Source organism: Ranitomeya variabilis, chromosome 2 (genome assembly GCF_051348905.1).
Source record: "Ranitomeya variabilis isolate aRanVar5 chromosome 2, aRanVar5.hap1, whole genome shotgun sequence".
NCBI classification, from domain to species: domain Eukaryota; kingdom Metazoa; phylum Chordata; class Amphibia; order Anura; family Dendrobatidae; genus Ranitomeya; species Ranitomeya variabilis.
In genome coordinates this window covers 226660473-226782368 of record NC_135233.1, presented here as the reverse complement: position 1 = coordinate 226782368, position 121896 = coordinate 226660473, and the positions used below count along the sequence as shown (strand labels likewise).

Here is a 121896-nt window from a genome sequence, read left to right as displayed (position 1 = left end):
AAAACTTAAGGTACCTTCACACTAAACAACTTTGCAGCGATAACGATAGCGATCCGTGACGTTGCAGCTTCCTGGATAGCGATATCGTTGTGTTTGACACGCAGCAGCGATCTGGATCCTGCTGTGATATCGCTGGTTGTTGCTGAAAGTTCAGAACTTTATTTGGTCGTCAGATCGGCGTGTATTGTCGTGTTTGACAGCCAAAGCAACGATGCCAGCGATGTTTTACAGTGGTAACCAGGGTAAATATCGGGTTACTAAGCGCAGGGCCGCGCTTAGTAACCCGATGTTTACCCTGGTTACCATTGTAAATGTAAAAAAAACAAACAGTACATACTCACCTTCTGCTGTCTGTCACACGTCCCTCGCCGTCTGCTTCCCGCACTGACTGTGAGCGCCGGCCGTAAAGTGAAAGCAGAGCACAGCAGTGACGTCACCGCTGTGCCCTGCTTTCCGGCCGCCACTCACAGTCAGTGCAGGAAGCAGACTGCGAGGGACGTGTGACAGACAGCAGAAGGTGAGTATGTACTGTTTGTTTTTTTTACATTTACAATGGTAACCAGGGTAAACATCGGGTTACTAAGCGCGGCCCTGCGCTTAGTAACCTGATGTTTACCCTGGTTACCCGGGGACCTCGGCATCGTTGGTCGCTGGAGAGCTGTCTGTGTGACAGCTCTCCAGCGACCAAACAGCGACACTGCAACGATCGGCATCGTTGTCGATATCGCTGCAGCGTCGTTTAGTGTGAAGGTACCTTTAGTCTGTAGTGTCCGGTAAACGTACGGACAGAAGACCAGGTGGTGGCTCTGCATATCTGCTCAGTAGATGTGTCCCCTCTCTCTGCCCACGATGCTGATACTGAACGTGTAGAATTAGCCTTCAGTGATGCAGGAGGAGATAGACTCTGTGATGAGTATGCCAGGCAGATAACTTGTTTGATCCAACTGGCAACCGTATTCTTAGCTGCCTTTTTGCCCCTATTTCATCCTAAGGGCTGAATGAATAAGTTTTGGTCAATCCTCCAGCGCTTTGTTTGTTGGAGGAAGTCGAGAGCCACCCTACGAACATCAAGGGTGTGAAAGGCTTCTTCCTTCGTATTAGAAGGATCTGGGCAGAATGAGGGTAGCACAATATCCTGACCTCTATGAAAGCCAGAGACTACTTTAAGCATAATCAGAGAATAATTATATCTGCAGTAACTGTTAAGTAGGGCTCCTCAGCTCCCTTACAAGTCTAGCGGTAGTAATTGCTTACAATAAAGACAGTTCTAAGGGTTAAGGGTTTTTTCGGTTCTTTGTTTTTTTAAACTTATGGATGACAGGGGTTCAAATGGATCTTTGGTTAAACTGATTTAAATCCCAGGGGGAATTCAGCTCCGAATGTCTAGGTCGGATTCTAGCTGCTGAGGTCATAATACACTTAATCCAGCGATGACTAGCCAAGTTCTGGTGAAAGAAAGAGCTAAGAGCTGACACCTGTACTTTCAGGGTACTAGGTGTATGACCTAAATCTTGCCCCTTTTGAAGAAAATGCAGAATCTGTGCAATGTTAGGATGAAAGGGATCAGGAATAGTGATGAGCAAATATATTCGTTACTCAAGATTTCTCGAGCAGGCTCGGGGGTCCTCCCGAGTATTTTTTAGTGCTCGGAGTTTGTTTTTCTTGCCGCAGCTGAATGATTTACATCTGTTCGCCAGCATAAGTACATGTGTGGATTGCCTGGTTGCTAGCTATGCTGGCTATCAGATATAAATCATTCAGCTGCAGCAAGAAAAACAAACTCTGAGCACTAAAAAAATACTTGGAGGACTCCCCGAGCGTGCTCGAGAAATCTCAAGTAACGAGTATATTCGCTCATCACTAATCAGGAACATTCGGAGAACACCAGGATGAGAATTTCTTCCAAACCTTGCCATAAATGGCATTGGTTACTGGCTTCATATTATTCTGAAGAGTTTGTATCTCTTCATCTGAAAGCCCTTCAGCTTTTAGGATTCTGGCTTCAGTAGCCAGGCCTTAAGATTCAACCTGTGAAGGTCAGGGTGTAACAGGGGGTCCTGGTGAAGGAGGTCGACTCCCCGGGATAGAAGTAGCAAACCTTCCCGGGCCATGTCCATTAAAGAGATGTACCAACATCTTCCCGGCCGCATGTGAGCGGTCAGAATCGTGGTTTCTTGATATGACCATATCTTCTGTGGCATCCTTGCTAAAATTGGGATTGGTGGGAAGGCATAGGCCAGGTTGAACCTCCAAGAGTGAGAAAAGGCGTCTATTCCTCGCGCTCCATCTGCGGGACTGAAGGAAAAGAACGTCCTCACCTTCGTATTTTGGCCACTGGCAAATAGATCCACATCCGGAATTCCCCATCTCGACACAAGGGATAGAAAGACTGCTTGGTCCAGGCACTACTCCCCGGATGGACGTCCTTTCAGTTGAGGAAGTCCGCCTGGACATTGGCGGACCCCTTTAGTTGGACTGCTGTGATGAACAGAAGATGTTTCTCTGCCCAGAAAAAAAAAATTCATGCAGCGATTGATTTCCAGCTGGCGTTTTTCATGCCTCCCTGGTGTCGGAGGTAGGCCACTGTGGTCATATTGTTGGAATAGACACGCACATGATTACCATGGACAAGGGCAGATGCGGCTTTCAACGCTTCCTCTACTGCCTTCTGTTCTCTGTGGATCTGATGTCTGGGGCCCATAACCCCTGGAAGTGGGTTCTCTCTACCACAGTGCCTCAGCCTCTCTGACTGACGTCTGAAGTGAGTATCTTCAGGGGAAGCGGATTCCAGCTGACTCCCTGCTGGAGGTTCCGCTAGTAAACCCCAGCCTCTGCCACCATGAAAGAGAAGGCTTCACATGACCGAGAAGGGGAACTCTCCTGGTCAGAGAATTTTGATGCATTTTTCAAGACAAAAGAACATGAGTCTGGAGGACTTGTGTATGGGCTTGAGTCAAGGAAACTGCCTAGATGCATGTTGTCACTGATCCCAGGATAGACATTGAGTCCCTCAGGGTAGGAGCCCTCTGGTCTCTGAACTTGGAGATCCTCTGAAAAAGATCGTGTTGACGATCTTTGGGCAAGAAGGATGCTTTTTTCCCCTGAATTCCAAGAGAATTCCCAGGAACTTCTTCCTTTATGAAGCGTGAAGATCCGACTTCTCCAAATTTGGGATCAAGCCCAGGGATTCCAGGATCTCCATGATTTTTGCCATATCTAAATTTAGACGAGGGATAGATGGTGCGACGACGAGAAAGTCGTCTAGATACGGAATGATGCAAATCCCCCGATGATGAAAGAAGATTACTGTTTCTGCCATAATCTTGGTAAATACCTGAGGCGCTGATGAAATGCCGAACGGGGGGACATTGAATTGGTAATGGCTGACCCGATGACCATGGGAAACTGCAAATCTGAAGAACTTCCAGTGATCCGAGTGGATTGGCACATGGTAATAGACATCATTCAGATGTATTGTAGCCATTACCCAATCCTGTGCAATGAGTGGGATTGCAGATTTGAGAGACTCCATCTTGAATCGTCTGTATGTGATCACTTGATTCAGGGATTTCAGATTGATGATGTCTGCTTTCCTGAGGGTTTCTCGACTAGGAATAGGTAAAAACAGTGCCCTCTGCCTATCTCCTTTAAGGGTACTCGAGAAATCACCTTTGCTTGAAGCAGACCTTGAAGATCTAACAGTAAGGAGTCTTGAAGGTGTAGTCTGTAGTGAGGTAATTCTCAGGCATTGAGGGGGAAAAACTCTCGAACTCTAGTTTCAACCCATCCTGAATGGTACGGAGGACCCACTGGTTCGTGGAGATAGATTGCCACTGATTGAGGAAGCCCAAGAGTCGAGCTACGACAGGAGAGCAGTCATCGTTTGTCAGGAGTTAGCTTGTGGTGGGGGGAAAAGGATATTTTTGCCCTTACCACCCTTCGGATAGCTCCAATGGCCCGATTTGGCTTTCCCTTTATATTCCCTCTGGGAAGACCGATCTTGGGAGGGGCGAAAAAAACCTGTTTTTAGGGGTTTTCTGCTCAGGGAGCGATTTCTTTTTGTCCATAGCTTTTCCTAAAATCTCACTGAGAGCTGGACCGAAAACAGTGTCCCTGAAAGGGAATGACGCAAAGCTTAGCCTTAAAGGTTACGTTGCCACTCCAGGACTTCAGGCACAGAGCTCTCTCCTGGCTGAGTTGGAGGACTGCGGATTTTGCTGCTACACGTACAGATTCCGCAGAAGCATCGGCTTTCTGAAGGAGGGGTAAGAGTCAAGTATCTCTTCCCTAGAAGTTCCCTGAGTAAGGTGGTCTGCTAATGTACAGAGCCAGCAAAATAGAGATCTGGAGACACAGGTGGAAGCCCCGTTTATCTTTAGCAGATTAGTGGAGGTGTCCCAGGTTTTTCTCAGTAAGCTCTCGATTTTATGATCCATGAGATCTTTGAGCTGAGACGAGTCCTCGAAAGTAAGAGCCGTTTTCTTAGCCACTATGGACACCCGCACATCCACTTTGTGAATTTCCCATAAAGAGCAAACTCCGTCTAGGGGGAAACGATTTTTTAAGGCTAGTTTCACATTTGCGTTTAAATCCGCAGCGTTTAATCCGCATGTGGTGGAAAAAACGCATATAAACGCGTACAAACACGGCGTTTTTTAGAAGCATACGGTAACGCATGTGGTTAAAAAAATGCCACGTTTGTACGCGGTTTTTCCTGCGTTTGCGCAGAAATTTCACAAGAGAAAAATCAAGATAACCAGACAGTCAATTGCACTACAGAGGGCGTGTATTATGGGATTTCTTTATATAGACCCCTGAACAGCTGTAATCTTCAGATTTTGCTCCTGTATCCTGTGTCATGATGGATCATCGCATGGAGAGCTTTTATTTCAACCTGGATTTAAGCTTCAAGCTGTTTCTTGCCTGTGCTTTTGCTTGGGAGCAAGACAGAAATCGCGAAAGATGGAGAAGGAGACAAAGTAGGCGTTTTTGGAGGCACCCCATTATCGAACTACGTGAGAGCCGTGGAGCCTATCACACGCTGTATGGCGAGCTTAATGCCAACCCGGAGAAATTCCATGAATATACAAGGATGTCGCAAGACTCGTTCTGGGATTTGCTTGCTCGTGGCCAAGGAGACAGGACACCCAGCTCCGTAGAGCGATTCCACCGGAGGAACATCTGCTGGTTACATTAAGGTACGTTCCAAATCTAAACCAATGACAGTCCAAATTTTGTGTTTTCTTACATGTATGTTTTGGGTATTTTCCTTTCTGTCTTTAGCGTAACCACACCATAAATAGAATAGTTTGTAATTTTTGGGGGGTTTCTTTTTCTTATAGATTTTTGGCAACCGGAGAGAGTTTATCATCCTTCCACTTCCAATACCGGCTTGGAAAATCCACCCTGTCCGGAATAGTTGCGGACACCTGTCGGGCTTTGTGGAATGTACTGCGGGATGAGTTGATACCCTTACCCACCCCGTCGACATGTGGGCTGAAATTGCGGAAAAATTCTGGAGTGTGTGTGATTTCCCCAACTGTTTAGGAGCGGTGGATGGAAAGCACATCCGCATTATCAAACCTGCCAGAACATTTTCTGTTGTGCTCATGGCAATAGCTGATGCGAACTGTCGCTTCATTGCCGTGGACATTGGAGCTTTTGGCCGTGGCAACGATTCCCAGACTTTCAAGAACTCGGATATGGGCCGCCGTGTGTATGGCAAAAATTTCAATTTTCCCCCGCCACAACCTCTCCCCAACACTCAAGGTCCACCAATGCCATCTGTTATGGTTGGGGATGAGGCCTTTCAGATGTGTGAAAACCTACTGAAGCCCTATTCCAGTCGGGACTTGAACCACACTAGAATGATCTTTAACTACAGACTGACCAGGGCCCGAAGAACAGTAGAGTGCACTTTTGGCATTCTGGTCTCTAAATGGCGCATTCTTGCATCAGCCATAAATCTAAAAGTGGAAACAGTCAACGAGGTGGTCAAAGCCTGTGTGGTTCTGCAGAATTATATAATGGCTAAGGAGCAACCCAACATTGAACTGGATGAACCAGTTGCACACCCACTGCCCGATTTCCAGCATCACCCGCTGCGGTCAACTGCAGCGGTTGGTCACATGCGGGACCAATTTGCTGCCTTTTTTATTCAGATATTGGACGTGTGTCATGGCAGGACAATGTTGTGTAAATGTCCTGTTGTAATTCGATCTGTACCAGTAATTTTCTGCAATGATAATATTTCTCATTAATAAACTTTAGTTTTGGTTGCGTTGACCGTGTCTATGTTTTTCCTCTACAAACCAAGGCTGTCCTAAAACTAGCAGTATTTGATCTGTATTTAATATCAGTATTTGTAATCCAAAACCAGGAGTGTGTGATAAAGACAGAGGTGCTAGTTATGTTAATATCATAATTTACTTCTAATTGTTCCACTCCTTGTTTTGGCTTACAAATACTGATGTAAAACACTGGCCACATACTGCTAGTGTTATGGCAGCCATGTTGCTTCATTGGTAAGCTTGTTGACGTCATTGCATCCTGATTCTGTTCTGCTGAATCCATTGGACACAGACTGAAGAGACAATGACTGTCACACTAAAGAGATCTATACTCATCAAGTCAGGTGTCCGAAATAATGAATTCATGATGCACCTTAAATGCTGTGGTCTGTCTGCTCTGCTTGGCTGTCTGCTGGGTTGTGACCTGCAAATGCCCACTCCCTCCCTTTATCACCTTGTATGTAGGGGGCGGCTTATCAGAGTCTAGGCATGTTTTTCTCTTGTGGAACGCATGCGTTCATGAACGCAAGCAAACGCATGTGCTTGTAAACGCATGCGTTCATATAGACAGCAATGCGGGTTTTTTTTGCCGCAATCCTTGCGCAATCGACCGCATGCGTTTCCAGGCGGCAAATTGACGCCTCTAAAAATTACTACATGTTGCATTTCCGCGCCAAGCCACAAACGTCGAAACGACGAATGCGTCGTGAAACGCGGCAAAACGCGAACAAACAAAAACGCATGCGTCCCTAATGTTAAATATAGGAATACACAACGCATGCGGATATATGCGGTACAAACGCTGCGGACACAACCGCAAATGTGAAAGCAGCCAAAATCTGACGGGATGCCAAGCCATTCTCAGGGAGCCCATTCCAGAAGGCTAAGGCTTTGGATGTTATCGTGTATGGGAAAACTTGATTTTTTTTTAGGTTTCAACCCTCAAACATCTCATCCTGCACCGAGCATCTGTCTCCTCCTCAACCCCCCATGGTGCTTCTCACCATACTAATCCTTAGGGGTGGAAGTGGAACCCTCATTCTCCCAAATATCCTTTGAACCAGAAGTAAGGACTTCCCCCGAGTCTGAATCAGATTCCACAGGTGCCATTTTCCTTTTTTGAAGGAGGGGGTTGTGGTACCGGGGCCTGGGAAAAGGCGGACATAGAGGACCAAACCTCTTGCCTGATGAGGCATTTGATGCTGTCTAACAGGGAGGGCTGTTCGGCACGCAACACGTCAGTGCAGTGCTGGCAAAGCTGCTTATACGCTGAGGGAAGCCTGGTAGCACGTACACCACACTTGCGGGTGGGCACTCTTAGGAGCAGGGTCCATAAGGCCAGAACCTAGATAACAAGGAAACTTCATCCACTACTTACAGTAGGAGAGTGGACGCTAGTCTCTGCAAAGGCAGAAAGGGAGCATTTGTAGATGGACAGAGATAATGGGCCTTACCTGGAGGCATCCCCCGACCAGGATTTATATAACCGAGGTCCCAGCGTTTGTGCTCCCCCTCTCCCAGGTCATCAGGGGGGAACCCCAAAAGAAACACCCCAATCATGCGAGTAGCTCCGGAGTATACCCGAGACACGCCGGGAGCACGTGCATTCCACACTGGAACGCACCAGGAAGTGAACCGTAAGTTCAGCTTAACATTACTTCCAGTTTGCGCTGACTCCGGAACCAGCCGGCATGCGGAGAGGACGACGCCAGGGAGCTGCAAGAGGACCCCGGTCACACATCACCGTCCCACTTTATCCCCGAGTCACATGGAGACGGGAGCAGCCCACGGAGGAGAGCGGTGCCCCCCGACATCGATTAGGTAAGCTTAGGGTGCTCCAGATCGCCAGCCACGGCAGCACCAGAGAATCTCTTCATGCCCCATAGGGGACAGGAAAAACACTGGTGGTTGCAGGAAGGGGAGGGGTATTTAACCTCTGTGTTTCATGTCCCCCATTAGGGCAGGGAGACAACCTCCGATGCTGTTGTCGTGGCTTATCCAGAGAGGCTGAAGATGTCCTTTGGACGATGCTGCAGGTACCTTCGTTGTATGCAGGTACCTCCGTTGTACAGCTGCTGTCGCTAGTGATTTTTTTGGATGATGCAGGGATCAGTTATATACCCTCAATCCACTCTCCCCTTCATAGGGAGCTGGAGAGGAACCGTCCGCCTCCTTGCGTCATCCGCTAGACAGTGGTGAAGGAGCAGCAGGGGCTGCACAGACGCCTCTATGCATCCAAGGGGTTCAATCCTGGTGGACAGGGCTGATTGTCTGGCTTTAGGCCTGGCTGCATTAGAGGATACATGGAGGCGACACACCATGTGCTCGTCTGTTGATGGTGCGGGAAGATCGGTGCTTTTAAAAAGGTACCCATCGCCCCTAAAAATCAGCCCAGGCATGGCACCCCACTTAGCAGGAGAAGATACGTGGAGGCGACACTCCACGTGCTCGCCTGTTGGTTTGGGGAGATAGGAGCCTTGAAACATTCTGTCGCCTTTTCTTCCAGGTAAAAATTCTTAAGAATTAAAAAGTTAAAATAAAGAGGTTTTTGGTCCGAATAGCAGACCCCTGAGCCTCCTACAGCCACTAAGAACAAACTGGTTCTCTTGGAGCCAGCAGGAGGGTGTATACTGCAGGGGAGGAGATAACTTTCTTTGTATTAACTTAGTGTCAGCAGCATAACACCCATGGTCCTGCTTTCTCCAATGAGGCGAAGGAGAAAAAATAAATAAATTGTGAACAATACCAAACACTCTTAGGTGACTGACATATCGGTAGAAGTATCATCACTGGCCCTGCTTTACCTCCTGATGCCACATTACGCCTTTAAGTGCGGAGGTGAGCATGTGACAAGTGAACACTGATATAATGAAAGCAAAGTATTAATTGCCGTCTAGTGAAACTAATAGATGTCTATTTATTGTACAGACCTCAGCAGCTACATCAATACATTACCTTCATATATAAAATGCTGTTAACCCACAAAACCCTTTATACCATTGCGGTGTCGCTCCTGCCAGTATAAGCTATAAACCTAATCATCCAACGGTGCAAAATCCTTTGTAAAGACAAAACCCCATCCTTGGGACAATGGACCATTCAAGAAGCCACAGTGATTTGACAGAACTTTATGAATTATTAAAAAAAAAATAAATGTGATATTCAGAGAGTCATCTAGTACGATCTGTTATTACCTGAACCTAATAAAAAGAAATATTTCCAGTCAAATAAGTTAAATCTTTCTGGGTACAAAAACAAGTAAAAGGAAAAAAAAAAAACCTCTATCATGAACCAGAGTCCCCGGCGGCCTGCAGTCCTGCCAAACAGACGTATGGAAAATAAACATCTGCAATACTGAGGTATAACACAACTTAAGAGTTTGCCTGGTAAAGCAAACCGGGAGACAGCATCCAAAAACCTCTACCTTTATTTCTACACATCAGAAAAGATAACTCTCCAGCATGGAGACTTCAGGGATTTTTTTTTTCCATTTTACATTTTCTAGAAATTATTATTATTTTTTTTTTCTTTAAACAAAGTGTTCTCAACAAAGTGAACAAGATTTACAGGGATGGGAAGTGCAGAAAGCCCCTGGATCCTGAACTATTGGGTCAAACAGGATGGAAGCCGGGCAGTTATTGAAACACAAGAAGGGAATAAATAAAAAGGTGTGCGCACCACACCCCTGTCATAGCTTCCTTACTGACAGAAGTCCCTGGCCCAGTGCAGTACCAGACGCTGGTATTGGTTCTGTGTGACATCACATGCTTGCCAGGGCCGGACCTCACCCTGCAGGACCTATGGGGAAAACTTGCCAGAATCTGCATCTTGTCTCCAACTGGAGTTATTTGCTTGACGTCAGCAAGAAGAGGAAGAGATGTTCTTGGCATCCTAGAGTCTTTCTGCAGAGTTTTGCCATCTGTCATGAAGAAGTAGCACCAGCTTCCACTAGGTGTCCCCAGAAAGAAGTACTCCCCTCCCTTTCCAGGAGACGAGAGTGTATAGAACAGAGAAAGCGGTGTAAGAGGTAGAGGGGTTTCTAGGTCTCGTCGCCCCTACAGCCGCCTGTAACCATTCATCAACGAGGTAAAACTCATGTCTGGCGGGGAGTGTTACTGTCCCAATTCATAGTGTCAGGGCATCACGCTGAGTGTCACAAGCGCTGCTAGCAAGAAAAAGAAAATGGATTTAGTGCCTAAATATAGAAGAACAATTCACTGTATGTACAAACCAATAAAACAAATCTTTGTTTCTTTTATGCAAATACTGGCAGATTTCTCAAGTCGGTCATTGCGTGATCGACTGCCTCACGAGTAGTAACGAGGACAGAACGAATGAGAATACGACTTGTGTCCCTATACAACTTCATGGCATTGGCACCACATCTCCAGTGTGCATGGGGAATGCACTGCCATTTACGATTTATATTCTGGCATAAAAATCCAATCACTCGACAAGCAAGCATTCTGCTCATACATTGCATGCCGATATATTTAATAATTGGGAAGAGTTCCTATGAATTATCAGCTCATTTAAAAATGCCTTTGATATTATTGGATACTGAAGTTTTGTAACTCTAATATAAATGGTGATTCACCTAGTCACCAAGTGTTTCTGCTTGCCGTCAGTGAAAAAAAATAAATAAATAAATTTATACCCAGCAAACCAGGAGAGGATTTATAGTTCTCACTTTAAAAAAGGTATCCAGAGAGAAAAAAAAAGAAAAAAAAAAAAAAATTCCTAGGCTCTGTGAGCTCAGACATTAACCCTTTCGCGACATGCGCCGTACATGTACGGCGCATGTCGGGTCCCCTGCTTTGATGTGCGCTCCGGCGGTGAGCGCACATCAAAGTCGCGACATGTCAGCTGTTTTGTACAGCTGACATGTGCGCGCAATAGCGGCGGGTGAAATCGCTATTCACCCGCTGCTATTAACCGGTTAAATGCCGCTGTCAAATGCAGACAGCGGCATTTAACAACCGCATCCGGCCGGGCGGCCAGACATGACGTCATCGCCGACCCCCGTCACATGATCGGGGGTCGGCGATGCATCAGGAAGGTAACCATAGAGGTCCTTGAGACCTCTATGGTTACTGATCGCTGGTAGCTGTGAGCGCCCCCCCTGTGGTCAGCGCTCACAGCACACCTGCATTTCTGCTGCATAGCAGCGATCTGATGATCGCTGTTATGTAGCAGAGCCGATCGGGCAGTGCCTGCTTCTAGCCTCCCTTGGAGGCTATTGAATCATGGCAAAAGTGAAAAAAAAAGTTTTTAAAAATGTGAAAAAAAATATTAAAAATATAAAAGTTTAAATCACCCCCCTTTCGCCCCATCCTAAATAAAATAATAAAAAAAACCCGAAACCTACACATATTTGGTATCGCCGCGTTCAGAATCGCCCGATCTATCAATTAAAAAAAAGCATTAACCTGATCGCTAAACAGCGTAGCGAGAAAAAAATCCGAAATGCCAGAATTACGTTTTTTTGGTCTCCGCGACATTGCGTTAAAATGCAATAACGGGCGATCAAAAGAATGCATCTGCGCCGAAATGGTATAATTAAAAACATCAGCTCGGCACGCAAAAAATAAGCCCTCACCGACCCCAGATCACGAAAATTGGAGACGCTACGGGTATCAGAAAATTGCTTTTTTTTTTTTTTTTTTTTTAAAGCAAAGTTTGGAATTTTTTTTTCACCACTTGGATAAAAAATAACCTAGACATGTTAGGTGTCTATGAACTCGTAATGACCTAGAGAATCATAGTGGTAGGTTAGTTTTAGCATTTAGTGAACCTAGCAAAAAAGCCAAACAAAAAACAAGTGTGGGATTGCACTTTTTTTGCAATTTCACCGCACTTGGAATTTTTTTCCCGTTTTCTAGTACACGACATGGTAAAACCAATGATGTTGTTCAAAAGTACAACTCGTCCCGCAAAAAATAAGCCCTCACATGGCCATATTAACGGAAAAATAAAAAAGTTATGGCTCTGGGAAGGAGGGGAGCGAAAAACGAAAACACAAAAACGAAAAAGGGCCGCGGCATGAAGGGGTTAAGGTCACACTACAGTCAGAGACCATTTCTCACCTCTCCATTCTGATTACTTTCAGCACCAGCTTTCCTCGGACTCTCCTTCTCTGCCACCATGTCCTGAGATCGGTCACTGCGGCTTCTCTTTGGTCCCAGCTCCTCTTTCTGGAGTGTTGGGGTCAGGTAACCACCCTCCGTCCTCTCGCTCCTCCTCTTTTTCTTCTTTTCGTGGTCTTTTCCTTTCAGTCGACTGGCTCTTCGTTCACACCGTTCAATCTGTTGAGAGAACAGCCACTGAAATTTGGTTTCTGAGAACCCAGTCCTTCGCTGCACAGAGAAGTCACTGATGTAAAACTCTCAACCAATGCACATAGGTCATATGTCTACATAATAGAGAGCCCTGTATGAAAACTATGGCAAAAAAAAAAAAAAAAAGAAAAACCCTCACTCATAAAAGGAGATGTAAAAAACGTCTGACTGCCATTAGATCAACGTCATGCAGGGGAAAGGGCATGGTGTTCTGAAGTCTTGCCATACTCACAAGCCAAATCACTTATTCAATAAAATATTAATAAAAATTAGTCTTTATAAAAAATAAAATTAATGCATTAAATCGGTTTCGTATGAAGACTTGTGTTACCTCGATCAGCGACCGGAGCCGCTCCACTGGTGGCGTCTGTGATGCCAATAGTAGCCTTGAAATACTAAGTTCTTCTTCAAGTGTGACTTCAAGTAGATCCCCTTCCAACATGAGATCTTCCAGCAAGGTTCGAGATCCAATAGAAATATCCAGAACAGACGTCCTGTCAATACGAGGGAGCAGAGCAGCCATTGCATCCAGATCTGTAGGGAAGAAGCATATATACATGATAAAATGAGTGCACATCCAACATTGCCACCGCGGTACTAGAGACAACATGTGGGGTTAGGTTACCTGGCATGGCACAAGTGCCGTTCTCTGAATGACCATCTCCATTCTCATGGGGAACCTGTTTGGAAATAGAAAAAAAAAAAAGTTAAAAAGTTTAGCAATGAACAGGAGAACATCAGTGGATTACAACCTGAACTGTCGACAAATGCATAGGCTCATTTTTATAAATAAAATAGGGTGACATTTTCAGACAAACTTCCTTGGTATTGCACAGGTGACTTGATAATTCCATCACCCACGCAATACTACGGCAATCCTCAATACATGATTTGTTGGTGGCTGCAAGGAATGGAGTTTGGGAACATCTGCATCAGTGTTTCCCAGTGGCCCTCCAGTACAAGCACAATTTTGGTCTATAGGATCCATGTACAGCTGTATACAATTGTGCCCCCTGGTGGTGGCAGAAGGCAATAGATTTACGAAAGGGTGGGAGATAAGGGTCTGTAACGAAGGAACAGTACAGAATGAAGTCAACACAATCCACATCAGAACTATGTGTATTCAAATGAAGGCACGTTTGGATGATCAGTCAATTCATAAGAACGCTGATTAATTATCGCCCACTGAATAAGCAAAACACTCGTTTGGTGGGGGACCAGATGATTTTTATACCATCATAACTTACTGTATTATCGGCAGCACATCAACCCAAGTAAAGGAGGGATGAGCTGCCCATGACATGATGCTGTACGGGAGCAGAATAATACGGTTTCAAAAGTTATTGCTCCAAAAGGGTCAGACAAAAAAAACAAAAATCCCAAAAACTTTGCTCTTACTAATGCTTTTTGGGGTATAGTGCCGTTTTCACAGAAGCTCCAGCATTTGTTGATCAGCTGCAGCGGTGGCAACACTGCGATAGTGTAGCGGGCATTTAATGAGCTAAACGGCCTTGTTGTTGGAGCCACAGAGCTCAGTGACTGGCTGCAGCTCTGTCCGTGTCGTCACCGCAGGAGCAAGGGGCAGCGCTGGACCCGGGGAGGATGAATAAGAGCTCAGTCGGTTTTCTGCTGCCTGATCCTTTTGTCGGCCCATGTGCTTAACGACTGCTGAAGCCAAAACCGTCAGGGCATCACCCCATCCGGTCCCAGCAGAGGCAAGTAGAGTGGCCCAAGTATTCAAAAGGAAAAATTACTAACATTGATTTTAAGAGTCATTTTACAGACCCTGTAACTTGTAACCACCGAGTCCCCAGTGCAAGTACGTTTTAAGCACTTTTTTTCTTTGCACTTTTAAATCGCTTTTTACATAAAGTTTCTGGACTTTCCTCTACAAATCTAGTCATCTGCTGCAATTGTTGCAGCTTGTACATCAATGTAAAACAGTCACTGAAAGTCTCAAATTCAAGTGACAAGAACTTTCTGCAATGTGTGAATACACCTCATGTCTTCCAGCACAGCGCTATGACCAGACATGGGATAATGATGTGTTCAGGAGAAGACCAACAATTCCCACAAAACTACTTACAGGATTCTGCTCGTTGCGGGTGGTCTCCCTCAGCGCCTGTGGGTCCTTAGAATTTTGTAATCGCTGTCTTTTCTCCGTCAGGGTTGTAGCAGCATTAGATATTTCTGGCGTTGCCAGTACCCTGCGAGCTCGATCCTGCCAGCTCATTGCCCGCTCTGTTAAACATTGCAAGGCTTCTCCTTCTGGTAAGCGCACTGACAATTTCTGAAGAGCAACCAGTAAAGAAAGTATAGTTTGCAGCCGAGGTCGCCGTGAGCGCACACAGAGTGGACACAAAAACCGACTGTCCCATTCCCACCAAGCCACAGACTGAGAAGTGTGTGCCCCACGATGAGCAGAGAGTCTGGGTCCGGGCACACAGAGCCCATGAAACATGTCCTGGCAAAGCTCACAGCGCAGCATTAGCTCTCCGGCTGGTTGTCCACACACGCAGACACAACCTCTCTCCAGCGTGGAGTTCATAGTCCGTAGTCTGAGGATGCCCGCTTTTTCCTTCTGTTCCCCCTCTTTAAAGGCCAGGACCTGAATGGAGGGACACAAAATAAATACAGACGCTTCATTAGTCTAAAAATCAGATGTACATTATCAGATTGCCCAGGTATGGTGGACTGGTGTCTATAGGAGCCTCCAGGGATAGGTTATGTAGGAGAAGAAAAGGATCTTGCATAATGAATTCATGCCCAAACCTTTTGTTTCACTGAGTTGCCTGTATATGGCCTACTCAACATTCCCATAGAAAACACTTGTATGAGAGAGACTGTGCACCTCCCAACCAGCATTTGGCTACCCGCTATGTCAGATGTATGGGCACCATTACTTACAATGCATCCAGGATCTCGCAGCTCTTGTGCAGAAAGCCCCAGACTCTCTATATCCGATCGATACAAGCCATGTTCCTTCTCCTTCCTCCATTGGGATCTCTTGCCGGTACCTGAAGAAACATCTGCACTTGGGCACAGAACCTGCAATAATGGAAAGAAAAGCAATTACCATCAGTCATAGGAACAGACTGTAAAGGGCATTATTTATGATGACAAAGGAGCGGCCAGCTTTAGAGAAAGGATGTGGCAGCTACAGGAGGATTGCACATGGTAACAGTCCAATTGTTCAGTGCGCTCCATCCCCTCTCTGCATTAATCTCTAGGATTTCTGCAGAGAAGTAACAGGAAAGCTTAATGCAGCATTACCACTGCCCTCCACCAGGGATCTTACAATCAGCCACCTGACTGCCCTGGACCATCAGGGATACAAATATACTATACGTACACACTCACTCATCACTGCCCTACACCACCAAGGATGCAAACAGTCACCTCCTCAGCTTCAGATCTGAACACGGTACTACACTTTTTGCCTCCATGTTATGTGGGCCTGTACATTTTGTTTTACAGATTAGGAAATTGAACAATGACATCTAAAGTTCATGTACTGCTGTGCTTAACATGAACAGTGCCAAGGTCTCGAACTGCCCGGGGTAAGTAGCTACAAAGGCTTGGAGGCCAATGTGCACTCAAGGGATCCGTAGAAAGGACGTCCAATTGTACACAACCATTTTAAAGCTCCAGATCTGCTAGAAATCGGTGTATAAATGCCATCACTCAATGGTCTTGCAGTTAATCCACCATTACAAAACCAAGAATAATCAATGATTGTTTTGACTCTAAAAACCAGGATATAAGTTTCTTTCCCCTTGTCTAGTGTAATCACCTCCAGAAGAGTATAACATGAGTTCTTCTTTAGGAAAGTCTTTGTCGCTTTGTCCCGCCAGGAATGAGCCGCAGCCACTTGTACTTCCAATTGATGCAATTCATCCATCTTCACAGGAAGGTCTCGACCTACAGCAACAAGTCCCTCCAAATCATCGAGGCAGGGGTAGTGATCACCATTCTTTTAAAGAAAAATACATAATGTCAGGACGGCAAATATTCCATTTATACACAGGGTTAAATATCAGGAAACTTTCAGAAAATAATCCAACCCTCCTTCCCGACAGCATTGCAGTTTCTAGGGATTTTCGGATCACACAAGGAACAGAATAAGTTGCGTATTCTGATCTCAATAAGCAACTCATTGGTTAAAAGGGTTTTCTGAAGGTTAGTCTTCAAAAGCACCACTCCTCCACCTCGGACCAGGGGATGGAGGTGCTTCGGATGATTGACAGTCCTAGCAAGTTGCATGTTTTTAGTTGCTGGTCCAAACTTTGTGCCTCTGCGGCATCATACAGTGGGGGAAATAAGTATTTGACAGTGGGCAAACTTACAAAATCAGCAAGGGATCAAAGATATGAACAGTCTATAATTTTAAGGGTATGTTCATTTTAACATTGAGAGATAGAATATCAAAAATAAAAACCAGAAAATCACATTGTATAAATTATATAAATGTAATTGCATTTTGCAGTGAGAAATAAGTATTTGATCCCTCTGGCAAACAAGACTTAATACTTAGTGGTAAAACCCTTGTTGGCAAGCACAGCAGTCAGGCTTTTTTTGGAGTTGATTATGAGGTTTGCGCATGTCAGGAGGAATTTTGGTCCACTTCTCTTTGCAGATCATCTCTAAATCATTAATATTTTTTTTTTAAATTCGTTTATTTAAACGCTTAATTCACATGTACATACAGTTTACATATTTCCAGGTCAGTGCAGGTACATCATAACGGTAGATACATTAACGTAATGTTATATACACCGATCGGATTATGCATATTTAAAAATATAATAGTATGTCACATATACTGAAAATCCTAAAACTCAACCTGTCTTACTGCCTAAACAAAACAAACTCCATCACCTTAGTATAACAGTTTCAGTGCTCATCGTGAATCGTACAGTCTCCCAACTCATTACCATACTGAGTCTAGGTCCTTAATTACGTGGTGACACGGTGAGATACGACGAGTTCCATAAGTCCCAGATTTTATTAAATTTCTCTAAACAACCTCTATTCTGGTATAAGGTGCGTTCATACGGCACAATCAGATTTACCAACTCTATCCAGGCCCTAAGGGACGGATTCGAAGTACCCATCCAGCGCAAGGCAATCAATTTTCTTGCCAGAAAAAGTGTCTCCCTCAAAAAAATTTGAACGTGGTGGCCCCACATTTCCTCCTCCAGAATCCCAAACAAACACACTGATGGAGTCAAGGGAACAGGAATATGTACAAGGGAAGTCAACAACGAGGCTACCTCTCCCCAATAAGACATAACAACCGGGCACTCCCATATCATGTGTATGAAATCCGCCTCCTCCATATGACATCTAGTACATTCTGAAGATCGGGACCACCCAATTTTAAATAGTCTCAATGGGGTTAGATATGATTGATGCAGAATATATAACTGTATAATTTTATTGTTAGCCGAGGGGGATACCTTGGTTGGGGACTCAAGGGCCATCTCCCAGTCCTCACCCTGTAAGTCAGGTATCAGGACCCTCCATTTTTCCCTTATCGGCAACAAAGTAGCATCCGCACCCACGGATAGCATGTAAGTATACAGTGCAGAGATAAGACCACGGGGTCCCTGCGACTTAAAAATCCCTATCAGTGGGAAGGAGGATATTACCCGTGTCACCCCCACACTTCGAAGATGTGACTGAATCGCCGATCTAAGTTGAAGGTATCGGAAGAACTGAGGCCTCGGTATATCATACCTATGTTGGATTTGTTCAAAGGACATTAGGGATCCCTGATCATAAAGATCATTAAGCGACAAAACACCATGTGACGTCCAAAATTGAGCGGAAGGGTGATTCAGTAAGCTCGGGAAGTATTCACTATCCCACAATGGCATTTCAGCTACAATACCGTCAAAACGGATTACCTTTTTCACTTGTCGCCAAATTAACCTTGCCAACCGAAGCAACGGCAATAACTTAGGGGCAGAGGGTTTGTTTATTTCCAGGAAACCCAACGGGCAGCTGATCTCAGCAGCATAAGCCAGGTGGTTCTCCGAGTTTGGTAAATCGCTCCCAGGCATCCATTTTCCCAGTGCTCTAAGTTGTCCGGCCAAGTAATATAAAAAAAAATCTGGCAACGCCGCCCCTCCCATTTGCTTAGATCTATGCAAGGTGGATAATTTGAGTTTGGGTCTAGCCCTCCCCCAAATAAAGGATGTAGTTAAAGAGTTTACGTTAGCAAAAAAGGATTTAGGAACTGGTACTGCACTATGTTGGAGGGAGTAATTAAGCTTCGGGAGGAGTATCATTTTTATCAAATTTATACGGCCCGAGACAGACAGAGGCAGTTTACTCCATATAGCAAATTTATGTTTAACGAACTCCAGCAACGGGAGAATATTAAGTTGTAAATCCAGTCTACTATCTTTTGGTACAATTATTCCTAGGTATTTAAAACTAGTGACAACCGGCAATAGGGACAGCGTATTAAGGTGTGCTGCCGAGCCATGACAAAGAGGCATCAAGGCAGATTTATCCCAGTTAATATATAGTCCGGAACGTCTACTAAATCCCTCTATAGTAGTGATCACGTGAGGCAGGGTCTCCTCCACCTCATCAAGAAATACAACCATATCATCCGCATATAGACCGACAGTATCCACGCGGTCTGCTATCGTAATGCCCTTAATCAGCGGGGAGGATCTCATACGAATCGCCAATGCCTCCATTGCAAGGGCAAACAAGGCCGGAGATAGAGGACATCCCTGGCGAGTCCCTCTCTTTAGGGAGAAAGATTCAGAAATAGAGTTATTGATAATTATCCGGGCTCTTGGTTTCAAGTATAATGCTGCAATCCATTTTTGGAATTTGGGACCAAATTGAAATCGCTGTAAACATGCAGATAGAAAAGGCCATTCAAGGGAGTCAAATGCCTTAGCCGCGTCTAGCGAGGCCAAGGCCCATTTATTCTCAGGGACCAACGTACTATATTGAGCTATTGATTGAACCCTCCTGATATTAATAGAGGTACTCTTACCCGGCATAAAACCTGTCTGATCTGGATGTATTATATCTAATATTACCGTGTTCAATCTAGTAGCTAGAATTTTAGTGAAAATCTTGTAATCCACATTAACTAATGAAATAGGACGATAAGATCCGCAGTCTAGGGGGTCCTTCCCTTCCTTTTTTAAGACTATGATATTTGCTTCATAATAAGAATCCGGCAAGGAACCCCCCTCCCAAATCCCCTGAAATACTTTCAGCAGAGTTGGAGCCAGAGCATCTCTGTATTTTCTATATATTTCTATAGGGAAGCCATCCGGACCAGGTGCCCTGCCAGAAGCCATGTCAGTTATAGCCTTGTTCACCTCATCGAGAGTAAAGTCAGCGTCTAAAAAGGCTTGTTGTGCAGCGTTCAACGCGGGAAACACTAAATCTGATAAATAACTTAGACACTCCGAGGTATCAGAGTCTCCCTTGGAACTATACAGTTCTTTATAAAAATCACAAAAGCATTGGAGTATGTCATCTGTCGAGGTTACTACAGAGTCGTCTGATTTCCGGATTTTAAGTATAGTATTGGACGTGTTATGCTGGCGTACCATGTATGCTAGGAGTTTACTGGACTGATTTCCCAATTCAAAGTATGTCTGTCTAGTAAAAAATAGTTTGCGCTTAGACTTAGTGTCAGTATATTGACTATGGAGTCTGTGCAAGTTTAACCACTCCATTCTGTTCTCATTCGTCTGGTTAGCTATATAGGCCGCCTCCGAGACTCTCAGTCGCTCGTCCATGTCATCGTCTTCCTTTGAGGTCTGTCGCTTAATATACGAAATGGTAGAAGACAAACAACCCCTTAGGTATGCCTTAAGGGCGTCCCAGAGAATATTAAGATTTTGCGGCATAGGGTGGGATGCAATGAAACAGTCCAGTTGGTCAACAGTCCGGTCCTCCGGGCCAATTAACTTCAGCCAGAATGGATTTACTTTCCACGTTATAATGTTCCTCACCCGACCCAATTTAAGTTTAAGGATCACCGGACTATGGTCTGAAATTCCTCTATTCCCATGACACACCTCCCCCACCCGTACCGCCAAGTTACTGGAGCCGAATACATAGTCCAAGCGAGACAAAGTACGTCTGACAGACGAATGACAAGTATATTCCCGTGCGTCGGGGTGGTGCATTCTCCAAAGATCTAACCAGCCAGTTCCTTCCATGAATATTGACAATCGAGATGGTGAAGAACCCACATCCGCGGTCCCCCCATCGAGCCGAAGTCTATCCATACCTTCATTCATTAACATATTGAAATCTCCCATGCATAGAACATGCGCATCTGGATAGTTCAAGGCAAAGTCGACCGCCTTCTTGACAACCGACATATTAGCAGGAGGAGGGTTATATATACACATCATAACATACTCCTCTGAATTCATATTCGCATACACAAACACAAAGCGACCCTCCGGATCCCTCCGAACGTCTCTAACCTCCCATCTAATATCTTTATGGATTAACAAAGACACTCCTCTAGAATAGCTAGTGTGGAATGCGTGCACAGACCATTGTACCCAGGGTTTCTGCACATAACGGGACGAGTCTCTAGTCAGATGTGTTTCAACTAAAGCTACTACATGAGGGCGATAACGTCTTATCTGAGAAAATACTTTGACTCTCTTACGAGGCGACCCTAGACCTCTCACATTCCAGGTCATGCATGTTATTTCAGACACCATATCTCATCAGTTTAGAAATTATAGTATCACGACGAGTGTCCGTCATGTCGGTGATGAAGAAAAACATGGCAGTAATGTCTATATAACTAACAATAAACAAAACCAAAACATTGAAGATCAAACAATGCTTCTTAAGGGAGCAAAAAACTGTGCTCCACATAACCCAGTCCAAAAAAGGGGATACCATCTCTGGACACAGAGTTCGGTAAAGTTGTTTCCTAGGGCGCTGGCAAAAGAGCTCCTCTCATCAACAAGGAAAATCCGGTGAAAGAGTTCCAGAATCTTGATAGAAAGAAACTAGAAAAACTGCCCGACAAGAGGGCTCCTCTTTTTGTAGATCCATGTAAATATAAACAGCAGCCAACTTAGGATTTCTCCCTTCCCCCGTCCACTCCCACACACGATCGTAGCCACTCCTCAGCGTCCGCCGGGGTGGTAAAAAAGGAAGAAGAACCTTTATACACAACCCTGAGTCTAGCAGGATAAAGCATTGAATACACGACATTTTTCTCTCTTAGTCGTTTCTTTATCTCCATGAACTGAGACCGTTGTTTTTGTAACTCCATAGAAAAGTCTGGGAATATCGAGACAATAGCGCTGTTAAATTTAATAGGACTTTTTTGCCTCGCCATACGAAGAGCCATATCTCTGTCTCTGGAATTAAGAAGGCGGGCCAAGAAGGGTCTCGGCGGAGCGCCGGGAGGAGGAGCTTTAGTTGGGACCCTGTGGGCCCTTTCCACAGCAAATGTAGGGGAGAATTCATCTCCCAAAATATCTCTGAGCCAGCCCTCCAAGAATTTTTCAGGTTGTTGGCCTTCTGAGCGTTCCGGCAGGCCTATAATACGGATGTTATTTCGGCGTAGTCTGTTCTCCAGATCATCCGCCTTCTGTTTCCAAGCATTTATGGAGCCTGCCACTTTTGTCAATTTAGCTTCCATAGGTGCGGAGCTGTCCTCCAGGCGAGACACCCGTGTTTCAACCTCCACAATACGGCCCTTCATAGATTGCATATCTTGGCGAAGGCGCCCCACTTCAGAGTGCACCTCCTCTATCTTCCCAGTCAGAGAGGTTCTAGTCAGTGATATAGCTTGCATCAGTTGTTCAGATGCCTGTCTCAGAGTTAAGTCCTCCTGATCTCCATCCCCCTCATCCTCGGAGGCACGATTTTGTACCTGAGTCTCAGATTTCCCCATAGGAGAAGTATTATTCTTTTTTGAGCGTAGATTATCAGGAGGATCAGATCGTGTAAATTTTTTGAGTTTTTCAGCAGCACTCAGATTTTTGGTGCGATGCGCGGATGACATAATGAGGATCACTTAGTATTTTAATAGGGTACAGGATCTGCCCGAGCAGTGCAATACTGTGGCACAATACACAAACAGCCTATGGGGCCTTCACAGCCGTGCACCACAGGGTTAATGGTAATTTATAATCCGACCCAATGCACTCTCAGGAGGAAAAGGGATTCAGGAAGCAGATCCAGCGTGCATGTAATGGAGTGAGGGAGAAGTTCCGGTATAGTATGCGCCAGGAACAGTCAGCGCTATAGAGCGTTATAAGGCACTGATGAGAGGGAGCCCGGGGCCCGTTTCATAGGGCACACACCGTGAGACTCCCCCCCCGTACCTTGAAGAGCTGCACCGGAGATCAGCCAGCTCTCTCCCGTGCAGCAGGATCAGCTTCGCGCCTTCCGCCGTCAGCGCGCGTGGTATTGAAAATGGCCGCCGCCTCCAACAGCTCCGTCCTCCGTCCAGGCTCTCCCGGAGTTCACCCGACCGAAGCCGCCCTCGCAGCCTCTCTGAAGCCGGGCACCTCCAGGCACCCAGGGGAGCACAGCGGTGGATCGGAAAACCCTCGCAGGCAAGTATTAGCAGGGGATTCAGGTCAGGATTATCGGAGCTCCAGCCAGACGCGTCTTCACAGCTCCGCTACATAGCCACGCCCCCCTAAATCATTAATATTTTGAGGTTGTCGCTTAGCAACTCGGAGCTTCACCTCCCTCCATAACTTTTCTATGGGATTAAGGTCTGGAGACTGGCTAGCCCACTCCATGACCTTAATGTGCTTCTTTTTGAGCCACTCCTTTGCTTCCTTATATGTTTTGGGTCATTGACTTGCTGGAAGACTCGGCCACGACCCATTTTTAATGTACTGGCAGAGGGAAGGAGGTGGTCACTCAGTATTTTACGGTACATGGCTCCATCCATTCTCCCATTGATGCGGTGAGAGAGTCCTGTGCCCTTAACAGAGAAACATGTTTCCACCTCCATGCTTGACAGTAGGGTTGGTGTTCTTTGGGTCATAGGCAGCATTTCTCTTCCTCCAAACACGGCGAGTTGAGTTAATGCCTAAGACCTCAATTTTTATCTCATCTGACCACAGCAAAGACCTCAATTTTTATCTCATCTGACCACAGCACCTACTCCCAATCACTCTCAGAATCATCCAGGTGTTGGCAAACTTCAGTCGGGACTGCACATGTGCCTTCTTGAGCAGGAGGACCTTGCGAGCACTGCAGGATTTTAAACCTTTACGTTGTAATGTGTTACCAATGGTTTTCTTGGCGACGGTGGTCCCAGCTGACTTGAAATAATTAATAAGTTTCCCCTGTGCAGTTTTAGGCTGATCTCTCACCTTCCTCATGGTCAAGGATACCCCACGAGATTTTGCATGGTGCCCCAGATCGATGTCGATTGACAGTCATTTTGTATTTCTTCCATTTTCTTACTATTGCACCAACAGTTGTCTCCTTCTCACCCAGCGTCTTACTTATGGTTTTGGAGCCCATTCCAGCTTTGTGAAGGTCTATGATCTTTTCTCTGACATCCTTATAAAGCTCTTTAGTCTTGCCCATGCTGTAGAGGTTAGAATCTGACTGATTAATTGAGCCTGTGGACAGGAGTCTTTTATAAAAGGTATGTAAGACAGCTGTCTTTAATGCAGTAAAGAGTTGATTAGGTCTAACTGGTCTGTAGGAGCCAGAACGCTTAATGGTTGGTAGGGGGATCAAATACTTATTTCTCACTGCAAAATGCAAATAAATTTATAAAATGATTTCTCGATCACTTCATTGGGGGACACAGGAAACCATGGGTGTATGCTGCTGCCACTAGGAGGCTGACACTATGCAAATAAAAAAGTTAGCTCCTCCTCTGCAGTGTACACCCCACTAACAGGAAGTAGGATATTCAGTTTAGCTTAGTGTCAGTAGGAGGTGGACATGGGTCTTTCATTAGACCCTTATCTACCTCAGTGTGCGTCGTTCCTTTTCAGGTACCACGGAGGGATACAGTGTGAACGTTCACTGCTGTACTCCCACAAAGACTACGAGTACGGCGTGTACTGCCACCCCGTATCCTCATACGTCTAGTCGGCAGGACCCCAGCCCCTAACAGAAGCAAGTTGAGGTGATCCGATTGTCGGTCCTGCCTCCGTCTCCCACCCACTTGCCCACCGAAGCCTGTCGGTTTGAGGAGACACGGATGTCCCACAACGCTGGATTATCGGACGTCCGACCTTTCTTAGATGGGGAGGTACTTTCTCTCTCCCCCCAGGTGTGGCGAAGAAGGAAAGATAAGACGACCAATTTTTCCTTTATTTTAATAGTGACCACGTCGCTCCCCCCATGCTTCGACGGTCATCAGAAGTAATCTATGTCCTGGCTTCTCTCAGGCCTAGCTGCGGAGTTGGGCATTAGGGACTCCAGGCATTCTTTTGCGGTGTTCTTTAGATCCTCCGCACCACTCCCCCATGCTCCGGCGGTCATCAGAAGTAATCTAGGTCCTGGCTTCTCCTGGGCCTAGCTGCGGAGTTGGGCATTAGGGACCTTTCCCCCTTAAATTTTGGGGGTATTGGGGGCTCCAGGCATTTTTTTTGCGGCCTTTTTAGATCGTCCGTGCCGCTCCCCCATGCTCCGGCAGTCACCAGCAGTAATCTAGGTCCCGACTTTAATCGGGCCTAGCTGCGCACCCTTCTTCCTTCTCTTCAGGCGGGCTTTCACACCCGTTGCTCAGTTCCCCCTGGCCTGTGTAGCTTGCCACACCCGGCCTGTTATAGGCCCTGCCCCCCCTCAGCTTCATCTCTCTGCCTCTGAGCCGGCGCCATCTTTAGCATCCTGAATCCGGCGCTTGACTCTGTACAAGGAGACTGACAGGTCTGGAAGAGGGGCAGAGTGGGGTTTTTCAGCATGCGTCCCTGTAACGCATGCTCTTACCCTCTGGAGCCAGGGCATACTCTCACAGCCGCCATTTTCCGCCTCCCAAGACCAAATAGTGCCTTTCCTGTAGGACCTTCCTCTTCCAGCTGTCCTACAGCCTGGAAGCTGAAAACAGGACAACTACTGTGAGTAGCTGCGCTGCAGAATTACCTCTGTATCTTTCTAACCTTCTGGCACCTGCTAGTGCACAAGCCAGGCACAGCAAAATGAAGCTGAGGGACAGCACTATCTGCAGGCTCAAGGGTGAGAGAAGCCATGAACCCAACAGTGCTGGCGTAATATCTGCTCTAGACAAGTGCAGTGACTGGGGTAATAAATGCTCTGCAGCAGTGTAGTGGACTGGGGTAATACATGCTCTAGAGCAGAAAAATGCAGTCACTGGTGCATTAAGTGCTCTTCAGCCATGCAGTGACTGGTGTATTATGTGCTCTTCAGCAGTGCAGTCACTGGTGCAATAAATGCTCTAGTGCAGTGCAGTCACTGGTGCATTAAGTGCTCTTGAGCCGTGCAGTCAGCAGCATTGGGTATGGCGGTGCACCCCAGGCTGCCATCATCTATCACTGCCCGCTCTGCCCCCTCCACAGGGAGATGGGCATTATAAATCCTGCCGTACGCTGTTTGCTGAAGAATGTTTGACTTGCACGTTTTCCACTACATCACACTTCTGTTGTGTTTTTCCCCTATTTCTGTGTCTTGGTTTCAGCAGAGCAAGGTTCAGCCATTACTCTAAACACAATGATTCTAGAGGTCTGGCATATAGCAGAGAGGGGAGCTGCTCCTTCCCCTTCACTACTGTAGTGTGGGACCAACCTCCAGCTGGGTAAAGTCTGTATTCTCCAGCATGGCCTGCTGTGGCTCAGTGGACAAAGAAGCTGAACACAAATCGCAGGCCCAAGGGTCTGAACCCAAGTGCACAACAGAGAGTAGAGTTTAGTCTCCCTCTGATTCCACGCCTACTGTTCTTCCCTCAGGAGAGAAGACAGATTGGGACAGGCTTCGTGGTGCGGCTTACTACACATGAGATTGTTATTCTGCCTAATACCATCAGGTACCCAGACCTAGACCGCAACACTGAATCGGCTCTCTCCATGCTGATTCAGTCGCAGGATACTGAGAGCAGATCATAGCAGCACTCTATCCGCCATCCAGGTTCCACAAGCACCGCCTTCCAGGTACAGTACGGTATTTTGAAACTGTCGTATTATCACCAAATCAGACGTGTCTTGGATTGACCGCTGCAGTGGTACTGGCGTTTTGTACTGTATACAGGCAAGTCAGACGTACTCTCCTTCACGCTCCTCGCGTTCGATTGTAGCAGTACTCTATCCGCTATCCAGGTTTTAGATGAGTCATCTTCCAGACTCATTTAGTCAATGCCTACCGTATTTCCAGTGGTTTAGACGTGCCCGAGGCAGATTATTGCATTGGTCCTGCTCTTCTGCCCCAGAAACACCCTCTATCACGTACCTCAGGGTCTTTTGCAGCATCTGCCTATGCTCCCCTATAGTCACCGCTCAGAGAGGTGCCCGGTATTCACCCTTTCTGGCTGGCTGCCGCAGCAGTTACAGTCCACTTTCAGGTAAAGTCAGAGGTGCACCTTCTGCCGCGTGCTTCATGGCCAATAACATCTGTAGTCTATTAACAGCTAAACAGAAATTCCACCACGTACCACAGGATGGATCTCAGTACCACAGGGTGGATGTCGGCAGCAGCATTAGTGGCAAGTCCACTTTCAGGTAGGTTGGACACGCTGGTGTCAGGTACCGGATGGTTGCAGTTTTTTCTTCAGTCACGCACTGGGCCTTAATTGTGTGTTGCTCCCCAGGGGCCTTTCCACACCGTCTGGTTATTCGGGCCTACCACTATGCAGTAGGTCAGTTACAGTGCTGTCCTCAGGCTATTTGCACTATCCAGTGCGTTACTCCTATCATAAATGATTTACAGTTTATACGTTCTGGCTGTCTCTTACGGAGTCAGAGCCCATATAATATCTTGACTCATGATTGTTCACTGCGCTATCCTAGGTGTTTGAGCTACCTCAATACCAGAGCTCCCTATTCATTTGTCAGTACTTACCTCTTCTTTCTTACAGTGGATACAGCTTTTAGCAACTCTGGGATTTTATTGCCGACTGTGGCAGGAATGAATTCTCCCACCTTGAACAGTAATTGGATCTTACGCTGCGCAAGCATCATCCAGTGTAGAAGGCTGCTCCAGGCCTGGATCCAATGAAGAGTTTTGTGATAACACGTTCCTTCATCAGGATTTGTATCTTTTTCACTGTTATCGTTTGTGTGGTGTCTTATACTTAGGTAAGTAGAGCCACACACTACAGTCCTCTCCCCGTTCCAGAGGGTCCGGGACAGATAGATCCTTCCATATGACGACATGGAAGAACCTTCCTTTTTGTCAGTCAAGTTTTCTTCGGGGGCCTATGTACTCTTTTCTAGGGCCAACTTTCCAAGTTTTCCATGGACTCGCCTCCTTCGACGGCTTATATTCTATTGTGCCTCCCAATGCCCATCTAGACAACTTTTTCCCATAGTCCCTTCCTCTCCCAGAGAGCATCCCTCAAGGGTACCAACGGCGGACTAATAGTCCTTGGCAAGGTCAACCTTGAAGTGTCCACCGTTACATTGTGCCCTGCCTTTGTGTCCATCTGGGCAGCAACGTTTATAGACGCATGGGCTAAGCAGCTCCATCTGGGCTCTCTTTCTGGAGTCCGATTGGAGGAAATAGCCTTAATTGGTCCGCAAGGACAGCTATGTGCACACATAGGGAATGGTGTCCGGATTTTCCTGCACAAAATCCGCAGGTGCGGATTTTATGCGGTTTTTGTGCGGATTTTATCACTGCGGATTTCTATAATGGAAGGGTGCAGAAACGCTGCAGAAACGCTGCAGATCCGCACAAAAGTGACATGCACTTTTAAATCCGCGTTTCCGCGCGGATTTTTCCGCACGATCTGCACAGCTTTTCTTTTTTTTTCACATTGATTTACATTGTACTGCAGCGTTTCTGCGCGGAAAGATCTGCTGTGGATCCACATCGTGTGCACATGGCCTTACTCTTGCAGGGAAGTACATGGAATCCGCCTCCTCGGATGCCGCTGCAGGTGCTACTTGGGCATCCAGCAATATCATGGCCATCCAAAGGACCTTTTCACTTAAGGCATGGCAGGCGAACTTATCCTCATAGAAGTTCCTCACCAACTTGTCTTTCCAGGGTTCCCGTCGGTTTGGCTCCAAGTTGAACCAAATTATTAAGTAGGTCACCGGAGGGACAAGCTCTCTTCTTCCTCAGACTAACCCTTCTCATTCTCCTGGTGTTTTTTTTCCTCAGCGTGACTCGACAGATCTAACAGATGAGTCCATCCTTGTCTTTCGGGATGAAATCTCTTCGTTCAGTAATTGCTTCCTGGGAACCACATGTGTTTTCCTTTGTCCTATGGAAGCCTTTATCCAGGTCCTCTTTTCTTCAGGACATCGGAGATTCCAGTTTTTTTTTTTTTTGTTTTGTTTTTTTTTTTTTTTTTTTTTTTTTTACAAGGGGCGGGTCCATTTTCATTTTATAGCTTTCCCTTCATGCTCTCAACAGCTCCCAGAGTCTCGCAGAGTCTGTGGCAGCAGTTTTGCACGTTCTGTGGATCACCGGTTCAGTGCTCTTCCCTTACCTTGCCGAGGTTCTCCATGACTCTGTCCATCATTCTTGATCCCCTTCCTTTCGTCCGGCTCGTACTCATCCTTCGTAGCGTTCTCATCAGGCTACCTTGGCCAGGGCAATGTGAGTCTATCCAGCTAGTCCACCCCTCCCCCTTTTCAGTATACGGGCTCGGCGTAGAGAGGCCCTCCGGCCTCCAGGTCAATGAATGCTTACTAACTCCGGTCAGCAATTTTTAGGTTTACCAGGTCAGAGCAGAGCTCCTTCTTCCGGGTTTAAGGCACACTCTACCAAGGCAGTGGGCACCTCCTGGCATTTCCACAGGACCTCCGCCCTGCACTTTTACAGAGCGATGATCGGTCCTCCACATGTTCGCAAAAAATAAATAAAAGAAAAAAAGGCAGAGTCCATGCCTGGCTTCGGCGTATGCCGACTGAGGCTACTTTCACACATCAGGTTTTTTCATTCCGGCTGATTATGGCTCTTGTGAAAAAACAAACAAAAAATTCGAAACGCCAGAATTACGTTTTTGGTCGCCGCGACATTGCATTAAAATGCAATAACGGGCGATCAAAAGAACTTATCTGCACCGAAATGGAATCATTAAAAACGCCAGCTCGGCACGCAAAAAATAAGCCCTCAACCGACCCCAGATCATGAAAAATGGAGACGCTTCGAGTATCGGAAAATGGCGCATTTTTTTTTTTTTTAGCAAAGTTTGGAATTTTTTTCACCACTTGGATAAAAAATAACCTAGTCATGTTAGGTGTCTATGAACTCGTACTGACCTGGAGAATCATAATGGGAAGTCAGTTTTACCATTTAGTGAACCTAGCAAAAAAGCCAAACAAAAAAACAAGTGTGGGACTGCACTTTTTTGCAATTTCACCACACTTGGAATTTTTTTCCCGTTTTTTAGTACATGACATGGTAAAACCAATGATGTCGTTCAAAAGTACAACTCATCCTGCAAAAAATAAGCCCTCACATGGCCAAATTGACGGAAAAATAAAAAAAGTTATGGCTCTGGGAAGGAGGGGAGTGAAAAACAAACACGGAAAAACGGAAAATCCCAAGGTCATGAAGGGGTTAAAATTATACTGTTCATGTCTTTGTCAGTAGGAAAACTTACAAAATCAGCAAGGGATCAAATACTTATTTCTCTATCGCTTCATTGGGGGACACAGGAAACCATGGGTGTATGCTGCTGCCCCTAGGAGGCTGGCAGCAGCATACACCCATGGTTTCCTGTGTCCCCCTATGAAGGCTCCGAGAAACAGATTTTATGGCGAGTAGCCAAAAAATCCTGTTATCCCCCACTATAGGAGCATAGGGAAAACCAGACCGCTTCCAATCAATGCTTATAAGCTTCTATAACATTGTGCTCCTTGTCCAAGATTAGTCACCGCAGATCAACTAGGCAACAAGAGGTGTATGATTTAGGAAAAAAATTATTTGAATGCTTTTAACCCTAAAAAGGACAGAGGGGCAAATCTATCATGTAGATGGCCCACTGCTGCCGACACATGATTTGAACACTACCCTATGTCTTTAATCTTTGTGATCACTGGTTCCTGAAGACATGACCACGTAAAATTCTAGCTGACCTGAATCTCATCCACGTCGGCGCTCCAGGCTCGAGCCTTGCAGAGGGCTTCTTTTAGGCTTAGTGTATTAGGAAGTTGCACTGGAATGTTCTCCGCTTCCTTAATGATTGCCTCAAGGGTAGCAGGAGGATGCTTCTGCCTAAGAATATTAAACACGAGGATGCTTTGTATCAATACAAGTGCCATGGGCAGAGTGTAGAGAACAATATTTTCTAACCGGTGAATAGAAAGTAAAGATCACCTTGCTTCTAAACACATCTTGGCCTTCTCTTCCCAGCGGAGAGCAATGGAGATGAGTTCCTGAAGCTCACTACGGGCTTTCTCCACTGCCGGGCTCTCAGCCACTTTGCCAGCTTCTTGCAACAACAAACGCATCTCTTGGAGAGTGCCCGAACGTCCTTCAACTAGTGCTGCCTGTACCCGGGATAGCCACTGTCCTTGGCGTAAATGCCTCCCCAGCTGCTCGGCTTCGGGTAACTGCACTCCAAAAGCATCACAACGCTCAAATAATTCTTTCATCTGGGCGGCGCTGTCTGGGAGAGACTGTAAGCAATTTTTTGCCTCTTTTTGTAGGGAGTAAGCCCGTTCCAAAAGTTCCTGAGTAACAAAATCAAAGACACAAACATAATGTGCGTGACCTTCTCTGACAATGTCTGGAGCAGGGCAAGAGGATAACTTAATCACCTGTAGTGGCGACAGCTGATCCAGTGCACACGGAAGAGCTTGGATACGTTGTACGAGCTTATGCAAACTGTCCAGGGACATTACTGTACATTTGCTCCTTAAAAAATAAATAAAAAATTAAGACTAGCAGGCAAGGGAAGTATCCTGATCCAAATTTTACAATTATCATCTATTCAGTGGATATTATGTTGATGGCAATACCCCTAAATATAATCTAGTCACAAAAACAAACCTTGAAGACTGGGTATCACTGAGAACTTTCTGGGCCTCGGTAACGCAAGATTCCACCTCTTTGATGGTGCCTTTCAGTTCTTGCAGCATGTCATTTTCAGCAAACCTCTTGTCTGAAGCCTCTTTTGCAAGGACCTGCAGTTGCTCCAGCTCTGCAATAAAAAAAAAAAAATTAAAAAAAAATTAAAAGTTGAACAAGTTAATCTGTGCCAACTTAGTCACGATGAAAAGCGTGGCAAGAAAAAGGAGTCAGACGTAGGAGTGGTTCAGAGCTCACCTATCTTAGTCCCGTTCTGAAGCTCCAAGGCCCGACGCACTTTATTTGCCCAGGTGTCAAAGGACTCGCCCCGAATTTTTAACTTGGATAACATTGCTGGTAGCTCATCAAGAGTGTAGCGGTACCTGAAATATATCAGTCAATAGTAGAGATGAGAGCACCGATTCATAGGGCTCTGGTACAACAGCCACATCAGTATTCCATAGCTGCCAGATGGAAGCCATGCGACCTGTCTCCTACTTGCCGGCATGCCTGGCGTCTCTTCTGATTACTAGGCCATGTGCAACATCATGCCCCAATAATGACAATGCTTCAGGCGTACAATATATATATCTCCAGGGATGCTGGCAGATTGGAAGCCGTGCAAACTGCCTCCAATTCAGCAGCGGCAAAATATGGACATCTCTAGACCTGGGTCTTGTGAATTTGTCTCCATAGTTCGAGTCTTACCTGAGATACTGACGAGCTGGTGGGCACTGGCACAGGTCCTCAATGTGATACAGGCACACAAGGCCCTGAGGGCAGTTGTAGCATGCCAATGCAGATAGAAAGCAGGTCGTCTTGCACTTCTGACATTGCCGTTCATCGTCAGGGAGCAACTCAAATGCTTCCCGCTCTGCCTCTGTAATCCCTCGCTCCATCAGGGACTTGCGGAGCCTCCGTTCTTCTTGCACCAGAATAAGCATCTCCTTGTGCACTGCAGCAGCCAACGTCAGGTCCAATCTTTCAGGACATGCAGCCATCTTGCAAATTAGCTCCTCGTGTGAGAAGACGCAGTATCGACGGAGCCTCCGATAATGCTCGATACACTTTCGGCCAGCAGTGAGCTAGAAGTTTGACAGACAGGTCAGTAAGATGGACTTGGATATACCTAGGCTGACTAATTGGCAATCTGTGGCTGGCACCTGCCATGAGGCCTGTTAGAAATCTGAATGCTCCAATCTGCTGCCTTTCACTGTAGCCATGCTTTAACTGTACATGGCTTTAGCCTGAAAACATTTTAATGATCCACTCACCCAGTCAGCTGTGCAGAAGTTGACTGCCTCAGCGAAGTTGTAACCCTGGTTGAAGCCGCTGTGATAAGCTCTAGGAAAGGTAATTACGAACTCTCCAGCACATTGGTTTGTCCGCACGACCTAAGGGAGGACGACAATTTAACATGATGAGTGGGTGCAGAATAAAAGGGGACTAGAAAATATCATTCCTAAAGAAAAAAAAAAAATTATATATCTATCAAATCACTAACCGGGACCCCATGTGCCATCAAGGTGTTGGGGTTCATTAATGTGACCAACTGATGGAGGAGATCTGGCTGACTTTCAAAGAGTTCTGGAGTCAATTTCTTCATAACGTCTTCGAGCTGTTCAGCAGCGGAAGACGGCACACCATACCAGGTCTTGGGCTCTCCCCTGGAAAAGAAAGTCAGCGGCTTAATCCAACTCCCAAAGTTTAATCCAACTCCCAAAGTTAAAAAAAAAAAAAAAAAAACTATATGGAAAGATTAAGGGCAGCAAAAAACATTGGAATTAATAGGACAGATCTAAGATCTCTTCATCCACAATCATGTTCGACAGTTTGGATAGACCATTGTTACCCCTTAATGCTACCATCTACTGTTTAGGTCAGATCATGCACAATAGTTGTACTTTGATCCCCCATACCCCTCATAACTAATCCTCTGCCAACCCTTGGATGAAATTAATCAACGTGTTATAATCAACTGTGCTAGGTTTCCGACCTGGCTCCCTTTTTTTAGAGATGCGTTTGGCATAGCAGCTCCGTTTCATTCAAGCGATTGGGACGGATCTACAGTACCAGGTAAACAAAGGCAATTTAGCCCCTTCAACCAGCTCGTCAGGGGGTGCTATATGATAAAGCTACTTCATCACTTTCAACAGAACTTCAAAACCGTGAATATTACTGTGGATCAATAAGTCAGAGGGTTGAGGTTGTAAGTTTAAACCCCCTTTGGGTCTCCCTGACACTTACCAATGAAGGTAGTTAATCGAATAGCTCCAATGATCCTCGATGTGCCAACAGAAAGCAGAGAACACCATGCCCACATAGAGCCAGGGCACCTTCATCCCCGATATATCAGCATTGATGTGACAGAGAACAGATTGCTCCAGTATTGGCATAACATTCAAGTTCCATCCACTTGTGGCATATGACTGAAGAAAAAAAAAAAAAAAAAGTATTAACAGACCGAAGCATGAAAACCAGGAAAATAGAGAGATAAACAGGATAAGTGAGTCAATCACCTCCTCCTCAGGAGTCAACTCCGATTTGCCATCGAGCATTGGGAAACCGCTGCCAAATTCCTTGGAGTGAATATCTGCTCCGTACTGTACGGTCACATCCTCCTCTATACTGTTCACCAAGCGCCAGAACTCCTTCTCCACCAGCTCTGTAGGTACCATCTGTAGACAGCGAAGAAAAATACTAACACTGGTTGAGTCAAAACAGATTATACGCAATATATCGTTTGGTCATTGTGAGTAATGAGGTCCATAGAAACATTTCACCTTTACAGTCTATGCCCAAACTGAATGGGCAAACTTACGTGAACTGGCATATTGAAGTAATCCGCTTTGAATGAATCAGCCATTTCGCCGAAGCTTTGTAATGTATACTCTCGAGTAGCCTGTTCAAATCCAAAAGCTTCAGGAGGCCTCTTACATTCCTGAAGAAGAACAGGAAGAGGAAAAATTGTATCATTAGAAGTCAGGGAAACCATAAAAATAAACAACATGCACTAGTTACAGAAAGATAGTTTGTTTTTTTTTTTTACTTACGGCTATGACACATTTGGGACAGTGCCAAATGCCTTTTGGGGGTTCTGGGAGTGGAGGCAGCAAACAGAACGTGTGGTAGTTGTCATCACATCCATCACAAAGCAGTAATTTCTCATCATCATCTCCACGGGAGCAAATACGACAGACGTAGGTGTCCACCTGTATCCAAGACATAAGAGACCGCAATGTAAGTGGATAGGAGCTAACAGGCCCCATCAATCTGCAGCTGCCCTTCACTTTATCTCTTCCGGGTTGTGTGATCCAGTATGCAGAGCTTTTGCCAACACTCAACGCTTGAGATGAAAGATCTTGCTATTCCACAATGAAAAAAAGATCCCAGAATTTGGAAGGAAGTTCCGGCATGACTTTGCTAGAAAGTCAGGCCTTTTAAATGTATGTTGTTCCTTAGAACCAAAAAAGGCCCATGAAGTGTATATACAACAGATAAAGTTTATTTCAAATACATATCCATAAAATTATATAAACAGTAGTACCATCTAATTTGTTAAATGGCACCTATTTTTATATTAGACTAGATTTGAACAATGGTTTTGGCGGTTACCATATGATTATGATACTTATGCTACATACCTGTACGTGAATCAGTGTGTTATTCTGCTGTTGGTTGTTAGTCGTTCTGTTGCGGCATCCATTATATGACTTTATGGATATGTATTGGAAATAAAACTATCAATTGTTTTATATACACTTCATGGGCATTTTTTTTGGTTCTAAGGAACAGCAGTTATGTACGGAGTGTGACCTATGGTATTTAGGTTGTGTGTTTGGACTAATATGTATACTTTTTGATTGAGTGAGTGAATGCAGTAGGTGCACTCTTGCTTGCTTCTGATTACTAAAGTTGAGGCCCTAGTCTGCGGCTGCCCACTCTTATTAAATAAAAAGGGCAGCCCCAGATTGATATTGATGGAAGGCAATCTATAAAAGTAATTTTGCCAGAAATTTTACTCCAGACACCAAGCAGACGATTTCCCAAAAGGAAAACCAGACAATTGCGATAGTACATGTCAACCATTCATCGGGCAGCTCTGCAATTTGGCTCATGGAGGTGAGTCTTGAGTGGAGGATCCAATGATAAGAAGTCCATTTAACATTACATGGATGGACAGGGGTTGTTGCATTCATTTCTTAACAGTGCTCATCTCAATCGGTGGACTTACAAACTGGGAACTGCTGGTATTCCTACGAAGCCTCATAGTCATCTTGGTGCAGGGTTCAGGGCTGAAGGACTGTTCTCGCTTTATATATGGATGATATTCCCTGGGTTGTCCTCTTGAATCTACACCAGGCTCTTCCTTAATCACTAGTGTTGGGGGGCATTCTGGAATATCACTTTCTACAAGAGAAACAGTACAGAGTAGATTACTACAAAAGATGCCAGAAATGGTGCCACGCTGGTCCATGAGCCACACATGCCTGGTATCAAGTGAATAAGGCCAAGTTGCAGTGCCGGATACAACCCATGAATAAGAGCACCATTATTTATATAATTTTTTTTTTTTTGTAATTTCTAATCCTCAAACCATAATTTGTTGCATTAACCCTGAAATTTTGTATAAATCTCCTCTGGAGGAATGCGATGTTAATAAATAATTTTTATTTATATAGAGCCAACATATTCCGCAGTGCTTTACAAATTATAGAGGGGACTTGTACAGACAATAGACATTACAGCATAACAGAAATCACAGTTAAAAACAGATACCAGGAGGAATAAGGGCCCTGCTCGCAAGCTTACAATCTATGAAGTTGCATACATACCTTTCTTCCGTAGATTTTTGTCTTTTGCCATCAACCCAAGTCCCATCATTTTTGGGCCAGCACCATAAATTTGAAGTTTCTTCAACTCTGGGTTCTTTTCTATATCTTCTTCTGTGGGCTCCGGCTTGGGGGAAAAAAAATAAAAAATAAAGAAATAAGCGACGCAGAGAGGAAAGAGTAAACTAAAGAGACATCCAAGGACTAAATCAACACAAGCGACACACTAACGGTAAAAGGTTGGAAAGAGCTCTTATAACAGAACACAAATTTAAGAAATAAACACACTTAAGGGACGTTTTACATGGGCTAATGATTGCCTGACCGATCCTTGATAAAAACAATTCTGACTGATCATCACCCCATGAAAGATGATCAGGGAGGGAACAATCAGTGATTAGTACTTTTTAGGTCTGTGGAAAAGATACAGAGGCGGGCAAGATATCCCCCCTCACCGTCATAGGAGCTGCATAAAGAGTTCCCTATAAGCGATCATTCCTACAAAACCACTCACGATTATTGCAAATGAGTATAGGCCGACTTTGTCGAGCAATCACTTTTTGTTTGTTTTTTTTGGTACGTAATGACTCCTACACATATTTGATACACAGATATACAATGCAACGAGAAAACACACAAGACCATATACCCAGGATGGTGATGATGATGATTCTGGGGGCCGAGAGGAACTTTGAGAAGCAGGATCTGAGCTGTCAGGATCCTGCATGAAATGAGAAGAAGGGAAGAGGAAAAAAAAACAAACAAAAAAAAAAAAAACACAATCAGACTGAACAGTCCCTGCAGGTCAGGCTTCCTCACAGTCTCCATAGCATACCACCCTGACAAGGAATCCAAATCACAAGAAATACATTGACTAAATTAATCTCTGCCCAATGAGGATACTGCATGAGTGACAGGGAATATGAGGGCTTTGCTGTCCGTCAGTCTCACCTCTTGAGTCAGGCGTTTGGCTCGTCGTCCGTAGCTGGTGATTTTGGAGGGCTGCACAGACTGCCGCAGTGGTATACTATGTGGTTTGTATTCCTTGTCTTTCTCTTCGCTGTCATACCGTGGTCGCTCGCCATAATCCTGCATTTGAAACATCCCATTGTAAGGTAGGGAAAATATAGAAAAGAAAAGCTTCCTACTTTAGTACAGGACACTGGAAATCTTACCACCAAATTAGCTCCAGACTGGTACATATGAAAGGGATATATAATACGTTCATAATGGGACCTCAACAAGGAGCCAAGGTTTTTTCCTGAGGGATACCCCATGCGTTGCGCCACGCGAGCCCATCTCCTCTCTTTGCAGATCGGTTCATAGCCGCCCTCTTCCTGCACGATCTACAAATTGAAGAAACGGGTCATCGTGAGGTCGTGCAACAAGTATATTCACATAAGGTTTATTTTTAAAGTGGTATTTGTTTTTTCAATTAACCCCTTCATGACCTTGGGATTTTCCATTTTTCCGTGTTAGTTTTTCGCTCCCCTCCTTCCCAGAGCCATAACTTTATTTTTCCGTCAATATGGCCATGTGAGGGCTTATTTTTTGCGGGATGAGATGTACTTTTGAACGACATCATTGGTTTTAGCATGTCGTGTACTAGAAGACGGTAAAAAAATTCCAAGTGCGGGAAATTGCAAAAAAGTGCAATTCCACACTTGTTTTTTGTTTGGCTTTTTTTGCTAGGTTCACTAAATGCTAAAACTGACCTGCCATTATGATTCTCCAGGTCATTACGAGTTCATAGACACCAAACATGTCTAGCTTATTTTTTTATCTAAGTGGTGAAAAAAAAAATCCAAACTCTGCTAAAAAAAGAAATTGCGCCATTTTCCGATACCCATTGCGTCTCCATTTTTCATGATCTGGGGTCGGTTGAGGTCTTATTTTTTTGCGTGCTGAGCTGGCGTTTTTAATGATAACATTTTGGTCAGATACGTTCTTTTGATCGCCCGTTATTGCATTTTAATGCAATGTCGCGGCGACCAAAAAAAAACTTAATTCTGGCGTTTCAAATTTTTTTCTGTCTACGCCGTTTAGCGATCAGGTTAATCCTTTCTTTTTTATTGATAGATCGGGCGATTCTGAATGCGGCAATACCAAATATGTGTAGGATTGATTTTTTTTAATTGATTTATTTTGAATGGGGCGAAAGGACGGTGATTTAAAAACTTATTTTTTTTCACTTTTTTTAAACTTTTTTTTTTTTTTACTTTTGTTATGCTTCAATAGCCTCTATGGGAGGCTAGAAGCTGCCACAACTTGATCGCCTCTGCTACATAGCAGCGATCATCAGATCGCCGCTATGTAGCTGAATTGCAGGTGTGCTATGAGCGCCGACCACAGGGTGGCGCTCACAGCTAGCCGGGATCAGTAACTATAGAGGTCTCAAGGACCTCTATGGTTACTATGCAAAAGCATCGCTGACCCCCGATCATGTGACGGGGGTCGGCAATGCGCTCATTTCCGGCCAAATGGCCGGAAGCGCCGGTTAAATGCCGCTGTCAGCGTTTGACAGCGGCATTTAACCCCTTCATGCGGCGGCCCTTTTTCGTTTTTCGCTCCCCTCCTTCCCAGAGCCATAACTTTTTTATTTTTCCGTCAATATGGCCATGTGAGGGCTTGCTTTTTGCGGGACGAGTTGTACTTTTGAAAGCTATCATTGGTTTTACCATGTCTTGTACTAGAAAACGGGAAAAAAATTCCAAGTGTGGTGAAATTGCAAAAAAAGTGCAATCCCACACTTGTTTTTTGGTTTGGCTTTTTTGCTAGGTTCACTAAATGCTAAAACTGACCTGATTTTATGATTCTCCAGGTCATTACGAGTTCATAGACACCAAACATGTCTAGGTTATTTTTTTTATCTAAGTGGTGAAAAAAAAAAAAAAAAATTAAAAACTTTGCTAAACAAAAAAAAAATGCGCCATTTCTGATACCCGTAGCGTCTCGTGATCTGGGGTCATGTGAGGGCTTAGTTTTTGCGTGCCGAGCTGACGTTTTTAATGATACCACATGTGTGCAGATACGTTCTTTTGATCGCCCGTTATTGCATTTTAATGCAATGTTGTGGCGACCAAAAAAACGTAATTCTGGTGTTTCGAATTTTTCTCGCTACGCTGTTTAGCGATCAGGTTAATGCTTTTTTTTTATTATTGATAGATCGGGCGATTCTGAACGCGGCGATACCAAATGTGTAGATTTGATTTTTTTATTGTATTATTTTGGATGGGGCGAAAGGGGGGGGTGATTTAAACTTTCATATTTTTTTTATTTTTTTCATATTTTTAAAAACTTTTTTTTTTTTTTTTTTTTTACTTTTGCCATGCTTCAATAGCCTCTATGGGAGGCTAGAAGCTGGCACCACTCGATCGGCTCTGCTACATAGCAGCAATCTGATGTTCGCTGCTATGTAGCAGAAATGCAGGTGTGCTGTGAGCGCCGACCACAGGGTGGCGCTCACAGCAGGCCGGCATTAGTAACCATAGCGGTCTCAAGGACCTCTATGGTTACCATCCTCATGCATCGCTGACCCCCGATCATGTGACGGGGGTTGGCGATGAGGGAATTTTCCGGCCACCCAGCCAGAAGCGCCGGTTACATGCCGCTGTCTGCGTTTGACAGCGGCATTTAACAGGTTAATAGCGGCGGGTGAATCGCGATTTCACCCGCCGCTATTGCCCGCACATGTCAGCTGTACAAAACAGCTGACAGGTCCCGGCTTTGATGTGGGCTCACCGCCGGAGCCCTGCATCAAAGGGGGGGTGGGATTCTGACCTCGGACGTACTATCCCGTCCGAGGTCAGAAAGGGGTTAAAAATTCAGTTAAAACATTAAACTTCACCTGATTTACACAAAAACATTAAACTTCAATGCTTAAAAATCTACCAGCAAAAACATGCAGAACGCATACACAACCTTATTGAGGCTGTATAAGTCCAGGATTCTTCGCTCTACGTTGGGAATTTTTAATGACGACTCCTGTATCTCCCAGAACTTGGCGATTTGGTCCAAGTAATTTAACTTGACTCTAGTTTCTGCCTGAAAAATGGGAAAAAAATAAAATCAAGCCGAGTGCTTTATATTTTAATACCTTTAAGCTGCACATTAAACTCTATGAACCATGTTATCAGAAGAGTGGCATGGCCAGAGCACCAAAGTGAGGGGGGGACAACAACAACAAAAAACGGTGGGCATTTCAATCATTCTCCAGTGAATTTTTGGCAGCCAAAGAGCCTCAGAAAAAAATAAATACCGGTAAATAAAAAAAAAAAAAAGGAAATAATCCTCGACATCCTTTTCCTTTCCAGACATCTGACTATTTGGCAGCTCTTTAGGGATCATCTCCATTGGCACAGGTGTCTGCACCAAGTAAGTTTTGTCCCCCAGGAATGGTAAAACTCCTGGGCACAGTTTTGACTGCTTTCAGGAGTCCCAACTCACCAAAGTTCCCTATACCAGGGTACAAGAAGTGCTCTCCACGGGTCCTCAGAACTTTTCTTGTAGTCAGCCCTCCCACATAAGCCTCCACCTTGTCATCCATGCTTCTCTTACCCAAAAAAGGATTGTCCCAGTGCCTATACAGGAAGACGTCCATGTACGATATGCCTAGACCTGAAGTGCATTGAGAACTATGCCAAGGTCTGCTTCTTCCCCATGGGATCATTTTGTTCAGTACTCACATCCACGGTACAGGAGAAGCTCGTGGACAAATAAGCACATGCCCACCATCCAGTACTTCACTCGAGCCACCACCATTTTGGTTTATCAACACCACCTCAGTCTTCACCTTTAGGCTGTGTGCACACGTAGCATATTTTTCGCGGTTTTTTTCGCGGTTTTTCACTATAAAACCGCGAAAAAACGCTACCATTAAGCATCCTATGTAACAGAATGCATTCCGCATTTTTTGTGCACATGCTGCATTTTTTTCCTGAGCGGAATCGCATTCCAGAAAAAAAACACAGCATGTTCATTAAAATTGCAGAATCGCGGCGATTCTGCACCCATAGGAGTGCATTAATCTGCTTACTTCCCGCACGGGGCTGTGCACACCATGCGGGAAGTAAGCAGATCATGTGCGGTTGGTACCCAGGGTGGAGTAGAGGTGACTCCTCCACGGACTGGGCACCATATAATTGGTAAAAAATAAAAGAATTAAAATAAAAAATAGCGATATAATCACCTTCGATGTCCCCCACAGTCTTCCGGCCTCTCCGCTGCACGCTGCCGCTTCGGTTCCTATAGCTGCTGGGCGGTGAAGGACCTGCGATGACGTCACGGTCTTGTGATTGGTCGCGAGACCGCATGTGACCGGTCACGTGACCTATCACAAACCGTGACGTCATCACAGGGCCTTCACCGCACAACAGCTATAGGAACGGACGCCGCTGAGGTCTGCAGGTGAGTATAACCATGTTTTTTATTTTTTTAATTATTTTTAAACATTCGATCTTTTACTATAGATGCGGCATAGGCAGCATCTATAGTAAAAAGTTGGTCACCCTTGTCAAACACTATGTTTGACAAGTGTGACCAACCTGTCAGTTTTCCAAGCGATGCTACAGATCGCTTGGAAAACTCTAGCATTCTGCAAGCTAATTATGCTTGCAGAACGCTAGTTTTCTGCGGGTATATGCATGCGATATACCCGCGGCAGGAGGCGCAGAATTGCCGCGGAAATTTCCACGGCAATTCTGCAACGTGTGAACTTAGCCTTACTCTCAGGGTATTGACACCATCTATTACCTGATCACCATCATGAAAGCCAACATCCAGGTCAAACTAATCCTAATTAGGCTAGGTAATCCACTGGCCAAACTCTCTCCCTCACAAGGCCTAACTTCTGTGGACATGTGTGCCGACACTTAGGCCAGGATTCTCCTTCTAAACCCCTCTCCCTCCAGGAATGTCCAATCATTCCAGGGTCATGCTCCAGTGGTCGTACAGCAAAGCATGACTTCAAAAAAGAAACTTACTCAGGGTGGTGGGCCGATGCTGACGATCACATCTTAATATCACATCTTAATAGGGCAAGACTAGTCCTGTAGAAAGTTTCTTGCCCTACACTAGTCCAGCCGCAGATTCTTTATTGTTGGCTCCCTGGGCATGATAGACACCCTCCATGCTTTACCAGTAGTGGCACGTCAAGGAATCACCACTTGTCAACCATCAGAATAATTGTGCAATGGAACCTTCATGTGGTCCTTCATGTACTACAGTCATCACAGAAGACCACTGGATGGCATCTCCCTCTGTGCCTTTTTTAGATCGTGGTATAGTATCAGTCCTTAACAATAAGATCTTTTTCTCTCTACTTGAAACCCAAGGAAAGGCCACTACACAATCTTGATGTGGTCTATGCATTGTAGATGTAATTTTTTCAAATGTCTTACTTGTTAACATTTGGGGGACAAAGAACGGTGAGTATATAAACAGGTACCAAGAGCCTAACAGGTAGAAAAAAATTTATATACATACATATATACACTCCATCTGGACACGAGGCTGCTCTTTTAACCCCTTAATCCCATATGACGTATTATCCCGTCGAGGTGGGCCTTAATTCCGACCGACGGGATAGTACGTCATATGCGATCTGCCGCGCTCAAGGGGGGAGCGCGGACGAGTGTCAGCTGACATCCGGCACTATGTGCCAGGAGCGGTCACGGACAGCCCCCGGCAGACTGCGATCAAACATGATCGCATTGTTTCGGTGGTATAGGGAAGCATAGCGCAGGGAGGGGGCTCCCTGCGTGCTTCCCTGAGACCCTCGGAGTAACGCGATGTGATCGCGTTGCTCCGAGCGTCTCTTAACTCCTCTCCCTGCAGTCCCCGAATCCAAAATGGCCGCGGGGCTGCATGTCAGATCGCTGATCTGACAGTGCTGTGCAAACTGTCAGATCAGCGATCTGTGATGTCCCCCCCCCACACATATACACACACATATATACACACACACACATCCCATAAATACATTTCTTTATCTAAGTAAAAAAAAACAAAAATAAAAGTACACATATTTAGTATCGCCGCGTCCGTAACGACCCAACCTATAAAACTGTCCCACTAGTTAACCCCCTTCAGTGAACACCGTAAAAAAAATAAAAATAGGCAGAAAACAACGCTTTATTATCATACCGCCGAACAAAAAGTGGAATAACACGCGATCAAAAAGACAGATCTAAATAACCATGGTACCGCTGAAAACGTCATCTTGTCCTGCAAAAAACGAGCCGCTATATAGCATCATAACCAAAAAAAATTAAAAAAGTTATAGTTTTCAGAATAAAGTGATGCCAAAATAATTATTTTTTCTATAAAATAGTTTTTATCGTATAAAAGCGCCAAAACATAAAAAAAAAAAATGATATAAATGAGGTATCGCTGTAATCGTACTGACCCGAAGAATAAAACTGCTTTATCAATTTTACCAAACGTGGAACGGTATAAACGCCCCCACAAAAGAAATTCATGAATAGCTGGTTTTTGGTCATTCTGCCTCACAAAAATCAGAATAAAAAGTGATCAAAAAATGTCACATGCCCGAAAATGTTACCAATGAAAACGTCAACTCGTCCCACAAAAAACAAGACCTCACATGACTCTGGACCAAAATATGGAAAAATTATAGGTCTCAAAATGTGAAGACGCAAAAACTTTTTTGCTATAAAAAGCGTCTTTTAGCGTGTGACAGCTGCCAATCATAAAAATCCACTATAAAAAACGTTATAAAAGTAAATCTAAGCCCCCTTCATCACCCCTTTAGTTATGGAAAAATAATAAAATTAAAATGTATTTATGTCAGGGATAGGGTCAGGGATACATTTACAGTTGGGATTAGTTAGGGGTGTGTCAGTTAGGGGTGTCGTTAGGGTTACCGTTGGGATTAGGGTTAGGAGTGTTTGGATTAGGGTTTCAGTTAGGGTACCGTCACACAGTACCATTTTGATCGCTACGACGGTACGATTCGTGACGTTCTAGCGATATCGTTACGATATCGCAGTGTCTGACACGCAGCAGCGATCAGGGCTCCTGCTGAGAATCGTACGTCATAGCAGATCGTATGGAACTTTCTTTCGTCGCTTGATCACCCGCTGACATCGCTGGATCGTTGTGTGTGACAGCGATCCAGCGATGTGTTCGCTTGTAACCAGGGTAAACATCGGGTAACTAAGCGCAGGGCCGCGCTTAGTAACCCGATGTTTACCGTGGTTACCAGCGTAAACGTAAAAAAAACAAACAGTACATACTTACATTCCGGTGTCTGTCCCCGGCGTCTCAGCTTCTCTGCACTGTGTGAGCGTCTGCCAGCCGGAAAGCGAGCACAGCGGTGACGTCTGACGTCACCGCTGTGCTTTCCGGCTATGGCGCTTACACAGTGGAGAGAAGCAGAACGCCGGGGACAGACACCGGAATGTAAGTATGTACTGTTTGTTTTTTTTACGTTTACGCTGGTAACCAGGGTAAACATCGGGTTACTAAGCGCGGCCCTGCGCTTAGTTACCCGATGTTTACCCTGGTTACCGGGGACTTCGGCATCGCTCCAGCGCTGTGATTGCAACGTGTGACCGCAGTCTACGACGCTGGAGCGATAATCATACGATCGCTGCGACGTCACGGATCGTGCCGTCGTAGCGATTAAAATGGTACTGTGTGACGGTACCCTTAGAATTGGGGAGTTTCCACTGTTTAGGCACATCAGGGGCTCTCCAAACGCGACATGGCGTCCGATCTCAATTCCAGCCAATTCTGCGTTGAAAAAGTAAAACAGTGCTCCTTCCGAGCTCTCCCGTGCTCCCAAACAGGGGTTTACCCCAACATATGGGGTATCAGCGTACTTGGGACAAATTGGACAACAACTTTTGGGGTCCAAGTTCTCTTGTTACCCTTGGGAAAATAAATTTGGGGTGTTAAAAATCATTTTTGTGGGGAAAAAAAATAAATTTTATTTTCACGGCTCTGCGTTATAAACTGTAGTGAAACACTTGGGGGTTCAAAGTTCTCACAACACATCTAGATAAGTTCCTTGGGAGGTCTAGTTTCCAATATGGGGTCACTTGTGGGGTATCAGCGTACTCAGGACAAATTGGACAACAACTTTTGGGGTCCAATTTATCCTGTTACCCTTGTGAAAATACAAAACTGGGCGAAAAGATCATTTTTGTGAAAAAATATGTTTTATTTTTACGGCTCTGCATTATAAACTTCTGTGAAGCACTTATTGGGTCAAAGTGCTCACCACACATCTAGATAAGTTCCTTAACCCCTTCATGACCCAGCCTATTTTGGCTTTAATGACCTTGCCATTTTTTGCAATTCTGACCAGTGTCCCTTTATGAGGTAATAACTCAGGAACGCTTCAACGGATCCTTGCGGTTCGGAGATTGTTTTTTCGTGACATATTGGGCTTCATGTTAGTGGTAAATTTAGGTCGATAATTTCTGCGTTTATTTGTGAAAAAAACGGAAATTTGGCGAAAATTTTGAAAATTTTGCAATTTTCACATTTTGAATTTTTATTCTGTTAAACCAGAGAGTTATGTGACACAAAATAGTTAATAAATAACATTTCCCACATGTCTACTTTACATCAGCACAATTTTGGAAACAAATTTTTTTTTTTGCTAGGAAGTTATAAGGGTTAAAATTTGACTAGTGATCTCATTTTTACAACAAAATTTACAAAACCATTTTTTTTTAGGGACCACCTCACATTTGAAGTCAGTTTGAGGGTTCTATATGGCTGAAAATACCCAAAAGTGACACCATTCTAAAAACTGCACCCCTCAAGGTGCTCAAAACCACATTCAAGAAGTTTATTAACCCTCCAGGTGTTTCACAGCAGCAGAAGCAACATGGAGGGAAAAAATTAACATTTAACTTTTTAGTCACAAAAATGATCTTTTAGCGAAAATTTTTTTATTTTCCCAAGGGTAAAAGGAGAAACTGGACCACGAATGTTGTTGTCCAATTTGTCCTGAGTACGCTGATACCTCATATGTGGGGGTAAACCACTGTTTGGGCGCACGGCAGGGCTCGGAAGGGAAGGAGCGCAATTTGACTTTTTGAATGAAAAATTGGCTCCAATCTTTAGCGGACACCATGTCGCGTTTGGAGAGCCCCCGTGTGCCTAAACATTGGAGCTCCCCCACAATTGACCCCATTTTGGAAACTAGACCCCCCAAGGAACTTATCTAGATGCATAGTGAGCACTTTAAACCCCCAGATGCTTCACAAATTAATCCGTAAAAATGAAAAAGTACTTTTTTTTTCCACACAAAATTTCTTTTAGCCTCAATTTTTTCATTTTCACATGGGCAACAGGATAAAATGGATCCTAAAATTTGTTGGGCAATTTCTCCTGAGTATGCCGATACCTCATATGTGGGAGTAAACCACTGTTTGGGTGCACGGCAAGGCTCGGAAGGGAAGGCGCGCCATTTGACTTTTTGAATGGAAAATTAGCTCCAATCGTTAGCGGACACCATGTCGCGTTTGGAGAGCCCCTGTGTGCCTAAACATTGGAGCTCCCCTACAAGTCACCCCATTTTGGAAAATAGACCCCCCAAGGAACTAATCTAGATGCATAGTGAGCACTTAAAACCCCCAGGTGCTTCACAGAAGTTTATAACGCAGAGCCATGAAAATAAAAAAATATTTTTCTTTCCTCAAAAATGATTTTTAGCCTTGAGTTTTTTATTTTCCCAAGGGTAATAGGAGAAATTGGACTCCAAATGTTGTTGTCCAGTTTGTCCTGAGTACGATGATACCCCATATGTGGGGGTAAACCACTGTTTGGGCGCACGGCAGGGCTCGGAAGGGAAGGCATGCCATTTGGCTTTTTGAATGGAAAATTAGCTTCAATCATTAGCGGACACCATGTCGCGTTTGGAGAGCCCCTGTGTGCCTAAACATTGGAGCTCCCGCACAAGTGACCCCATTTTGCAAACTAAACCTCCCAAGGAACTAATCTAGATGTGTGGTGAGCACTTTGAACCCCCAAGTGCTTCACAGACGTTTATAACGCAGAGCCATGAAAATAAAAAAAATTTTTTCTTTCCTCAAAAATGATTTTTTAGCCCACAATTTTTTATTTTCCCAAGGGTAACAGGAGAAATTGGACCTCAAAAGTTGTTGTGCAGTTTCTCCTGAGTACGCTGATACCCCATATGTGGGGGTAAATCACTGTTTTGGCACACGTCGGGGATCGGAAGGGAAGTAGTGACGTTTTGAAATGCAGACTTTAATGGAATGCTCTGCGGGCGTCACGTTGCGTTTGCAGAGCCCCTGATGTGCCTAAACAGTAGGAACTCCCCACAAGTGACCCCACTTTGGAAACTAGACCCCCAAGGGAACTTATCTAGATGTGTGGTGAGCACTTTGAACCCCCAAGTGCTTCACAGAAGTTTATAACGCAGAGCCGTGAAAATAATAAATGTGTTTTCTTTCCTCAAAAATATTTTTTAAGCCCAGAATTTTTTAATTTTCCCAAGGGTAACAGGAAAAATTTGACCCCAAAATTTGTTTTCCAGTTTCTCCTGAGTACGCTGATACCCCATATGTGGGGGTAAACCACTGTTTGGGCACATGCCGGGGCTCGGAAGGGAAGTAGTGACGATTTGGAATGCAGACTTTGATGGAATGGTCTGCGGGAATCATGTTACGTTTGCAGAGCCCCTGATGTGCCTAAACAGTAGAAACCCCCCACAAGTGACCCCATTTTGGAAACTAGACCCCCCAAGGAACTTATCTAGATGTGTGGTGAGCACGTTCAACCCCCAAATGCTTCACAGAAGTTTACAACGCAGATCCGTGAAAATAAAAAATCATTTTTGTTTCCTCAAAAAAGATGTTTTAGCAAGCAATTGTTTATTTTCACAAGGGTAGCAGGAGAAATTGGACCCCAATATTTGTTGCCCAGTTTGTTGTGAGTACGCTGATACCTTATATGTGGGGGTAAACCACTGTTTGGGCGCACGTCAGGGCTCGGAAGGGAAGTAGTGACATTTGAAATGCAGACTTTGATGGAATGGTCTGCAGGCGCCACGTTGCATTTGCAGAGCCCCTGATGTGCCTAAACAGTAGAAACACCCCACAAGTGACCCCATTTTGGAAACTAGACCCCAAAAGGATCTTATCTAGATGTGTGGTGAGCACTTTCAACCCCCAAGTGCTTCACATAAGTTTATAACGTAGAGCCGTGAAAATAAAAAAATAATTGTTCTTTCCTCAAAAATGTTTTAGCAAGTAATTTTTTATTTTTGCTAGGGTAACAGGAGAAAATGGACCCCAATAGTTGTTGCCCAGTTTGTCCTGAGTACGCTGGTATCCTATATGTGGGGGTAAACCACTGTTTGGGCGCACGTCGGGGCTTGGAATGGAGGGTGCACCATTTGACTTCTTGAACGCAAGATTGGCTGGAATCAATGGTGGCGCCATGTCGCGTTTGGAGACCCCTGATGTGCCTAAACAGTGGAAACCCCTCAATTCTAACTCCAACACTAACCCCAACACACTCCTAACCCTAATCCCAACCCTAACCCCAAAACACCCCTAACCCTAGTCTTAACCCTAATTCCAACCCTAACCCTAAGGCTATGTGCCCACGTTGCGGATTTGTGTGCGGATTTTTCCGCACTGTTTTTGAAAAATCTGCAGGTAAAACGCACTGCGCTTTACCTGCTGATTTACCGCAGATTCCCAGTGTTTTTTTGTGTGGATTTCACCTGCGGATTCCTATTATGGAGCAGGTGTAAAACGTTGCGAAATCCGCACAAAGAATTGACATGCTGCGGAAAATACAACGCAGTGTTTCCGCGCTGTATTTTCCGCACCATGGGCACAGCGGATTTGGTTTTCCATAGGTTTACGTGGTACTGTAAACGTGATGGAAAACTGCTACGAATCCGCAGTGACCAATCCGCTGCGGATCCGCAGCCAAATCTGCACCATGTGCACATAGCCTAATTCTAACCCTAATTCCAACCCTAGCCCTAAGTGCAACCCTATCCCTAAGTGCAACCCTATGTGCAACCCTAAGTGCATCCCTAAGTGCATCCCTAGCCCTAAGTGCAACCCTAAGTGCATCCCTAAGTGCAACCCTAGCTTTAAGTGCATCCCTAAGTGCATCCCTAAGTGCATCCCTAAGTGCATCCCTAAGTGCATCCCTAAGTGCATCCCTAAGTGCATCCCTAAGTGCATCCCTAAGTGCATCCCTAAGTGCATCCCTAAGTGCATCCCTAAGTGCAACCCTAAGTGCAACCCTAAGTGCAACCCTAAGTGCAACCCTACCCCTAACCCTAATGGAAAAACAAAAATAATTATATTTTCTGTATTTTATTATAGTCCCTACCTTTGGGGGTGATAAAGGGGGGGGAGTTATTTACTATTTTTTTTATTTTGATCGCTGTGATAGAACTTATCACAGCGACCAAAATGTGGAGGAACGAATCTGCCGGCTGGCAGATTCGGCGGGCGCACTGCTCATGCGCCCGCCATTTTCCAAGATGGCGGCGCCCATGGTGAAGCCACCCCCCCTGGGCTGAAGCACCACTCCCCCTGTCTCTGCAGATCGGGTAAAATGGGAGTTAACCCCTTCACCCGATCTGCAGGGACGCGATCATTCCATGACGCATACGCTGCGTCATAGGTCGGATTGGCACAGACTTTCATGACGCAGCGTATGCGTCAAAGGTCGGGAAGGGGTTAAGGGGTCTAGTTTCCAAAATGGTGTCACTTGTGGGGGGTTTCAATGTTTAGGCACATCAGGGGCTCTCCAAACGCAACATGGCGTCCCATCTCAATTCCAGTGAATTTTGCATTGAAAAGTCAAATAGCGCTCCTTCCCTTCCGAGCTCTGCCATGCGCCCAAACAGTGGTTTACCCCCACATATGGGGTATCAGCGTACTCAGGATAAAATGGACCCCAAAAGTTGTTGTACAATTTGTCCTGTTACCCTTGGTAAAATAAAACAAATTGGAGCTGAAATTGTGTGTGAAAAAAAGTTAAATGTTAATTTTTATTTAAACATTCCAAAAATTCCTGTGAAACACCTGAAGGGTTAATAAACTTCTTGAATGTGGTTTTGAGCACCTTGAGGGGTGCAGTTTTTAGAATGGTGTCACACTTGGGTATTTTCTATCATATAGACCCCTCAAAATGACTTCAAATGAGACGTGGTCCCTAAAAAAAAAATAAAAAAAAATGATGGTGTTGTAAAAATGAGAAATTGCTGGTCAACTTTTAACACTTACCTCCCTAACAAAAAAAAAAAAAAAAAATGTTGGTTCCAATATTGTGCTGATGTAAACTAGACATGTGGGAAATGTAACCTATTAAGTGTTTTGTGTGACATCTCTGTGATTTAAGGGCATAAAAATTCAAAGTTGGAAAATTGCGAAATAGAGGGGTCTCTTGCTCTGTGGGGAAGGGGCCATCATTTAATGCTGGGTGCCTTATTTGACCCTTCCCCACTTAGGCCTCTTTCACACTTCTGTCTTTCAGCTTCTGTCACAATCCGTCGATTTTTGAGAATGCAGGATCCTGCATTTTCCCATAGACTTGTATTAGCGACGGATTGTGACTAATGGCCATCCGTTTCATCCGTCGTGCACTGGATCCATCGTGCGGAGAAAACGTTCAGAGGAACGGTTTTTCTGCACGTCGGAAAATCAGTCAGCGACGCATTCTGCGCTGCCTGTCGTCGGCTATAATGGAAGCCTATGGACTCAGGATCCGTCGCTGACCGTCACACACAGGAATCCAGCGACGTATCACGTTTTTCCCCTCTGAGCATGCCCGGAAGGATTTTCAAATCCGGGAAAAACTCTCGCTCTCTCTCGTCCCCGGACATTTGATTCCCAGAAATTTCTCCATTGACATTGTGACAACAACACAAACGACGCATCCGTCATTACACTGGATGCGTCACACGTTTTCACAATTTTCATGACGTCTGTCGATACGTCATTTCACAGCACAACGACGCACAGCAGAAGATGGAAGTGTCAAAGAAGCCTTATATAGTCTGGGACCAACCGTTCCAGCACTTGGGGAGATTTCTGTGCCTTGTTTGGAGGGGTGGGGACAGTTTTCTCTGATCTCCCTATTTATGTCAAATCTCAATTGGGTTTAAGTCGCTCTCGCTGACTACAGAGTCCCTGATGCCCACTCGACAGGAGGCCCAGCTATTCCAGTTCCAGGCGAGGCTCCTTCTCCATCCTGGCTCCCTCTTCAGATATACAGCTTAGCCCATCTTCGGCTGCACGTACCTTCCGCCAGCCAGGAGGACAGCTCAGGACTTGCTCTTTGTTGGAGCCATCTTGGGCCCCCTATTCTTTTCTACTCCCTTGATATCCAAGCATCCTGTTGCAGGTTGAGACCCTCTAGGCAGAAGCATTCATATTTTGCACGCTTACACTGTGTAAAACAACTTAAAATTAACATGTCAGCTGATACAGGCTTAAACCGTGGTCATGCATGTTTTACTATGAAACACTGCGGCATTTCCGAGAAAAACACACTTTTAATCACCGCCATTGACCGAGCCGCGCTACTGACTAGTCGTACAGGCGGGCCCCGGCGTCTTCTCGCTGCCTGTACAAATAGTCAATAGCATGGCTCGGTCCTCAGCGGTGATTGAAAAGCTGCAGAATTTCATAGAAAAGCATACATGTCTGATGGCACAGCCAGAAGCAGATACATGCTGTCCACGGTTAGAGTTCCTCTCCATTATATTGTGCAAACCGCTCACCAGCCAGGTCCCCTCAGAGTTTAAGGTCCTATCCCTGCATCTGTCCCAGATGTTTTCTGATCCCTCTAAGGAACCAAGTTCCCTGGTCCGTTACCCAATAGCTAGGCTGTATGCACACGTTCAGGATTTTTCACGTTTCTCCGCTAAAAAAAACGCTTATATTAACCCCTTACTGACCTCGGACGGGATAGTACGTCCGAGGTCAGCTCCCCTGCTTTGATGCAGGACTCCCCGGTGAGCCCGCATCAAAGCCGGTACATGTCAGCTGTTTTAACTAGTTAAATGCCGCTGTCAAACGCAGACAGCGGCATTTAACTACCGCATCCGGCCAGGCGGCCGGATATGAGCGCATCGCCGACCCCCGTCACATGATCGGAGGTCGGCGATGCTTCTCCATTGTAACCATAGAGGTCCTTGAGACCCTGTGGTCGGCGCTCACAGCACACCTGAATTTCTACTACATAGCAGCGAACAGCAGATCGCTGCTATGTAGCAGAGGCGATCGTGCTGTGCCTGCTTCTAGCCTCCCATGGAGGCTATTGAAGCATGGCAAAAGTTAAAAAAAAAAAAAAAAAAAAAAAAAAAAGTAAAAAAGTGAAAAAAATAAAAAAAATAAAAATATAAAAGTTTAAATCACCCCCCTTTCGCCCCAATCAAAATAAATAAAAAAAAAAACAACAAACCTACACATTTGTTATCGCCACGTTCAGAATCGCCCAATCAATAAAAAAAAAAGCATTAACCTGATCGCTAAACGGCGTAACGAGAAAAAAAAATTGAAACGCCAGAATTACGTTTTTTTGGTCGCCACGACATTGCATTAAAATGCAATAACGGGCGATCAAAAGAACGTATCTGCACCGAATTGGAATCATTAAAAACGCCAGCTCGGCACGCAAAAAATAAGCCCTCAACCGACCCCAGATTATGAAAAATGGAGACGCTACGAGTATCGGAAAATGGCGCAAATTTTTATTTTATTTTTTTTAGCAAAGTTTGGAATTTTTTTTTCCACCACTTAGGTAAAAAATAACCGAGTCATGTTACGTGTCTATGAACTCGTAGTGACCTGGAGAATAATAATGGCAGGTCAGTTTTAGCATTTAGTGAACCTAGCAAAAAAGCCAAGCAAAAAACAAGTGTGGGTTTGCACTTTTTTTTGCAATTTCACCGCACTTGGAATTTTTTTTCCCGTTTTCTAGTACACGACATGGTAAAACCAATGATGTCGTTCAAAAGTACAAATCGTCCCGCAAAAAATAAGCCCTCACATGGCCAAATTGATGGAAAAATAAAAAAAGTTATGGCTCTGGGAAGGAGGGGAGTGAAAAACGAACACGGAAAAACGAAAAATCACAAGGTCATGAAGGGGTTAAGCATCCTAATAGAAAGCAATCCGCAATTTTTGTGCACATGTTGCGTTTTTTCCCACGGCGGAATCGCATTCTGGAAATAAACGCAGCTTGGTCATTCTTTGTGGAGGATCGCAGGGATTCCACACACACAGGAATTCATTGATCCGCTTACTTTCCGCATGTGGCTATGCCCACCATGCGGGAAGTAAGCGCATCATGTGCGGTTGGTACCCAGGGTGGAGGAGAGGAGACTCTCCTCCAGGCCCTGGGAACCATATACATGTATAAAAAAAAATAATAAATAGAATTAAAAAAAATCGTGATATTCTCACCTTCCGGCGTCCCCCGCAGCCTTCCCGCTCCTCGCGATGCTCCCGTTCCCAGTAATGCCTCGCGGCAATGACCCGTGATGACGTAGCGGTCTAGCGTGATGCTATGTCATCTGGGGACATTGCCGCGAGGCATTACTGGGAACGGGAGCATTGTGAGGAGTGGGAAGGCTGATGGTGCCGCCAGAAGGTGGGAATATCATGTTTTATTTTTTTATTATTTTCAACATTCTTTTACTATTGATGCTGCATAGGCAGCATCAATAATAAAAAGTTGGTCACACTTGTCAATCACTTCGACAAGCGCGATCAACCTGTCAATCAGTTTTCCAAGCGATGCTACAGATCGCTTGGAAAACGCTAGCATTCTGCAAGCTAATTACTATTGCAAAACGCTGGTGTTTGGTGGGAAAACGCATGCCAATTCTGCATGTGTTTTACCCGCGGCGGTGAGTTGCGGAATTGCTGCGTCAATTCCGGACGTGTGCACATAGCCTTAAGCTATATTCTATATTGTAGGTCCCAGGATCCCACAGGACTTTAACCATGGAGTGAACATTTGTCTCTCCCCCTAGGCCCTTTGTTTCCTATTGGTTCATGGCAAGGAGCAACTCCGCGGTCTTAACAGTTTACAGAATGGACTTGCCGGGCATCGATCAAATACCTCAGCTAATTGTATAGCAGACCACTATGGTCTCCTCATCTTCGCCCTGACCTTTTTCCCCTAGGCTGGCTTTACCACCCCTATAGAGGTGGCTGTTAAAGCAGAGCTTCTAAAGTAAAAAAAAAAAAAAAAGGGATATAAAAAGGTGGATTCTTCTCTCTTATAAGTCCAAATGGGTAATCCAATGAAAATGTAGCTTTATTCAACGCGTTTCGGAGCACTATGACTCATCAGGAAACCACTACAATATGTACACAGATACATGTAGTTTCCTGATGAAGGCATCATAGTGCTCCGAAACGCGTTGAATAAAGCCACATTTTCATTGGATTACCCATTTGGACTTCTATTTTTTCAAGTGGCGCAGAGAAGAATCCACCTTTATATCCCTTTTTTTTTTTTTTTTTTAACTTTGGTTGGTCACGAGGAGACCGGTGGATCTGCAGCAGCTTACATTACTATGAGCCTGTGTTGGGGCTCTATCTGGTGAGTAAATCTGATTAGACTTTATCTCCTAATACCCAGATAAGACCCTATTGCACTTTTATTTCCTTCCAGCTTTTTACTGAAAGCCAAGCTTCTAACATCAGGAAGTCTCCAAGTCAATCACGCTCTAGGCCTGTAGATCCCTGGCCAAGGCTCACCCTCACACTTGGAAACCCTACTTTGGTTACTACAAGAATCAAGACTTCCACCCTTTAACAGGGCGTTTCTCCTTAAGTTTAGCGCTTTCTACAGTCCACTTTGAATTGGATTTTCCCTTAGGACCTTTCTCCAGAATATTGCCCCTACACCCGTCTTTAAAGATATATGGTGAAACCATGAGATTATTATCTTGCCCTGTCCTACCTTTTTGGAGATCATCCATGAGGTTTCTATCAGAGACTTTCTGGTAATTTACCTTTAAGGGGACCATCACATCCTCTCGGGGTTAGGTGTCTGAGCTCCTACAAATTCTACATTTTGGGACTCGTTAAGAAACAACACACAGAGCCCACCCTGTTCTCATCAGTTTTCTTCCCAGAGTCAGTTTCATCACCCTAAAGCATGTTTTTCTTCCCCAGATTCACGTCATGTTGGTGCCTGGTTATGAAGTCATCATTGTTTTTTGGGTTGTTCTACTACTGCTGCTTTTCGCACTAAAATGAGATGCAGGTATAGACCACTGGGCAGAGCCAACAATTCTCACTAGTTTTGGGCCTCAGTGGCAGGGTGTGTACCCACGGTTCCGTGTCACCCAATAAAGGGATTTTACAGCAAGGTCAAAAATCCAATTTTTCCACTGCTCAGATTCTCTTCAGTCATTATCCTGGAAGGTCAGGAGGTGGAGTTTGACCAGGTCCAAGGACAAAAGACTTTATGGTAAGCAACAAAAATCCAAATAAATGGTTAGCATAAATCACAGAAAACCAATGGAGGGATTCTTGTGGAGATAACCGACTGATTAACAGATCAGTTCGATTAACCATATTTCAGCTCCTCGTGAGGCCAATCCAAACTACTCCACTATGCCAAAGCCTTACTAACAGGAGCACAGTTTACAGAGTCAGCTGAGCAGAGATAGTGGCATAACTTGAAACTCATTGACCCAAATGCAAAATCTCCAAAAAGGACTAATAGTATTGGTCTTCTCATACATGCCAATAGGACCTTCAGTATTCCCGTAGGCTCCGGCTCATAAACCCACTATAGTTACGTCCCTGAGGAAAGTTAATGTGTTTGGGGCTGGGAGAAATGGCAGAATAAGTGTTCAGCCAGAGTGTTACCCAAGGTGTATTGCAAGCTTTACTCAAAAAGCTCATTAAAATCCTCTAACTCACCTCTAATTCATTTAGTCTCTGGATACGTGGGGTGAAACGAAAGTTATCAACTTCAACAGCAAACGGTGGCTGCCAGTCCTGAAAAAAAAAAAAAAAATTAGTTTCAAGCATTGAAAAAGATTGTGGCGTTACTGCAATCGTCAGCACCCAAAGGGGCTGCTGTCTCCTAGTGGTGAGATACCGTACTGCAGCAAGAAACTTCCCACTTAACAGATGGGATCTGCAGTTTGCTGTAACTACACATTACTGGTCCCAGTAGGAAACGTCAAAACAATAGTGGGACTTGTCTGATCATACAGAGACATCCCCAACCATTAGTCAATATGAAGAAGTCTAAGTAAAGGGTGTGGTAGGATTTAAGGGCTAAAAGCTCTAATAAATCAGTAGTATGTCTATGGGGTTTAACAGAGCAAACATATAGGGAAACCCAGTGGTGACGGCTCAGATCTACACAGCCCAAATGCTGAACGGACCCGGCAACCAAAGCTGTCTTAAAGGCAGCATTGCTTAGTCCTGTGGCATTTGAGACCCGCTCCTTCTTAGGCCACCCACTGACGGCAGATAATGGTTGCATGACCATGAAACAATTGTGGCACCCTAGTACAGGAACAGGAGGTATAGGATGTACTTGTGTAGTCAACGGCCTCTAATAAACCCCTCAAAAAAATCAAAAAGTAGACAATCCCGATAGAAAAGTTCTTTATTTTTGCACCCACTTCTCAATTTTTAATATGCAGTCGTCATAAAAGCCATGAATACAGAACTGTGCTACATGACGGTACATGATAATTAGTTAAATTTTCTCTTATATATAGCGATATAAACAACGATGCCGATCGCTGCAGCGTCGCTGTTTGGTCGCTGGAAAGCTGTCACAGAGACAGCTCTCCAGCGACCAACGATGCCGAGGTCCCCGGGTAAACATCGGGTTGCTAAGCGCAGGGCCGCGCTTAGTAACCCGATGTTTACCCTGGTTACCAGTGTAAAATGTAAAAAAAACAAACAGTACATACTCACCTTCGCGTCCCCCGGCGTCCGCTTCCTGCACTGACTGAGTGCCGGCCCTAACAGCAGAGCGGTGACGTCACCGTTGTGCTGTGCTTTCACTTTACGGCCAGCGCTCAGTCAGTGCAGGAAGCGGACGCCGGGGGACGCAAAGGTGAGTATGTAGTTTGTTTTTTTACATTTTACACTGGTAACCAGGGTAAACATCGTGTTACTAAGCGCGGCCCTGCGCTTAGTAACCCGATATTTACCCTGGTTACCATTGTAAAACATCGCTGGTATCGTTGCTTTTGCTGTCAAACACAACGATACACGGCGATCTGACGACCAAATAAAGTTCTGAACTTTAACCAACGACCAGCGACATCACAGCAGGATCCTGATCGCTGCTGCCTGTCAAACTCAACGATATCGCTATCCAGGACGCTGCAACGTCACGGATCGCTAGCGATATCGTTTAGTGTGAAGGTACCTTAAGTAAACCACATTGGGTAAGTCCAGGACTCATCAATTTCCCTCATTTCTTTGAGGCATTTATTATGGAGGCCTATTAACTTAGCCAGCACAAAGCTCGCTATGCGGTGCCCAAACGAGTTTATGTAATTGCCTAGCAACAGGCAAAGGTGACCCAGATCCGGCATAGTCACCTTCTATACTGCAGAGGTAGCACTTTTTTTTTTTTTTTTAAACACTAAAGCTGAGGAATTGATTGAGAGCAGCAAAGCTGCAAGGTCTCGCCCTCCCCTCCGCACCCTGCACAACCCTCATAGACACAGCAGTCTAGAGGGCAATTATAGGCAGAGAAATCTCCCAGCAGGCAAACAATACAGCCAAGGGGTGGGGCACAGACATATCCCCCCTTTGTCCCATTCCCAAAGGGTGTTTCATGCTCACATGTGGTACATGCCCGCACCACAAAACCACTTGTAAATAGATGGAGTTCTCGCATCACTGTGGTTGGTTTTGGTCTTCAAATACTGAAGAAGCCACGTGTCTCAGTATACGGTTGGGGGGGGTGGTCTGGACCAGGTAAACTCTATAGCATGCCAGATTAGGACCTTATGTAATACAACCACTGTTAGGATTCAGCTCTTCTTGGGAAATTTTGGCCCTGGAAAACCCTTTCAATCCAATGTGCACAGACAGCATTAACAAGGGCTCCACAAACCACTGGTAGGGTATGTCGCCACGTTCCGGACGGCCGACGGTATCGCCGCAGCGGCGAAGCCCCGCCCCCTTTCTGGGACGCGATCATGCCGGATGTGTTAACTCTTCACATCCGGGATGATCGCTCTGCCCCATAGGGCCCTGTGATATGCCTTGCGGGGACGCTGCGTCCCCGCAAGGTGTACGGACATGCTGCGATCTGAAAAGACGCGCAGCATGTCCGGAGTCGCAGGGCCGCCGCGTGCGGGTTTCCACGCATAGTGGAGACGGGATATCATAAAATCCCCTCCACTATGCTGGAACATCTGGACGCTGCTTGTTTGACGCTGCAGCTCTGCGCAGCGTCAAACAAGCAGCGTTTCCTGACCGTGGAAACATACCCTTAAAAGTGGGCCAAAAACAACGTTATGAAATCCAGCGGTCTGTAACATCACCCTTGCAGATCTGGCAGGGGGTAGATTCAACAGGGAATGGAGATTCCAAGCTTATTTTTTAACCTTATAATATTTAGCCAGCCAACTTTTCTGGAAAAATAATTAAAAAAAAAAAAAACAAACACACCTTACTTTAGATCAGAAAATCCAACAGGCCGGAAAAAAAAACATTCACGTGTTGGTAAAATAGTAATCCCCTTTAATGCAATGTTGACCCCGGTATTAGAAGATATCGGGCTTATGATGACGGTCCCGTTGTATGGATGCTGGCTTGTGCTGGTGTAGAAAATATTGCACACTTGCAGCCTATCAAGCTACACCCCAAATTGCCAGATGTGATCATTCATTTTAAAATTCACGCACCCCCCACATCCCCAATATCTCAACCACATTTTGCATGGTTTACTGGCAGCCATAAAAACACAATCAGGCCTGGGGTGGAGCATTTCATTTGTGTCTATGTAAGGTAAAACTAACTCCGGGCTTCATATTTCCTAACAAGTAGCAAACAAACCACAGTCCTTAAATATGTGGGTGGGCTAAAGTCACTAAAAGTGTATAAAATAGTTTTTTTTAGCGTGCATCCCCTTTAATCTACAGCAAATACAAATTGCAAGACTCGTCCTGTGTTGCAGGGGGCCACACGAGTTCAGCGTCGGCAGGGTTGGTGATTACTGCAGCAAAGCAGACCTTCACATTTCACTGCTTACGTGAGAAGGGAAGATCCAGATAATGGAGTAATGGCGTCTGCCTGACGAGGAGGTGTGACTCCTACGTCCAGTCATGCCGACTATGGTGGAGCAATATACAACTTACACATAACCCCTTTAGTCATTTAAAGCCCATCCCTCCATCTTTTAGCCACGTTTTATAATTAAGGGCAACTAGTTTTACTACTTGTGTTTTCAGCCCAGCCGCACAATAGATAAGACTTGGCTTCTGTCCCTAGGCCTGGATGAAGGCCACGGTGCGGCCATGTTGCCCGGGGGCTGCCCCCTCCTGCCGCTGCGCTGACAAAGCCTCTCACTTAGGAGTCATGTTATACAATATGAGGTGGTGTATAGTTGTTACAAGAGGGGGAGGGGGATTGTGCCCTACTCCTTTCCTGGAGCCGTCTGGCTCTAGGGTCAACAAAAAAAAAAAAAAAAAAAAAAAGGGGGCCTATGGGGTCAGCAGCCTGCTCCAACATCTCTACATACAGCAAGGAAGAAGGATCCATCAGAGATATCATCATGGGCGACCGGCATTTACACAAAGAAGAGAGGAAGCAATGAGCTGTAAATGTTTTAAGTCCACCATCCCCCACTCCAGGAAGACTAAAAACAAGTCCTAGCTCCTATGAAGCCGCTGCATCTGATTTTTGGGAAAGCTGAGTGACACAGATGACAGCCATCACAACTTCCAAAATACATATTTTGCAGTAATACATGTCTCCCACGACTTCGGATTTGCTTTTAGATCCTTTCAGAAAGCTGGATTTAACAAAGATGGCCGCCATTATTGCTTCCGCTACTATTGTAACTCTGCTTTCCCCAGGTACTAAAAAGCAGAATTGTTTAGGTGGACAGTAATGTGACAATCGGGGGGGCAAACATCACTGCACTCTTTTACATATTCGGCGCTGTAGTGGGGGCTATATTGGATGGCACCGAGGTGTTAATTATTGCCTTTTACTTACACATCACCAACGTGTTATGCTGTGTTGTTCAAAGCTTCTACACCTGAGGAGCGACCGGATGGTTTAAAAAAAGAAATAAAAAATTCTCGTGCCTGCAATATGGATTTTGGGGGTGGAGTCGGGACGAAATATGGGCGCAGTTCATTGCCTGAATTCCCAGTGACCCGTTCCTTATAAATGTACCAAGCAAGCTCCATGTGCGAGATGGCGATACTGCCACCACACATGTTGTGGGGTGGATAAAGTGCCTGAATATGCCATCTGGTGGGGACGACTGTCTGTGGTGACACTGGATAATATTGGCTGGAGATAGAGTTAGGGAAAAAACTCCAAGGACGGTTTCACGGTCACAAATTGATGTCCAGACCGGCCCCGTATCTCTTGAACCAAACTCAGCCACCTTACAAGCAAATGTGACAGACAAGTTGGGGGTCAGGAGACCTGCGGCCAGTCTAAATATTGCGGGCTGCGATGCAAGTGTCGGACATGTGACCCGGCAGAATACTGTTGGGATACAATCTAAGAAGATTACAAGAAATAAGGAGGAGGAAAATAAAATGGAGTCCTTTATATTGGAAAATATCTTATTAGAGTTCTGGCTGCCCGAGTCTTAGTTTAGTTTATACTCACCATGGGAGGGCGGATTTTGCATATTCCTGACTTCTCGGCAATAGGCCTGATTCGGGCAATATAACCCAAAGGGTTGGCAAACTCTTCCCAAGTCGGCTCAAACACAGGGCACTCGGGAGGTGGTATGAAATCTTCAGACTCCATGTCTGAGAGCCACAAAGACATAGATCCAAGGTGGGAAAAGGGTGTCGGTCGGCGTGAGATCACTGCATTATCCCTCACCAGATACCGAGATGTGTGAGTCAGGCCCAGCGACTGGAAACTGATCTGGTTTATATACGGCGCCCCCCAGAGGCGAAGACAGCAAAGGTTTCCTGAGATGCCTGTGTGATAAACAGAAAAAAAAAAAAAAGTGTGAGAACAGAGGCCACACATCCTTCCCTTTCTGCCACTATTGATATACCCTGCCCTATTCCTTAGGCCGGTTACACACACATACAGACCTCGATGTCCGGATCGACCACGGGGCTCTCATGACCCAAACTCAAGAGCCGCATATAAGCCTATGAGATCTGAGTCCGGGTCAGGAGTCTTGTGGCCCGGTGTGGACATCGCGATCTGTACTCCGATGCATACTAGATAAAGCCATAAAACGAGGGGCCAAGTGGCAGGAATCTACTTACAAAGTAATGGGGGTAACGAAAGACTAGTGTAAGATGTTATCTGAGGGGAAAAATAATTTCCCCATGTGATAGATTATATCCCTAAAAAGAAAGTTGTATTTTAAGTCTTCGTTCCAAAAAAATTTGACCAAAACACTTTTTTTTTTTTTTTTTTTAAACTTACCCAGATTGTCCCCTATAAATATCGCTGGTTACGCGACAGGAGCCATTATGGAGGGAGCATGAATGAATATATATCTCGCACACGGACAAGACGTATGTTAGGACGTCCGCAGACTTCACACCGTACTCCTCAATGGCGCCATATCACCGCTACCATGGGAGCGTGAGGACATTTGGCCACACCAGGACGGTATTTTTACCAAAAATGTGTCCCCGACAGCAGCAAAAATGGGTCAGATGAAGACTCCACACCACCGCGGGCCACCAGCCCTGATGAAAGTCCGATATTAACAGTCATATTTTAGGGTCATCACCACGGAAACACAGGTATCCACCATGGGGCTCCATAATGGCGCGATTACCTACGGTTACGTCAGCCAGGGCCACACCGCTCTTCCTGGCACACACAGGTTTCCTGCTCCCCAATAACCCCTCCTGTCACACAAGTAACACACATCTCTACCAGGCTGACAGAGGAGACACAGACGACGACAAAGATGGCTCCCCATCCTCTCACACCTCGCCCTGCCTCCACCCTCACAGCCAGGCCGCTTACAAGGACGCCAGAGAGCAGCTCTCCACCTTGTTATTGTTGTTTCCTTCCCTCAGAGTCGAGTCTCCCCCTCAGTCTCCGCAGCAGCCATCTTGAAACCGTATCACCGAGGTGTCCTTCCGCGCCCCCACTGGTGACCCCACCCTTTACTGACCCGTATTCGTGAAGAGAAAAGAGCTAGTTATCACGGGAGATAAGACCACGAATAATGTGATGCTTGTTAAGACCCTCAAATAAAACAGAAAAGAAGCGAAAGAGCGCATGTGACACTCACGTCAATAAGTCCCTCTCCCCCACCTCCTCTGCGCAAGAATATGCATAAACACACCGCAACTAGGCCGGGAAGGGAGCCGGACTTGATATTTCCGTCCAGTCGCACGTTTAAAGGTCCCAGCTGCGCATGCGTCGCCAGACAGGAAGAGGGTTAGAACAGGGAGGGGGAGGGGGAGGGGGAGGGGGAGGGGGGGGGGAAATACCTGGTGGATGACGTCAGTGGCACCCGGAAGTGTGAGAATGCACGTTGGAAAACAATAATTAAAGGGGCAGAAGCACGAGGCGGCGCCGGGCACAGCTGCCCCTCACACTGCCAGGAAAAGGTTGCTTAGGTCAAGGATCTCTTAAAAAAATCACTTGTTAAAAAAAATAAAAATAATAAAATTGGAAGATAAAACATGATTTGAAGGGTTTGTCAAGGATTAGGAAAAAAATTCAAGCAGCTGTATTATTCTCGTTATGACTGTGGTCTTGCGGAAAAGGGCAACTAGAGATCTGGCGATCAGTGGGGGACAGGGTATCTGCACATAGAACATAGATCACTTATCCGATGACTAGTCTTACACTGTAATATCCCTTTAAGGCTCACAGCTTGTCTTTGGTATCATCTAAAGAGTCTGTAGGGTAATGGCGCATTATGGCGGTACCATGGCGTCCGTCAGGGAATACTCCAGGCGGGGGGCTGACAGGATATGTGCGACCTGTACGATTGGGGTCCAATAGGTTAGAGGGCACCATGCCACCTTTATAGCCTCTCTAGTCAGATGGAACCTGAGAGCATTTCATACATACCTCCCAACTTTTGAAGATGGGAAAGAGGGACAAAGTTTGCAGCGCGCAAAGCGCGCCGCGGCAAATTTTAGGCCACGCCTCTGACCACACCCATTCATAATTAGTCACACCCATATCCACGTCCCAACCACACCCATTTAGCACTGCTGATCACACTGTTTCATATACAATAGTTATAAACAAAAAAATATGGCCACACAGTGCTCCATACTGTATAATGGCCACACATGATGCTCCATACTGTACGATGACCACACATGACGCTCCATACTGTATAATGACCACACATGATGCCCCATACTGTATAATGACCCCACATGATGCTCCATACTGTATAATGACTGCACATGATGCTCCATATTGTATAATGACCACACATGATGCTCCATACTTTATACTGGCTGCACATGATGCTCCATATTGTATAATGACCGCACATGATGCTCCATACTGTATAATGACTGCACATGATGCTCCATACTGTATAAAGACCCCACATGATGCTCCATACTGTATTATGGCCACAGTTCTCCATACTGTATAATGACATACAGGCACGCAGCTCACACACATGCAGCATCACACATACACACGCAGCATCACAAACGCAGCTCACAAACACATGCAGCTTTGACACAAATGCATCACACATGCAGCCATCACACACACACACACACACAGCCATCACACACACACGCAGTCATCACACACACGCAGCCATCACACACACACAGCCATCACACACACACGCAGTCATCACACACACGCAGTCATCACACACGCAGTCATCACACACACGCAGCCATCACACACACACGCAGCCATCACACACACACGCAGCCATCACACACACATGCAGCCATCACACACACACACACGCAGCCATCACACACACACACGCAGCCATCACACACACACGCAGCCATCACACACATGCAGCCATCACACACACACACACGCAGCCATCACACACACACACGCAGCCATCACACACATGCAGCCATCACACACACACGCAGCCATCACACACACCCAGCCATCACACACACACACACACCCAGCCATCACACACACACACACCCAGCCATCACACACACACACCCAGCCATCACACACACACACGCAGCCATCACACACACACAGCCATCACACACACACACAGTCATCACACACACGCAGTCATCACACACGCAGTCATCACACACGCAGCCATCACACACGCAGCCATCACACACACACGCAGCCATCACACACACACGCAGCCATCACACACACCCAGCCATCACACACACATGCAGCCATCACACACACACACGCAGCCATCACACACACACACCCAGCCATCACACACACACACACCCAGCCATCACACACACACACCCAGCCATCACACACACACACCCAGCCATCACACACACCCAGCCATCACACACACCCAGCCATCACACACACACACCCAGCCATCACACACACACACACCCAGCCATCACACACACACACACACACACCCAGCCATCACACACACACACACTCAGCCATCACACACACACACCCAGCCATCACACACACACACCCAGCCATCACACACACACACCCAGCCATCACACACACACACCCAGCCATCACACACACCCAGCCATCACACACACCCAGCCATCACACACACACACACACACAGCCATCACACACACACCCAGCCATCACACACACACACACCCAGCCATCACACACACACACACACACACCCAGCCATCACACACACACACCCAGCCATCACACACACACACCCAGCCATCACACACACACACCCAGCCATCACACACACACCCAGCCATCACACACACCCAGCCATCACACACACACACCCAGGAGACCCAGCATGTATAAGAAAAAAAAAACAGCCACAAACCTAAGCTACTCAGGTGCCGCCCCCGGCATTGTCCCTGCCCTAGGCACGGGACATTAGTGTCTGTCAAAATCAGGACAGTCCCGCGGGATCCGGGACGGTTGGGAGGTATGTTTCATAGCTCACATTAGTAACGTAGCAAGGCCTCAAAAAGACATTTGTCCATCCAGCTCAGCCTATATTCCGTCAGAATAAATCCCCAGATCTACGTCCTTCTAAAGAACCTAATAACTGTAAGATACAATATTGTTCTGCTCCAGGAAGACATCCAGGCCTCTCTTGAACCCCTCGACTGAGTTCGCCATCACCACCTCCTCAGGCAAGCAATTCCAGATTCTCACTGCCCTAACAGTAAAGAATCCTCTTCTATGTTGGTGGAAAAACCTTCTCTCCTCCAGACGCGAAGAATGCCCCCTTGTGCCCGTCACATTCCTTGGTCTAATCAGTTCCTTGGAGAGACATTTGTATTGTCCCCTTATATACTTATACATGGTTATTAGATCGCCCCTCAGTCATCTTTTTTTCTAGACTGAATAATCCTAATTTTACTAATCTATCTGAGTTTTGTAGTTCCCCCATATCCTTTATTAATTTTGTTGCCCTCCTTTGTACTCGCTCTAGTTCCATTATATCCTTCCTGAGCACCGGTGCCCAAAACTGTACATAGTACTCCATGTGCGGTCTAACCAGAGATTTGTACAGAGGCAGTATAATGTTCTCATCATGTGTATCCAGGCCTCTTTTAATGCACCCCATGATCCTGTTCGCCTTGTCAGCTGCTCCAGGTAAGTTTATCATTAACTAGGATCCCCAAATCCTTCTCCATGTCGGATTTACCCAGTGGTAAATGCCCACTGGGTAAATCTGGGTAAATTCCCATGTGTATAACCTTACATTTATCATTGTTAAACCGCATCTGCCACCTCTTGGCCCATGTTTCCAACTTATCCAGATCCATCTTTAGCAGAATACTATCTTCTCTTGTATTGACTGCTTTAGGCTAGTTTCACATTTGTGTTACAATCCGCAGCGTTTAATCCGCAACCTCAAACGCACGAAAACCCGCATGCAAATGTGTACAAACGCAGCGTTTTTTAGATGTATAAGGTAACGCATGCGTTAAAAAAAACGCTGCATTTACACGCTTTTTCATGCGTTTGCGTTTTCTGTGTGCATGGTGGAAAATTTAACAGGAGAAAAATCTAGATGAACAGACACCACCAATGGGACTACAGTGGGCGTGTATTATGGGATATCTTTATATAGACCCTTGGACCGTTGAAATCTTAACAGTGTGCTACTGTATCCTGTGTCATGATGGATCTTCACATGGAGAGCTTTTATTTCAACCTGGATTTAGGCATCAAGCTGTTTCTTGCCTGTGCGTTTACTTGGGAGCAACAAAGAAATAGAAAACGACAGAGAAGGAGACGGCGTAGACGTTTTTGGAGACACCCCATTATTGAACTCCAAGAGAGCCGTGGAACCTATCACACGCTATATGGCGAGCTTAAAGGGAACCTGTCACCCCGTTTTTTCAGTATGAGATAAAAATACCATTAAATAGGGCCTGAGCTGTGCTGGACAATAGTGTATTTTGTGTACCCTGATTCCCCACCTATGCTGCCGAAATACCTTACCAAAGTCGCCGTTTTCGCCTGTCAATCAAGGTGGTCAGGTCAAATGGGCGTGGTGAAATCGCTTCTTCTCCCCCAGATCTTGCTTATCTTTCCGTTGGTGGCGTAGTGGTTTGCGGATGCCCAACAACAGAATGCACTGCGCAGCTGAAGAAAAAGAGCGCGATCTGCGCTATTCACCGCTTTATCGCTGGCGGCGGCCATCTTCCTGAGGCCGCGCGTGCGCAGATGGAGCGCTCTGCTGCCCGGGGCTTCAGGAAAATGGCCGCGGGATGCCGGGCGTGCGCAAATGGAGATCGCGTCGGCCATTTTCCTGAAGCCGATATGCGAACTCGGCTTCAAGGAAGGCAGTTCTCTACTCACCAGGTCAGGTGTCATAAGTAATGAGTCCAAGACGCATAGTTTTGTGCATCATTAACTCACTATTTATGACACATGACCTGTTGAGTATAGTTCTGCTTTGTATTACCGCCATTTTCTCTTCAGTCTGCGACACAGATTAATCCGACTGAAGAGATTATGGAGAAAATACAAGTTATATTTATTTTTTGCCACCTCATAGCTCTATACCGAACACACAAAGCTGCACTCTTGTACTTAACTACTGGAGCTATGAGTTGGCAAAACAATATAGTGTACGGCGCAGTGTTTTATTAGGCACACGGTGTGTGTTGCCGGCGGCGAAATACACAAATAACCGAACATTATTGGGGGCAAAAAACATTATTATTTATTTTGTTAACAATAAAAAAAAATGTAACTGCGCCTGCTTGGGGTAGAGTGACGGAACTGTGGTGTGTGTGTAGCTGTGAGGCCTGGCTAAGTGTGGACGACGCAGAGGTGGCAGGAGAAGGGGCATTTAAAGTAGTGGGGTCTGGGAGTTCGGGGATGGGGCTTGACGCATGAGAAGAAGACAGAGACACACTGGAAGGGTGAGACAAACCTGACATTACAGACACATTGGGAGGTGAGGGGGGAGGAATTGACATAGTCCGCTGTTTCTTTTTCCCTTTTTGGGATCGGCGCTGCGGTCTGGGGAGCCTCAGTGGGCTCATTTCTTGCGGCCTGGTCATAGTATCCGACCTGTCAGGGTCCGTGTGCCGCTGCTGCTGCATGGTTGCGGTTGAAAGGCCATGCCAGGGTCCTGCTGCTGCATGGTGGTGGGGAAGGCCATGCCAGGGTCCTGCTGCTGCTGCATGGTGGTGGGGAAGGCCATGCCAGGGTCCTGCTGCTGCTGCATGGTGGTGGGGAAGGCCATGCCAGGGTCCTGCTGCTGCTGCATGGTGGTGGGGAAGGCCATGCCAGGGTCCTGCTGCTGCTGCATGGTGGTGCGGAAGGCCATGCCAGGGTCCTGCTGCAGTTGCATGGTTGTGGTGTGGAAGGTCATGCCAGGGTCCTGCTGCTGTTGCATGGTTGTGGTGCGGAAGGCCATGCCAGTGTCCTGCTGCTGTTGCATGGTTGTGGTGTGAAAGGCCATGCCAGGGTCCTGCTGGTGCACGGTGGTGGCAGTGGAGGAGGTCCAAGCAGGAGCAGCAGTTGTCATGGTGGTGGCGGTGGGCTGTCCTACAGCACTCGGCATAGTGGTGGTGCTGTAGTTGTGTCCGGCAGTATTTGGAATGGAGGTGGCCGTGCAGTGGTATGCAGCAGAGTTCGGCATTGAGGTCAAGCGTGACAGTGTTGGCACAGGTGGATATGCCACCACTGTCTGCTGAAAATACAGATTCTGCTGCATAGCCTGCATGTAAGCAGCATTGCAAGCTTGCATGACACTAAGCTGAAGAAATGAGGAGTAAGGTGTTTCGACATGCCCTGTTCAATTTGATTAAAATAATGATGTGCTGGCCTCTGGAGGTCGGCTTTCACTTGGTCAAGGCTTTTGGGGACCTCCTGAATACGTGTATTCATATGGTTTATGGCACTATCCAGTCGGTCACCCATCGCCTTGAGTCCATCATGAAAGACCGAGCTCAAGTGCAAAAACTCGGGCATGAGTGACCTGTCCGAGGCCCTCTGCCGCTGCCCCAAAAAAAGAGGCAGAGGCAGAGGACTGGGACAGGGGAACACCTGATGGACCAGCTTCCTGGTCTCCAGCCTGTGTGGCAGGCCCACTTGCTGCAGCGCTGCTGGAAGGCTGGGACAGGTCCGTGGCTGTTTGATGAAGCAGGGTCAATAGTGCTGCTCCATGTGCTGTGAAAAAAGAAGAAAAAAAACACATTACTACTAAACATTTACAATAGTAAAGCGCCAACTCCTGTGGACTAGAAAAATACAGATTAGGCAATCCAACACAACCCATAACTCCACAAAAAATACTTACGTTCTCTGGGCAAGGACCGGTCTCAAAAATGCAAGGATGCGGTGATACTTGTATTTGCAGATCTTTGCTTCAGAACCACTAGGAATACGGCTCTCTTGACGAAGGTCCTTGTTGAAGCGGTCCTTCATCGAACGCCAACATGTTTTGACTTTGAGCACTGTTGAAAAATATAAATAATGGTTAGACAATGGACTTTTGGCCATGATCACACAACTGTGTATGATGAGAGAAACTCCTGAGAGTTTCTCTCATCACACACAGTTGTGTGATCCCGGCCAAGGTCACTGCTGCAGCACACAGCATTGCAATACTTCCAAAATGCATTTTGGACCCGAGTCGGGGCATTGTCCCAGCCTTTCCAAATCGCTTTGGCCACTCATTCCATAGCCGCCGGATCGTCACGTTGTCCGAGTGCTGCAGAATCCGGGTGTCCCAAAACGGGACTCGCTCATGGACAAGGGAGATGAGGAGGTCATTGTCTATGAGGTCCTCATCCCGTTCTGGAACCTATAAAATAAATAAAGACATTAATGTTGGAGAGATTAACATAAGGAAAATAAAAAAGACAGAGACAGAAAACTGGCATAAATATTGAAAGTCAAGAAAAAAAAGGAGTCAAGAAGAAAAAGGTAAAGAACGAGGAAAGTAAAGAAATTAACATTCAAGAATAGTAAAGTCAGGATACAATTGTCAGCCAGGTATATGTACACGCTGCTGCCTTGCCACCCGACCGTGAACCCGCTGCTCCTGCTTAGCCTCTGCCGCAGTGTAAGAAGTGCTCTAAAAAAAGGAAAAGAAAATTTGACACGTGTAGATGTGACAGTGAATACTTACCAATCTGAAGAGGTGAGTACTCACTTCACTGACATGTTCGGCTTGTGCAGGCCCAGGTGTTGCTCCTCCTCAGAAGAAGATGACATTCTGATGCATGCAGAAAGAAAGAAATGGCAGAATATAGGACATGTAGAGACAGAAAATAGAAAATAAAGACATTAGCTTTGATACTCACATTGTTCAGAGTCTTGTTTCCTCCAAGGTGCTTTCCTCTGTCTGCTCTTGTTCCCAGTCTGCTATGTAGTGATCTGCAAATACACACTCCCTCCTTTTATCAGTTTGTATGTGGGGGGTGGCTATGGCCCGCTTGCTATAACATTTTCCTCCATCTTGGTCCCTTACCTGGTATAATACCTTCATCCTGGTATAATGTCCACATTCTAGTAGAATATTCCACATCCTGGTATAATGCCCCCATTCTGGTATTATATCCCCCATTCTGGTATAATGTCCTTCATCCTGGTATATGTCTCCACCCTGATAAAATAATCACCATCCTGGCATAATGCTCTTCATCCTGATATGTTATCCATCCTGCTATATTGCCCCCATTCTAGTATAAGGTCCTCATCCTGGTATATCCCCCACTCTGGTATAATGTTCCCCATCTTGATATAATGTCCCCAAACAGGTATAATGTCGCATACTGTCCTCCATCCTAGAATAATGTTCCCCATTCTGGTATAATGTCCTCATTCGAGAATTATGCCTCAATTCTGGCATAATAGCTTCATTCTGGTATAATATACCATTCCTAGTATACTGCACACCTTATTGGTACAATGCCCCTATCCTGGGCCCTGATTGTTCTTCTCCAGCACATTCTAACAAGAAACAACTGATTATTCTCACCATCCTCTTCTGTAGCCGGCAGCTGACTTCGGCTGTTCAGCAGGAGCAAGGCACATCCAGGTGAAATTGGCGTCGGCAGGCCCCTCTTCAGCATGGGTCTGGTCGCACACTCTGCGACCTCAATTGTTACGCCTCTGTTGACGCTCCCTCCTTCATCACTCTTCCTCCGCGTCTAACATCTCAGCACAGGGGGCGCAATGATGTCACTACATAGTGCCCACTATGCTGCACTTCAGAATGCTCACTGCAGAGATCGGAGTAGCAGGGGTACAAGGAGGAGAAGTGAGTAATGTAATATTTTTTGAAACAGTGAGAACATTGTGGTGGCCATAATACTGTTTGGAGGACTATGGGGAGTGATTTTTACAGTGTAGAGCACTATGAGAAGTGCATTATACTGTATGGATGACTATGGTGAATACAATATAATGTATGGAGGACAATGGGAAATGCATTTTACTATATGGAGGACTATGGGGAGTGCATTTTAATATATGGAGGACTATGGGGAGTGCATTTTACTATATGGAGGACTATGGGGGGCATTGTACTGCATGGAGGACTATGGGGAGTGCAGAATACTGTCTTGAGGATTATGGGGTGCATTATAGTGTGTGGAGGACTATGTGGAGAGCAGTATACTGTATGGAAGACTATAGGGTGCATTATACTGTATGAATGACTATGGGGAGTGCATTATACTATATGAGGAATATGGGGAGCATTATACTGTGCTGAGGACTATAGAGTGCGTTATATTGTATGGAGGACTATGAGGTGCATTATATTGTATGGATGACTATGGGGAATGCCTTATACTATGGGGAGGGCATTATACTGTATGGAGGACTATGGGGTTAAGTATACTCTATGGAGGACCATGGAATGCATTATACTATATGGAGGACAATGAGGAGTGCTTTATACTGTATAGAAGACTATGGAGTGCAGTATACTGTATGGAGGACTATAGGGTACATTGCACTGTACGGAGGACTATGGGAGTGCATTATACTATATGGAGGACTATGGGTTGCATTATACTGTATGGAGGACTATGGGTGCATTATACTGTATTGAGGACTATGGGGTGCATTATACTATATGGAGGACTATGGGGTGCATTATACTCTATGGACGACTATGGGGAATGCATTATACTGTATTGAGGACTATGGGGAGTGCAGTATACTGTATGAAGGACTATGAGGTGCATTATAAGATGTGGAGCACCATGAGGAGTGCACAGAGTTGTAGCTAGGGTTTTGGTTCAGGGGGGCAAAACTTCTGAGTGGGCCCCTAACCAGGTAACCTTGATTACAACTGGGTGATGCACTCTTAGGCTATGTTCACACGTTGCGTTTTTTTACCGCGGATCAGCATTTTTGACTAGGGTTGAGCGAAACGGGTCGTTCATTTTCATAAGTCGCCGACTTTTGGCAAAGTCGGCGTCTCATGAAACCCGATCCGATCCCAGTGTGGGTCGGCCACGTGGAACGCGAACTTGGCGCCAAAGTCGCGTTTCGAATGACGCCTTCCCCGCCATTTTTTTGAGCCAATTAATTGTGGGCAGCGTGGAGAGAGAGAGAGAGAGAGAGAGAGAGAGAGAGAGAGAGAGAGAGAGAGAGAGAGAGAGAGAGAGAGAGAGAGAGAGAGAGAGAGAGAGAGAGAGAGAGAGAGAGAGAGAGAGAGAGAGAGAGAGCGCTGCGGAAAAAAACGCGAGGAAACGTAGCTTTGTTTTTTCCGCAGCCAGGGCCGGTTTTAGGCAAAGTGGGGCCCTAGGCAAAAGTTTAAAATGGGGCCCCAAATACTAACATAGTGCACCAACAAACAGAAACATTTTGGTTGTAGGTACATGTGCTGATTTCAGACCACTAAACGAGCGTGATCAACAATATTGAAGTCATTCACCACTTGTTTCCAGCCTCTTTACACTGGCTGAGGAACAATGATGGGGACAGAATGATCACTAGTAAATCAATCTGTCCCCATACAGTATCATCTTAGCAGAAAATCTGCAGTTTTAACTGGGCGATGTGCTGATGAGAATGATTTTTGTTCCGGCATATACTGTACATACATACACCGTACATACACACAGATACACATACCGTGCATACACACAGATACACATACCGTACATACATACACAGACATATGTACCTTACATGCATACACACATACAGTTATATACACATATAGTATACACATACCGTACATACATATACCATACATACACACAGATACACATTCCGTACATACATACACCGTACATACACACAGATACACACCTTACATGCATACACACATACAGTTATATACACATATAGTATACACATACCGTACATACATATACCATACATACACACAAATACACATACATACACCGTACGTACACACAGATACACATACAAATACAGTATATGCAAATACATACATATACCATACATACACACAGATACACATACATATACCGTCATACATACACATACTGTACATACACACATGCTATACACACATATACCGAACATACAGATACACATACACATACACGTACCGTACATACACACATACAGTATATACACATACCGTACACACATATACATACACATATACTGTATGTACATGCACATAAACATACATATATACCATATATCCATACAAATTTATTGCACATACACAGATACACACATACTGTGCATGCATACACACACAGCCATACAACTATACCATACATACACACATATGCCGTACATACATACAGATACACACACAGAAAAATACACATAGATACACACAGATGCACACACATACATATACAAGCATATACATACACACATACTAATCTTGTATAGGTGGTCAGATGAGCCCTGGATGAGGTTATATAGTTCAGCTGGAGAAGGCTGCAGACCCCACTGTGGGGGATGGGGCACAGAGCAGGCAGGACTGATATCAGCCCCCTGGTGTTGTCCCGTGCAGTGAGCCTCCTCCCCCATCTCTTCTCTGTGAGGAGACGCTGCAGCCTGCTCTGATTAGAACAGTGGAGGGAGCAGAAGACCCCCTGTAAGTCCTGCTCTTCCTCCACTGCTGTCCCTATGTGCTGTGCTGCCCTGGGGCCCCTGACTGTAGGCGAGCACTCACCATTAGGACGCTCCATGCAGCAGGACAGACGGCAGCCAGTGAGCGCTCTCCTCAGTCTGGTCACTGTGAGGTAAGGAAAGCGTTCATTGGCCAGCGTCTCTCCCTGCATGACACGCCCCCTTTTTGATCTCCTGCACTTCGCGCCCGCTCTCTCCCCGGCACCCGGTGTTCCATGATTGCAGGAGGGAGTGACAGGGGCCCGATCCTGCATGATACCGGGCCTGCCTGCAGGGGCCCCCCTCCACCTCTGGGCCCCGGAGCAGTGCCATCAGCAGTATGTCCAACCCTGGCTGGGGGCCCCTAGGGCAGCGGGGGCCCCAGGCAGCTGCCTAGTCTGCCTGCCCCTAACGCCGGCCCTGTCCGCAGCATGTCAATTCTTTGTGCGGATCTGCAGCGTTTCTGCACCCATTGACTTGCATTGAGTCGGGCTCATCCGCAGCAAAACAGCAGATGTAAAAAAGATCTGCGGTTTAGCTGCGGGTGAAACGCTGCAGATCGGGAGGGGGGGTAGTGTGTGGGTGGGGACTGTGCGTGTCTGTGTGTGCGAGCGGGGTCTGTGCGGGGCTGTCGGGGGTCTGTGTGGGGTTCCGTGCGGAGGTCTTTGTGTGTGTGTGCAGGCATCGTCCGATGGGATCAAAAAAATAAAGATGGGACTACAAGTCCCATCGGGCTATGCCTGCTACAGTGACAGTGATTGACACATTAGCCAATGATGGGACAGTAGTAGTCCCATCATCCGGCTAATGTGTTGAATGCAAAAAACAAACAAAAAAAACCACAAACATATAACAGAACATACAACTTACAACATATAACATCCAACATATAACAGAACATATAACATACATTAGAACATACAACATATAACAGAACATACAACATATAACAGAACATACAACATATAACAGAACATACAACATATAACAGAACATACAACATATAACAGAACATACAACATATAACAGAACATACAACATACAACAGAACATACAACATATAACAGAACATACAACTTATAACATATAACAGTACATACAATAGAACATACAACATATAACAGAACATACAACATATAACATATAACAATACATACAACATATAACATACAACATATAACAGTACATACAACATAAACATACAACATATAACATACAACATATAACAGTACATACCACATATAATATACAAAATATAACATACAACACATAACAGTACATACCATATATAACATACAACATATAACATGCAACATATAACAGTGCATACCACATATAACATACAAAATATAACATACAACACATAACATACAATACATACATACAGTACATTCAGATATTACATACATATAGACATACAGTACATACAACATAGAGTACATACTCACCATCACCTTGTTACCTTGATCCCCAAAGCCAGTGTCACCTGTAAAAAAATATTAAAATAATAAACAAATACTATACTCCCTGATCCGCAGATATCCAATTAAAACGAGTGTCCCACGACGATCTCCCATGGAGAGCAGCCACATCAGCTGATGCAACTGCTCTCCAGGGGCTCCAGGAATACAATGATGGAAGGTATACTGCCGCACTGTATTCCTCCGCCACTGTAAAAAATAGTCCCTAGTCTCACTTGTGGCACTGCTGTGTGAGAAATTTCCCACGCAGCATTGCCATAAAGTGAGAGAGTGAACTACAGTAACCTCTTCAGTGATACACTGAAGGAGCCACTGTCTCCTGTCAGTGTGTCACTGAAGGTCTATAAAGCAGTGACATCACCTGATGTCACTGTTCTATAAGGGAGCTTGTCGTGGGACACTCGTTATTAATTGGACTACGGTGGAAAGTGAGTATACGGTTTATTATTTTTAATTTTTTGCAGGCGATTGAGTATGGCAAGTATGGTTAAATTAAGAATAATAAAATACTTTTTTCTGGCTGTGTCTTTATTTTTTTTATCTCTTTCACTACTATTGGATTAATAATGGATAGGCGCCTCTCCATTATTAACCGGGCTTAATGTCATCTTACATTAGCAAGGTAACATTAACCCCTTATTTCCCTATATCCCACTGCTACTCGGGAGTGGGAAGAGAGAGGCTAAGTGCCGGAATTGGCGCATCTTACAGATGCGCCATTTCTGGGGCGGCTGCGGTCTGGTATTTGTAGCCGGAGGGGGGCAATATCCATGGCCCCGCTCTAGGCTATGAATATCAGCCCACAACTGTCTGCGTAGTCTTTCTGGCTATAAAATATAGGGGGACCCCACGTCATTTTTTGGGGGGGTCCCCCTATTTTAATAGCCAGTAAAGGCTACGCAGACAGCTGCGGGCTGATATTCATAGCCTGGGAGGAGGCCATAGGTATTAACCCCTTCCCAGGCTACAACTATTGGCCCCTGGCCGTCGCCTTTCCCCTTCTGGCGCAGAAAATTGCGTGGGAGCCCACGCCATTTTTTTGCTTTTCTTTTTAATTAAACAATGTTCATTAAGAAACATCGGCCTTGCTATTATATATCTATGGATATATCTATGGATGTATCCATAGATAAATCTATATATCTATACATGGATATCTATGGATATAGATATATAGATATATCTATAGATATAACTATGGCTATATCTATCTATAGATATATTTATAGATAGATAGTTATACCTATAGATACATAGATATATCTATCTATATATCTATCTGGCTACTTTCACACATCAGGTTTTTGCCGTCAGGCACAATCCGGCGAGTTTTGAACAAAACTCTCAAAAAAACGGATCAGTTCCATCAGTTTTTCACTATTTACAACGGATCGGTTTTTTCAAAAATTCGCCGGATCCTGCCTGATGGATAGATGTAGATGGATATATGGATAGTTAGGCTACTTTCACACATCAGTTTTTTTTCCGTCAGGCAGGATCCGGCGAATTTTTGAAAAAATGGATCCGTTGCAAATAGTGAAAAACGGATGCAACAGATCCGTTTTTTTTTTAGAGAGAGAGCGAGAGAGAGTAAGTAAAATGTGCATGATTTCAATGGAAAAAATGCATGAAAAACTGTATTCATAGGCCGGATTCATCATTTCACATCTGTTTCATACATTTTTCGCCTGGTCCGTCGCTGTGCATTTTGTCGCCGGACAGAAAAAACTTTCCTCTGTATATTTTCTCCGTCTCCCGGAAATTTTTTTGTTGGATCCGGCAAAAAACGGATGAAACGTGTGGCCATCAGGCGCAATCCGGTGCTAATACAAGTCTATGAGAAAAAAAACGGATCCGGCAGGAAAAAAAAAAAGATCCGTTTTTCTCAAAACTCGCTGGATTATGCCTGACGGGGCAAAAACCTAATGTGTGAAAGTAGCCTAACTATCCATATATCTATCTATCTATCTATCTATCTATCTATCTATCTATCTATCTAATGGAGTGTGGGTTGGACAAATGTAAAAGAGGAGGTTGGACAAGACATGACATCACAAATCTTTTTTTTTTTTTGTTCAATAATACATCTTTATTTTGCTTTCAAAACCGTGCAAAAAAAGCATAAAAAACGCACCTGCGTTTTCTGCCAAGAGTTGCGGATTTAGCACAGAAAAATCCACAGACAAATCTGCAACGTGTGCACATACCCTAATAGTGGAGGAGAACCTCAGCACCTGACTGTGCTGTTGCTGAAATAATCTCTATACAAGGACCAACATTGATATTACCACCATATGGTCAGTGGTAAATACCAGTCCTAGAGAACATGTAACAGATCAAAGTACAGTTCCAGATGGTGACTTACAGCTGACGTTCTTTCTGATGGAGTCCGCTCACTTTTCCATCTGGCCCAGACCGACACAACTTCTTCCACCCAGGACTCGTCTGCAGAGATTACAACAAACACACATTTTACTTCTCATATTGTCAGCACATCACCATCTATTCCCAACCTGCACAAACTCCTCATCCTACTGATACCCCAATGCTGCTGCCGTATGTGTCCCTATCACTGCACCTGCTGAGTGATTCTCTGTGCCCTCTAAATTCTAAAGCAGCCCTCTAGAATATAGTAATGCCGGGTGCAAGTGCCCTAGAAAACAGTGCCCACATTTTGTCCCCTAGAAAGTAATACTGACCTGTGTGTCCTTTTGATACTCGCAGTAAGCTAAGTTCCCCTATAACAATAAGTGCCCACTTAACACTGAATGTCTCGAGTCTCCCCCTGTGTACAGTTCCCTTATACACAGTATGATGCTCTCTTATACATAACATGATGTCTCCTCACTGTAATGTACCCACACACAGTATACTGACCCCTTAGTAGCCCCCAAACTGCTTGCTGGCCCCAACACTGCGTGATGGCCCCTTCACTGTAATCCCCACACTGTATGATGCCCCCTAGATAGTCTCCATATAGTATAATGTGCTAGATAGTCCTCAATATAGTATAAAGCACTCTCCATAAGCCTGTATAGTATAATGTTCTCCCCATAGGCCTGTATAGTGTCATGCACCCCACATAGGCGTATATAGTGTAATGCACTCCCCATAGGCCTGTATAGTGTAACACACTCCCCATAGGCCTGTATAGTGTAACACACTCCCCATAGGCCTGTATAGTGTAACGCACCCCCCCATAGGCCTGTATAGTGTAACGCACCCCCCATAGGCCTGTATAGTGTAACGCACCCCATAGGCCTGTATAGTGTAATGCACACTCCATAGGCCTGTATAGTGTAACGCACCCCCCATAGGCCTGTATAGTGTAACACACTCCCCATAGGCCTGTATAGTGTAACACACTCCCCATAGGCCTGTATAGTGTAACGCACCCCCCATAGGCCTGTATAGTGTAATGCACCCCCATAGGTCTGTATAGTGTAATGCTCTCCCCATAGGCCTGTATAGTATAATGCTCTCCCCATAGGCCTGTATTGTATAATGCACTCCCACAGGCAGGCTGTATAGTATAATGCACCCCCATAGGAAGCATGTATAGTATATTTCACACCCATTAGGCAGCCAATACAGTATAATGCACTTTCATTAAGCAGCCAGTATAGTATAATGCACCCCCATTAGGCAGCCTGTATAGTATAATGCACCCCCATTAGGCAGCATGTATAGTATAATTCACCCCCCTTCCCATTAGGCAGCCAGTACAATATAATGCACCCCCATTAGGCAGCCAGTATAATATAATGCACCCCCATTAGGCAGCCAGTATAATATAATGCACCCTCATTAGGCAGCCAGTACAGTGTAATGCACCCCCATTAGGCAGCCAGTATAATATAATGCACCCCTATTAGGCAGCCAGTATAATATAATGCACCCTCATTAGGCAGCCAGTAGGATATAATGCACCCCCATTAGGCAGCTTGTATAGTATAATGCACCCCCATTAGGCAGCCAGTACAGTATAATGCACTCCGATAAAAAAAATAAATCCAATACTCACCTCTTCCTCCTTGTTGTTCCTGCACTGCTCCGAGCGACCGCACATCTCCAGACCGCGGGTGCCGGGTAGTGACATCATTGCGCCCCCCTGTCAGTGTCGGCGACAACGTCAGACACTGAGCGGGGGATGATGGGAGAGGGAGCGTAACGCTCCTTCTCTCATCACTGCGGTCAGCTGTATCGGCATCCAGCCAATACAGCTGACCCTGCGATGACAAGTGAGGGGGGCCACTGCTGGCACAGGGCCCCGCACCACCTCCTCAGCGGCCCCATAGCGGCTGGGCGGAAGAGCACGGAGATCAATTCTCCCTACTCTGCAGCGGAATGTAACTGTATTGGCGTGATGTGCTTGCCGATAGTTACATAGCGTAGCTCTGGGTGGGCCCCTCAGAGTGCAGACGCTACTGGGAGTGCATTATACTGTATGGAGGACTATGGAGAGTGTATTATACTATATGGAGGACTCTGGGGTGCATTATACTATATGGAGGAATATGGGATGCATTATACTGTATGGAGGACTATGGAGAGGGCATTATACTATATGGAGGACTATGGGGTGCATTATACTGTATGGAAGACTATGGGGAATGCATTATAATGTATGGAGGACTATAAGGTGCATTATACGATGTGGAGCACCATGAGGAGTGCACAGAGATATAACTAGGGTTTTGGTTCAGGGGGGCAAAGCTTCTGAGTGGGCTCCTAACCAGGTAACCTTGATTACAACTGGGTGACACACTCTAATAGTGGGGGAGAACCTCAGCAGATGACTGTGCTGTTGCTGAAATAATCTCTATACAAAGACCAACATTGATATTACCACCATATGGTCAGTGGTAAATACTAGTCCTAGAGAACATATAACAGATCAAAGTACAGTTCCAGATGGTGACTTACAGCTGACGTTCTTTCTGATGGAGTCCGTTCACTTTTCCATCTGACCCAGACCGACACAACGTCTTCCACCCAGGACTCGTCTGCAGAGATTACAACAAAGACACATTTTACTTCTCATATTGTCAGCACTAGGGTTGAGCGACACGGATCGGACAAATTCAAAAATCGCCGACTTTCGGCAAAGTCGGGTTTCATGAAACCCGACCCGATCCTAGTGTGGGATCGGCCATGTGGTAGGCGATCTTCGTGCCAAAGTCTCGTTTCGTATGACGCTTTCAGCGCCATTTTTCAGCCAATGAAGGAAGACGCAGAGTGTGGGCAGCGTGATGACATCTTAGAGAAGGGCATGACAGTGATTGGCTTGCTTTCTGCGGCGTCACAGGGGCTATAAAGGGGCGTGCATGCCGACCGCCATCTTACTTCTGCCTAGCTTAGCATAGGAAGAGGTTGCTGCAGCTTCATCAGAAGAAGGGATATAGTTAGGGAGGGAAGATTAACCCCCAAACTGCTTGTGCTGTAGCGATTTCCACTGTCCAACACCACCTTTTTTTTGCAGGGACAATGGAGGCTATATTTTTGTGCATCGGCTCTGTAGTTTATTAGGCTGCCTTATAAGGCTCCCTGATAGCTGCATTGCTGCTTGCACGCTGCTGTGCAAACCAACTGCTTTTTTAAAAGCAAAAATACTGTTGCTCCTTTCTGCACAGTTATCTTGTTTATTTGTCCACACTTTTGTGTGCAGCAGTCCTTTTTATTGCTGCCATACTTGTCCTGAAATCATTGTAGGGAGATTGAAATTGTACTACAGTCCTTGTATTTTTCATATATCTTCCAGCCACTTTCTGCCACTTACATTGTGTTGTTTTATACACTGGGCCTGAGTTTTGGTTCAGTCTCCCCCCAAAAAAGTGAAATTCAAATTCTCACAAAGTGGATATATTTCAGTCCTGATAGTTTGTCGTATATCAGCCAGCCACTTTCTGCCACTTACATTGTGTTGTTTTATACACTGGGCCTGAGTTTTGGTTCAGTCTCTCTCAAAAAAAAGTGAGATTCAAATTCTCACAAAGTGGATAAACTTCAGTCCTGTTAGTTTGTCATATATCAGCCAGCCACTTTCTGCCACTTAGATTGCGTTGTTATATACACTGGGCTTGAGTTTTGGTTCAGACTCCCAGCAAAAAAAGTGAGATTCAAATTCTCAACAAGTTTATATACACCTTCTACCTTGTTTTACAGTACCATATAACGGTTATTTTGATTAGATTTTCCAAAAAATGAGGAAGTCTGGTGGAAGAGCCCGTGGGCGGTGGTTGCCAGCTGGTACTGATGGTGGTGCATCTGGTGGTAGTGGCAAAAGCACAATAGCACCTAAGGCTGGAGGTGTTGAGCCAGCGTCATCGTCTGGCTACACAAGGCCTCGAAGGCTCCCTTATCTGGGAGTAGGAAAACAGCTTTTAAATCCAGAGCAGTTGTCCCTCACAGGTCATTCCTCTTTGATTACTGGGCATCTAAAATAGACACCTGGCCTGAATTGACAGAATATGCATTACAGGAGCTCGCTTGCCCTGCTGCTAGTGTGCTATCAGAAAGTCTTCAGTGCTGCTGGTTCAATACTGACCGAAAAAAGGACACGTCTGGCTACCCTAAATGTTGATGATCTAACCTTCATTAAAATGAACCAATCATGGATTTCAAATTATTTGGCCCCACCTTCCCCTGCTGACACGTAGCTTGCCTGAAAAATTTCTTGCTTTTGGCCTCCTCTTACTGACTTCTCCAATTCCTCCATTTGCAGCTGCTGAATGTCCACCATAGGCCATTTTTATACCTCCCTAAATGGGCTGACTCCCCCCACAGGGCCGTGGTCACCACCTGGCGCAAGCACCCGTGCGAGTGCCGTTTGCCTGGACAGGTGGGTGTGCCCACTCTTGGGTGACGGCACTGGCACAGGGTCCCTCATAGTACAATGAAGTGTCTCTGATGGTGGTGGTGCACAACCAACGTCAGACAAACCGTCATAATATGAGGGGCCCTGTGCCAGTACCGCCGCCCATGAGAGAGTGTTCCCCCCCAGCTCAAACAGTGCTCTACCACTTGCAATACTTACCTCACCCTGCTCCACCACTGTGTAGTCTGTGCTGTTAAATCCTTCAATGGCACTGCCAATACAAATTTGTTTAAATGATAGATGATAGTTAAAATATACAGGGGCCCTGGCCTCCATTTAGACCAGTTAATACTTTTCGCCTACTACCACTGTCTGCTACTCAGCAGAGGAGCCCACCCCTGTACCTAGCTATGCCACCTGTTTATTTATGAACAATTTTTTGGCAGACATTTAGCCCACTTTATTATTTGGGCCTACTAACTGTGTCTGCCAATCATTACCGTTGTCCTCCACTGAACAAAGCTATGCCACCTGTTTAGTCCTGTTACCAATTTTGAACTGCATTCTGGCTACTTTATTATTTGGGCCTACTAACTGTGTCTGCCACTCACAACAGTTGTCCTCCACTGAAGAAAGCAATGCCGCCTGTTTAGTCCTGTTACCAATTTTGAACTGCATTTACCCTACTTTATTATTTGAGCCTACTAACTGTGTCTGCCACTCATTACAGTTGTCCTCCACTGAACAAAGCAATGCCGCCTGTTTAGTCCTGTTACTACATTTGAACTGCATTTAGCCCACTTTATTATTTGGGCCTATATGTGTTTCCTCCTCATCCTGCCCATTGCCCAGCCACTGCTAGATGAGTCTGCTGGTACATTGACCCAGACCACTACATTCCCCTTGCACTCTACACAGCCAGAATCTGACCCTGCTGAAAGTCAGGTTCCCCTTCCCGCATACTATACCACCTTAACGGGGACAAAGAGGAAGGTGCAGATGAAAGTGCAGGTTCCTTCATCAGGTAGGGGGGCATACTCGTTGGCGATGTCACTGGCACAGGGCCCCTCATAGTACGCAAAAGTGTCTCTGCTGGTGGGAGGCGCCACCCGAAGTCAAACACACCGCCGTACTATGAGGGGCCCTGTGCCAGTGCCAACGAGTGGGCCCCCCTGCTTGCTCAGGATCACAGCACTTGCAAAGTTGAAATACTTACCTCTCCCTGTTCCACCGCCGTGACGTATTCCGCGTTTCCTGGGCCCACAAAAATCTTGAGCCAGCCCTACCCCCCACAACTTTAGCCAAATGACCCCCAGTTTTCAATGCCTAACTATTATTATAAAGTAAATTAAGATTGACAAGCTTCAGTAATAAGAATTGATGTTTTTGGCATTAAAATGGGCACTGTAGGTGTTTTCCTGTCCTCCACTCCCTGACGACTTTGATTCCCCACTGACTTGCATTGGGTTTCGTGTTTCAGTCGGCCCCCCGACTTTTCGCAATAATTGGCCGATTTCACCTGACCCGACTTTTGACAAAGTCGGGTTTCGCGAAATCCGACTCAATCCAAAAAAAGTAAAAGTCGCTCAACTCTAGTCAGCACGTCACCATCTATTCCCAATCAGCACAAACTCCTCATCTCACTGATACCCCAATGCTGCTGCCGTATGTGTCCCTATCACTGCACCTGTTATGTGATTCTCTGTGCCCTCTAAATTCTAAAGCAACTCTCTAGAACATAGTAATGCCGGGTGCAAGTGCCCTAGAAAACCGTGCCCACATTTTGTCCCCTAGAAAGTAATACTGACCTGTGTGTCCTTTTGATACTCGCAGTAACCTAAGTTCCCCTAAAACAATAGGTGCCCACTTAACATTGAATGTCTCGAGTCTCCCCCTGTGTACAGTTCCCCTATACACAGTATGATGCTCTCTTATACATAACATGATGTCTCCTCACTGTAATGTACTCACACACACAGTATACTGACCCCTTAGTAGCCCCCAAACTGCTTGCTGGCCCCAAAACTGCATGATGGCCCCTTCACTGTAATCCCCACACTGTATGATGCCCCCTAGATAGCCTCCATATAGTATAATGTGCTAGATAGTCCTCAATATAGTATAAAGCACTCCCCATAGGCCTGTATAGTGTCATGCACCCCACATAGGCGTATATAGTGTAATGCACTCCCCATAGGCCTGTATAGTGTAATGCACTCCCCATAGGCCTGTATAGTGTAACGCACTCCCCATAGGCCTGTATAGTGTAACGCACCCCCCATAGGCCTGTATAGTGTAATGCACCCCCATAGGCCTGTATAGTGTAATGCACACCCCATAGGCCTGCATTGTGTAATGCACACCCCATAGGCCTGTATAGTGTAATGCACACCCAATAGGCTTGTATATTGTAATGCACTCCCCAAAGGCCTGTATAGTGTAATGCTCTCCCCATAGGCCTGTATAGTATAATGCACTCCCACAGGCAGGCTGTATAGTATAATGCACTCCCATAGGCAGCCTGTATAGTATAATGCACCCCCATAGGAAGCATGTATAGTATATTGCACACCCATTAGGCAGCCAGTACAGAATAATGCAGACCCATTATGCAGCCAGTATAGTATAATGCACCCCCATTAGGCAGCCTGTACAGTATAATGCACCCTCATTAGGCAGCCTGTATAGTATAATTCACCCCCCCATTAGGCAGCCAGTACAGTATACTGCACCCCCATTAGGCAGCCAGTATAATATAATGCACCCCCATTAGGCAGCCTGTACAGTATAATGCACCCTCATTAGACAGCCTGTATAGTATAATGCACCCCCATAGGAAGCATGTATAGTATATTGCACACCCATTAGGCAGCCAGTACAGAATAATGCAGCCCCATTATGCAGCCAGTATAGTATAATGCACCCCCATTAGGCAGCCTGTACAGTATAATGCACCCTCATTAGGCAGCCTGTATAGTATAATTCACCCCCCCATTAGGCAGCCAGTACAGTATACTGCACCCCCATTAGGCAGCTAGTATAATATAATGCACCCCCATTAGGCAGCCTGTATAGTATAATGCACGCCCATTAGGCAGTCAGTATAATATGATGCACCCTCATTAGGCAGCCAGTATAGTATAATGCACCCCTATTAGGCAGCCAGTACTGTATAATGCACCCCCATTAGGCAGCCAGTACATTATAATGCACCCCGATAAAAAAAAAAAAAAATCGAATACTCACCTCTCTTCCTCCTTGTGGTTCCTGCACTGCTCCGAGTGCCCGCATATCTCTGGACCGCGGGTGCCGGGTAGTGACATCATTGCGCCCCCGTCAGTGTCGGCGACAAAGTCAGACGCTGAGAGGGGGATGATGGGAGAGGGAGCATAACGCTCCTTCTCTCATCACTGCGGTCAGCTGTATCGGCATCCAGCCAATACAGCTGACCCTGCGATGACAAGTGAGGGGGGCCACTGCTGGCACAGGGCCCCGCACCGCCTCCTCAGGGGCCCCATAGAGGCTGGGTAGAAGAGCAGGGAGATCAATTCTCCCTACTCTGCAGCGGAATGTAACTGTATTGGCGCGATGTGCTTGCCGATAGTTATATAGCGTTGCTCCGGGTGGGCCCCTCAGAGTGCAGACCCTGGAGTGCCCGCACCCTCTGCCCCCCCGGTAGGTACGCTACTGGTAGTGCATTATACTGTATGGAGGACTATGGAGAGTGTATTATACTATATGGAGGACTCTGGGGTGCATTATACTATATGGAGGAATATGGGATGCATTATACTGTATGGAGGACTATGGAGAGGGCATTATACTGTATGGAGAACTATGGGGTGCATTATACTATATGGAGGACTATGTAATGCATTACGCTATATGGAGGACTATGGGGTGCATTATACTGTATGGACGACTATGGGGAATGCATTATAATGTATGGAGGACTATGAGGTGCATTATACGATGTGGGGCACAATGAGGAGTGCACAGAGATATAGCTAGGGTTTTGGTTCAGGGGGGCAAAGCTTCTGAGTGGGCTCCTAACCAGGTAACCTTGATTACAACTGGGTGACACACTCTAATAGTGGGGGAGAACCTCAGCAGATGACTGTGCTGTTGCTGAAATAATCTCTATACAAAGACCAACATTGATATTACCACCATATGGTCAGTGGTAAATACCAGTCCTAGAGAACATATAACAGATCAAAGTACAGTTCCAGATGGTGACTTAGCTGACGTTCTTTCTGATGGAGTCCGTTCACTTTTCCATCTGGCCCAGACCGACACAACTTCTTCCACCCAGGACTTGTCTGCAGAGAATACAAAAAAGACACATTTTACTTCTCATATTGTCAGCACGTCACCATCTATTCCCAACCTGCACAAACTCCTCATCCTACTGATACCCCAATGCTGCTGCCGTATGTGTCCCTATCACTGCACCTGCTATGTGATTCTCTGTGCCCTCTAAATTCTAAAGCAACTCTCTAGAACATAGTAATGCCAGGTGCAAGTGCCCTAGAAAACAGTGCCTACATTTTGTCCCCTAGAAAGTAAGGCTAGGTTCACATTGCGTTAGGGCAATCCGTTTAGCGCTAGCGCTTGCGGATTGCGCTAACGCAATGTTTTTGTAGGGGCCGCGTTCAGGGGTCGCGCTAACGTCCCCGCTCTTGCAGATCCCCGATCTGCGAGAGCGGGGAACGGACCTCGGGCGCGCCGCGGACGCTGCAAGCAGCGTCCGAGGCGCGCTGCAAAAGAACGGCACATCGCTAGCGCGAGCCGAAAAAGGCACGCGCTAGTGATGCGCTACAGGCAAAATTTACATTGCTGTCAATGGGTGCGCTAACGGACCCGTTGCACGGCGTTAATTGCGACATTTTCGCCGTGCAACGCTGTCCGTTAGCGATCACCCACTAACGCAATGTGAACCTAGCCTAATAGTGACCTGTGTGTCCTTTTGATACTCACAGTAACCTAAGTTCCCCTAAAACAATAAGTGCCCACTTAACATTGAATGTCTCGAGTCTCCCCCATGTACATTTCCCCTATACACAGTATGATGCTCTCTTATACATAACATGATGTCTCCTCTCTGTAATGTACCCACACACAGTATACTGACCCCTTAGTAGCCCCCAAACTGCTTGCTGGCCCCAAAACTGCATGATGGCCCCTTCACTGTAATCCCCACACTGTATGATGCCCCCTAGATAGCCTCCATATAGTATAATGTGCTAGATAGTCCTCAATATAGTATAAAGCACTCTCCATAGGCCTGTAAAGTATAATATTCTCCCCATAGGCCTGTATAGTATAATGTTCTCCCCATAGGCCTGTATAGTGTAACGCACTCCCCATAGGCCTGTATAGTGTAACGCACTCCCCATAGGCCTGTATAGTGTAACACACTCCCCATAGGACTGTATAGTGTAACGCACCCCCATAGGCCTGTATAGTGTAATGCACACCCCATAGGCCTGTATAGTGTAATGCACACACCATAGGCCTGTATAGTGTAATGCACTCCCCAAAAGCCTGTAAAGTGTAATGCTCTCCCCATAGGCCTGTATAGTATAATGCACTCCCACAGGCAGGCTGTATAGTATAAAGCACTCCCATAGGCAGCCTGTATAGTATAATGCACCCCCATAGGAAGCATGTATAGTATATTGCACACCCATTAGGCAGCCAGTACAGAATAATGCACCCTCATTATGCAGCCAGTATAGTATAATGCACCCCATTAGGCAGCCTGTATAGTATAATTCACCCCCCCCATTAGGCAGCCAGTATAGTATAATACACCCCCATTAGGCAGCCAGTATAATATAATGCACCCCCATTAGGCAGCCAGTATAATATAATGCACCCCCATTAGGCAGCCAGTACAGTTTAATGCACCCCCATTAGGAAGCCAGTATAGTATAATGCACCCCATTAGGCAGCCTGTATAGTATAATTCACCCCCCCCATTAGGCAGCCAGTATAGTATAATACACCCCCATTAGGCAGCCAGTATAATATAATGCACCCCCATTAGGCAGCCAGTATAATATAATATAATGCACCCCCATTAGGCAGCCAGTACAGTTTAATGCACCCCCATTAGGAAGCCATTATAATATAATGCACCCCCATTAGGCTAGTAAAATATAATGCACCTCCATTAGGCAGCCTGTATAGTATAATGCACCCCCATTAGGCAGCCAGTATAATATAATGCACCCCCATTAGGCAGCCAGTATATTATAATGCACCCTCATTAGGCAGCCAGTATAGTATAATGCACCCCCATTAGGCAGCCAGTACAGTATAATGCACCCCGATAAAAAAATAAATTGAATACTCACCTCTCTTCCTCCTTGTGGCTCCTGCACTGCTCCGAGCGCCAGCACATCTCCAGACCGCGGGCGCCAGGTAGTGACATCATTGCACCCCCCGTCAGTGTCGGCGACGACGTCAGACGCTGATAGGCGGGATGGGAAAGGGAGCGTAACGCTCCTTCTCTCATCACTGCGGTCAGCTGTATCGGCATCCAGCCAATTCAGCTGACCCTGCGATGATGAGTGAGGGGGCCCACTGCTGGCACAGTGCCCCCCACCACCTCCTCAGGGGCCCCATAGTGGCTGGGCAGAAGAGCAGGGAGATCAAATCTCCCTACTCTGCAGCAGAATGCAACTGTATTGGTGCGATGTGCTCTCTGATAGTTACAAAGCATAGCTTCGGGTGGGCCCCCTCAGAGTGCAGCCCCAGGGGTGCCCGCACCCTCTGCCCCTGGTAGGTACGCTACTGGGAGTGCATTATACTGTATGGAGGACTATAGGGAGTGTATTATACTATATGGAGGACTCTGGGGTGCATTATACTATATGGAGGAATATGGGATGCATTATACTGTATGCGGGACTATGGGGAGGGCATTATACTGTATGGAGAACTATGGGGTGCATTATATTATATGGAGGACTATGTACTGCATTAAACTATATAGAAGACTATATGGAGTGTAGTATACTGTATGGAGGACTATAGGGTTCATTATGCTGAATGGAGGATTATGGGAGTGCAGTATACTATATGGAGGACTATGGGTGTGCAGTATACTATATGGAGGACTATAGGGTGCAGTATACTACATGGAGGACTAAGGGAGTGCAGTATTACTATATGGAGGACTATGGGAGTGCAGTATACTATATGGAGGACTATAGGGTGCAGTATACTATATGGAGGACTAAGGGGTGTAGTATACTATATGGAGGACTATGGGGTGCAGTATACTATATGAAGTACTATAGGGTGCAGCATACTATATGAAGGACTATAGGGTGCAGCATACTATATGGAGGACTATGGGGAGTGCATTATACTATATGGAGGACTATGGGGTGCATTATGCTATATGTAGGACTATAGGTGCATTATGCTTAATGGATGACTATGGGGTGCATTATACTGTATGGACAACTTTGAGGAGTGCATTATACTATACGGAGGACTATGGGGAATGCATTACACTATATGGAGGACTATGTGGAGTGCAGTATACTGTATGGAGGACTATAGGGTGCATTATACTGTATGAATGACTATGGGGAGTGCATTATACTAAGTGGAGGACTATGGGGAGTGCATTATACTATATGGAGAAATATGGGGAGCATTATACTGTATGGAGGACTATGAGGTGCATTATATTGTATGGAGGACTATTGGGAATGCTATGTACTATATGGAGGACTATGGGGAAGGCATTATACTGTATGGAGGACTTTGGGGTTTTGGAAGACCCTCTTCTGTTCCCCATGACTGTGCCCAGTACACAAGGTCCATAAATTCATAACTGAGAGAGTTTATTGAAAACAAACATAACCGGCCACACAGAGCCCGGACCTCAACCCCATATGGATAACCTACATCGGAGATTGTGATCCCGGCCTCTCGCCAACATCAGTGTGTGACCTGTCAAATGATCTCCTCGATGAAGGGGCAAAAATTCCCACAGACGCCTCCAAAATTTTGCCGAAATCCTTCCCAGAAAAGCAGGAACTGTTGTAACAGCAAAAGCGTGATCTGAACACGACCAATTTATTCTATGTTCAAAAAGACATAAACCCCCACAGAGTGCAGACGTATACAACTGCTAGCACAATAGACTAGATCTGCTTTTGAAGTCCATGATGCATGATGTTGCTAGACCGGATTTGCAGGTGTCACTGTATTGGGTAGATGTATAATAATAGGTAAGCAGAACAACAACAAAAAGTCCCAAGTGGTCCATGTTACTATAGAAAAGTGTGTAAAGTGACTTTATGGGCAATGTTTGGTCTGGTCATACATGTTATACACGCTTATAGTTAGAGAATGGCAGACAGGTTGGGTATTCAGTGCAGGTTTTACATAACGCAATTTCCTTTGAGAAATTGGACGGGAAACAGATGTCTTTCTCAGTTCCGAATTCTCTGCTACCTGCCCAAACACATGCTTTATAGTAATGTGAACTATACAATTGAAAAATCTTGTATATTTTAAGATAACTTCATATTTTGCAGTTTATTTTCCAGCTTGCCTTTATCTTATGTTCCTATCTGGTAACCATCATGAAGCAGGTTCACTTCTAATGGCTTGACTTTGCTTGTAGCTTGTGTATGATCCCACCAGCTATAAAACACATAAAAATTGCGGCTGTAATAAAACAACCTCTGTCAAAAACATAAGTGCAGATGACAAGTAACCAGAACACCACATGGATGAAAAAAAAAAATCTTTATTTTCAGTGGCTTCCAATTCATGGAAATATCTGCGCTCCTCATTAGTAACAGATACTGGCTGACCACCATTAATGCATTTATCTAGATTAGGGTTCAGCGAAACGGATCGTTCATTTTCATAAGTCGCCGACTTTTGGCAAAGTCGGCGTCTCATGAAACCCGACCCGATCCCTGTGTGGGGTCGGCCATGCGGTACGCGATCTTGGCGCCAAAGTCGCGTTTCGTATGACGCGTTTAGCGCCATTTTTTCAGCCAATGAAGGAGTGTGGGCAGAGTGATGACATAGGGGTTAGGGGCGTGCACGCCTATGATCATTTTAGCGCTTGTGCGCAGCAGGGATTTGCAATGTGTAAAACGAAATTTTCGGGGCTCGGAGGGAGAGGGAGAGGGAGAGGGAGAGAGAAAAAAAAAAAAAATTTCCCCAGTGACGTGCATAGGGTTTCGTGTTCCGGCCGATCCTCGACTTTTCGCAGTAATCGGCCGATTTCGCCCGACTCGACTTTTCAAAAAGTCGGGTTTCGCAAAACATGACTCGACCCTAAAAAGGTCAAGGTCGCTCAACCCTAATCTAGATTGTTAGCTAAATTGTGGTGAAATATGTGTGTGTATCTATATATAAAATCGTCTAAGGGGCACTTCCGTCTGTCACGGAAATCCCAAGTCGCTGATTGGTCGTGGCCAGCCGGCCGTGTCTAATCAGCGACGAGCACAGTCCAGCCGCCAAATGGCTGCTCCCTACTCCCCTGCAGTCAGTGCCCCCTCCATACTCTCCTCCCAATCAGCACCCGCCGCCCACATAGCGCTTTAACAGTCCATTAAACCGACTGTGTTACACCGCGGCATAACGCAGTCTGTTAACGCTGCTATTAACACTGTGTGACAAACTTTTTACTATTGATGCTGCCTATGCAGCATCAATAGTAAAAAGATATGTTAAAAATAATAAAAAAAGGGGCTATTCTCACCTTCCGCCGATGCGCGAAGCTGCCCCAGCTTCCGTTCCCAGTGATGCATTGCGAAATTAACCAGATGACTTAGCGGTCTCGCGAGACTGCTAAGTCCTCTGGGTAATTTCGCAATGCATCACTGGGAATGGAAGATGGCGGCAGCCTCGCACGCCTCGGGACAACTTCGGTGGACTCCGGAGGGTGAGTATATAACTATTTTTTATTTTAATTTTTTTTTAACAGAGATATGGTGCCCACACTGCTGTATACTACGTGGGCTGTGTTATATACTGCGTGACTGATATATACTATGTGGGCTGTGTTACATACTGTGTGAGCTGTGTTATATACTACATGGCTGCTATATACTATGTGGCTGCTATATACTACATGTCTCTTCTATATACTACGTGGCTCTGCTATATACTACATGGCTGGCTGCATTATATAAGTACGTGGGCTGTGTTATATAGTACGTGGCTGTGCTATATACTACGTGGCTGTGCTATATACTACATGGCTGTACTATATCCTGCACCCCGAACCCCCGACATCCAGTGCCCTGAACCCCCGACAACTTGCGACCAATCAGCGACAGACGTAGTCCAGCCGCCAATTGACGTGGGATTTAAACCACGCTTCGCTGATTGGTCACGCCCGGCCTGCCGCAACCAATCAGCGATATTGGCACGGGATTTAAACACCGCTTGTGATTGGTCGCGCACGGCCGGCCGCGACCAATCAGCTATATTGGCTCGGTATTTAAACACCGCTTTGGTCATTGGTCGTGCCCGGCCGGCCGCGACCAATCAATGATATTGGTGCGGGATTTAAACACCACTTCAGTGATTGGTAGCTCACGGTCGACAGTGACCAATCAGCGATATGGGTGCGGTATTTAAACACCGCTTCGTTCATTGGCCGTGCCCGGCCGGCCGCGACCAATCAGCGACAGGCGCAGTCCGGCAGCGAATTGGCGCCAGATTTGAACCACACTTCGCTGATCGGCCAGCCGGGCGTGACAAATCAGCTATATTGGCGCTGAATTTAACCCCCACCCACAGCGCGACGTACCCGATGCGTTAGAATCGGGCCACCATTTAGTGTAACATATGTCTTGAAAAGCTGCAGGTCACATCCAGGTGTTAATATGTATTTTCCTGAGACAAGTAGACTTCTGTCTCCAATCTCACCAGGTGGTCCTGCTGGAAGCCAAGAAGAAAGGTAACATCCTAGCTAGTGATGAGCGAATATACTCGTTACTCGAGATTTCCCAAGCATGCTCGTGTGACCTCCGAGTATTTGTAAGTGCTCAGAGATTTAGTTTTCCTTGCAGCAGCTGAATGATTTACATCTGTTAGCCAGCTTGATTACATGTGAGGATTCCATAGCAACCAGGCAAACCCCACATGTACTTAAGCTGGCTAGTAACTGTAAATCATTCAGCTGCGGCAAAGAAAACTAAATCTCCGAGTAGTTACAAATACTCGGAGGACACCCGAGCATGCTCGGGAAATCTCGAATAACGAGTATATTCGCTCATCACTACTCCTAGCTCTTGGAAGAGAGATGTTAATTACGGCCTGATAGTATCTCTGAGAACTTGTACACAAAGGATCTCAAGAGAAAATAATATATTCATTGGGGCACGCAGCTGTGGTCCAATCAAAAAACAAGCAATTATGATGATATTAAACTGAGGGGCTGGTCTAGAAACCTGTTATGGTTACCCCAATGACCAGGGGAATAAAAATACAAAACGGACTAGCTCTCGGGTGATGGAAACTAAGGTCGACCGTGACCTGAACCTGACCCAACACTTACAGTAGCCGGGGGATGTACCTACGATGCCCTAGACACCACGCGCCAGCCGGAGATCTAACTACCCCTATAAGAGGAATATACAGGCCTGCCTTACCTCCAGTGAGGAACCCCAAAAGATGATAGTAGGCCCCCACAGATATTGACGGTGAGTTCAGAGGAAATGACATACGTAGGATGAACAGCAGATTTAGCACAGTGAGGTCCGCTTACTAGATAGCAGAAGGACAGGAAAGTGTTACTTCACGGTCAACCTAAAAACACTATTCAAAAACACCATCCAGAAACTACTTTAAACTCCAGTGACAACTCATGCCACTGGAGTAGTAATTTTCTGTCCACAAGAGCTTCCAGCACTGAAAGGTCACATTGCAGATAGCTGGACAAAAATAGCAAAACAAGAAACAAAATTCAACTTAGCTGAACTGGGACTTGAAGCAGGTGAATGCAACAGAATGCTACTAGCACATTGTTGGCCGGCATATGACTAACAGCCAAGCAGCCTTAAATAGGAAACTCCCCTAGAGGGTGGCGACAGGTAATCAGAGATGGAGGAAGGCACATAAGAGACACTACCATAACAGACCACCGGGGGAGCCCACAAACCGAATTCACAACAGTACCCCCCCCTTAAGGAGGGGGCACCGAACCCTCACCAGAACCACCAGGGCGATCTGGATGAGCACTATGAAATGCACGAACCAAATCGGGAGCATGAACATCGGATGCTGTCACCCAAGAATTATCCTCCTGGCCATAACCTTTCCACTTAACCAGATACTGAAGTTTCCGTCTGGAAACACGGGAGTCCAAGATCTTTTCCACCACATACTCCAATTCACCCTCAACCAACACAGGAGCAGGTGGATCAGCAGAAGGAACAACCGGTACCTCATACCTCCGCAATAATGACCGATGGAAAACATTATGGATATTAAAAGATGCTGGGAGGTCCAAACGAAAGGACACAGGATTAAGAACCTCCAGGATCCTATAAGGGCCGATAAACCGAGGCTTAAACTTAGGAGACGAGACCTTCATAGGAACAAATCGAGAAGACAGCCACACCAGGTCCCCAACACAAAGACGAGGACCAACACGCCGATGACGATTAGTGAACTGTTGAGTCTTCTCCTGGGACAACTCCAGATTGTCCACAACCTGTCCCCAAATCCGATGCATCCTATCAACCAGAGCATCCACTCCAGGACAATCCGAAGACTCCAATTGACCGGACGAAAACCGAGGGTGAAACCCTGAATTACAAAAAAATGGAGAAACCAAAGTGGCAGAACTGGCCCGATTGTTAAGGGCAAACTCTGCCAACGGCAAAAAGTCAAGCCAATCATCCTGATCAGCGGACACAAAACACCTCAAGTAAGTCTCCAAGGTCTGATTAGTACGCTCAGTCTGGCCATTAGTCTGAGGATGGAATGCAGACGAAAAGGACAAATCGATACCCATCCTGGCACAGAACGTCCGCCAAAATCTAGACACAAACTGAGTACCCCTGTCAGACACTATATTCTCAGGAATACCATGCAAACGCACCACATTCTGAAAAAATAGAGGAACCAACTCAGAGGAGGAGGGCAATTTGGGTAAAGGTACCAAATGAACCATCTTAGAAAAACGGTCACAAATCACCCAGATGACAGACATCCTACGAGAAACCGGAAGGTCAGAAATAAAGTCCATAGAGATGTGCGTCCAAGGCCTCTTAGGAATAGGCAAGGGCAACAACAACCCACTGGCCCTAGAACAGCAGGGCTTGGCCCGAGCACAAACATCACAAGACTGCACAAACATGCGCACATCTCGAGACAAAGAAGGCCACCAGAAGGACCTAGACACCAAATCCCTGGTGCCAAAAATTCCAGGATGACCTGTCAACGCGGAAGAATGAACCTCCGAGATAACTCTACTGGTCCAATCATCAGGGACAAACAGTCTACCAGGCGGACAGCGATCAGGCCTATCCACCTGAAACTCCTGCAAAGAACGCCGCAGGTCTGGGGAGACAGCTGACAATATCACCCCATCCTTCAGGATGCCGGTAGGTTCGGAATCACCAGGCGAGTCAGGCTCAAAACTCCTAGAGAGGGCATCCGCCTTCACATTCTTGGACCCAGGCAGATATGACACCACAAAGTTAAATCGGGAGAAAAACAACGACCAGCGCGCCTGTCTAGGATTCAGACGCCTGGCCGACTCAAGATAAATTAGATTCTTGTGGTCAGTGAGGACCACCACCTGGTGTCTAGCACCCTCAAGCCAATGACGCCACTCCTCAAACGCCCACTTCATGGCCAGAAGTTCCCGATTTCCCACATCATAATTTCGCTCAGCGGGCGAAAACTTTCGGGAGAAAAACGCACATGGTCTCATTACTGAGCAGTCAGGATCTTTCTGCGACAAAACTGCACCTGCTCCGATCTCTGAAGCATCCACCTCAACCTGGAACGGAAGTAACACATCAGGTTGGCGCAACACAGGAGCGGAAGAAAAGCGGCGCTTAAGCTCTTGAAAGGCCTCCACAGCCGCAGAGGACCAATTAGCAACATCAGCACCCTTTTTGGTCAAATCAGTCAAAGGTTTAGCAATGGCAGAAAAACCCGCTATAAATCGGCGATAGAAATTAGCAAAACCCAAGAACTTTTGCAGACTCTTCAAAGAAGTAGGTTGCATCCAATCACAAATAGCCTGGACCTTGACAGGGTCCATCTCCATAGATGAAGGGGAAAAAATATATCCCAAAAAGGAAATTCTCTGAACTCCAAAACTACACTTTGAGCCCTTTACAAAAAGAGAATTAGCTCGCAAAACCTGAAAAACTCTCCTGACCTGTTGAACGTGAGATTCCCAGTCCTCCGAAAAAACAAGAATATCATCCAAATACACAATCATAAACTTATCCAGATATTCACGGAAAATATCGTGCATAAAGGACTGAAAAACGGAAGGGGCATTTGCGAGACCGAAAGGCATTACCAAATACTCAAAATGGCCTTCAGGCGTATTAAATGCGGTCTTCCACTCATCCCCCTGCTTAATCCGCACCAAATTATACGCACCACGTAGATCGATCTTAGTGAACCACTTAGCCCCCTTTATGCGAGCAAACAGATCAGTCAGTAAAGGTAACGGGTACTGGTATTTAACTGTAATCTTATTCAAAAGTCGATAGTCGATACAAGGTCTCAATGAACCATCCTTTTTACCTACAAAGAAAAATCCTGCCCCTAGTGGAGACAACGAGGGGCGAATATGACCCTTTTCCAAGGATTCTCTGATATACTCCCGCATAGCAGTATGTTCGGGCACAGACAAATTAAACAAGCGACCCTTAGGAAACTTACTACCGGGGATCAATTCAATAGCGCAGTCACACTCTCTGTGGGGAGGGAGAGAATCAACTTTAGGCTCTTGAAAGACATCATAAAAATCTGACAGAAATGCTGGGATCTCAGAGGGAGTAGATGAAGAAATAGGAACCAAAGGTGCATCCCCATGAATACCCCGACATCCCCAGCTCAACACAGACATAGATTTCCAGTCCAAGACGGGATTATGAATCTGTAACCATGGTAATCCAAGCACTAAGACATCATGTAGGTTATATAATACAAGGAAACGAATAATCTCCTGATGGTCTGGGGTAAGACGCATAGTCACTTGTGTCCAATATTGTGGTTTATTACTAGCCAAAGGTGTAGAATCAATACCCTTCAGGGGAATAGAAACTTCCAACGGCTCCAAATCAAACCCACAACGCTTGGCAAAGGACCAATCCATGAGACTCAGAGCGGCGCCAGAATCCACATAAGCATTCACAGTAACAGATGATAAGGTACAAATCAATGTCACGGACAAAAGAAATTTTGACTGCAAGGTACCTGTAGAAAAAGATTTATCAACCTTTTTATCAACCTTATTTATACGTTTAGAGCATGCTGATATAACATGAGCTGGATCTCCACAGTAGAAGCACAATCCATTTTTGCGCCTGTAATTTTGACGTTCGCCTCTAGACAAAACACGATCGCATTGCATATGCTCTAATGCCTTTTCAGAGGTCACCGCCAAATGGTGCACAGGTCTTTGCTCAGAAGACACCGCCATATGGTGCACAGGTTTTTGCTCAGAAGATACCGCCATATGGTGCACAGATTTTTCCTCAGAAGACCCCGCCATATGGTGCACAGATTTGCGCTCCCGCAAACGCCGATCAATCTGGATAGCCAATTTCATGGCATCATTCAGACCTGTAGGCACAGGGAACCCCACCATGACATCCTTCACGGCATCAGAGAGACCTTCTCTGAAATTAGCTGCTAAAGCGCACTCATTCCATCTAGTAAGCACCGACCATTTACGGAATTTCTGGCAGTATATCTCAGCTTCATCTTGCCCTTGGGAAAGAGCTATCAAGGCTTTCTCAGCCAAAATCTCCAAATTAGGCTCTTCATAAAGCAACCCCAAAGCCTGAAAAAACGCATCTACATTTAACAACGCAGGATCCCCTGGCGATAATGCAAATGCCCAACTTTGTGGGTCGCCGCGCAGTAGAGAGATAACAATTTTAACTTGTTGAGTATGATCACCAGCAGAGTGAGATCTCAGAGACAAAAACAATTTGCAATTTTCCCTGAAACTCAAAAACCGGGATCTGTCTCCGGTAAAGTATTCAGGCAGAGGAATCTTAGGTTCAGACATTGGAGCACGTATAACAAAATCTTGTAGGTTCTGTACTTTTGTCGCAAGGTTATTCAAACCTGCAACTAAACTCTGTGAATCCATGATTCAAATGGGTGTAACCCAAGCATTCAGAGGTTAAGAGGAGAGGAGAAAAAAAAAGGCTGAAGACTGCAGTTTAAGCAAGGAATACAAATGAGCAAACTAAGGTGCACTTTCAAACACAGAAAAAAAAAAACCTTTTCTCCTCCTTCCTGCTTTAGTGCATATTTTAACACATAGATTTTTTACCGGCCGGCCAAACTGTTATGGTTACCCCAATGACCAGGGGAATAAAAATACAAAACGGACTAGCTCTCGGGTGATGGAAACTAAGGTCGACCGTGACCTGAACCTGACCCAACACTTACAGTAGCCGGGGGATGTACCTACGATGCCCTAGACACCACGCGCCAGCCGGAGATCTAACTACCCCTATAAGAGGAATATACAGGCCTGCCTTACCTCCAGTGAGGAACCCCAAAAGATGATAGTAGGCCCCCACAGATATTGACGGTGAGTTCAGAGGAAATGACATACGTAGGATGAACAGCAGATTTAGCACAGTGAGGTCCGCTTACTAGATAGCAGAAGGACAGGAAAGTGTTACTTCACGGTCAACCTAAAAACACTATTCAAAAACACCATCCAGAAACTACTTTAAACTCCAGTGACAACTCATGCCACTGGAGTAGTAATTTTCTGTCCACAAGAGCTTCCAGCACTGAAAGGTCACATTGCAGATAGCTGGACAAAAATAGCAAAACAAGAAACAAAATTCAACTTAGCTGAACTGGGACTTGAAGCAGGTGAATGCAACAGAATGCTACTAGCACATTGTTGGCCGGCATATGACTAACAGCCAAGCAGCCTTAAATAGGAAACTCCCCTAGAGGGTGGCGACAGGTAATCAGAGATGGAGGAAGGCACATAAGAGACACTACCATAACAGACCACCGGGGGAGCCCACAAACCGAATTCACAACAGAAACCTGACCTCCAGACCGAAGCTATAAATTAGACCTGTATACCTAACAACTTGTTCACATGTGAGGGCAGCCTGAGACGCTGATGTGTTCCACCAACTCCATTCACCCCCCCCTCAGGGAGCAGAAAGCAAACTACCAGTTGGATGACTTCTGTAAGTTTTCTCCCGTTTATTTTTATACTGTTTTGCATAAGTTGTATGTCTTTTTATTATCATATTTTTATACCTTTTCTTACTGTAAGCACTGAACCTTTTTGTATTAAAGTATAAAACTTTAACAAGTTGAACCTTGAATGTTCTAAAATAATCCATAGCCTAAGGTGTGTAAGCCTTATGAGTGGTAGACATTATTAGTATTAATATTTCCGGAACTCATCGCCCGTGTGTTCGATGAATGGTGGCAGCGTGTATGAGCGGGTGTGTGGCCTGGGTCGGTGTGTGATTTGTTCCCATTACAGCATAGGACAGAGGTTGAATGCTGGACTGAGAGTGGGGAGATAGATTAACCCTTGCAGGCACAACCCCAAGTTATGTGCTGAGAGCGGGCACGTGACGAATTAGTTACACCACGGAGAAGGGATCCGTGACAATAATGCATTTATCTAGTTAGCTAAATAAATCCATCTAAAAGGGTATTTTGCTACATTTGTGGGGGTCCAATGTTATGACCCCAATGGCGAGGGTCTCAGAGGAACGTGGAAGTCTGCAGAATACAAAAAACCAGCTCATAGGGCAGTGGTAACTGGGTTGACCATATATCTACTCCTAACGCCAACACTAGAAGTAGCCGGGGATCATTCCTACGTTGATTCTAGATGACACGCGCCAGCCGGAGAATCTAGCTACCCCTAGTAGAGGAAAACAAAGACCTTTCTTGCCTCCAGAGAAGGGGACCCCAAAGCTGGATAGAAGCCCCCCACAAATAATGACGGTGAGGTAAGAGGAAATGACAAACACAGAAATGAATCAGGTTTAGCACAGAGAGGCCCGCTTTCTGATAGCAGAATAAAGAAAGGTAACTTATATGGTCAACAAAAACCCTATCAAAATCCACACTGGAAATTCAAGAACCCCCGAACCGTCTAACGGTCCGGGGGGAGAACACCAGCCCCCCTCGAGCTTCCAGCAAAGGTCAGGATATAGATTAGGAACAAGCTGGACAAAAATGCAAAACCAAAACAAATAGCAAAAAGCAAAAGGCAGACTTAGCTGATATAACTGGAACCAGGATCAGTAGACAAGAGCACAGCAGACTAGCTCTGATAACTACATTGCCAGGCATTGAACTGAAGGTCCAGGGAGCTTATATAGCAACACCCCTAACTAACGACCCAGGTGCGGATAAAAGGAATGACAGAAAAACCAGAGTCAAAAAACTAGTAACCACTAGAGGGAGCAAAAAGCAAATTCACAACAGTACCCCCCCCTTAGTGAGGGGTCACCGAACCCTCACCACGACCACCAGGGCGATCAGGATGAGCGGCATGAAAGGCACGAACTAAATCGGCCGCATGAACATCAGAGGCGACCACCCAGGAATTATCCTCCTGACCATAGCCCTTCCACTTGACCAGGTACTGAAGCCTCCGCCTGGAGAGGCGAGAATCCAAGATCTTCTCCACCACGTACTCCAACTCGCCCTCAACCAACACCGGAGCAGGAGGCTCAGCAGAAGGAACTACAGGCACAATGTACCGCCGCAACAAGGACCTATGAAATACATTGTGAATAGCAAACGACACAGGAAGATCCAGACGAAAAGATACAGGATTAAGGATTTCCAATATCTTGTAAGGCCCAATAAAACGAGGTTTAAATTTGGGAGAGGAGACCTTCATAGGAACAAAGCGGGAAGAAAGCCATACCAAATCCCCAACGCGTAGTCGGGGACCCACACCGCGGCGGCGGTTGGCAAAGCGCTGAGCCTTCTCCTGTGACAACTTCAAGTTGTCCACCACATGATTCCATATCTGCTGCAACCTATCTACCACAGAATCCACCCCAGGACAGTCAGAAGGCTCCACATGACCCGAAGAAAAGCGAGGATGGAAACCAGAGTTGCAGAAAAAAGGCGAAACCAAGGTGGCGGAACTAGCCCGATTATTAAGGGCAAACTCAGCCAACGGCAAGAATGTCACCCAATCGTCCTGATCAGCAGAGACAAAACACCTCAAATAAGCCTCCAAAGTCTGATTGGTTCGCTCCGTCTGTCCATTAGTCTGAGGATGGAAAGCAGACGAAAACGACAAATCAATGCCCATCCTACTACAAAAGGATCGCCAGAACCTGGAAACGAACTGGGATCCTCTGTCTGACACAATATTCTCAGGGATGCCGTGCAAACGAACCACGTTCTGGAAAAACACAGGAACCAGATCAGAAGAGGAAGGCAGCTTAGGCAAAGGAACCAAATGGACCATCTTGGAGAAGCGATCACATATCACCCAGATAACGGACATGCCCTGAGATAGCGGAAGATCAGAAATGAAATCCATGGAGATATGTGTCCAAGGTCTCTTCGGGACAGGCAAGGGCAAGAGCAAACCGCTGGCACGAGAACAGCAAGGCTTAGCTCGAGCACAAGTCCCACAGGACTGCACAAATGACCGCACATCCCTTGACAAGGAAGGCCACCAAAAGGACCTGGCCACCAGATCTCTGGTGCCAAAAATTCCCGGGTGACCTGCCAACACCGAGGAATGAACCTCGGAAATGACTCTGCTGGTCCACTTATCCGGGACAAACAGTCTGTCAGGTGGACAAGACTCAGGCCTATCAGCCTGAAATCTCTGCAACACACGTCGCAGATCCGGAGAAATAGCTGACAAGATAACTCCATCTTTAAGAATACCAACAGGATCAGCGACTCCAGGAGCATCAGGCACAAAGCTCCTAGAAAGAGCATCGGCCTTCACATTCTTTGAACCTGGTAAATACGAGACAACAAAATCAAAGCGGGAGAAAAACAATGACCAGCGGGCCTGTCTCGGATTAAGGCGTTTAGCAGACTCGAGATACATCAGATTTTTGTGATCAGTCAAGACCACCACACGATGCTTAGCACCCTCGAGCCAATGACGCCACTCCTCAAATGCCCATTTCATGGCCAACAACTCCCGATTGCCCACATCATAATTACGCTCGGCAGGCGAAAACTTCCTAGAGAAAAAGGCACAAGGTTTCATAACAGAGCAACCAGGGCCTCTCTGCGACAAAACGGCCCCTGCCCCAATCTCCGAAGCATCCACCTCAACCTGAAAGGGAAGTGAGACGTCAGGCTGGCACAAAACAGGCGCCGAAGTAAACCGGCGTTTCAACTCCTGGAAAGCCTCCACGGCAGCAAGAGCCCAGTTAGCTACATCGGAGCCCTTCTTGGTCATATCTGTCAAAGGTTTCACAATGCTAGAAAAATTAGCAATAAAACGACGGTAGAAGTTAGCGAAGCCCAAGAACTTCTGAAGACTCTTAACCAGGGGCGTAACAACAGTCCTGCGGGCCCCGGTGCGAACTTTTGAATGGGGCCCCCCCCCCCCCAAAAAAAAAAAAATGATATACAGACACACGCATACAATGTTAAACTAAGAAGTAAATATCTATTGCAAAAAAAACATTTCCGAAAGATAAGAAAAAAGTGTTGTAAACAACAGCTTACCCTCAAAAGATGAACTTTCATGTTGCATCCCCTAAAAAGAAAAGATTGTAAGGAAAATTAGCTGACAGTATGATCTCCCCATCCTGCCCCATCGTATCCATCCTGGCCCATGATCCAATCCTGCCCCATGTCTTTCATTCTGCCCCGTGTCTCCAATCATGCCCTGTATCTACATTCTGCCCATGCCTCCAGTCCTGCCCCCAGTGTGTCCAGCAATCTGCCCCAGTGTGTCCAGCATTGCCTCCAGACAGTGTATCCAGCAATCTGCCCCAGTATGTCTGGCAATCTGCCCCAGTGTGTCCAGCAATCTGCCCCAGTGTGTCCAGCATATTACCCCCGTGTGTCCAACAATCTGCCCCCAGTCTGTCTAGCGTTCTGCCCCCAGTCTGTCCAGCGTTCTGCCCCCAGTCTGTCCAGCGTTCTGCCCCAGTGTGTGTCTCCAGCATTCTGCCCCAGTGTGTGTCTCCAGCATTCTGCCCCAGTGTGTGTCTCCAGCATTCTGCCCCAGTGTGTGTCTCCAGCATTCTGCCCCAGTGTGTGTCTCCAGCATTCTGCCCCAGTGTGTGTCTCCAGCATTCTGCCCCAGTGTGTGTCTCCAGCATTCTGCCCCAGTGTGTGTCTCCAGCATTCTGCCCCAGTGTGTGTCTCCAGCATTCTGCCCCAGTGTGTGTCTCCAGCATTCTGCCCCAGTGTGTGTCTCCAGCATTCTGCCCCAGTGTGTGTCTCCAGCATTCTGCCCCCCCCCCCAGTGTCCCCCACTGCTCCAGGGGCACCCGCCGCTCCGGGGGCCCCCCGGCCGCCACCCTCCTTGAAGACGATACTCACCCTGCTGCCTGCTCCAGCGATGGTCTCGGCATCTGCTCTGCACTGCATCTTCTTCCTGCTTGTGCTGGTGCGGTCATGTGATACTGATTAAAGTCATGAATATGCGCATATTCATGGCCTTAATGAAGCGGTACCACGTGACCGCACAAGCAGGAAGAAGATGCAGTGCAGAGCAGACGCCGAGACCATCGCTGGAGCAGGCAGCAGGGTGAGTATCGTCTTCAAGGAGGGTGGGTGGGGGGCGGCCAGGGGGGCCCCCGGAGCAGTGGGGGCCCTCCCCGGTGGGCCAGTCCGAGCCTGCCGGGGCCCCTGACCTGCGGGGCCCGGTCGCAATGGCGACCGCGGTAGTTACGCCCCTGCTCTTAACTGACCAGGGCTGAGTCCAATCAAGAATAGCTCGGACCTTGACTGGGTCCATCTCCACAGCAGAAGGGGAAAAAATGAACCCCAAAAAGGGAACCTTCTGTACACCAAAGAGACACTTTGAGCCCTTGACAAACAAAGAATTTTCACGCAAAATTTTAAAGACCAACCTGACCTGCTCCACATGCGAATCCCAATTATCAGAAAAAAACAAAATATCATCCAGATAAACAATCAAAAATTTATCCAGATACTTCCGGAAAATGTCATGCATAAAGGACTGAAAAACTGAAGGCGCATTGGAGAGCCCAAAAGGCATCACCAAGTACTCAAAATGACCTTCGGGCGTATTGAATGCGGTTTTCCATTCATCACCTTGCTTAATGCGCACAAGGTTGTACGCACCACGAAGGTCTATCTTGGTGAACCACTTGGCACCCTTAATCCGGGCAAACAAGTCAGACAACAGCGGTAAAGGATACTGAAATTTGACAGTGATCTTATTTAAAAGCCGATAATCAATACAAGGTCTCAAAGATCCGTCCTTTTTTGCCACAAAAAAGAATCCCGCACCAAGAGGGGAAGAAGACGGACGAATATGTCCTTTCTCCAGAGACTCCTTGATATATGAACGCATAGCGGTATGTTCAGGTACCGACAGATTAAACAGTCTTCCCTTAGGAAACTTACTGCCTGGGATCAAATCTATAGCACAGTCACAGTCCCTATGAGGAGGCAGTGCACTGGACTCAGACTCACTGAAGACATCCTGATAATCAGACAAATACTCCGGAACTTCCGAAGGCGTAGAAGAAGCAATAGACACAGGCAGGGAATCCCCATGAATACCACGACAGCCCCAACTTGAGACTGACATAGCCTTCCAGTCCAGGACTGGATTATGGGTCTGTAACCATGGCAGCCCTAAAACAACCAAATCATGCATTTTATGTAAAACCAGGAAACGTATCACCTCGCGGTGTTCAGGAGTCATGCACATGGTAACCTGTGTCCAATACTGCGGTTTATTTGCTGCCAATGGTGTAGCATCAATACCCCTAAGAGGAATAGGATTTTCTAATGGTTCAAGAGTAAAACCACAGCGCTTAGCAAATGAGAGATCCATGAGACTCAGGGCAGCACCTGAATCTACAAACGCCATGACAGGATAAGATGACAGTGAGCAAATCAAAGTTACAGACAGAATAAATTTAGGTTGCAAATTACCAACGGTGACAGGACTAACAACCTTAGCTATACGTTTAGAGCATGCTGAGATAACATGTGTAGAATCACCACAGTAGTAGCACAAGCCATTCCGGCGTCTATGAATTTTCCGCTCATTTCTAGTCAGGATTCTATCACATTGCATTAAATCAGGTGTCTGTTCAGACAACACCATGAGGGAATTTGCGGTTTTTCTATCACATTGCACCGAATTAGGTGTCTGTTCAGACAACACCATGAGGGAATTTGCGGTTTTGCGCTCCCGCAACCGCCGGTCAATTTGAATCGCCAGTGCCATAGTATCATTCAGACCTGTGGGAATGGGAAAACCCACCATAACATTCTTAATGGCTTCAGAAAGGCCATTTCTAAAATTAGCGGCCAGTGCACACTCCTTCCAATGTGTCAGCACGGACCATTTCCGAAATTTTTGGCAATACACTTCAGCCTCGTCCTGCCCCTGAGACATAGCCAGCAAGGCCTTTTCTGCCTGAATCTCAAGATTGGGTTCCTCATAAAGTAAACCGAGCGCCAGAAAAAACGCATCAAGATCAGCCAATGCCGGATCTCCTGGCGCCAGCGAAAAAGCCCAATCCTGAGGGTCGCCCCGTAAGAACGAAATAACAATTTTTACTTGCTGAGCAGAATCTCCAGATGAACAGGGTCTCAGGGACAAAAACAATTTACAATTATTCACGAAATTCCTAAACTTAAACCTGTCTCCGGAAAACAGTTCAGGAATCGGTATTTTAGGTTCTGACCTAGGATTTCTGATAACATAGTCTTGTATGCCCTGCACACGAGTAGCCAGCTGGTCCACACTTGTAATCAAGGTCTGGACATTCATGTCTGCAGCAAGCATAGCCACTCTGAGGTAAAGGGGAAGAAGAAAAAAAAAAACAAAAAAAAAACAAAAAAAAAACAAAAAACTCAGAATCTTCTTTCTTATAATCCCTCTTCTGCAATGCATTAAACATTTAATACTGGCCTGGCAAACTGTTATGACCCCAATGGCGAGGGTCTCAGAGGAACGTGGAAGTCTGCAGAATACAAAAAACCAGCTCATAGGGCAGTGGTAACTGGGTTGACCATATATCTACTCCTAACGCCAACACTAGAAGTAGCCGGGGATCATTCCTACGTTGATTCTAGATGACACGCGCCAGCCGGAGAATCTAGCTACCCCTAGTAGAGGAAAACAAAGACCTTTCTTGCCTCCAGAGAAGGGGACCCCAAAGCTGGATAGAAGCCCCCCACAAATAATGACGGTGAGGTAAGAGGAAATGACAAACACAGAAATGAATCAGGTTTAGCACAGAGAGGCCCGCTTTCTGATAGCAGAATAAAGAAAGGTAACTTATATGGTCAACAAAAACCCTATAAAAATCCACACTGGAAATTCAAGAACCCCCGAACCGTCTAACGGTCCGGGGGGAGAACACCAGCCCCCCTCGAGCTTCCAGCAAAGGTCAGGATATAGATTAGGAACAAGCTGGACAAAAATGCAAAACCAAAACAAATAGCAAAAAGCAAAAGGCAGACTTAGCTGATATAACTGGAACCAGGATCAGTAGACAAGAGCACAGCAGACTAGCTCTGATAACTACGTTGCCAGGCATTGAACTGAAGGTCCAGGGAGCTTATATAGCAACACCCCTAACTAACGACCCAGGTGCGGATAAAAGGAATGACAGAAAAACCAGAGTCAAAAAACTAGTAACCACTAGAGGGAGCAAAAAGCAAATTCACAACAGTCCAATCAATTAATTTCCTACTGATCGCCAGAACGGAGGGGCCATTGTGACGTCTGGTTGGAGTAATGGTCGCATATGCTCACACATCTTTATCAGTCCCAAGTGCAACCATCGCTCTCTGCGATGGGTGGGGGTCTCATTCGTCAGAACCCCACCAGTTGGGCAGTTGTGATAAGTGATAACTTGATAATAAATGAATACCCTTTGAACAACATGTTACCTAATCGTAGGGTACGGGGACAGGTTCCCAAATGGTGTGAGACTTGCATAAGTCTCTCCAGCTATTTACCAGTGTCACCAAATTGGAAATACTGTAATATCGGGATCCCCCTTTAGTCTCCTTTCCTCGTATCTCTGCCTTTTCTAAGTGCTAGTTTTTATGGTGCCATGAATCAGGAGGGTCAGGATGAACAATGCTATCGGTGCCAACCAGAGGGAATGAGAATCAAGGGTTACATCCTTTTAAAGCAAGAAGTAAAACGTCTCATCTGTAATTGCAATGAAATAGGAAATGTTATCCTTAATTCCCTAGAAAATAATCGTTTTCTTTTTTTTTTTTTAAATAGAATCAAATCCACAATGTACCCTATTCCCAGTGGGGCACATGGTACACAACCCACACTCGCCATTATAGGGGCTGTATTATTAGACGCTGCGCTGTGAATTCCTGTCTGTTGGGATACAGAGGCGTGAAAGCAGGTTAATTAACAGAACAGCGGGGGGGGGTTAATTAAATGTGAGGCACCCCTCGCTAAACATTTCTTAGCATGTCTCCCCCTAGACGTTTCTATGTATTCTACTGCATTGTGTGGGCTACTAAACTAAGGGTACTGTCACACAGTGCAATTTTGATCGCTACGACGGTACGATTCGTGACGTTCTAGCAATATCGTTACGATATCGCTGTGTCTGACACGCTACTGCGATCAGACATCACGCTGAGAATCGTTCGTCGTAGCAGATCGTTTGGAACTTTCTTTCGTCGCTTGATCACCCGCTGACATCGCTGGATCGTTGTGTGTGACAGCGATGCAGCGATGTGTTCGCTTGTAACCAGGGTAAACATCGGGTAACTAAGCGCAGGGCCAGGCTTAGTAACCCGATGTTTACCCTGGTTACAAGCGTAAACGTTAAAAAAACAAACAGTACATACTTACATTCCGGTGTCTGTCCTCCAGCGTCTCAGCTTCTCTCCACTGTGTGAGCGTCTGCCAGCCGGAAAGCGAGCACAGCGGTGACGTCTGACGTCACCGCTGTGCTTGCCGGCTATGGCGCTTACACAGTGGAGAGAAGCAGAACGCCGGGGGACAGACACCGGAATGTAAGTATGTACTGTTTGTTTTTTTATTACTTTTACGCTGGTAACCACGGTAAACATCGGGTTACTAAGCGCGGCCCTGCGCTTAGTAACCCGATGTTTACCCTGGTTACCCGGGGACTTCGGCATCGCTCCAGCGCTGTGATTGCAAAGTGTGACCGCAGTCTACGACGCTGGAGCGATAATCATACGACGCTGCGACGTCACGGATCGTGCCGTCGTAGCGACGAAAATTGCACTGTGTGACAGTACCCTAAGAGAAGCGGCTAAATGAAAGAGGCTACAAAAGGACACAGACAGGATCCGCTGTTCTGCATTCACTTAATTCTGCATTCTGTCTGTATTGCAGATGGAACAATAAAGGTATTTCCCGCCAACACTTTTTTATGTGCAAAAAAACGCAACATGTGGACATGTGTCCAAAAGATTTTTGTAGTTAGTTCAAATGCAACTTTGCAAACTTAATCTGAGCTGGCATGTTCTTTTAAAAAAGAATATCTCTCATGGCAACCTTTCCAAAGTCTTTCTAACACTACTGTTGTGAGCTTGATTGAACATTTAACACGCTGAGGCCTTTGGAGTCTGAGCAGCACCTCTTGAGTTTTTTTTTTTTCAATTTTTCTTAGCATTGCACTGACTAACCTTGGGGTGAGCTTGCTGGGATGTCCACTCCTGGGAAGATTGTTACCTATCTTAAATGTTTTCCACTTGTGAATAATTATTATTATTATTTTTCTTTTTATTATAGAGTGATGGCTCATTGCTGATGTCTCTCTTCCATGGCAAGCCTAAATGCTCCATTTAGCAGCACCTCCAACGCTAGCACCTGGCTGACTGCAAATTTCTATGGCAGCCGTAAGGGTGTGTTTCATTGTTCTAACACCACTTCTGCATTTTAGACAACTTTTCGTTAGGAAAGAGTCAGGCGGCCGTATAACTTAGATGGGGATAACAGTTGCTGCAGACTTACAGTGGGGGAAATAACTATTTGATCCCTTGCTGATTTTGTAACTTTGCCCACTGACAAAGACATGAACAGTCTATAATTTTAAGGGTATGTTAATTTTAACATTGAGAAATAGAATATCAAAAATAAAATCCAGAAAATCATATTGTATAAATTTTATAAATTTATTTGCATTTTGCAGTGAGAAATAAGTATTTGATCCCTCTGGCATACAAGACTTACTACATGGTGGCAAAACCCTTGTTGGCAAGCACAGCAGTCAGACTTTTTTTTGTAGTTGATGATGAGGTTTGCACACGTCAGAATTAGTGATGAGCGAGTATTCTTGTTGCTCGAGTTTTCCTGAGCATGCTCGGGTGGTCTCCAAGTATTTGTGAGTGCTTGGAGATTTGGTTTTTGTTGATGCAGCTGCATGATTTGTGACTGCTAGACAGCTTGAATACATGTGAGGATTCCCTAGCAACCAGGCAACCCCCACATGTACTCAGACTGGCTAAGAGCCATAAATCATGCAGCTGCATCGACATAAATTAAATCTTTGAACACTAACAAATACTCGGAAGACCCCTCTTCCCGAGTATGCTCAGGAAAACCCAAGCAAGGAGTATACTTGCTCATCACTAGTCAGGAGGAATTTTGGTCCACTCCTCTTTGCAGATCATCTCTAAATCATTAAGATTTTGAGGCTGTCGCTTGGCAACTCGGAGCTTCAACTCCCTCCACAAGTTTTCTATGGGATTAAGGTATGGAGACTGGCTAGGCCACTCCATGACCTTAATGTGCTTATTTTTGAGCCACTCCTGTTTCCTTAGCTGTATGTTTTGGGTCATTGTCTTGCTGGAAGACCCAGCAACGACCTATTTTTAATGTCCTGGCGGAGGGAAGGAGGCTGTCACTCAGGATTTTATGGTATATGGCTCCATTCATTCTCCCATTGATGCGGTGAAGTAGTCCTGTGCTCTTAGTAGAGAAACACCCCCAAAACATGTTTCCACCTCCATGTGACAGTGGGGACTGTGTTCTTTGGGTCACAGGCAGCATGTCTCTTCCTCCAAACACGGCGAGTTGAGTTAATGTCAAAGAACTCAATTTTTGTCTCATCTGACCACAGCACCTAATCCCAATCATTCACAGAATCATCCAGGTGTTCATTGGCAAACTTTGCGGGCACTGCAGAATTTTAAACCTTTAGGCCATGTGCACACGTTGCGGATTCTGCTGCGGATTTTTCAGCAGCGGATTTGGAAAATCCGCAGTGCAAAACCACTGCGGTTTTCACTGCGGATTTTATCGCGGTTTCTTCTGCGGATTACTCTGCGGGTTTACAAATGCACTTTCCTATTGGTGCATGTTGAAAACCGCTGCGGAATCCGCAGAAAGAAGTGACATGCTGCGGAAAATAATCCGCTGCGTTTCCGCGCGGAATTTTCCGCAGCTTGTGCACAGCGTTTTTTTTTTCCCATAGGTTTACATGGTACTGTAAACTTTGGGAAAACTGCTGCGGGTCCGCAGCTTCAAATCCGCTGCGGATCCGCAGCAAAATCCGCAGCGTGTGCACATACCCTGACTGCGTAATGTGTTACCAATGGTTTTCTTGGTGACGGTGGTCCCAGCTACCTTGAGATCATTAACAAGTTCTCCCCGTGTAGTTTTAGGCTGATCTTTCACCTTCCTCATGATCAAGGATATCCTTGATCGATTGACAGTCATTTTGTATTTCTTTCCATTTTCTTAATATTGCACGAACAGTTGTCTCCTTCTCATCCAGCATCTTCCTTATGGTTTTGTAGCCCATTCCAGCTTTGTGCGGGTCTATGATCTTGTTCCTGACATCCTTATAAAGCTCTTTGGTTTTGCCCATGTTGTAGTGGTTAGAGTCTGACTAATTAAGTGAGTCTGTGGACAGGAGTCTTTTATAAAGGTGACTATGTAAGACAGCTGTCTTTAATGCAGGTAACAAGTGGATTAGGAGCGTCTAACTGGTCTGTAGGAGCCAGAACTCTTAATGGTTGGCAGGGGATCAAATACTTATTTCTCACTGCTAAATGCTAATACATTTATATAATTTATACAATGTGATTTTCTGGATTTTATTTTTGATATTCTGTCTCTCAATGTTAAAATTAACCTACCCTTAAAATTATAGACTGTTCATGTCTTCGTCAGTGGGCAAACTTACAAAATCAGAAAGGGATCAAATATTTATTTCCCCCACTGTATATCCCAAGGCTGGACAACCCCTTTAATGCTGGTTGCAAAAAATATGCATGTCCTTTATACGAATAAAAAAAAAAAAAAGGAATCAGAATGATCAGTATATGTTCACATGCAAAATACTTTCCATAACTTTAATTCCTTAGCACTGGCCATACACGAGTGTCTCCCTATGGCAAACTATTACACTGGGGAAATAAAATGTGTTGTGGTGAGAGGCCCATAACAAATACCCATAGGGCCATTCACTGGGAACACTACTGCAGAGGCCAGGTCTCGGCACACTGGTTTATACTAATAAAAATTTCACGTGATGCTTGTCTCACCAGAAATCTCATCTTCACCATGCAGAAAAAAATCCAAACACCACATTGCACTGTGGGCATGAAATTCTACATTTGGAATGCAAAGGGTGAAATATGCTGCCAATCTATTTATTTTTATTTTTTTTTGCAGAAGCAGCGGATAAGGCTCATGCCCATATTGATTTACATATTGTGGAAAACAGTAAATCACTAATATATTAACTATTCCAGATTCCACTCACGGCCAGATGCTTATGAGTGAAGCTGGCCATAGATCCTCGGCCGTATTCCCATCTGTGGTTTATTGTCGGTATATGCTCCATAATGTCTGGACCAGCTGCAGTTCTCCTGAGCCGAACGCAACAGTCTCAGACAGAAATATAAAGCTATTAGGTCCTGGTCAAGAGTAATGATGAGGGAACGTGGTGGGATAACTTGTTATCCAAGGGTGCTAACCAAGTGTCCTCGGCGTGATCGAATAATATGTTCCGAGTTCCTGTGGCTGCATGTCTACGTCTCTGACGCTCAGACATGATGTCTGAAGATTTCATACCAACTCCTGAGTGCATTGCGTATATCCCGACTTGGGGGAAAAGTTTGCCAAACCTTTGGGTACGTCTATGTTCACATGTCCAGTAATCATCCGTTAGAACAGATCCACCAGCAATCTGTTGGAGAAGTTGTGCAGCCCTTTTTGTCAGTAAAAAAAAAATAAAATAAAAAAAAAAAAATATTTCAGCTGTATCCATTTTAACATTGAAGGTTATGGAAACCTTTTTTTTTCCCCAATTCTAACGGATGATTACTGGACATGTGAACAGAGCCTTATATTGCCCAAATCAGGACAGCTGCCAAGTAGTAATAGAAAAATGAAAACCCTCCTGACTGTGGCATAGACTAACGCCAGGCTGCATGTCACTACCAAATCTCAAATAAGATACTTTCCTATATAAAGGACCTATTCTTTTGCAGCTGTCACATCACATACTACAGCAGCACAGCCGATCCTATAAATTTACTGAAAATCAAAGTTTAAGAAAAAAATTTAAAAAAATCTGGTGCAGTTGAATTTGAAAAGATTCGATTATTTTTTTCCAGCTGTGTCTTTATAGAAGCCAGAAAGGGAAAGAAGCTGTGGGATATTCCCCCGGGCACTGCCGTGAATGAATTGGCACAGGATCACAGTGAACTAGAATACGCGTTTCAGGGATTATCCAGGTACATTCAAACAGGACGCGAGTCCTGACCTGGTAAAATGGTAAATTACCCAGCAATAATAGAAATATTCTCCAATTGATGCCTCTCTATCGCATAGTTTATACTTTCATTAAGACTTTCTGAAACCAGAGTATATAATTAAGAAATCCAGAACGACTCCCTTTTAATGAGCCTCTGGAACCAATCAGGGTATTTCTCTGATATTTGCTCTGATATTGTAAGTTGTCGATTTTGGGGAATTTTTTTTAGTTCTCAATCAAAAAAGACTCTACATAGATTGTGATTCGTTACCCCATTTCTGATATGCCTGTGCTAGTTCATTCTGTTATGGACTGGTTGGATAATGCCCCCCAAATATTGGAGGGTTACATTCCAACAGGTAGATCACAAAAGATGGGCTAAAGTTTAAAACCTGATCTTTTTCATCGCTCCGCAGCAGCTGTCGATTGAAATAGTTTACAACCATGCTTCACCATTACACAGCACCGACATTTAGGAACCCCGCACCGAGCAGATCCCATTATTTCTGGAAAAGAGACATAGCTGTTCTTGCTTTTCCAAGCTTTTATACGACTTGGTGCAATATGATTTTTCAAACTGATATTTCTCCTAAAAACATTATTAGGGGGTTTTGATTATGCATTTATTTTACTCACTTATACAGTGCCATTAATTCTGCAGAGGTTTACAAATATTTTCATTGCTGTCCCCATTGGGACTCACAATCTAGGATTCCCTATCAGTATGTATTGTATGAACATACAAACTCCTTACAGATGTTGTCCTTGGTGGGATTTGAACCCAGGACTCCAGCGCTGCAGTGCTAACCACTGAGCCACCGTGGTTGTGGGTGACATCAAATTATATAGGGTCATTTAAAAAAAAAAATAGTTATGTGCAAAATAATAGCTGTCTAACATCACTAATGTAATTACTGCTTTTGTAATTAAAGATCATACAACATTGGATTCATGTAATTCATGACTAGGCATAGGCAAGTAATGTGCAATCAACAGTCATGACATGTAAGCTGCTAATTGGGTGTAATTGACTCATTTCATGCAAGGGGGTGTTTTAATTAGTGTATTTTTTGGACTATAAGATGCACTCGCCCCCCCAAACCAGCGTGTTATAGTCCAAATGTAGTGGTGGAGGGGGGCACAGAAGGCAGGGTCACAGCTGCATGAAGCTGGAGGCAGGAGTGGGAGGAGGGGGCACTAAGCTGGGAGGAGGGGGTGTCCCAGCGGTGCAAGATGAGAGTCATTGATCTCCAAGCGGTGGCCTTCAGGAAAATATTGGCAGTGTGAGGCCGGAGCGGAGTCACCGCTGTGCACAATTATCTCTCAGCGGTGGGCTTCAGCAAAATGCATCACTATTGGCGCATGTGCAGATTTAGATCTCGGCTCAATGATGAGTCAAGATCTCAATCTGAGCATGCGCCGTCTCCTGCGCCACTTTCCTGAAGCCCACTGCCCGGAGATCAATGGCTCCTGCCTTGCACTTCCAGCCCAGGGCTTGCAACACCTCCCACTACTCTCACCGCCGGCTACCTGCTGGGGCGACCCTGCCTTCTGTGACTTTGTTCCATTGCGGCGCCATGGTCGGTGCTCATAGTAAGTGAGCATTTCTGCCACACATAGGTGATCTGATCATTGCCTGTGTGTAGCAGAGGTGATCAAAGTACTGCAGCTTCTATTGAAGCATGCAAAAAGTATAAAAAAAGGTTTAAAAATATGTATAAAAAAAAAGTTAAAATCACCCACCTTTTGCCCCATTCAAAATAAAATGATGAAAAAAATCAAATATACACATATTTTGTATCGCTGGGTTCATAATCGCCTGATCGATATAAAAAATTAACCAGATCGCTAAACAGCGCAATTAATAAAAAATTCAAAAACACCAGGATTATGTTTTTTTGGTTGCTGCAATAACAATAAAATAATAATAAAATGCAATAAAGGGAGATCAAAAGATTGTATCTACACCAAGATTGTAATAATAAAAACGTCAGGTTGGCGCGCCAAAAACAAGCCCTCACCCAGAAAAGTTGAGACGCTACTTGTATCCGAAAGTGAAGACATATTATTTATTTAACAAATATGGGATTTTTTTCACCACTTAAAATTAAATAAGAACCTAGACATGTTTGGTGTGTATGAACTCGTAATGACCTGGAGAATCATAATGTGTGGTCAATTGTAGTATTTAGTGAACATGGCAAAAAACAAAACAACTGTGGAATTGCACTTTTTTGCAATTTCACTGCATTTGGGATTTTTTTTTTACCGTTTTCCAGTACACAATACGTTAAAACCAATAGTGTTGTTCAAAAGTACAACTTGTCCCGCAAAAAACAAGCCCTCACATGGCCATATTGACTGAAATTAAAAAAGAAAAAAAAAAGTTATGGCTATGGGAAGAAGGTGAGCAAAAAAACAACGCAAAAATGGCAAACAAAACGCAAAACACTTGGTAGGAAAATACTACCATCCGTATACATCATAAAATCACAAAAATGGTAATGGAAAGCATCCAATCATCAGCTCCAGGGAGAGCGAAGAAGATCTTCAGTTACCTGCGAGCCCTGCAACCTTCAGGAGACGCCTAAGTGCAGCCAAACTATTTGCAAGAAACCCTCGCATGGTACCATTGATGAAAAAAGGCGTGTTAAAAAGGTTACAGTTTGCCAAAGAAAACATTGACTGGCCTAAAAAGAAGTTGTGCAACGTTCTATGGACAAATGAGAGCAAGATTGTTCTTACTGGATTTAAAGGCCGCAGACAGTTTGTGAAACGACCTATATACACAGAATTTAAACCACAGTACACTGTGAAGACTGTAAAACATGGAGGTGCAAGGATAATGGTTTTGGGGTGTTTTTCATAACTATGGAGTTGGGTCCATTTATCGAATACCAGGCAACATGAATACTGGAAGAGGTGATGTTGCTGAAGAACATTTGGTGTTTCAAAAGGACAACAACCCCAAACTACTCCATTAAGCAGACAACATCCTCGTTCAGACCAACAAAACTGATGTTATGAAGTGGCCGCCCAATCACCAGACCTCAATCCAACTGAGAATTTGTGGACTGACAGAAAAATTCAGACAGAAAAGTGAAGTGTGGAAAGAAATTTCAGTTTATACCGTAAATATTTCAGCTTGAAGAAAAAGGAATAATGGACCATTCCAAAAAATAGCAGTGTCTCCACTTTCATTTACAGTTTAACCCCTTTCTGACCTCGGACGGGATAGTACGTCCGAGGTCAGAACCCCCCGCTTTGATGCCGGCTCCGGCGGTGAGCCCACATCAAAGCCGGGACATGTTTTGTACAGCTGACATGTGCCTGCAATAGCGGTGGGTGGAATCGTGATTCACCCGCTATTAACTAGTTAAATGCTGCTGTCAAACGCTGACAGCGGCATTTAACTACCGCTTCCGGCCATCCGGACGGAAATGCGCGCATCGCTGACCCCCATCACGTGAGACATCTATGGTTGTTGATGCCAGATTGCTATGAGCGCCCCCCTGTGGTCGGTGCTCATAGCAATGCAGTAATTCTGCTACATAGGAGTGATCTGCGCTTCGCTGCTATGTAGCAGAGGCGATCGAGTTGTGCCAGCTTCTAGCCTCCCATGGAGGCTATTGAAGCATGGCAAAAGTTAAAAAAAAAAAATGTTTTAAAAAATATGAAAAACCTAAAAAAAAAATATAAAAGTTTAAATCACCCCCCTTTTGCCCCATTCAAAATAAAATTTTTAAAAATCAAACCTACACATATTTGGTATCGCCGTGTTCAGAATCGCCCGATCTAGCAATAAAAAAAAAAGGATTAACCTGATCGCTAAATGGCGTGGCGAGAAAAAAAATTAGAAATGCCAGAATTAAGCTTTTTTGGTCGCCGCAACACTGCATTAAAATGTAATAACGGGCAATCAAAAGAACGTATCTGCACCAAATTGGTATCATTAAAAACGTCAGCTCAGCACGCATAAAAAAGCCCTCACTCGACCCGAGATCCCGAAAAATGGAGACGCTACGGGTATCGGAAAATGGCACAATTTTTTTCATTAGCAAAGTTTGGAATTTTTTTTCACCACTTAGATAAAAAATAACCTAGACATGTTTGGTGTCTATGAACTCGTAATGACCTGGAGAATCACAATGGCAGGTCAGTTTTAGCATTTAGAGAAGCTAGAAAAAAAGCCAAACAAAAAACAAGTGTGGGATTGCACTTTTTTTTGCAATTTCACAGCACTTGGAATTTTTTTCCCGATTTATAGTACATGACATGGTAAAACCAATGATGTCATTCAAAACTACAACTCGTCCCGCAAAAAAATAAGCCCTCACATGGCCAAATTGACAGAAAAATAAAAAAGTCATGGCTCTGGGAAGGAGGGGAGCAAAAAACAAAAACGAAAATACCCCGGGTCATGAAGGGGTTAAGGCTATGTTCACACTGGGGTTTTTTTTGCCAGTTTTAAGCTGCATTTTACAATACCAGCTATGTCTAGGAGATTTCAGAAATCTCATGCACACAGCTTGTTTTTTTGTCATCAGTACTTCGTGCTTTGCTGCGTTTTTTGGACAGAGCATGTCACTAATTTCAGTGTTTTTCACCCACTGAACTGAATGGAAAAACGCATGAAAAAAAAAATGCACCAAAAAATACAGCAAAGTCTGCATTTTTTTTGCTGCAGCTTCTTTCTTACCAAGCACTCGTGATGCAGAAAAAAACCCCAGCAAAAACAACAAATGTGAACTTAAAAATTGGTATTTTGTTCATGTTTTCATTTTGGCATTGAATGTGCAGCTCCCAGTGCCTGTGTGTATATGGAAATAAACGCTATTAGGATTGAGCTTTTTCTCACTTATTATTTTGAGCATAACTGTATACTCCTAATATTACTATGTGTGCTGGTAAATATAGTGACAAAATCTATTATCAGCTGTAGACTGCCTTCTGGATAGCAATTTCTCCCTATCCCTGGTCCTAATTAAACAGTTCCATTTGTTAGTCGTCTTATAAGTGTCCCTCAAGATGTCAGTGGGATGACCTTTTTCTATAGAGTGGCATGTTGACCCCTGGTCAATATTACTGTTATTGTGAACAGTTAAACAAGTTGAAGATGAAATGATCTCTACAATGCCTAAAGTTGCAGATGACACATTGTCTTTGTATTTTAGGCCAAAAAAAGTAATCTTTTACATTTTAAAAATTACAAAAAGGAAAATAGAGTGATGCAAAAGTTTGGACACCCTACATGATTAGTACCTTGTAGTACTCCCTTTTTGCAAGTATCACAGCTTGTAAACACTGTGTAGGAAGCCAAGAGTCTTTCAATTCTTGTTTGAGGAATTTTCCTCCATTCTTCCTTGGAGAATTCTCCCAGTTCTGTGAGATTCCAGGGTCGTCCTGCATCCTCGGATATTTTGAATTCTAGCCACAGATTATCAATGATGTTCAGATTAGCGGACTGTGAGGGCCATTCTATAACCTTCCGTTTGCGCCTTTTGAGGTCGTCTATTGTGGATTTTGACATGTGTTTATAATTATCCATTTGTAGAAGCCATCTCTTTTCTACTTCAGCTTTTTTTACAGATGGTGTTATGTTTGCTCCAAGAATTTGTTGAAATTTCATTGAATCCATTCTTCCCTCTATCAGTGAAATGTTCCCAGAGTCATTGGCTGCAACACAATCCCAAAGCAGGATTGATCCACCCGCATGCTTAATGGTTGTCGAGATGTTTTTTTCCTGAAATTCTGTGCCTTTTTTTTTTTTTAACCACTCAGGCCGGCCTCACACTAGCGAGTTTTACGGACGTATGAGCGCATAAACTACGTCCGTAAAATACGCATTACACACGGCCCAATGAACCTCTATGGCCCAGCTCCTATCTGCCGTATATTACGCATCCGTAATATACGGTCTTGTACGGCCGTAGAAAATCGCAGCATGCTGCGTTTGTCACCGTATTGCGCAAAAAAAAGCCAATGAAAGTCTATGGGGGTGAGAAAAATACGGATTACACACGGACCAGCAGTGTGACTTGCGAGAAATACGCAGCGGTGTTAGTGAAAAGTCGGTAATTCAATTGCCGGCTTTTCATTTCTCCTTCACAAACCCGACAGGATATGAGACATCGTTTACATACAGTAAACCATCTCATATCCCTTTTTTTTGTGCATATTCCACACTACTAATGTTAGTAGTGTGTATGTGCAAAATTTGGGTGCTGTAGCTGCTAAAATAAAGGGTTAAATGGCGGAAAAAATTGGCGTGGGCTCCCGCGCAATTTTCTCCGCCAGAATGGTAAAGCCAGTGACTGAGGGCAGATATTAATAGCCAGGAGAGGGTCCATGGTTATTGGCAACCCCTGGCTACAAACATCTGCCCCCAGCCACCCTAGAAAAGGCACATCTGGAAGATGCGCCTATTCTGGCACTTGGCCACTCTCTTCCCACTGCCGTGTAGCGGTGGGATATGGGGTAATGAAGGGTTAATGTCACCTTGCTATTGTAAGGTGACATTAAGCCAGATTAATAATGGAGAGGCGTCAATTATGTCACCTATCCATTATTAATCCAATTGTATGAAAGGGTTAAAAAAACACACACATTATTAAAAAGTATTTTAATGAAATAAACACACAGGTTGTTTTAATATTTTATTGCTCTCTCAATCCACCTGAAGACCCTCGCTCTGCAAAATAATAAACCAACAATATACATACCTTCAGATGATCTGTCACGTCCCACGAAGTAAATCCATCTGAAGGGGTTAAATAATTTTACAGGCAGGAGCTGTGCTGAAGCACTGGCTCGTGCCTGTAAACCACGGGTACTGAAAGGAAAGCTGGGTGATCTGTACTTACATTGAGTCGCGGTGAGGCACCCTCTGCTGGATGAACTCATATGAACTTGAGCGTGGGAACTTTTCCAAGGCTCCAGTTCATGAGGACATCCAGCAGAGGGCGCCTCACCGCGACTCAATGTAAGTACAGATCACCCAGCTTTCCTTTCAGCACCCGGGGATTACAGGCACGAACGAGTGCTTTAGCACAGCTCCTGCCTGTAAAATGATTTAACCCCTTCAGATGGATTTACTTTGTGGGACGTGACAGATCATCAGAAGGTATGTATATTGTTGGTTTATTATTTTACAGAGCGAGGGTCTTCAGGTGGATTGAGAGAGCAATAAAATATTAAAACAACCTGTGTGTTTATTTCATTAAAATACTTTTTAATAATGTGTTTTTTTAACCCTTTCATACAATTGGATTAATAATGGATAGGTGACATAATTGACGCCTCTCCATTATTAATCTGGCTTAATGTCACCTTACAATAGCAAGGTGACATTAGCCCTTCATTACCCCATATCCCACCACTACACGGCAGTGGGAAGAGAGTGGCCAAGTGCCAGAATAGGCGCATCTTCCAGATGTGCCTTTTCTGGGGTGGCTGGGGGCAGATGTTTGTAGCCAGGGGGGGCCAATAACCATGGACCCTCTCCTGGCTATTAATATCTGCCCTCAGTCACTGGCTTTACCACTCTGGCGGAGAAAATTGCACGGGAGCCCACGCCAATTTTTTCCACCATTTAACCCTTTATTTTAGCAGCTACAGCACCCAAATTTTGCACATACACACTACTAACGTTAGTAGTGTGGAATATGCAAAAAAAAAGGGGATATGAGATGGTTTACTGTATGTAAACCATGTCTCATATGATGTCGGGTTTGGGAAGGACAAATGAGAAGCCGGCAATTGAATTACCGACTTTTCACATATATCGCGCTGAATTAAATATAAATACAGAATATATATATATGTGTCTCAATGACATATATATACAGGTCATTCTCAAAAAATTAGCATATAGTGTTAAATTTCATTATTTACCATAATGTAATGATTACAATTAAACTTTCATATATTATAGATTCATTATCCACCAACTGAAATTTGTCAGGTCTTTTATTGTTTTAATACTGATGATTTTG

The 121896-nt window shown here is 45.3% G+C and overlaps 1 protein-coding gene and 1 long non-coding RNA gene across 11 annotated transcripts; both read right to left on the bottom strand.

Annotated features, from left to right (window-relative positions):
* Window positions 1-9184: 9184 nt before the first annotated feature.
* KDM5C (lysine demethylase 5C) lies at window positions 9185-63202 on the bottom strand. Of its 10 annotated transcripts, none has more exons than XM_077283853.1 (28): window positions 63109-63202; window positions 61443-61765; window positions 56529-56606; window positions 40525-40647; window positions 37779-37949; window positions 37555-37692; window positions 37253-37324; window positions 36607-36730; window positions 36006-36181; window positions 34825-34983; window positions 34593-34712; window positions 34291-34449; window positions 34019-34200; window positions 33276-33438; window positions 33046-33165; window positions 32480-32856; window positions 32030-32154; window positions 31754-31904; window positions 31522-31618; window positions 31079-31434; window positions 30838-30976; window positions 16422-16601; window positions 15536-15676; window positions 14715-15236; window positions 13254-13308; window positions 12960-13162; window positions 12377-12595; window positions 9185-10455 (listed from the first exon to the last, which is right to left on the bottom strand). In XM_077283853.1, exons 2-28 carry the CDS (start codon window positions 61605-61607, stop codon window positions 10444-10446), a joined length of 4527 nt encoding a protein of 1508 aa, XP_077139968.1. In that variant the 5' UTR covers window positions 61608-61765; window positions 63109-63202; the 3' UTR covers window positions 9185-10443. The 10 variants fall into 10 exon arrangements, with proteins under 10 accessions (XP_077139968.1, XP_077139971.1, XP_077139972.1 ...); XM_077283856.1 differs by having other exon boundaries at window positions 63055-63185; XM_077283857.1 differs by having other exon boundaries at window positions 9185-10452; window positions 63055-63185.
* Window positions 63203-69183: 5981 nt separating this feature from the next.
* LOC143809277 (uncharacterized) lies at window positions 69184-70623 on the bottom strand. Its single transcript, XR_013222193.1, has 3 exons — window positions 70564-70623; window positions 69706-70485; window positions 69184-69575 (listed from the first exon to the last, which is right to left on the bottom strand). It is a non-coding gene; the product is annotated as an uncharacterized LOC143809277 (long non-coding RNA).
* Window positions 70624-121896: the final 51273 nt, after the last annotated feature.

What these genes read in the sequence shown, in the direction of transcription:
- KDM5C (XM_077283858.1), bottom strand. Translation starts at nt 61,607, where the DNA reads ATGTCTTTGTGGCTCTCAGACATGGAGTCTGAAGATTTCATACCACCT. An exon ending in TCAGAACGGGACTAAGATAG is followed by an intron (nt 31,905 to 32,029) that starts GTGAGCTCTGAA and finishes TTTTTATTGCAG; the next exon opens with AGCTGGAGCAACTGCAGGTC. An exon ending in CATGTTATACTCTTCTGGAG is followed by an intron (nt 15,677 to 16,421) that starts GTGATTACACTA and finishes CCATTATTGCAG; the next exon opens with GTTCTGTGCCCAAGTGCAGA.